The sequence below is a fragment of the Microtus oregoni genome, unplaced genomic scaffold (genome assembly GCF_018167655.1).
Source record: "Microtus oregoni isolate MIOR12 unplaced genomic scaffold, Mior012 000055F_ref0000237, whole genome shotgun sequence".
NCBI classification, from domain to species: domain Eukaryota; kingdom Metazoa; phylum Chordata; class Mammalia; order Rodentia; family Cricetidae; genus Microtus; species Microtus oregoni.
Genome location: NW_024543831.1, coordinates 505,028 through 647,497, shown reverse-complemented (window position 1 = coordinate 647,497; position 142,470 = coordinate 505,028). Strand labels below are relative to the sequence as shown.

General features: G+C 50.9%; 1 protein-coding gene across 1 annotated transcript; it reads right to left on the bottom strand.

Annotated features, from left to right (window-relative positions):
* Positions 1-80,130: 80,130 nt before the first annotated feature.
* On the bottom strand, positions 80,131-140,754 carry Nectin1 (nectin cell adhesion molecule 1). The gene is made up of 6 exons (XM_041638500.1): positions 139,606-140,754; positions 94,453-94,803; positions 93,684-93,986; positions 93,265-93,382; positions 91,679-91,830; positions 80,131-82,604 (listed from the first exon to the last, which is right to left on the bottom strand). The coding sequence occupies exons 1-6, from the start codon at positions 139,679-139,681 to the stop codon at positions 82,060-82,062; spliced, it is 1,545 nt and encodes a 514-aa protein (XP_041494434.1). The 5' UTR covers positions 139,682-140,754; the 3' UTR covers positions 80,131-82,059.
* Between the last annotated feature and the right edge of the window lie 1,716 nt (positions 140,755-142,470).

The window sequence follows — 142,470 nt, the reverse complement described above, 5'->3', positions numbered from 1 at the left end:
TTGTCCTGTCTTGTTGAACCAGGTATCGTTGTGGACCCACTTGTCACTTAAAGGTGAGCAGGAACATACATGTCCCTTTGGCTGGAGCCTGCGTGGCTCATGCCTCACACAGTCTCGGGCATGAACTGGAGTCAACAGAAGACAACTTTAAGTTGACAACTCAAGATGGAGAAGATGATGCTGCAGCATGGGCAGAGAAGCCTCAGCTAGTCTGCCAGAGAGGCTGGTGTGAGGGCATAGAAACAACCCACTGTTACTTAATACCAGCAGGATTGTGAGCTTTCTTCGTGATGCAATATGAATACCATATCCTGACTGATGCAGTCCAAACAGGAAGATTGTCCCAAAGGTAATTCTTCTTCAGTACTGAGAGAGAACATAGGCTCTCACACACGTGAAGCAAGCACTCTACCGCCGAGTGACATCTGCTCCCCTTTCTTTCTTTCTTTTGGAGAGAAGATAATTAATTTTATTGTCCATAATTGCATTGTAAAAAAATCTAGAGACAATAGACCAGTATGGGGGAAAGTTGCAAATGAATAGCAAATGAGACATAACAGCAATAATTTGAACTTACTCTTTTTGCCCATGAGATTGGGATGACTATTTCAAAGCTTGAGTTGGGTGTGAGGGCAGGTATTGTTCGTGGGCCAAAGCTGGCAGCAAAATTAAGGCTTTCTGTGTCTTTCAGCTCTGCTGATCTGGGGAAGACTTTTGAGCCCTCAATAAAGGTGATGTGTCCCTGCACCTCAGACTCAGGTGTGAAAGTGTGGTCCACGCTCAGATCATACGAGGCCAGGTGTTGAGTGTAACTCATTGAGAATCCAATGAGCATTCATCCATTTAGTCACAGGTGCCTGAAAGCTGACCTCCTAGGCAGAGAGTGTACTGCTCTCGGCCTCCTTTTCTTCTCCAGATTTACTGGCCTTTTTGCCACTCTGTAACTTTAACAGGAAATTGGGATTGGCTATATCAAGGTCATCTTCAGTTACATAGAGAATTATGGTCAAACCTGGGCTACATGAGACCCAGTGTCAAAAAGGAACAGGGATGTTTGAATGAGAATAGTCCCCATAGGCTCCTAAATTTGAATGGTTGGTCCCCAGTTGATGGAATTGGTTAGGAAAGATTAGGAGGCGTGGCCTTGTTGGAGAAGGTGTGGCCGCCTTGGAGAAGGTTTGTCCCTGGGGGTGGGCTTTGAGGTTTCATAGACCCATGTCAGGCCCAGTCTCTCTGCCTGTAATGTTCAGATTAGATGCAAAGTCTCAGCTATTGATCCAGCAACATACTACCTGTCACTGTGACTCCCACCATGATGATCATGGACTAACCCCCCGAAACTGTAAGCCAGCCCCCATCAAGTGCTTCCTTTTATAAGTTGCCTTGGTCATATTGTTGCTTCACAGCAATAGAACAGCAGCTAAGACAAGGGAGAAAAGGAGAGGGAAAGGAGAAGGAAGAAGGGAAGAACCTTTGCAAAAGAGCATCCTTAAACTATCTATAAGCCAGACATCCAAGACTGGAACATTGACAAGGCCACTCTTCAATCAGAGGCTCTCAAGGAGCAATGTTTTGTTTTTTAAAATATTTATTTAATTGTTCTTATGTATATGAGTACTCTCTCTGCATGTATATCTTCATGCCAGAAGAAGGCATCAGATCTCGCTATAGATGGTTGTTCTCCACCATGTGGGTGGGGGGAATTGAACTCAGGACCTCTGGAAGAGCAGCCTAGTGCTCTTAACCACTGAGCTATTTCTCTATCCCTGAGCAGTGTTTTCTCAGTTCTTCCTAGGGTGGGTAAGCTCCCAGTATCCCTGGGAGCTCTTGGGTATAGCAGAAGCGTTCCGGTCTTTGCCTCCACCTTCAGATGGTTCATTATTTCTTTGTCTGCCTCTCTCTTCTCCCTTCTTCTTATAAAGACATCAGTCATTGTTGGATAGAGTTTACCCTAATCCAGTATGAGCTCACTGTAATTACATCTGCAAACCCTAGGTTCAAATCAGTGAACTTCCGGTTTGATGTGGATTTTTGGAGAATACTTACGATGCTTGCCTTGGCAGAGCGGTGGGAGAATTAAATGAGATGCTTTTTTTTTTAAGAAAATATTTATTTATTATGTATACAATGTTCTTTCTGTGTGTATGCCTGAAGGCCAGAAGAGGGCACCAGACCTCATTACAGATGGTTGTGAGCCACCATGTGGTTGCTGGGAATTGAACTCAGGACCTTTGGAAGAGCAGGCAATGCTCTTAACCGCTGAGCCATCTCTCCAGCCCAAATGAGATGCTTTTAAATGCTTGGCTCAATGTCCAGTGTATAGTAAATGCCAGTCAATTTTGGTTATTTTGAGGACAGTAAATCATCATAATTATTTTACTTACAAGTATTAGATACCACACTCTGTTCTCAATCTGGCTGCTTAACTGGGGCTGTTAAGAGCTGGGCGGTGGTGGCGCACGCCTTTGATCCCAGCACTCAGGAGGCAGAGGCAGGTGACTCTGAATTCAAGGCTGGCCTGGTCTACAGAGTGAGTTCCAGGACAACCAGGGCTATACAGAGACACATGTCTTGAAACCCTTTCCTGGTCATCTCTCGTCATGGGTTTCTTTGTAGCAAGGACAATCTCTAGGCGGGTCCAGGGCTCCATTTGACTAGCTGGTCATCCTTAGTGAAAAAATAGCATCCTATGCTCAGTGTTCCACAGATGCTCAGGGCTGACTCCCATAGAACCGAACTTCATTCTGAGTGTAGCCCAGAACCGATGTCGGTGACTCTGGGGATAGAAGTGCACTGGGGGATGGGTGGAGAGTCAGGTGGAGCTAAACCACCTGAGTGGCACGGGTGAAGGAGGAGCAATAGCCAGAAGAAAGATCAGCAGGAACTAAACAGGAGAAAGCCCAGAGGTCACGGCAAACCACTCCTGTGCAGCGCCTGGCTCAGGGTGGAGGTTAGGTCAAGGCTGATGGCATGAGTGACGCTGGAGGGAAATCTAGGCACAAGGCTTTCACCACTTTTCATCCTGGTACCGCAGAGAGGATCTTATTTGGTCAGGATGGCTGATGTGCCATTGAGACTCCGTTTGTTAATCTGTTCACGACTACGACAGGATGAAAGGAGCGCGCTGGGACTGAGAGCCAGGTGTTTGGCTGCAGAGGCTTAGCTGTTCCTAGCTCATCACAGTGCCTTTGTCCACCCAGCCCACAGCCAGAGAGGAGAGCATCAGAACACACCGGCGTCAGGTGCAGCAACAAAGTCAGCTTGTTGATGAAGGCAGAGGAAGGGGAGGAGGAGGAGGAGGAGGAGGAGGAGGAGGAGGAGGAGGAGGAGGAAGAGGAGGAGGAGGAGAGGGGAGGAATCATCCTGAGGGGCTCACATCTGGATCGGGAACTGGAGGAGGAGCACATTCCTGGAGCCTTTTGAGAGCTGCACACGTGGGTGAAATTGGTGGCCTAAGCCGTCAGCAGCACAGCTGCTGGGATGCCCAGAGGAGACGGGCGCCAGGTCTGTCAGGTTTACCGTGTGGCAATAGTTCCTCACTTACCAATGATTCATTCTCTCCATTGTTTGGCTCTGTTATATAACATCCCATAATTCAGCCAGGTGCAGCGGCTCACTCCTGTAATCCCAGAGCTTGGAGAGCTGAGGCAGGAGGATCCAGTGGGTTCCAGGTTGGTAAAATGATTGATGTGCAAGCAGAAGGACCTGAGTTCAGTGGCCCCTGTGACCCCAGGGCTGCAGGCAGGAGCAGAAGAAGCCTTGCGGCTTGCTAGTCTAGATGAATTGGTCAGCTCCAGGTTTAGTGGGAGACCCTGTCTCAAAAACAAGGGGAGAGTGATAGAGGAAGCCAGACACTGTTGACTTCTGGTTTACACACACACAGACACACAGACACACACATACACACACACAGCCCATTATTCTGTTTTTCTCTTGTTTGTGGGCAACTCAGCTACTATGAACATTCTGGAACAGCTCCTCTGGTGACCGTAGCACATGTTTCTGTTGGGCAAATTCTCATAAGAGTGATGTCACCAAGGATCCTTTTCCCAGTGATGACTTCCCCATGTCAAAATCCCCCATTCAGTACAGAATGCCACCTGTTTTAAGTGCTCTAAGCCTGGAAGTAAGAATTTAGACAAGTCGATCCCCTAAAGCCCCACCTAGAATTCCTCTGAAGGACCTAGCCAGGGTCTCTTTTAGCTTCAGGTGCCACCAGCATCACTGTTTGTCCATGAAAACGATTCGTCTGATTAGCTGAGTAATGACCTCTTTAAACTGCAGAGCTCGTATATAATGTCATAAAACACAGGAGCAAGTCTCTCTGACACATACTGGTGATTTACTCTGCCAGCCATAAAGATAATTGCGGTCCGGGTTGATATATAAAAGGTGGCAAGCAGAGCGTATGAAGAATTAGCAAGGGTTGCACCTCCCTATCCACGTGGACCTCATTATCACTCCTCCCAAACAACCTGCAAATACAGACTCACTAGTAACTGCTACCATTGTCCCCCGGATGTGGCTGGCAGTACTGAAGGTGCCGGTAATGATGCCCAATCTTGGGGTTGAAGTTATTCATTCCACGGGTAACTTTGGACCTTGTAGAAGAAAGTTCTGGTCTGGGAAGCACATTGTTTTGTTTCGGGGCAAATTTTCACCACCTGCTTTAAGCATCTCTCCAACTCTTAAGGAGTTTATACTAGTTTCTTTTCTCATGGTTGTAACCAGACACTTGGCATGAAGCAACATAAGACGGGCAATGTTTAATCTGGTGTGAGGGTATCATTTGTTGCAATGGGAAGAGGCCTGATGGTGGGAAGGTTCCTGGGTATGATGGTAGAAGCACGGGGCTACCTGCTCACTTCTGCGTGTACCTGGAAGCAGGGGACGAACTTGCTGACCCTCCCCGGCTTTCTTCTTTTATCTTTTGTGACTCATTTTTGCCAGTCTAGCGTGTGTGTGAGAGTGCTGCCCACAGTTAGGGCGGGTCATTCTTCCTCAGTTAAACACAGAGATGGGTTCCCTAGGTAATTCCAAATGTGATCAAGTCAGGTGAAGGAACACAAGTCCACAGGTGCCCCAGGGTCAGGATGCTCCCTAAGACCTGATTTTGTCACCAGGAAAGGTTTACAGGGAGTGCTCTGAATTTTAGAGCCTACTTTAGAGCAAAAGTCAAATTGTTTAATGTCACAGGTACTTGGACAATGAAGGGACCAAGGGAAAGAAAGGGTCATTTGCATCGGAGCTCAGAAAACAATGTCCCAAAGCATGCTGGCCCACAGAGCAAAGAATAGTTTGAAAATGATTTTCTTTATGAGTCCCAAATAGAGGGCAATGGCTTGTGACAGAAGTCTCTCCAGTTTTAGCTGGGCAGTGTGGCAAATGCTTGTAATCCCAGTACCTGGAGAGGAGGCAGAACGAGCAAAGGCTAGACTTGGCTACATAGCTTGAAGTCAGCCTGGGCTACACCAGAGCTGCAGCAGGCAAACAAAGCAATCAAATATCTCTACAGTATTCTTGACAGACTCTCCACACTTCTCCTTGTGATGGAAATTTTTCTCTTTTAAAGACATTTAGTGTGTGTGTGTGCGCGCGCACATGAGTGTGAGTGTGTGCACTGCACGCATGCACATGTGGATGCCACAGTGCTCCCTGACGTTAACAGACAATTTATAGGGCTTTCTCTTCTACTACTGTGTGAGTCCCAGGGATTGAACTCTGGCCCCTGTGCTTGGTGAGTGCCTTTACCCACTGAGCCACCCCCTCAACCCCTGCAATAGGAAATACAGTGAGAACTTGAGGAAAAGGCCAGAAATCATTGTGTTTTTGTTTGCTTGTTTGTTTTTACAGACCAGGGCTTTCGTGGCTCAGGGCTTTTGGCAGATGAGAGAACATTGCCGGAAAGCTGCTCCCTGCCCTGAGAAGGAAGAAATGCCTGGTGCAGGCTCTAAGACTTCTCAATGTGTCAAAGCATCAGTCTTTGGGGTGTTGTTTCCGGAACCCCAACAGATGTGCATCACAGGAAGTCTAGACTTATTCCGAGGCCCAGAGCCTGATAGACCGTCGCAGCTGCTGTTTGTTCAGAAGACCTGTTTCTCCTCCTAAAGGAGTATCCACTTTCCTGCTAAATTGCCAGCCTTTCCTCTTCCTTCTATCCCCCATGAAAGGGCAAAAATTTATCAGTTTCACCTGGTGACTACCCTCCCATGATGCTTTGCTTTTGCACTCACTTATCTGCCTCTTGTTCATCCTTTCTTTCCCTCTCTCCCTCCCTCCCTTCCTTCCTTCCTTGTGACAGGGCTTAGTGTTGTCCTCAAACTGAACATGAACTTGAACTCTTGATTCTCCTGCCTCCACCTCCCAAGCGCTAGGATTACAGGTGTGTGCTGTGATGACTGAGAAACTCCGTTTTATGCTAGGTATCCACCAGCCGTTTGTCTGACTCCAGCCCTGGAAGGTAAGCTCTCAGTAATTCTGACTCAGTGATCCCCGCCAACAATAAAACTATCTACTGATTGTGTGACTGCCTTTTGACTTCTGGAGCCTGCTTATGCAGACAGTCAAGGACTATTTTGAAGTCACCATGACTCCTTAATCTTGACAAAGTATGACAACTCTTGGCTTCCTTGTGCAGATATTCAAGGTCGTCTTGTGGTTTTTACCTTTAAAAATATTGCCCACTGGGCTGTGGTGGTGCACACCTTTAATCCCAGCACTCGGGAGGCAGAGACAGGTGGAGCTCTGTGAGTTCAAGGCCAGCCTGGTCTATAGAGCAAGTTCCTGGGCAGGCTCCAAAGCTACACAGAGAAAGCCTGTCTCGAAAAAACAAACAAAAACACTCGTCTCACCCACCTTTGCACGACTATCTCAAGTATGGCTCAAAGATTGTTGTCCTGCTAGCCGCAATCAATAAATCCTTTAATTATAATTGGATTGGGTCTACGGTCTTTCCCAGGGGTCAAGAACTCTGTAACAGTGCCATACGCCTGGCTGTCCATTCGTAGATTTGAACACTGAACACGTATAGCATGAAAGAATACTTCCCTTCACCCTCTGCGTTTGCAGCCAGGGCTGACACAGACTTCTGCTATCCTTGTCCAAGAAAGGGACCAGGAATCTGGAAGGACCCTCCGGTGTCAGAGTCTACAGATTAGAAACTGAGGAAAAGAGAGGCTGCTTCATCCTCCAGGTTCTGCACATGAGGAAAACCGGCCTTTTCCTTCTGCTCATCTTAGGCTCACTGGGTAGGGTCCAGGAGACAAGAGACTAAGAAGAGAAAGATGTAGCAGGTATTCCTCATGCGCATGCGGAAGATTGCATCATTCGGCTTTCTGTCGCTACCACAAAGTACCTCAGACAATTAATTAATTTATGAAGAGATGGGGTTTGCTTTGGGTTCCAATTCATGACTGGTTGGCCCTGTTTTCTGAGCCTGTGTTGTTCTGAGCCCTGGTGTTCTGAGCCTGTGACAGAGCAAAGCGCCCCATGGCTAGAAAACCCAAGAGAGAAGGAAAAAAAGTTGGTGATTCCACAAGGCACTACAGGGACAGCCTTTAAATGACTTAAACTTCCTTTTAAGCCTAAAGTTTTAAAGGTTCCACTGCCTCCCAATAGTCCCATGAGTTGGGGATGAGCTGGCTGGCTTTCATTTAGCACACAGGGGGAATTCCAAGCTCAGTTTCTTGAGGCTGAAGGAACGGTTCAGTGGTTAAGAATGCTTCCTACTCTCGCAGAGGACCAGAGTTTAGCTCCCAGCACCTACTAGTGGAGACTCATAATTGCCTATAACTCCAGCTCAAAGGAACTTACCACCCTCCTTGGGCTTCAACTACATGCGTACGTGCGCGCACACACACACACACACACACACACACACACACACACAAATAAAATAAAATAAAACAAATCTTTAAAAATCCATATTACAGTACACATCCAGGGGAAGCTCAGTAAATCTTAGATTTTAGATCAACACACCATCTTCAGCTGAAGCAGAGAAACAAGAACGGGGATTGCAGAAAGGAAGAGGTGGACCGGGGAAGCCACGGTGTGCAAGAATAAAGTTTGCCTCAGTCAGAGCCTTCCCCATTGATAAACATGTCTAGTGACTCAGAGAGAGACACCCTCACAAATGGGGATTTCCCTGGAGGATGCAAACTTCCCTCACGAAAGGGCAAGGCGTGTCTTCGGAGGCATGGCTCCCCCAGTGTCTGCTGTTGCCCAGAATAATCAGTGTGCTGAAGAGGCATATTTTGGGGTGGGTTATTCTGGTCTGCTCCAGTCTTATTCTGGAGTGGCATATTTTGTTTTTATAATTCACAGAGATGATCTGTGTCAGGATTGAGACTGGAAGCTGGCGTGAGAATGAGGAGCTGGAGTTGAGAAGGCTTTGGGTGAAGGGCCAGACTCGAAGGAGAAGCACATTCTTACTTTTACCTTGGCACAACTGGAATCTGCCTTCCTTCCTTCCTTCCTTTCTTCCTTCCTTCCTCCCTCCCTCCCTCCCTCCCTCCCTTCCTTCCTTCTTTCCTTCCCCTCCATCACTCCCTCCCTCTCTCCCTCCCATATTTCCTTTCAGTCTTGTCTCCCCACCTTGTATGTATCCCTATGTGCATGTGTTTTTAATGCATTCCTATCTACATGCACTTTTTAAAAAAAAAAAATGTATCCCTATGCGCATGCGCGGTTGCACCTGCACGTGAGGGCCAGAGACAGATGTTGAGTTTCTTCCTCAATCTCTCTTCACTTTACTTTTGGAGACAAGGTTTCTCATTGAACTTGATTCTCACTCAGCTAGATTGGCCAGTCGGTAAGCCCCAAGGATCTATCAGGACCCACCTTCCCAGCACGGAAACTGTAGGCGCACGCTGCTGCTTCTAGGTTTTTTACGTGGGTTCTGAGGGATTGAACTCAGGTCCTCATATGTGACAAAAGACTGTGTGACAAGTGGAGCCCCCCCCCCCATACACCTTGTGCTGGGACTTGAACCTAAGGCCCTGCATGTATCAGGCAAGTGCTCTGCCTCTGAGCTGTATCTTTAGATCTATTTTTACTTTTTATGTTGAGATAGAGTTCTTCTAAGTTGCTAAGGCTGGTCTTATGTTGAGATAGAGTTCTTCTAAGTTGCCAAGGCTGGTCTTGAACTTTGGATCCTCCTGCCTCTGCCTCACAAGGTCTGATTTAAAAAAAATGGGATTTAAAAGGAAGTTCTGGCCTCTTCTTTTATCCTCCCCTGTAGTCCAGGTGGAGAAGGATTGTCTAGGGAGGGTGGATCTGGATGTTTGAGATAACCTCTTGAGTTCTGCAGACACTGGGCTGCAGACCTTAGCCTTGGGCAAAGGTGGCCTAGGTGCGGGTGTAGGCACCTCCTGAGCATCCCAATACTGGAGGCCAATACCGCTAGTGTCTTCTGTCTCCAGTCCTGTTCTCTGATCTTCCCAGACAGTCACCTTTTTTTTTTATTTCAATCGTATTCACCCTTCCAAACTGAAACAGGATGCCTCCTACTGGCTGAATGAGGAATTGTTCAGTGAGTCCCAGGACCTAGGAAGCTTGGGGAAAACTTTACAACTACAGAGTTGTCGATCAGAAAAAAACGTTTCCTAAACTTAGGAGGCATCTCCCAAGCCCCTGAGCCCGGCGTCCTAGTTCTGAATACAAGAAGCAGAGGTCTGGAGAACTGAAGGAAGACTACAACTCAGCGCGCATTGGGCCTGAAGACAGTGGTGGAGTCCCTTTGTGGGCTCCGGGATGCGTTTAACTTGGAGAGCCACACTGTCCCCACTGATCCCGACTCAGCCCTCCACTGGGTTATGGCAGCAGACTGTAGAAGTCGAGAGCGGATCTCTAGTGTCTCCCAAGCCCCCGCCCGCCCTTCAGCCAGTTGTAGTCAGCTGGAATCCCTGCTCAGTCCTCAGTCTGGGAGGCTGTTTTGCGAGCTGCGGAGCGCAGATGTGTGCAGGCTCTTTGAATGACAGCAGGGCGGGGGGACCTCGGGCGTCCATTTGTTCTGCTTAGCGGAGGAGGTCGCTAAACAGCGTTGCTAAAGACCGCAACTCCACGTCCACAGGCTTCTGGGAGCCGTCCCAGCGGGGAGCTCGGGAGAAGATGAATCGTGTTGAATGACACAGGACATGGCAGATTGAATGTTTAATTTGGGTATCTCTTTAGAACACCCCCACACCCACCTTCTCGGTTCCCACTTAGCATCCTACCGGAGGGAGAGAGAGCCTTGCATCTCGCAAATTGCCTTGTCAGGCACAGAGAAAAATCCCAACGTGACTGATTTCTAGGTGGATGCCTCCAGTTGCTCGGGTAGGGACCTGCACGACTGCATAATGTTCCTTCACACAAAGACAAGCTGTGTACCAGAGCCAGAGATTTGAGTCAGACGTCAGGAAGGACTGCCTGTGGAGGGAGCGGAACAAGCAGGGGTGTGAGTTTGGAGTGTTGTGAGACCCCTTTGGGGGTCTGGCGTCTCTGCGGAAGGGGATCTTGTGAAGAGCAGGTCAGCTGGGTCAGGCAGCGCACAATGGCGCCTTGGCTCCCAGGCAGCAGCCTTCCTTGGTTGCTCTAGCCCGACGCCTATACTCACAAATCACAACCTGTCACTGCGGCTTTCCCTGCAGCCTCACCTGCCTCCAGATCTTTCCAAACAAGGAAAGAAGCTGCAAACATGGCAATCAGCTTTCTGGGCTGTGGCAGACAGCTGCCAATGCGCAGCAGGAGCTAGAGCCCGCTCAGCCTGCAGAGGAAGAAGTGACCCCCTGTGGCAGCTCCCACTCTCAGAACAAGTTAAGGAAGTGTCCAGCACCCAACCCAGCAGTCTCCACCTTCAAGAAGAACTAGCTCCCATGGGCACTGGGGATATATAGCTCAGTGAGGAAGTGCTTGCTTGGACTGCACCAAGCCCTGGAGAAGAGGGAGAAGGAACCCAAGGAGAAAAGGAGGGTGGGATTCCACATTCCTTTTCTGATAACCCTTTGGGCAAGTGTCTCAAGCCTTGCAGGTTCAACTACTATGCACAGGTGGGGCCCTCTCCTTCTACTCAAAGCTCCTGAAAGTCTCCCAGGAGAAGCAACTAAGGGTGACACTCAGGTAGGGAGGGTTCAGAAACTGTACTTCCTTCTCTGTAGGACGTCATCGCTTCCCTACTCTATCCTAACCACTACCCCACTCAGTGGAGTAGTGCGGTGGCTATTTGGGATGAAGGGGCACTGGAGAGCTGACCCTGGATATATTGGAGAGGAGCTAGGCCTCAGCCCTCAAACAGGCTGAACAGGAGCAGCTTCTCCTAACACTGCATTTTGGAAGACCCCCCACTCCCCAGCTCTGGAACCAGACTGCCCAGTCTCCCTGAGCCAGGACAGCAGAATTTACAGGCATCACAGAGCTGGAACCTCACAGACTGCCTTTGCAAGACTGTCTGGTTTCTTCTTCCTAAGTATGAAGGGAAGACAATCTGAAAGACCTTGATAAATTCAGACCCCTCTAGCAGGAAAAATAGAGCCAAAAATCTAGCAGAAAAAAATAGAGCCAAAAATCTAGGTTAGTCGATTCAGTGACTTTGTTTCAGGAACTAGCTGAAGATAAAGTTAGATTAAAATCTTGAGAATAATCTTGAGAAACAGGGAGTTACCCCCTTGTGATTATTACTGGTATTTTCAGAATTTTTCAATGATCACTGGTATTTTCAGAATTTTCCAATGATGCCCTCCCTACCCCCTTTGGATTATTGGGTTGTGGTTTCTTCCCTTAAATACCCCTTCTCCCAGCTACTCGGGGTGGAACTCTCTACCCCGTGTGGGAAATGAATTTCAGCCCCAGTGCACTGGTCTCTGTCCCGTCAATAAACCTCATGTGATTGCAGCAAGGACGGTCTCTCCTGAGTTCCTGGGGGGTTGTGTTATCCCGAGACTTGAGTGAGGGTCTCCCTGCTCCGGAGGTCTTTCAACTCAGGATCTAAGATAGATGAAGGGCCTCCACTGATGCCACACTGTGGGTCATTTACCTGCTTCTAGCAATAGAAAACTGCCCCATGATTAAGGGCCATCAAAAAACAAAAACAGGGACTGGAGAGCCGTTAGGAGCCAATCAATTACCCCCAAACCCCTCGTCCGCCAACCAAGTCCCCCAGTATCTATCTATATGTGTCATTCAATGTATAGACATTTTCGTTTTCAACCATGACCGTCACAGAATGGTACAGCGGAAGCTGGGTGGCACAATTGAAAAGCAGAGGCAAGAGAATCAGGAGTTCAATATTATCCTTGTCTACCATGGTGAGTTTGAGGCTAGCCTGGGCTATATGAGACCATGTCTAGGAAAAAAGAGAAGGAAAGAAAGAAAAAGAGAAAGAGAGAGAGGGGGGGGAAGGAAGGAAGGAAGGAAGGAAGGAAGGAAGGAAGGAAGGAAAAGAAAAAAGAAGGGTAATTGAGGGGACAGAAAACCTAAGAGACCTTTAGTCCAAACAGGTTATGGCAGAGTATCCTTGCAGTCCCAGCATTCAGGAAGCTGTTGCAGAAGGACCCTGAGTTCAAGCCCTTCTTGGGCTACATGTTAGGCTAGACTAACAAAATGCATGTGTAGTTGAACATAAAGGGAGGGGAAGGAAGGGAGGGAGGGGAGAAGAGAGGGAGAGTTCTCACTTAGCATCTGTTATCTGGCTTTGTTTAGCCTCCATTTTTCCATCTGTAAACTGGGGTGATGGTAAGACAAAGAGCAGGACTGGCAGTGTGGTAGCAACTGTGAATTCTTTTTGTTGTTTTTACTCCTACCCAGCAGGAAGCAAGGCACCTGGCCAGAGCACTTTATCTAAGGAGTGTAAGTCACCCTGTGGAGCCACCTCCTACCTGCACAGGTGCACGTTCCCTAATAAAGGCCAAATGACAAAAAAATAAAATCAAATTGAAAAAGCCGACCTTATCTAAGAATTGAGCATCAACTCTTCTCCTTGTCTAACAGGAGGTGCAGACTTGGGGCCTCAAGGGGCCTTGTCAGGTGATTAGCCCTACATACTGGGAGTTTGCAAGGGGAGGAGGCTGGAGAAGGGCTGAGCTTTCAGCAAAAGCAAGTTAATCCACAGCAAGTAGACCCGTGCCACCAAACAGAAAGCATTCATAGTACCCTAACTGGTCATTTCACAGGTCCCAGGACAGTTGGGAAGAATTATTTCTCCATCCAGTGGACCGAGCCGGGAGATTTCCCTCGAAAGTAGGAAATCTCCCTTCAAAGTAGGGGAACTTGGAAGTTCCCTCTCTGACTTTTTCGTATTTTTAGCATTTAGAATAAGCCGACAGTAGACAAATTAGCAGGAGAAATACTATGTGACTGATACGCATGCGCCTGGAAATCACAGGACATCTGAGACCTAACTGAAGGAGGGCTGCAGGCTGATGAAGCTTATATGGTATTCTGAGTTATAGAAGAAGGGAGGATTGGGGGAGAGGATAACAGGTCATGAGCAAAGGGAGGCAATGCTGGTGACCAGAGGCTGTCTTTTCCCACAGAGGCAATCTTTAAGACAGCGGACTCTCAGGGCGCTGGCAGGGCTGAGCCAGTCTCTTGGGGAAGGCACTTGCCTTCTGTCTGCTGGGGTCTGAATGTGAAATGGGACTCACAGGCTCACGTGTTTGCACCTTTGATTCTAACCGTGGTTACTCATCTGTTGATTGTCATGTTGTCTGGTCTGAGACAGGGTCTCACCACAAAGCCTTAGCTGGTCTGGAACTTGCTGTATGGACCAGGCTGGCCTTGAACTCACAGAGATCCAATTGTCTCAGCCACCCTTGTGTTAGGTCACATTTAGTTTTGTTTTAAGATTATGGAAGTCTTAGGATGTGGGGTCTCACTAGAGGGAGTGAATCACTGAGAGTGGATCTTGAAGTTTATAGACCATCTGACTTCCTGTCCCCTTTCCGCTTCTTGACCATATAAGGATGTAACTGTCCAGCTGCCTTATGCTCCAATCTGTATCTTCCCCTCGGCGATGGGTTGTATCCTTTCATCTGTAAGCCAGAATAAACCCTTTCTCCTGTAAAATGCTTCTTGGGAGGTATTTAATCACAGCAATTGGAGAGTAACTAATACGATCTCTTCCCTGTGATGTGGCTCCGTTTCCTTGAGACAGCAGTATCCTCAGAGAAAGGATTCCTATCAAGAGAATTCCTCTTGAAGAATCTAATCTTAAAAAGATAAAATAGACAGGTGTCGTGGTACCTACTTAGAGTTCAACACTGAAGAGACACAGGCAAAGGGAATCATTGCCAAGCTCCAGGCCAGCCAGGGCTACATAGTGAGACCCTGTCTCAAAACAAAGAGACTTCCATTGATTTCCATGTAAAGTCACCACGTACCAAAGAGGCATGACGGAGAGTTTCACCCCCTGGGCCTTCAAATAGGCAATTTAGACTGTATGCTCCACACATGTAGACAGAAGGGCTGCACCCCTTCAAGCACAATATCTGTCTGCTATATTCTGGATCTGAAACGTCCCCTGAAGTCTCATTTGTTAAATCCATGGTCCCAAGCTTGGCACTATTGGTAGATGATGGAGTCTCTAAGAGTTGGGATCTAGTAGAAGGTGTTAGCTCATTGAAGACTTACCTTTGGAGGGCAATGTGGGCCCTTGGTGCCTTCCTCTTCCTCTTTGCTTTGAATTCTAACCATGTACCCCGCCATGATGTGCCACCTTGCCACAGACCCAAAGCAACAGGTTCCCAAACCTCAGACTAAAATCTCCCAAATTGCAAACCCAAAGCTACCTTTTCTCTCTGCAAGTTGATGATCCAGGTTTGCACTGAAGCTGTGGAAAAGCTGACTTGCACTCCATCCCACGAGCCAGTAGTGCTCTGAGCGGAAATGGAGCCTCCAGCAGCTGAACTCGGATAAAGGGGCACAGTAGCACCCGACATCCTAGCAGATTCCCCAGCCGCCTTTAATGCCAGCCTGCCAATACCACGTGGGTGTCCCGCAACCCCATTCTTGTCTAATAAAAAGGTAGCACATATTTGGTAGGTGAAGAGGGTTGATCCCCATCAGATGCCACTCCTAAGTACCGAATCGTTCTAAGCCCCTGTACTTCTGCCTGGTCTGTTACAGAAAGGAATCCCCCATCTGGCCTCACCTTCAGATGATAATTCACCAGTGCGATTTACAGAATTCGCTGAACACATTGTATCCATCATGTTTGGTTCAGCTTTTGTTTATTTTGAAACAGTCTCACATAGTCCAAGCTGGCCCCAAACTCTCTTTGTAGCTGAGATGATCTTGAACTTCTGGCCCTGTCTCTGTCCATACACACACACACACCCGCCCCCCCCCCCGCCCCCCGGCCATGGTACAATTACGGGCAGGCAGCAAGCACCGTACTTGTTTTTATATGATGCTGGGGTTTGAACTCTAGGTTTTGTGCTTGCTGGGCAAATACTCTACTAACTGAGCCACATCCCCAGACCTGATTATCAGTATATTCAAATGAATATCCAGATAATACATGCAACAAGATCTGGAAGAGTTCCAAGTCCAAGAACATCTGTCCTTGTGGAACCAGGAAGGGTGCCCCACCTCCTGGTATATGAGTATCAATAGGCTCACCCTACCTAGCTAGGCACCTGTCCAAACCTCACTGCTTCGAGTTTTTATTGAGGTTTCATTGTGTGGGCATGATTGATGAAATCATTGGTCACGTGACCGCAGATAGGCTCCAGACCCTGAACTCTCCCTGTTGCTGAGAGTGAAAGTCCTCACACTGGAAAGCAGTTGGCTGCTTTTCTTGAGCGTCAGCCCAGCTCTGCTATGGAGCTATCTAGGCAGTCTATGGTGATTCACCTCCTTAGCTTAGCACAAGCCCAGAACAAGCTGGGAGGGGCTCATTACAAATAACAAACAACGCTCCTGTCATCCAGTACATTTCAAAGGGGCTGAAACTGTGTTCCAGGAACCAGTTAAAAAAAAAAAAGTTGAAGATGTGTGTTTTTATTTTTCTACACCCTTCAGCTCAAAAGAGGGTCCAAACCCTGGCGTGACTGGGAGAGACAGAACTCAGGAGGTTCATGAAGCACATTGGGTAAAGAAGAATGCCCCAAGAAGGCAGGGTCACAGGAAGCCTTTAGCTGGATGGAGGCCTGTCCTGTAGCGGGAAGCTCTGCAGGAGGAAGTGGAACCCTTGAGTGAAGCGTCCCCGAAAGGAGATTTCCCCCAGCACTGAGCAGTAGGGCAGGCTGCCTGGAGGCTCCGAAGCTACCTTTGCAGTGCTAAATGCAAGTTCCACGTGAGCCATGACTCAGTCTCTTGGATCTCTGCTGCATGCCTAGAGCCTGGATATTGCCTGGCAAAGAGGAGATCCTTAATAAATATTTGGTAAATATTTATTTATTGTGTGCCCATTTGTCTAGGCTGGAGAAGGGAAGCAAAGTAAACAGAACAAAGGCAAAACACCAGTCATAAATCATAAGCTTTAGTCTTATCCAGTCACTGCAAGATAGTAATAATAATGATGATGATGTTCTTTTAAGCAGCTCATGGTTGGAAGACAGACACATAACACTTTATCAATAAAGCACAGCTCAAACCATTTCCAGTTAATGATGAACAGTTGCACCCATCTATTAGTTGACGCCCTCCTTGAAGCCTGTGAGAATGAAAGTGAAGGGGTATTATTAAAGAGCACAAGCCCATCACTTCAAAGGTGATACACAGATGGAGACTTGAGGTAAAGAGGGTGGACCGAGCCGGGCAGTGCTGGCACATGCCTTTAATCCCAGTACTCAAAGGTAGAGAGGTAGCATATTCTCTCTCTCTCTCTCTCTCTCTCTCTCTCTCTCTCTCTCTTTCAGACACAGACACACACAGACATACACACAATCTTTCTCTCAGTGAGTCTCCTCTCTCTTTCTGGCTCTTCCTGCTCCCTTCCATTCCCTTAAAAAGGGGGTTGAAGGATGAAGGAAACCTTCCACTTTCACCAGCTCTCTGCACTATAGAGGCCCCGTAAATTCATGCTTAGAGACAAGCTGTAAGGCATATTCCTTCATGGACGAACTCACAGAACAGTCACAGGTAAAGGGTGACATCAATCTGGAAGAGAGGGGTTTCAAAGGATAGGAGGTTCTGGTGAGATTGTTTTCTACAACCTTTTCAGAAGATTCCAGTCTCCAGGGCTCCTGGACCTGACTGGTGATGGGGCATTCAGAGCAGCTCATGTCAACAAAACTACTTTGATCAGACAAAGGAAACACAGTTACTCTTTCTTTCTGCATCTGCTTTAGAGACATGGAAGGCCAAATGAACTTATGCAAGAAGGATGTTGAGGTCTCCACCTCCCTTTTCCTTAGTGCTGGCAGCTGGTCTAGGCTAGAACCTAGACAGGCTTTCTCTGGGGACTCTGGCCAGATACAGTAGAAAGATTTCAAGGCACAGATGTTAGAGACTCCCCAACTCAGCCGTCCATTGCCCTACAGCACTGTTGACCAATAGCGTCTGCCATCTACTGAGAGCTCCCCATGAGTGTGAGCCCCAATTGCTATTATTATGTGTGGGCATGAGATGTGTGTGTGATGCGCGTGCCAAAGCATGCATGTAGAAGTCAGAGAACAGCTTGGTGAAGTCTAGTTTTTCCTTTCTTCCACCTTTACATGGGTTCCAGAGATTAAACTCAAGAGGCCAGGCTGGCACTTCTAAGAGGAAACACAGGGACATGGAGGGACAAAACAAACAGGAAAAAGTAACTTAGCAGAACTAAGTGCTATGCAGGAAGGAGAAATCTTCAGAAGAATTGTAACTAATGTCTTTAGAGAGACAGGCGCGGATAATCGCAAAAAAAAAAAAAACAAGAAATGGATGCAAAAAAACAAAAAAAGGAGTCCTTGGAAACTAAAGATGTGAGAAATGAGAAATGAAAAATGAGATTTTCAGAAAAAGTCTTAGAGGGTAAAGTTTAGGAAATTTCTCAGAAATTAGAATGAGGGAGATGAGAGAGGAAATAGAAGAGGAAAATAGATTCTAGAAAGAGGAGGCAGAGGGGAATCCTAAGCCAACAAGAGAAAAGTCCTGGGCTGGGGGTGTAGCTCTGTGGTGGTAGAGTACTTGTCTTGCAGGCCTGGAATCCCCAAACAAAATGAGCAGCCAAGTCCTGGGCCTGAAGACATGAAATTCAGAAATGACCTTGTGTAATTCTAGCACCTGGGAGGTGGAGACAGGAGGATCACACGTTCAAGGATAGCCTCAGCTACCTAGTGAGTTCTAGACCAACCTAGACTACACTAGCTGAAAAACCAAAAGTCACAGTATGTCCACACACTGAAAAGCCAGCCATACTAAGACACACTGTCAAATTCCACCCTGTTGAGATCAGAGAGGAATCTGTAACCTGCCAGAGAAAGCAGGTAGGGTGCCATTTATAAAGAACCAGGCATTAAAGTGGCACCTTTATTATCTTTATCAGCAAATATTGATCTAACAAAAATAATGCAATCAAAGAGAGGTATGAGGGTGTGTGTGTGTGTGTGTGTGTGTGTGTATGTGTGTGAAAGCAGGAAAGTAAAGAAAGCCAGTTGAAAGTCAATAGATCATGCCTCCAAGCAGGAAGAACCACAACGTAGCAATATAAGAATATTTTAAAAAGATGTGATTATCAAAGAATCATCTAGAATCGTTGACTGGTGTGTTCCCTGCCACCTTGCCCATGTTGGAAGGAACCAACTAGTAGCTTTGCAGGAAGCCATCGATAGCCAGGACCCTGTGGAGCTTGTGGAAGGAAAAGAATAATAAATGCAAGTTTCAAGGTATAGGAAGAGAACATGCTAGTGCAGCCAGCAGGAAGGTTTAGTGGCCTGGTGACTGTTTTGTGTGTGCATGTATGACGAATGTGCATGTGTATTCAGGCATGAGTGTTCCATGGCCTGTACATGTGTAGAGAATGAGGGGAAACTTCCAGAGTTGGTTCTTTCTTCCCACCATGTGGGTCCAGGGATTAAACTAAGGTGAACAGCCTTGACAGCAAGTGTCTTTACCTACTGAACAATCTTGCTGGCCAGAAAGCATTGCTTTTGCTATTTTTAAAATTCATATATTTTTCAAGCATAGTGGTACACACCTTTTATCCCAGCACTTGGGGGACAGAGGTAGGCAGATTACTGTGAGTTCAAGATCAGCCTGGTCTATATAGCAAGTTCCAGAACAGCTGGGGCTACATAGAGAGACTGTGTCTCAAAACAATTAACATCCTTCCCCAATCAAATGTATATACTTTATCATTTACCAAAATTGTGGTGCTCATCATTGAACAAAACAACAAAATTTAAAACAATAGCTTCCACCAAGAGAAAATCTATCCAGTACTAAGAGACCAGAAGATTTGCTTCTGTCCCTCTGTTCCTAGGGATTTGTGCATGTTCCCCAGCAAGGGTAAAAATAGGGCACATGAAAGAACTTAAGCTTGGAGCCTTAGCAGATCTGAAAAAGAACATGGCCTCCTGGGGTGACATGACAGCATGTGTACCCACAAACAGCATGGTTGTGGGAGTAGCCTTCCAGCCTGAGTTCTGCCAAAGTGGGAACATTCCTGATACTACCTGTGGCCTGGCCTGCTCTCAGGTAAGTGTTCTGCTGTGCGGAGGGGAGTGTGTGTGTGTGTGTGTGTGTGTGTGTAGCACTGGAGCATATGAGTATACACAAACATACATGTATACACACATAACAGATTCATGTGCAGCCATTCATATTCAGACACATGCCCTCTTTGAGCCCAAATGTACCCGTCGACATTAACCAACATTCATCACCATCCTCACACAAACACATATGGGTCCACATGAAAGATCACACACCAGATATACACACATTTGTTACCAGTACCGATACAACTCTGGATTCACAGATGCATGATTCACAACCATAAAGTCACATGATGAGATTTGTTCTATTGTTAACTGGCAGGGGAGGCGCATGTGTGCGCAGGTATCCACAGAGGCCAGAAGAGGGCATCAGATAGCATGGAATTAGAGTAACAGAAGGTCCTAAGGGAACCATCCTGAAGGCTAGGAACCAAACAGGTCCAAGAGCAGTGCTCATTCTTAATCACTGAGCTGTCTCCCCAGCCTCACAAAGTCACTTGATGAAACGCAGTCATGCGCCCCTGCACGCGCGCGCGCGCACACACACACACACACACACACACACACACACACACACACACACAGAGCAAGCATATGTCTCATGGAGCCCGGGCTAACCTTAAACTCATTATGTAGCCAAAGATGACTTTGAACTTCTGATCCTACTGTTTCTACCCTCTGGGTGTTGGGGTTACAGATGTGTGCCTTCGAACTGGGTTTATGTAGTACTGAGGGTTAGATCCCGGGTTTTCGCACATGCTAGGTCAGCCCTCTACCAGCTGAGTTCGAAGTATATAAAATCACACATAAATTACTTGGTGTGTGTAAATGGAGGTGTGAGGTGTGTGGTTCCGAATCCCATTCCTGGGGCAGGTCAGCAGGTCCTCTCTCTCTCTCTCTCTCTCTCTCTCTCTCTCTCTCTCTCTCTCTCTCTGTGTGTGTGTGTGTGTGTGTGTGTGTGTGTGTGTGTAGTGAACCCTGGGTGAGTGAACGAGTGTGTAGATACAGGTCTGCCTATGTGCACGCGTCTCCATGCATGCGCCGCCGACTCTGGGCGCACTAGGGAGGAGGGGCAGTCCCTCTGTCCCAGCCCCCACGCCCTCAGGTCCTGCTCCCATTTGGGTCGAGCACAGAACGTTCGGAAGAGGGAAGAGCATCCTTTCAGCTGCCTGTCACCGGCTCTAGGAGCAGTGACAAGAAAATGTGCTTGTTTATACCCAAATACCTTAATAACCCTCAATTTCACATGTGCGTCCGGGGAGGGGCGGGGACAGGAAGCATTCAACTTGAAGGACACACAGATATTACACTCGCCGTGAAAGTTAATTTGAGAGCGCAGGTAGTGAGCAGGGCTGAAGATACACTTGCGAGGCCCCAGGGATGCGGGCAATATTCCTTTTTTACTCTTTCTGCCTCACATGTCTTTAAGCGGAGCCTTGGAATAACATTAATTTAACTAATGCGTGCACGCCATAAGTTACTTTTTTAATTATTATGATCAAAATATTGCTTAAAATTGACGCCAGCTGCATGTGTTTCTGTCGGAGATCATAATTGCAATTGTAAATTGGGGAGCAGCTCAGTGCTCGAAGCCTCCCTGAGTAACGGCCCTGTTACCATTATGGAGAGGTGGATAAAAATAAACCAGAAGATCGCGAGGCAAAAATACGCCAGCCCGAGTTAAAAGGATAATTAGCAGAGCAGAAAGGGAAGCCAGCGTAGACACTTTGCGAGGCCCGAGGGGGCGGGAGCTGCGTCGCACCATGCGGAGGTACCGGGAGGGGGCGCTGCGGAGCGCGGATCGGCTGCCCTTTGGGAATTCTCTCTAGGAAAGAAAGATAAACTCATGGGACGCCTCAATGCGGATAAGTCCTGAGAAAGTTTCGAAAGTTCCCTATCTAAGGAGGTCAGTGTTAATTAGCTCAGGAAGGCTGGGTGGGCGTGTTTTCTTCACCTATCCCATTAGGATCGATTCTCTTTTGAACTAGGGCCTTGTGCATGCTGGGCAAAAGGGCTACCGTTGAGCTAAGTCCCCAGCCGTCTTTCCACATTTTAATTCTGAGGCAGAGGCAGGCTTTCATTAAATTTCCCAAGCTAGCCTTGGATTCCTGTGTAGCCGAGGATTCCTTGTTCTTTCAATTCTGCTTCAGTCTCCCAAATGGCTGGGATTACAGACAGGGACCACCAAACCCTGCCTTCCTTTCCCATGCTCCTTCCCTCTCTTCCCCAGACACTGAGTCCCCGGCCATGCACAGGCTAAGTAAGTGCTTTACAGCAGCCTAGGGTGGACTGACTCTAAGGAAGCCTGCAGCCCCAACAACAGAAGGCTGCTCTACAGCCAGACACTTAGAAACATACAGAGTCTCGCTATATAACTCTGACTGTCCTCAAATTCCATATGTAGATCAGGCTGGCCTCCAACTCCCAGAGAGTCATCTGCTTCTGCCTCCTGAGTGCTGGGAATTCTTTTATTTATTCTTATTCCAGGACCCATCGGGGCATTTCAGACACATCAGTGCACAGCAGAGATTGCTGCCTTCAAGGAGCGTATAGTGTACAGAACCGAGAAAAGCATTGGTTAGCACAGGAGTGGATCACACAGCACACATGTGTTAGCTGTGTGACTTTGGTTGAATACTTGACCTAGCACTGCTGAGCCTTTTGGCCATATGAACACACGCCATTGTTATGGTGGCAACAGTCCTTCCAAAAGCTGACGGCCCTTACACATCACCTGCTATTCCCAGGCTGTGTCCTCAGCGATTGTGTGGATGGCAACTTGTTCAACCCCCAAGGAGTCTGAGACCGGGAGGGAATGATAATGTTTTCCTATAATTATAATTATATGTGTGTGCTTGTTTGTGTATCTGTGCATACGCACAGGAGGCAATGTGTTCATTGATCCCTCCCACCTTTATTTTTCGAGACAGGGTTTCTCGGAACCTGAGGCTCATATTTCAGCTAGACTTGCTGGCCAATGAGCTACAGGGGCTTGCCTGTCTCTAGTTCCCCAGTTCCCCACCTCTTCTTCTGCTGGGGTTACAGGAGCATGCCCCCGGCTTTTGACAAGGCTTCCAGGGATCAGAACTCAAAGATCCTCAAGCTAGTGCTGTGTGAGAGACCAAGCCATTCTCGCCCCCCCCCACACACACACACCGGAACAATGTTTAAAGCTTGTGGGACGTTACCATGAAGCTGTCACCCCCTGCTCCCCGTGGCTAAGCAGAACCATCCAGTCCTTACTCCTGTCCCCTCTGCCACATGTGTCTCTGAGTGTAAATTTCCAAACCTAAGCAGCGACAGCAGTAATTAGAGCCTAGTTTACAAGGGTTGAGAAAAAAAAATGTATGAAGAGGTTTTTGATACATAACTTGTTTTCCAGATTGACCAGTTAGCATTTGATGGGGAGACATTGCTAGTTAGGGGCATAGAGGAAGCCCCTTACACCTTAGCTTAACTGTTGGAGTCACCTGCAAAACTGGGGGCACATAAGGCACTATTTGGAGGTCACTGAGGGGTGCTGCCTGTAAGAAGACCTATGTTCCTGGGTTGGTCAAACAGAATGAAATTGGGACTTAAATGAGGATTTTATGTTTGACAACAGTTGGAAGCCCAGACTTAAGTGCCCCCTTGGAGCATCAACAGAAAGGAATAGGGAGTAAACAAAACCGCCAGCAGACAGAACCCAGGTCCTCTGCAAGAGCACCAAATGCTATTAAGCCACCAAGCCAGCTCTCTACACTACAGGCTAGATTTAAAAAAAAAATTAAACAAGGCTAGAAGGAATCAAATGTGTGTTGGGTGGGGGCTGTGAGCAAGTGACCCGAAGGCCCGTGGTTTCCCTTGGAGGAGGGCATTACAGAAGGACGAGACAGTTTGAGTTCCCAGGCTGGCCTGAGCTGAGGGGAGCTCAAGATCCCAGGAAGAGAAGTCTGATTGGATGTGGTTGGGCCAGCTGGCATTTTGTGCAAACTGAACAGGGATTCTGCTAAATGTCCCCGAGACAAATAAGAGCATTGGAGGGTCTTTGGCCTTGGCAAGGTGCTGGGGGTGGGGATAGGATGGGAGAGTTGGGGGTGTCATTCTGAAATCTGGGCTTGGTCACACAAGGTGATTGCTGGGGACAGCGAAGTTGGACTTGGACTGGAGGACAGACTGTGGCATACCCACTTTGTCTACTGTCAAGAGACTCAAGCGACAACCCCCTTCCTCTCCTGCCGTTCATGCCCAGGGCTTGCTTGTGCCCTGGGCCAGCACGGGTTTCTGGTGGACTGAAGCCTCCTGTGGGAGCAGGGCATCGGAGTGGCTCAACCCCTGCTCTTGCCAGCTCAGTTCTCCAGTCTGAACCCTGTTTGTCTTACCCAGCAGCCGCCAGGCTCCACCCTCCTGTCTTCCTGTCACTCAGGGTGACTCCCTAATGACTATAATCAGGATGTATTCGGAGAAGCAAGCGAGGGAGGCACAGTGAGCTGAGAGTGCTCCTCTGGCCACCCAGTCCATTAGTGGGGCATTGGACTGTCACAGCTGTCCAAGGGTGGACGGGGCCTGGACTGGCCATGAGGACTGGGACGTGGGAGGAGAGCCGGTGTCTTCTCCACCCCTTCCACTCTTCCTCGCTTCCTGGGTACTCCTGCATAGGAGCTCTGCTCTAATTATAAATGGTTGGCCAGGGCCTGTAATTAAAAATAAAGCAGAGGCAGGCAGCATTGTCTCCTAACATGCTCTTAATTGGTGGAGTTAATTTTAACAGGGCCTCGCCAGTGCTGTGGAGGAGGGAATTCCAGAATGTGGGCTCTTGTCGGCATCCCCTAGAGTGCCCGCCTGGTGCTCATCTGCCCAGCTGCCTCATCAGCCTGGGTACTCCCGAAGGCTTTGTGTTGGTAGCTGCAGTGCCTGGCATGTGGCAGCCAGGGGTAGGATGAACCGAGGAGTGAATGGCAGGCTGGGAGCCAGGGCAGGGACCCAGGAGCCTCTCTTTTGCTGGATTCTCATTCTTAGAATCGCTCCGCCATTCTTCTCAGCAGAATGGCAACCTGCAAGGAAGAGGAAAACGTTCTCAGGCTGGCTCATGTGGCAGGGTGAGGAGAGGCTCTTAGGATACCCAGGGACAGGACAGGAGAAAGTATGAGCAGTTTAGAAAGTGTGATGGAAACAAGAAAAGAAGGTAGAGAAGGAAGTTAGAGCGAATGGGAATTCATGCTCTCCCTCCAGATCCCAAGACCTGCCTGCCCGTCCTGCCCACTCCCCTCCCTGGAATCCTCCCTATCCCAGGAGACTTGGCCCCCAGAGGTAAGGGAAGTTTTCTCTTTCAATGAAGGCTTAAGCTGTGTGTGTGTGTGTGTGTGTGTGTGTGTGTGTGTGTGTGTGTGTGCCCATACGCGCATCTCACTATGAAGCCCGAGCTGGCCTGGAACTCATTTTATGTAGACCAGGCTGGCCTCTATTTCATAAAGATCGGCCTGCCTCTGCTTCCCTAGCATTGGGATTAAAGGTATACACTACCATGCCTGGCCACTTTAGGCATTTTAATTCCATTAACAGTTTCAAGATAGGCTATGTTCAAATTTAGCGATTTTTTTTTAAAAGATAGACCAGAGTCAGGCGGTGGTGGCGCACGCCTTTAATACTAGCACTCAGGAGGCAGAGGCAGACAGATCTCTGTGAGTTCGAGACCAGCCTGGTCTATAGAGCGAATTCCAGGACTGGCTCCATGGCTACTGAGAAACCCTGTCTCAAAAAAACAAACAAACAAAAAACAACAAACAACAACAACAACAAAAAAAAAAACAACCAAAAAAGATAGACCAAGATGGCTCATCCAGTAGAGGTGATTTATTTACCTCGCTGACTGAGTTCTGAGTTTCAATCCCCTCCCTGGGACCCAGCTTTTTGAATGCTAGGAATCATAGATCATGGGGTTGGAGAGATGGCCCAGAGGTTAAGAGCACTTCCTGCTCTTGCAGAGCACCCAATTTGGTTCACAGCACCCATTCACCACTGCCTGTAACTCCTGCTCCAGTAGATCTGACACCGCTGACCTCTGAGGGCACACATACTCACATACAGACACATAATTAAAAATAAATTTCCACTCACACACTCAACCTCTACCTGATCTCCCAGGAGCTGGGACAGTTCTGCCTCTATTCTTTCAGGATGCCTAGCTGGGTGTCACGAAAGCAGAATCCTAGTCTTTGGAGGGAACATTGTGGAACTGGGCACATCCTAGGTGCGCAATAAAACCATGCCATGCCATTTCCTGCCTAGTGAAACAAGTAAGCCAGATATATTATTTTTGCTGAGGTAGAACAAAGATCCCAACAAGATAGCCTTTTTATAAACCAAACCTTGTGTATCCACTCAGCCCTGTGCACATCACCTGGGCTTCATGTCCAAGTATTGCCTGTTTCATAAGAGGCTGCATAGTGGTTTTGAAATATTAAACCAATAATGTTCTTACTGGCTAGTCGCCTCCACGCCCACAGAGTCGGTGGCACGGAAGCCTCTGGGGAGGGTGACTGACGTCTAAAACAAAGAAGTCAATTGAGTTGTGGAATGGATTTTATTTTTTTTAAACTGGTGGCAGCGGCAGATACGACAGACTATGAGCCAAGCTCAAGAGAGTCTCAGCTTGGCTTAAAATTCCAAAAAGGCTTAGTTGAAAGTCAAGACTATTGAATTTTGCGAAGTTAACCATTAAGTGTCTGGGGATGGGAAAGATGTTTCAGTGTTGTATGAATTAGCACAGCTCTACGGTACAAAAACATCCACGTAACCACGCTTTCCCTCTCACGGTGTGTGTCTAATACCAGCCCTGCTTCTAATAACGCTGAAGACCCAGTGACTAAGAACATTCATTACAGGGCGGCTTACTACACGCTAGGTGCTGTGCTGGGGGTCTGCTGCATCTCATTTAACACTCGCAGCCTCATAAACTGATTACCCCCTCGAGCTCATGCAAATTGCTGAGTTCCTCACAGCAAGAACAATGGGCCTCTGTCTTATCTTTCAATCAGCGCTGTCACCCCTATTTCTGTGACTCCTCCTTCATCTAGACTCTTGTCTCTGCTGGTGTAGCATAGAGAAATCAGTCCCCACGGTCCTGATAGCTCCAGGGGACGGAATTTCTTCCTCTTCTGGGTCAAAACTACATTCCCACAAGGTTTCATCATCTTTGCACCCCTCCTTTATTTATTTGTTTGTTTCTTTATTTGTGTATTTATTTGGGCGGAGGAGAGGCACACATGCACCATGCGGTGGTCAGAAAACAGTCTGTGGGAATCGATTCTGTCCTTCCACTATGTGAATTCTGGGGCTTGAACCCAGGTCACCTGCAGGCTTGATGTCAAGCACCTTTACCCACCGAACCACTGGCCTCCATATTCGTGCTATTTTGAGACAGGTTCATTAGCCCAGGCTCGCCTTGAGCTCGATGCGCATAGCTGAGGATGTCCTTGAATTCTTGATCTTTCTGCCTCTACCTCCCAAGTGCTAGAATTACCAGCGTGAGCCATGCTGCCTGGTTTATGTGGTTGATGCTGGAGATTGAATCCAGAGATTTGTGCAGCAGAGAGTGCCAGGCAAGTACGTAGACTGGAATTCAGACTCGGCCCACATCTTTACACTTCGCATAGAAAATGTCACTATAGGGGCTGGAGAAATGGCTCAGCGGTTAAGAGCACTGATTGCTCTTCCAGAGGACCCAGGTTCAATTCCCAGCACCCACATGGCAGTTCACAACTGTCTGAAAATCCAGTTCCAGGGGATCTGACACCTTCACACCAATGAACATAAAATAAAGATAAATAAATCATAAAAAATTTTTAAAAAAAAGAAAATGTCACTATAATTGTGTGTGTGTATGGTGTGTGTGTATGTTTCTTATGTTCATATCCAGTGCGGTTTTCTGTAGGATCTAGCGAATCCCTGGGACTGACAACTGTGGATGAATGACAGAGTGGCTGAGCGAGGAGAAGCTTGCCGTGTAGCTGAGACCTGGTGGGGGTTGTTCTGCTGTCTGAGAAGGATCCTTTCCTGGGAAGCTTGAGGAGCCAACGACAGCCAGAGCAGAGTTTAGAAGGAGCTGTCAGTCGGTTCCGTCCTCCGTTTCCACTATCTTTTCATTTATTTGGCCCTGTAGCTCAGTTGCTCTGGAACTCGCTAGTAGACCTGGAAGACCTTGAACTCTGAGAGACCCTTGGCCTCACTGGCCCAGTACTGGGATTATGACTATGCCTCACCTGGCTGCGCCTCACTTTGACTTTTCACTTACAGATCACAGGTATTCTGTGTAAAATGGCAGGATGGTCCACGGGGTTCAGACAGTCTGTTGGGATGCAGGCTGTCTGACTTACTACATCTGGAGGAGCCATCTACATCTGGTAAGTACCCAGTAAATATGAGTTGTCTAAGCCTGCCTCTGTGGATCTGACTGAGGGCTCTAATCCTGAGGCTTCCTTCCTAGGCTGCAGCCTGGGGCGTGGGAGTGAGGAAGTAGTAGGATCCTCCATCAATTCTTTCCTTACTGGCCCAGGAGCTCCAATAACACATTCAAGCTGGGAATGGTGACACGAACCTGTCATCCCAGCAGGCAGGAGGATGGAGCTGGGAGCCAGCCTGGGCTATACCCCGGCCTGTCACAAACAGAGATAAGCAGAACTATTAGCTTCCCCGTGCTTTGGTAACAAGTTACTACAAACTGAGAACTTCCCTTATCCCTCCTAACTGTGGAGGCTGGATGTCCAAAACAAAAGTGACAGAAAGTCTCCTAGTCTCCTCCTCTGAGAGTCTAGAGAACGTGATCTAACCTTCTCCAAGGAAGCCATGTCTATATTAAGGACTCTAGACTCGGCTTTGACCGAGCAGGCTCACTGGAGCATCGTGATTACGAGAAATGGAATGTTTATCAAGGGCCCGGGTTATCTTAACAACCTCGTATCAACCAACCTCAGTATCTGACCGAACCTGCACGAGACTTTTAGATAACACTCCTGGAATGTGCTGCTCAGTTTGGCCCAGCCAGGCCTTCAGCAACCCTGAAGCTAAGGATGCTCTGAGATAAAATCTGGGTTCTGCTGCTTTGTTTTCTAGTGAAGGTATTGAACCCAGAGCCTTGAGCACTGCAGGCTAGGTTCCAGCGCCTCCTCCCTGCCCCTCAGATAGCATCAAGTGGAAACTGCAGCTTGCTGCAGCTTGCTAGGCTCCAATCAAGAGCTGGAGAGTCTTCACAGCAGAGGAGCCTGTCAGACGAGGCTCAGACAAAACTACTTCGTTTCTTTGAGGCGAAGGTGTTGTTTTTACATTGATAAGAGAAATCTGGGCTGGGAATAATCTGTTATCGCAGCAATTAGGTAGTTGAGGCAGGAGCCTCATGAGTTCAAGGCTAGCCTGGGCTACATTTCAAGTTCCAGACCAGTTTGGGTTGTGTATAGGAACCCTATGTTTTTCTTTTTATTTCTTTCTTTTTCTTTTTTAAGAATCTGTTTCAGGGCTGGGCGGTGGTGGCTCACACCTTTAATCCCAGCACTTGGGAGACAGAGGCAGGCAGATGTCTGTGATTGGAGGCCAGCCTGATCTACAAAGCAAGTTCCAGGACAGCCAGAGTTGTTAAACAGAGAAACACTGTCTTGAAAACAAAACAAAAAATCTCATACCTCGATCCTAGTTTTTGGTGGCTTCCAGAAAGTCTTGGAGTTTCTTGGGCCTATGGGATGGCTTGGTGGGCAGGAGTACTTGCCATCATGTCTGATGACCTAGAAATACCTGGAACCCACATGATGGAGGGGAGAACCGTAGTAAGGAAGCCACTAGTCAGTTCCCAGCTGCTTAGCCCTGAAATAATCACACAGAAACTGTATTATTTAAATCACTTCTTGGCCCATTAGCTCTAGCGTCTTATTGGCTAACTCTTACATCTTAATTTAACCCATTTCCATTAATCTGTGTATCACCACGTGGCTGTGGCTTATTGGCTAAAGTTCTGGCATCTGTCTTGGGCAGGGCTACATGGCTTCTCTCTCACTCCACCTCCTTTCTCCCAGCATTCAGTTTAGTTTTCTCCACCTAGCTCTGTTCTGCTCTGCTATAGGGGCAAAGCAGTCCTTTATCAACCAATGGTATTCACAGCATACATAGGGAATCCCACATTCCCTGACTCGCTTAGGTTATTCTCTGACTTCCATATGTGCAACATCCCTCCCACCCCCACCCCCACATGTTTAAAACAAATGAAAGTCTTTGAGTTTTTTGGCTTGTCAAGGCTAACACATTCCATCTCTGACTCCTGTGACATTCTCTGCAGTGTGACCCAAAGTGAGACTCTTCTTTATTTTATTTTTAATTTTTCTTATGTCCTTTTCTTAAAAGAACAGCAATCACATTGCATCTAGGGTCACTTGAATTCAGTGACCACATTTTAACGTGATTATGTTTACAAAGAGTCTGTTTCTAAACACAGTCACATTCATGTTCTCTGGGTGACTGTGGGCTGGGGGAGGACACTATTCAGTAGTATACGAAGCAAGACCTTCTCTGAGGGAGACCAGAGTCCAGTGAGGGTGGAGCAGACATATCAACCTGAGTGATGGAGAGGCAGATGTGGACACGTTGGAACTGAAAATGGGCATGTTGAGAAGCCTCTCAGGAAACAGCAGCTGGGCAAGAAAAGGGGGAGTTTCCAGGAGCTGGTGATGGAGATGGGCATTGGGGACAGTTCTGGGGCTCCTTGGGAACCATCGAAGCCATCAGAAAGTTTCAGACAAGGAAACATTGTGAGAAAAAATGTGCCTTAAAAGATGACCCTGACCTCCATGAAAGAGGGATTCAGAGGAGAGACTGGGGGTGGACCAGCAAAAGGGTTCCAGGCTGTGACTAGTCTAGGCTAGTAATAGCAAGCAAACTCCGCAATTATGGCTCCTGGGCAGTTTGTCCTGACTGTTCTTCCTGACGCAAACTCCACAGATGCACAGCGCAAGTCTTGTTTTGTAGGTTGAGCATGACTTCCTTTTTAAAAGAGAGTGAGAAAGACCCCAGAGATTTTTGGGGATCTGGGTTCTACGGAGGCTTCCAGCCAGGGTTTGCTGACCTTTGATTTTCTTGTGGGAATCTTTCCCATGGGACTGCTTTTCCCTTTTACCAGCCTAGCTCCTTCACACATGCAGTCGGGTGGGATGGGAAACTATCCCACAGTGATAGCTGTGAAAGAGCCCTCTGGCCCTTTCTGGGGACTGTGTGATGGCCTTCTTCCCAGGGCTACGGAGATCCTCCATATACCAATGCTAGAATCATCACTCTTCGGGTCCTCCTGCCTCATTCATTGGTGCTCGACTTGGTCGCTACTAGTCCGTAGCAGAGTCCCCCATGCGCTTGGGATACTGTGGCTCAGTTTTCCTTTTCCAGCCTAGATAGAGGAGATGGTCCACGGGTGACAGTGGATGTTAATTTAGGAAGCACCAGTGTGGGTAGGGTTGACTGGCAGCTGACAAGCTTCAGAGGCCTGACTGTGGGACCCCCGCTGTCTGGTGGAGGCAGAGTGGTCAGGGATTGCCTGGGAATGAAATTTGAGGGAGATGCAGTTAGGGGTGGCTAGGGCAGCAGATGTTGCTTGCGGTGTTCTAAACAACTTCATGTTGGTTTGTTATACATAGAAAACAACAAACACAAAAAACACTGTGACAGATTGAGCTGAGCCAAGATGGTTGGATGCTCTGCTAGCATACTCTCCTGGTCCCCTCTGTTGGGGCTTTCATTGTCTTTGAACTGTTTTACAAAGTTGTGGAAAAACTCATAACAACACATTCGAGAAAGACTGTAAGGGCATACAGCAAGAACACGGTCTTCTGTTATGGCTGTCCGTACAGACTTAAGAGCTATGATAAAAGTTCTTTGAGTTTTGAGGTTTTCCTTTTCTTTTTTTCTCTCTTTCTCTCTTTCTTTCTTCCTTCCTTTTTAAAAAAAAGATTTATTTATTTATTTATTATGACACAGTGTTCAGCCTCCATGTTTGCCTGCAGGCAAGAAGATCTCATTACAGACGGTTGTGAGCCACCATGTGGTTGCTGGGATTTGAACTCAGGACCTCTGGAAGAGCAGTCAGTGCTTTTAACCTCTGGGCCATTTCTCCAGCCCCCCTTTCTTTTATTCCCCCTTTGGCAGTGCTGGGAATTGAACCTGGGACTTCATGCTTGCTGGATGTATGCTCTACCACTGAGTTACACATCTAGCCCTCTTTTCATTTTTAACTTCTCTTGAGATAGGGTTTCTTGTGACCCATGCTGGCTAGGAGCTCAGTACTTAGGCAAAGTCCTCCTGTCTCCAGGGCCCCAAGTGTTAGTATTACACGCATGTACCACCATGCCTGGCCGTGAGGTTTTCTTCAAACCAGTTGTTATATATTACTAATTCCTCTATTAACTAATATGAGAAATATATCTTTGACACAGCTTTTGTTGTTGTTATTGTTGCTTTTGTTTGGTTTTTGGTTTTAGGGTTTTGGTTTTTTGAGATAGGGTTCATACAGCCCTGGCTGTTCTGGAATTTGCTATCTAGACAAGGCTGCCCTTAAACAATTCTCCACCTGTCTCTGCCTCCTGGCTGCTGGATTAAAGGCATGTGCCATCATACCAGGCACCTCCTTTCCTTTCTCTCCCTCCCTCCCTTCTACCCTCCTTTTCTCTCTCTTGTTCTTTTGGGATATGAACTTGCTATGTAGCCCAGGCTGGTCTCCAACTCCCAGTAATCCTTTGGCTTCTGCCTCCTAAGTATTGGGATAATTAGGTGTGGGTCATCACTTCTAGCTAACAAACATTTCTTTACTTTTCTGTCTCAGGGCTGATGTTGGGATTTCAAAGATGACGGAATCCAGCCCATCCCCTTGAAAAGCCCACAGTCCAGGATGGAAGCCGCAGGAGGCTCATCGGTGGTCCGCACAGGGTGATCATGTTGGGGCTGCAACTGGAGGAAAGCCACTGGGAGTGAAGACTGGAAACGGGATTTGGCTTTTCTCGCTGGGAATCAGTCTGGGAGTGCTTAAGTCCTAAATTTACCCCTTCTAAGTTCTGTGATTTTTGGCAGGCATGGCTAACTAGCACTGGGATGCCGAGACAGAAATGATAAATTCCAAGCCAGCCTGAGCTACACAGTGACCAGCTTCAGCTTTATAATCTCAAATAAATTGCTGTTTTTTATTTTTTATTTTTTAAAAAAATTTAGTCTGTGCCTTAAAAGAGAAACAAATGAGATGCTGTGTGCACAGCTAGGTTTAGTGAATGCCAGTCTGCTCATGCTTCCTGGCAGGGATTTAAAAGGGCAAGGATGGTCCCTGATGGGTCCCCCCCCCCACCCCTTTCAAAGAGGGAACCCCTTTCATTACGGGCCAGCTAGCCAAGGACCCAGAGCCGGCATCCCCAGTGTGCAATTTGCTGATGCTGGAGCTTCTACTTGGACAGGCTTCAATAGGAATACTCCCATACTTTACAGCTCAGGCCTCCTTTAATCCCCACAGCGCCTATTTGGGAGGGCAGGGCTCAGCACTGGCCTCATTCCATGGAGGAGGGACCTGGGCTTCCAACAGAGAAATCAGCAGCCAGTTCCCTTAGCAGGGCTGAGGACACTGAACCACACCCCTGTAGAGGAGGCAGGAAAGAAATGGCAGGGTGAGGAAGGGTTATTCCAGGAGGGACCTTGGGGAGACCAATAGAGTCTGTCTAGTCAGAGGGAACAGAACCCAGCAGGGGATATAGGCCAGAGTTCTGCCATTTACATGCTGTATGATTCTTATCCACATTGAGCCTTAGTTTCCCCTTATAAAATAGGGGTCATTGGAAAGTTCAGTTAGTAGAGTATGTGTGCAGTGGGCAGGAAGTCCTGGATTTCATCCCTAGCATTGCACAGACTGAGTAGGCTGGGGCATGCCTGCAATGCCAACACTTGGGAGATGGAGGAAGGGTGATCAGGAGTTCAAGATCAACTTGGTTGCTTAGTGAGCCAGTGTGGACTTTGTGAGACCCTGTTTCGAAGTCAACCCATCTGTCAATCAAATGAAGTAACAGAATAAAATAAACTGGGCAGAGTGGCAGGTGCAGGTAGGTACTCCTCAGTGTTCACTAAAGGGAAGAGTGAGTAGCTTGTGCTCAGTCCTGTGTGTTGGAGTCATGAGATGGAACAAGATTGCTGGGAACTCAGTGGAGTGGGGGATTACGGGCGGCCTCCGCCAGATCTGAGGGCATCTTCCAGGGGCTGCGGGAAGGGCCAGTCTAATAAGACAACTCAGTTGGCTTCTAAATTTTTTAAATTATAACTGGACAGTGGTAACACACACCTTTAATCCCAGCATTTGGGAGGCAGAGGATCTCTGAGTTTGAGGCCAGCCTAGCATACAGAGTGAGTTCCAAGACAGCCAGGGCTACATAGAAAAGCTCTGTCTCAATAAAACAAACAAATTTTTATATTATTTTTTCTATGTGTATGTGTGCATCTGTATGTTTGTGTGTATGTGTGATGTGTGGGCACACATGTGTCATGGTCAGAGGAAAGCCTGCAGGAATCTGTTCTCTCTTTCCTCCATGCGGGGTACTGGGGGACTCAAATCATCAGGCTTGGCAACAAGAGCCCTTACCCAGTGTGCCATCCCTCTAGCCCTGACAACTATTTAAAGACTTGGGGCACTTTCCTTCTGGAACCAGGATATTTGGCACCTAGGCCACAGCTAGAAGCACACAAGCTAGTCCCAGGGGGCACTGGGGTCATACCTATGCAAGCCATCTGATGGTCTAAGCCATAGGGGACAGCCTCCAGGAAGGTGGGCAGGGAGAGTTTTGCTATGTTCCTATTCTGGGGGGTGCGGTCATGGGTAACTACCATCATATTTTTTGAGAACAAACTGCTTCCTTGTTCCCATATCAAAGATTGGGTATTCCTTCCTTATTCCCATTCTTTCTGGGACCTTATTCCAGTTCTGATAGATTTTCTAGTGGACTTTCCTTTCTGTTCCATTTGTTCCCTCCACCCTTCTCCTTCCCTCCTTCCCTCCCTCCCTCCCTCTCTCCCTTCCTCCCTCCCTCTCTCTCTCCCTCCCCCTCTCTTCCTCCCCCCTCCCTCCCTCCATCTGTTCTTCCCTCCCTCTGTCCCTTCCATCCTTTTCTTTCTTCTCCCATGCTGGTAAACTGAACCCAAGGCCTTGGGCATGCTGGGCAAACCCTCTACCACTGAGCTGCATCTCCCCTTGTGGTTTTGTTTTCTTGGTCAGGGCTTTGCTATGTTGGGTAGTGTGGCCCAGGCTGGCCTGGAAGATCCCCTTGCCTCTCTGCCTCCCAAATGCTGGGATTGCAGTTGTGCATTACCACATCTGGAGCCTCGTTGTGAATTTCTGCTGACTCTGCTGATTTTAGGGGAGGCAGAGGGTCCCCCCACTCCTGAGGCACTCAAGTCTCTGATCCCTCTCCACCTGAGTCCTCACCAGCCAAGTCATTCTGCCCTGCTGGCTCCTTTCTGCATCATTTAAATTGCTCAACTCACAAAACAAAACAAACAAAACCCTCTCTCCTAGGGCCCCACCTGTCTGTTCAGATAACATCTTATCTTTCTCCCAAGAGCAAATCTCTAGACTTTGTCTCTCCTGCTTTCTCTTTCTCTTTCTCCATTACTTTTCAAGCCATTCAGAACTGGAGTCCCAGTGGCTTTCCTCTGAGGATCGTTATCAGTCTGCCCACTTAAAACTCAGCAGCCGTTCTCAAGGCCTTCCTGCTGTCAAAAGACAAAATTTCAACAATTTAGCTTTGTTTTTAACTCTAGAATCAGTCAAAGCTCGTTCCATAAAACAGAGTAACAGAGTAAGTATTCAAATGGCCCAAGCAAGATGCTTCTGTTTCACTCAGCTTTATAGAGAGGGGCTTAATAAAGAAAGTCAAATCCCAAATCAAAAGCGAATTGATCATTTCAGTGACGCTTCTCATATGAGGGATATGGGAGACAGAACAATAGAGAAGGAACCGATTGGCTGACGTGGGGTTACTCCAGGTTACCTTTTCCTGTGTGCGTCTAAGGATTAAGCCAGAGGTAATTTTATTATCATGCCAGTCGAAACCAGCCTGTTTGGAAAATTTGGCTGTTATCTCTCTAATCCTGATTTCTCAGAGGAGGAGATAAACAGTTTAGTTTCAGTTTGGTGACGTACAACTTTAGCGTGAGTGACTCCATTTTGATTTTCAGTCCACAACAATGTCTCCTAGACTTTTTATGTTAACTCTGACTTAGGCAGCATTTGACGGCATGGGCTCCTGCTCTGAGATGCTACCCTCTTGGGTTTCTTGAGGCAGACCCACGCTGTGCTCTTAGTCTTCCTTTGCTAGTGCCCTTTCCCTACCCCTGTGCTCTTTAGTTATGCACAAGTCTCTCTCTTCCTTTCTCCACGTGAACTCACCCTCCAGGGGCTTTAGTTACCACGGGGCAGCCGGGATAGCCTCTCCAGTGCAGGCTTGCCTGGGAGCAGCAAGCCGAGCATCCTCCATGGGTGCCTCTTGCGTGTCTTTTACATGTGCAAACTTGAACATCCTCTAAAGAGAAGTCCCTCCCTGTCTTCCTGATAGGGTCAGTATCCCAGTCAGCACTGCCTCCCACGCCCCAACATACATTACAAACCCTGACCTTGTCTTTTTGTTTTGTTTGTTTTGAAACAGTCTCTTTACACAGTCCAAGCTGCCTTGTGCTCACCAAGCAGCAGAGGCTGACCTTGAATTCACAAAAGATCTCCCACTCAACTTCTGAAGTCGGGGATTACACAGGTGTGTGCCACCACACCCAAGAAGAGTTTACCCTAAAAAAAAAAAATAACCCTCAAAACACTCAAGGCTAGTCTGGTCTGTGTGATAAGACCTTATCTAAGAAAGCAAACAGATACCCAAACCAAAGCCAAAAATCATTCACGCACATTTGGGAGAGACTATCTTTCATGCAAGGTAGCCTAAGCTGTCCCCTAACTCATAATCTTCCTGCTTCTGGCTCCCTAGTGCTGGATGCAGGTATACACCACTATGCCGGGTCGTTACTAACAAATATATATATGTTTTTATTGGATTGGGTGTTTTGTTTTTGACGTAAGGTCTTGCTATGCAGCCCTGGCTGGTCTGGAACTTGCTGTGTAGATAGGGCTGTCTTTCAGCTTGTGTGCTGTTCTTGCTTCAGCCCCGAATACTGTGCTTACAGACACTTGCAGGCAGACTGTGCTTTAGTGACTTGCTCTGCCTCCCCTGCGTCCCCAGAATGCCTTCTGTTTGCCAGTCTTGGATTAGTGCTTTTCTATTTTGATGGAAGAAATCTGGCTGGTTTTCACATGCATGTTACAGAAATAGAATTATTGTTCTTTGGTTGCATCCTGCCTTCCGTTTTACCAGCGGCTCTTTGAGTGGGAAATCAATGGGACACCTTCCTTTGGGTTCTTGTGTCTTCCACACACCAGTGACTCTGGGAGGTGTCTGCTGCACTCTGCTGTGGGTGTGAATTCTGCTGTGCTCAGAAAGCACCACTCCAAAGTAGAGAGCTCAGACACGCTGAGCACTTTGAACTAGAGAAAAAGTCAGCTAAAAACCAAGCCTCTTCAAGCTACCTACTTCCTCCTTCTCCCAGGGAGGAGGCTGTCTCTGAAATCTACTATCTACTGAAGCCTGGGTCCTCTCGGGGATGATGTCACGGGACAGGACCGGAGTTAACCTTGGTCCAGAGCCTTGATGACCAGGCTACTAGCTATTATTTTTTTACTCACACTTCCTCTAAATGCTTTTCTCTTTCTAGATTGCCAGTCTACCCCTTCCTGAGGAGGATGTCCAAGCCCTTAAGTCTCCTTGCTTGGTCCTCACCCTCCTGTGAAGCCTCATGGAATAGATTTGAGCACTTTTTTCTCTTTGAAGGCTCAGTCTGAGATTTCAGCAGGCACGAGGCACATTCCTTTGACCTGTACACATCCATCTTTTAACATTTACATTTTTGGGGACACTATCTCATGTTGCTCAGTTTGGTCTTGAACTCACGATTTGACCAAAGCTGACACTGAGTTCTGAGATGCTGAACCTCCTGCTCCCACCCCTGGAGAGCCAGGAGGATGGGTGGGCACCCCACAATGATGGTCTTCTTTGTTCTCATACTGTTTAGACAGAGTCCCTTTATGAAGTCCAGGTTGGCATGGAACTTTCTATCTTAGGTGTACAGGTATTTTGTTTGCGTGTTTGTGTGCACCATGTGCTGGTGCCAGTAGATGATGTAGGTGGGTCTTCTGTCTATGTTTTACTTTCATTGGTTAATAAAGAAACTGCCTTGGCCCTTTGATAGGCCAGCCCTTAGGTGGGTGGAGTAGACAGAACTGAATTCTGGGAGGAAGAAGGCAGTGAGAGAGACGCTATAGCTCTCCTCTTCAAGATGGACGCAGGTTAAGACCCTTCCCGGTAAGCCACTACCTCGTAGTGCTACACTCATTAATAGAAATGGGTTAATCAAGATGTAAGAGTTAGCCAGTAAGAGGCTAGAGCTAATGGGCCAAGCAGTGTTTAAAAGAATACAGTTTCCATGTAATTATTTTGGGCAAAGCTAGCAGGGAGCTGCAAGGTGGGAAGCGGCCCACGGCTCCTATCACTACAGGTGGAGATATGAAGGTGTCTCTTCTTCTGGGACTACAGTTACCGAGAGCTGTGAGCTACCATGTGGGAATCTAACCCAAGTCCTCTGGAAAAGCAGCCAGTGCTCATAACTACTGAGCTATCTCTCCAGTCCTGGAACTGTTCTATAGTTTAGGCTAACCTTGAACTCTTGGCAGTTCTTTCTCCACCTCCCAAGGCTGGGGTTAAAGGCATGCCTAGCTCTATCCTTGTGAGGGTTCTGGTAGCCCAAAGCTGGGCAGACAGGCAGGGATCAGCCGGAAGCCCCTTTTCTGTCTTGATTCGTGTCTTCACTTCTGAATCTTGGGGTGTCTGTGCTGCTCAAGTAATAGAGAGAAGGCTGGACCACTGTTAAATGTAAGGGTGATCCTGGAACACAGGGGCCATATCTGATTAATCACCTAGGGCTCCAGTTCAGGAGATGCATATACATGTAAGCCACACTGGATATATGTGCTGCTGTTGTTGTTGCTGCTGCTGAACTTCAGGTCTGGTCTCACTATGTACCCCAGGTTAGCCATAAACTGGAGATCTTTTTGCCTCTGCCTCTCAAATACCATTACATGTGCTACTGTGCCTGGCCAAGGAAGGTCTCTAAAATAGAAGAGCTTGCCTCTTGTGTTAGAAACTTGAGTCTAGATGCCTGGAACTGTGGTAGCTATCTTGTGATTGTGAGAGTAGCTAACATGAAGGCAGTGTGGTCAGACAGAGGCTACAAGAACAAAAGTATGCAAAAACCCCCAACAACTCCAAAATTCACACACATACAGAGAGAGGGAAAGGGGGGGGGGGGAAGGAGAGGGAAAGGGGGGGGGAGGGAGAGGCAACAGTAATGTAATTCATTTGCCTTTAAGCAATTGGAAATAAGGCTGATACATACTTTATAAATATGTAGTTAATGAAACTTTTTACACAAATTGTAACCAATCCAGGAGCTTCTAAGCCTGAGTGTATGTAGCTGTTTTGAATCTAAATAAAAGACTTTGCATTCATATCTACTTCATTTTATTTTTAGTTTTCCTAATTGTCCATTTTCTGCACACATGTTGGGCTGACGGTTTAACCGTCCAGGGTGTTTCTAGTCCCTCTTTCATTCGTAAAGTTTCAGCTTTAACATCCTCTTTCAGGGAAGGAATAAGCAAGTCGAGACTGAGCCTACTAGTGCAGGACTCTAGTCCCAGCTACGTAGGAGACCGAGGCAGGATGGGCTGCAGAGGGAATTTGAGGCCAGCCTGGCCAATTTATAGACCTTGTTTCAGAATGGAAAAACAAGCAAACAAACAAAAAACACAAAAAACAAATGTGGGAAAGACAGACGAAAAAAAAAAAAGGTCTGGGCGTGATGTTCAGTGGCAGAGGATTTGCTCAGAATGTGTGAGTCCTGGGAAAAATGTAGGTGAGAGAGAAAGCTTGGTGCTTAGCCACACCACACTGGGTAGTTCTCAGTGCCAAGGGACAGACATTCTGAGTCACCTCTCTGCCTTCAAGCCCTCCGTTTCTCTGTGCTGTTCCCATCTGGGCAAGGCCTTGGTAAGGTCAGGACACAGGGACTGACATGCATAGAAGGGGAAGTTGTAGTAACAAGTGGTACTGGGTCTGGGTGTTCCCAGAGGTGTGTGTGTGTGTGTGTGTGTGTGTGTGTGTGTGTGTGTGCACGCGCGTGTGTCCCAGCGGTGTGTGCATGTGTGTGCGTGCGTGCATGGTCATGTATACATGCACAGGGCTGGGCCTTTGTGGCTTTCTGGGTACAGTTTGCAGAGCCTGGGTTGTTTTGGCTTGGGTTCAGCTCCTCTTTAGTCACTGGGGTCTTGAGGCACTAGCAATTTGAGAGAGGGAATTCGCCCTCTCTGGTTAACAGTACTTTCCTGAGGTGACATGATCCTGCTCATCTCAGCCGGTCTCTTCTCCCGGCGTGCTTTGGTCCCTTGGTCCTTGAGAAGGGTGCTGATGGGACTCTTTGTCCGGTGGTCAGTCAGGCTGTGGGCAGGTGTGGGCAGGTAAGGGCAGAGGCAGCTGCTGGGCATTGCTCAGGTGTTCCCAGGGTCCCATCCACCAGTGCCGTAAGTCCTGGCTTGGAAAAAGTGCCTGACGCCAGGCCTGAGGGTTTGGATTTGTGGCTTCCTGGATTGGGTCTCCCCTAGCTAAGGGAAAGTCAGTTGGAACTGGACTGGTCTAGATACTTCATTGCCCTTAGAAGGAGAAAAAGTTTGTAACCCAGGTCTTCTGAGCCCTAAAAGCACAGGTAAAGAGACTTGGCTAGACCAGTGTGCCCCAGGCTCTGAGGAGTCAGCAGAGGTTGTGATTTGGTCCAAGTTACTGGGCTCCTTAGGGGACCTGCCCATGATACCTAAGACAGGGGTTGGAGTGGGCAGGAAGAAAGGCTTCAGGTTTGAATCTGGAGGCAGGCTGGGGGTACTAGAAAGCAGGGGTAGCCACCACATAGGGTCAACTCTGATGTCCCGTCAGTAACTTGATGGCTACACCTGACTGATGTTGAACCTGGCCGGCCAAAGCAGAGTCCGGAAACATCTATGAGAAGATGGGAAGCCTACATAAGGCAGTGGAGATGGTAAATCTCTATGAATTTGCCCTACCCATCTTTTCCCATTCAGACTGTACGAGTGCCCACAGGTATTACGCTCCTGTCCACTTTTAAGTTTGCCCCACGTGGCGTGCTGGAGGGAAGTAAATTGTCCTCCGTTGTAGAAGCTGCTCCCTGGCCCGGCCCACTTGTAGCAGGAAGGAAAGGGTGTGTGTGCCAGCGTGACAGCACTGCCTCACGGATGCCAAGGGGATGCGCAGAGTCCAGGGAGGCCAATGAGAGGAGGGTGGCAGACGTTCCGGAGGACATGGCCTTAGTCCCAGCGCAGGAGTTTTCTCGAAGTCTTCTCGGTGTAGTTCTGGGGTCCTGGGGTTCTCATGCTAGCGTTCTAGAGAAGAGAAGAGGAGAGGAGAGGAGAGGAGAGGAGAGGAGAGGAGAGGAGAGGAGAGGAGAGGAGAGGAGAGGAGAGGAAAGGAGAGGTGGGGACAGCGAGAACCCTCCAGTGCCAGGCCATTCCTTAACTCATTTTAGCTTATACTGGCTTCTCCAAAATGCCCGGAAGTGACCGTCACTCCCCTTTCCACTGCTCAAGGAAGGCAATGGCAGAGTTTGGTCTGATGTCTCCTTTTTACCTGTGGCAGGGGTCTAGGGGAGCAGATAGAAGGAAGACCTTTCCTGGCAGGGGGGCGTAGGTGGCAGTTAACTTTAGAACCTTGAAGGGAAGGGATCCTCTTTTGGATCCTCACCATGCTAAGTCCTGGAGGGGACACTCCAGGATGCCTCTCAGTGCCATCTGAAGTCTCTAGAGAACATCTGAAGTGTGGCTTCTCTGAGATGCTCATCTCCAGGGACTGACTGCTTCTGGTCTCTGGCTGTGGAGGCCAAGTGCCCTTCCTGGCATTCCCAGCAGGGGGAGCCCTGGACTTCGGCTACTGTTTCCAAGATTTTATAGACCTCAGGGTGGGAATAATAGGCAGCTTGTTTTTTAAACACAGTGGACCTCTCCACTTAGACTGGACATGTGCTAGCTCTTGGAAAGGACCCCCCCAACCAACCCCTTCTGCCAGGCTTACAACTCGTGGCCTCCTAGGAAGTTGGACATAGAAATTAGGTCATTCCAAACCTCATCCAAAGGAGAACCTGGACCCTTCCACCTTCCAGGTTGGGAGAGAAAGAAGTCTATCTGAAGCTGTCAGAGGTCCGGGGAGCAAAGGGCACCTCCAGGAAGGGAAGGAAGCTCTCGTCAAAGTTTCAGCACAGCCCTACTCAGAGAGCTGCTCTTTGGGGCAGCACTGTTCTCCCGCTGCCCACCCGCCCTGAACCTGGTCACCTCTCGCCAGCACATTTGGAAGCTCAGTGGAGGTTGGACTGGACTGGAAAAGTCAGGAGGCAGGGATGTTTCTGGTCATTTTATCTCTCAGTGTAGTCCATGGTCCTGCTTCTGAAGGAGCCACTGCAGTCTGTGACTGTGGAATGGAAGAGGGGATGGAAGGGAAAGAGGGTGATGGGGGTAGGATGGGAGTGGCAGGGGCTGGGGAAATGGGGTGCTGTGTGTGTGTGTGTGTGTGTGTGTGTGTGTGGCTGGTGTGGCAGCCTCCAGCCCCATGTCTCTGTCTGCTGAGATTAATCAACAGCAGCATTAGCATAACAAAGGCCCAGGTGTTGCAGGCTTGGGCCCCATTTTGAAAGAGCTAACTGGCGCAGCCACCTTCACAGGTGCTTCTGTGGCTCTAGGCTTGGACATTGGGTGCTGGTGTTGGAATTGGGGTTTGTAGAATCAGGAAACTGAGAAAAGAACGGATATGTTTCTGGTCCTGTTGTGGGGAGCCCCAGCTCCCCAGCATCAGAGGAAGAGAAGTAGAATCCACTGAGGACGGAGGGGACATCTGGGGCCAGTGCTGGACACAGGGAATGAGGGAGGTGTATCCTAGGTAGAGGGTAAGCTGGCAGCATGGAACTCTGTCAGTGTGACTTGGTGCTAAGTCACACTCCATCTTCAACCTGAGATCAGTCATGTGGTACAGCAAAGACAACCTGGGGGGCATAGGCTAGGTTCATGATCATTCATGCCTTCAAATAGGACTTTTGGGGCAATCTTTCACCTCTGGAGCTGGGCCACTTGCTTAGTAAAACAAGGCCATAACACCTTACCCAAAATCAGTGAGTGGCCACATTTGGCTGCGTGGCGGGACCTCTGAGGTCTTGCAGTTCTGTGAAATTATACTGTGTGCCTTCCTAAGGAGGGTTTGAGGCAGCTAACCTGTTATTTTGCAAATGAGAGAACAAGCTTCCTGAGGCTGAGAGACTTTCAGGAGTCAAATCATCCCTGGAGGATCCCTGATGTGTCAAGCCAAGGACATCCTCCTAAATGGCCCCTTAGCCCCACTTTCCCCATGCAGGCACCATCATCCCTTGGGGGGCATGGGGTGGGCTTGAAAGAAGGTAAGAACTGGCCTTCTCAGCCGTGGGAGCCAAGCTAGAGGCCTGGGTGATCCAGCGATGAAGGGATGAGGCCGAGCATCTAGCAAAGGCAAGGGCGGGGGGGGGGGGGGGGGGGACACTTTGCTGTGGCCACTGTATTCTGTGAGGTTCAGACTCGGAGAACGAGTGGAATCTTCATGTGGTTCGGGTTCCAGAAGGGGGATTCGGGGGCTTTTCAGGACAGTAGCAGGCTTCTTCCTCTGCAATCTCACTTCCATCTCTGTGTGCTGCCACACTGAGGGCCTCAATAGTGAAGAGTAGCAATTTATCCAGAATCTATTGTAAGACAGGCACAGTTGATTTGCTGCCTGAATTCTCTTCTTTAATCCACCCATTAGCCCCTCGAAGCCAACACTAGCTCCATTTAAAATGTTCTATAACTCTAGTTCAGAGAGGTTCGATGACTTCTCCAAGCCCAAAGAGCCTACTAGGGGCTGGCTGGGTTAACATTACATACAGCTCATTTTCTGAGTACCCAGCCCAGGATCTTTCAGGCACACAGCCTCGGCTCTAGCAGCAAGGATCTAGCTGACCCTGTGCTTCCCAGGGGGGGAGCATGTAGGACTCTGGCCTGTCAGGGAGAGTTATACTCACAGGGTTGGGGGGGGGGCGTGCTCTGACAAGGCTTTGATGGGGGAGCCTGACTTTGATCTTCTTTTGAAGTTCTGGCACTAGGACCAGGGACTTCAGTGGGGAGAGTGTGTGGGGAGGGAGGAGATGAAAGGGTGGGTTGGGGGGGTAAGCATAGAGGGAGGAGCTTGGGGGATGGCCAGGAGGAAGAAACAGATGTGTGAACAAGAGGGAAGTCAGGCAGCTGGGGAGGCACAAGAGAGGCTGGTGGGAACGGGACTGGGTGGAGGGGTGGTGACAGGGAGGGAGGACTGGGATGGTCAGGCAGAAAGAGCAGGGCTGAATGGCCTGGGGTGGGGTGAAGGTGCTGGAGAGAGAGGACTGGGGTGTGGGCTGTGGGGCTCTCATTTCCTATGTTCTACAGGGAAGTCTGGGCTCAGGGTAAACCACACAGAGGTACCCCAGCTCCCTCACCCCCAGTCCCCAGTCCTTCTCTCCTCTCCCAGGAGGAGGCTCTCAGGCTGGCTCTGCCCAGGCTGCTTATGGTACAAGTTCTGGACTGAGGCCTCATGGAAGATACCAAATGGCCCCAAGGTGGGAGGGAGGAAAGAAGGAAGGAGAGAAGGGAGGATCTCATCTAGAGACTTCGATTAAGGGTCTATGGGCCCAGGCTTGTGCCCTGTTAAGGGGAAGGAGAGGATGGGCCCCGTGCACCTGTTCCTGTCTGACATTCCAGTTTTTGCTATGGGGCTGCCTGGAGGTAGGCGAGTGAGAACATGGCAGGAAGGGACTCACAGAGAGAATCCTAGCTGCAAACTCCTTCCCTCATTCTTCATGCTCACCCCGCCCGTTATAAGCTCTTGTCAGCTCTGTCGTTCCTTCCTTGTCCTGGGCAATCCTGGTTTGGCTCCTCTGGGGCAAGGGCCTCTCTGGGTCTCACCCTCCACATGGGAATGTTTGGCAAAAGAAACCCCTAGAGGAGGCAGCAAAATCTGTCCCTTTCCTGGATTCCTGCCAGGAGCACCCAGGATTAATTCAGCCCAAGCCCCAAGGACTTCAGGGAGGCTGGGAGGTCATCCAAATGAGGATTACAGGATTAACAGCTTTTCCACACATCTCCCCAGCCCCCCAACACCAGCCTGTCTCCCCCATCCTGAGCCTCATGCCTGGAGCCGGACCTCACAAGAAGCTGCAGCAGCCCCTGGAAAAGGAGGGCAGGTAGACACCCTCCTTCTTGCCCAGAGCACCCCTTCCTGATGAGGTGATGCAGAGCTGGGCTCTGGAAGGATGGTTTGCACATGCCCCTTGTAAGGTCTAGCCTCTGCTCTCTCTTCTACCAGGCTAGAGGCCCAGTACCCTCCACCTGCATAGAATGTGGGGTACTGGCTTGCTGAGATTTAGTGAGATACAGCAGCAGAAGTTGGGGGACAGTTTGTTGGTTTATGAACCCAACTAGCTGGTAGGAGTGGAAGACATTTTGCAGGGGTCTCCACAGAAGTCCCTTCTGGGAGCCTCTCCAGCTGCCAGCCCTCACAGGACCTGCCAGCTGCCAAGCCCATGCCACCTTTCATTTTGCTATCTGTCAGTCCTGGCCCATTCTATCTCCTCCAACCTGTCCAAACTAGCTCAAGCCCAGGGCTACTAGACTAGGCCAGGTATATTCATCAGCAGACAGAGGGTACCTTTGCAGCTCAGGGAGGTTCCTTGGATTCCTACCCTCATCTTCCCTAGCCAATGTTCAAGATCTTTCTGCTCTCTGGCCTCCCTGTGACTTGCAGTACCTTCCAGGGCTCAGCTATGTTAAGCCAATCAGCTCTCTTCAGCCTATGGACTCAGAGGTCTTGAGATGTCTAATGGGTACCATCCTGGTCTAGGGACCACCCTAACCTTGAGGCTCTCAGCACCATGCCTGGCATAAACAGGTGCTCAATGACAGTTACTTAAATGTAACTGTTCAGTTGGACAGCCGAATGTCAAAGACAAAGGTGGGCACCCAGGCCTGGTACTGGGGACCCCAGAAAGGAAGATGGAGCACGTGGGTGTCTGGTGAGGGCTCAAGGGCCATCTGTATCTGTGATGCTGGCAGTGAACCACCTTCTACAGATGTGAGAGCCACTGGTGTAGGGGGAATCTGTGGAGATCAATGGGGCCTCTCCTCTCTCTTCACAGGCTTGGGGAGAACGGAGACAACCTACTCCAAGTCTTCAAGGTTGGCAGTAGGAACAGGACCGCAGCACAGACCTCTGGGAACTTGGTCTTCTTCTACCTCACCTGGTTCCTGCCCCTCCCCCACTGCTGGGACCCAGCTCTGCCCCACTCCAGCCCACTGTGTGGCGGGCATCGTTGTCATCAGGAAGTGGGAAGAGTAGGGTGGCGTTGGCAGGATATACCTGTTGTCCGGAGCTGGGTGAGAGGCTAGGGGTCAGTGCTCAGGTGGGCTCAGGTGGATGGTGGCATACTCAACAGCTTCTCCAGGCCCCGACACAGCAGTCTGTGGCCCTGGTGCAAGTTCCAGGACTGAGGTGTCCAGCTCTGCATAGTGAACGTCAGTGTCTTTTAAGCAAGAACTCTGGGAATTGGGCAGAGGGTGGAAGGGGGCAGGGAGAGATGGGAGGGTGTATGTGTGTGTGTAGTGGGAGCGGAGGGCAGAATGGGGCATTGGGGAAGAAGGGGGGTAAAAAAAAGCAATTCATTAGTGACAACAGAAAACTAAGGAGGGGGAGAGATGTTGTGGGAGAGAGAACGGGCCAGAAGGCATCATTTATGTGTTCTGCTAAGCTGTGACCCTTTAGACCAGTGACTCTCACTTGTGAGTCATGATCCTTTTGGGGGCTGAATGACCTTTTCACCAGGGTTGCATATCAGATATCCTGCATATCAGAGGTTTACATTACGATTTATAACAGTAGCAAAATTACAGCTATGAAGTAGCAACAAAAATAATTTTATGGCTGGGGGGTCTCCCCGACATGATGAGTTGTATTAAAGGGTCCCAGCATCAGGAAGGTTGAGAGTCCCTGCTTTAGACCCTGGGTGTAGGTTGGGAGGAGCCAATGGGCCTCTTGCTCCTCTTGGGCTGGGTTCTGAGGATTGATTTAGATCTCCCCTCTCAGTTTTTAGGGGAAGAGAGGGGCTCTGATGTGCCTGGGGTCATGGAAGCTTTCAACAACGCGGCTGCAGAGGAGTTGGGATGCCTGCCTTTGGGTTGTAACTGAGCCACTTGCTATGACTTGCCAGGCAGATTGTTCAACCCACCCAAACTCAGTTTTTCATTTGTGACATGCAGACATAAAATTTATGAGCATTATCACTCCCGTTAGAGCCCAGGCTTCCCTCCCATCCTGGGCTATTTGCGGCACTGCTTTACTTAGGCTCTTGGTTTGATGTGGAAATTACCAAGAGCGGCTGAAAGGCAGACACCCTCCGCCTCTTGGCTGATTAATTCAGCACTGGAGCCCAGCCAAGCCCTTCTTCCCAGGCCTCAGTTTCCTTTCCAGCAAAATGTGAGGGTGGCCTGACCGTCTGAGGTCTCTCCGGATCCTACCTCTGGCTCGCTCTTCATGGCTGCCACCTCCTGCAAGACTCTGTGCTGGTCTTTGGGCAGAAAGACAGAATGTCCTGTCTACAGAGCCCAGGAGGGCAGGAGACAGGGAACAGAATCAGGGATCCATGCAATTGGAGGGGACCCCTCCTAGATTGGTCCTAGGCTGTGCCTACTCTTGGTTGGGTCATCTGAGCAACAGACGAGGTCCAGTGTCCTGATTTTGGTTGTCCTCCAGTAACGCCCAGGTGAAGCCCATCTGTGCCTGAGTTCAGGGACAGGGCAGAGCTAAAATGAGGACAATTAGCTTCCGATCTGTCACAAGTGAGAGTCACACCCTGGCACTTTTCTCTGCAGCCTCCTGTCCTCTGAGTCAGACTGTAGTGTGTGTGAGGGGGATGCAATATCTCTTCCAGAAGACAAGAGCCCTTGAAGGAAGTTGGTTAGAGACAGAAAGAAGGGGAAGAGTCTAGACTGGCAGGTGTCTTCTAGATCCTAACTCTAAGCTCAAGGGCCTGGAGTGTGGCTGTGTGTGGGAAAGATAAATGCAGGCAAATAGGGCAGTCTGCATTTAGCAATCATAGAGTGTAGGGAATGTTGACTGAGCGGAGGATAGTTGCGTGCTAAGATGGCGTGGAGCCGTCCTGCTGTGGCAGGGGTCCGTCTGACATGTGGAGCGTATGCCCATTTCACATCTCCTCGTCACAAGGGAGCCTAGACTTGGGATTCCAGTGAATAGAGGGCCAGGGGTTTCTGGGGACTTTCCAGGCTCCATAGAGCCCACCAAGATTTCTGTGGAGAGACCTTCAGTGTTCTGGTAAGCTCTCTGTAGGTCCTTCCCAATGACGCTATCATACAGGGACCACTGTGGCTCTGATCCCAGGAGATTGAAGGCAGGGTGCTGGCAAAGGTGGTTTGGGAACACCTTATCTAGGTAAGTGGAGGGTAGAAGGGGTGTTCACTTTACAAGTTTCAAGAGCTGGGAGCCCAGTGAGTCCTGAACACATGATCTGAGAAAAGTTTGAATAAAACCTTCCAGAGATGGACAAGAAAACAGTGACCTCTGGTTCCTGCTGGGTAATGCCAGGGGCAATCCAAGAAAATAGGCACAGAGGGTAGAATGGAGATTTGTGTCTAGTTTCCTCACTGCTGGGCAGTAAAGACTCCGGCTCCAGGAGCAAGTGGGGCACGGGGTTGCTGGTGCACATCTGTAATCCCAGAACTTGGAAGCCAGAGGCAAGAGGTCAACCTAGTCTAAACAGGAAGTTTCCAGCCAGTGTGGGCTACAGAATGACACCCGGTCTCCAAAAACAAAACAAACAAATGAAGTCCCCAACAACAAATAAACAAAAGGGCCAGTAAGATGGCTGAGTAGGTAAGAGCATTTGTTACTCAAGCCTGATGATTGCCTTCAATCCCTGTGGAGAACTGACCCTGGGAAGTTGTTCCCCTACCACCACACACAAATACAAGCCAATTACAGCAACATTAAAAACAAGCCAGTGGCCACCCTCACCCCCTAATAGCTTGACACGCAGCTTTGGCATGTAGAAGAAGCTCTAGGCCAGCCTGGGTTGTGCAGTGAGTTTGAGCTAAATGAGACCCTGTCTCAACGAACAATCAACTCCAAAAATAAAACAAGGAAAAACAAAGCAGGGCACAGAGTCCCTAGCACAAGGCAGCAGCCACCACTGAATATTCTACCAGGGATGACCTGGGAGAACGTGTTGGTGGAGGGACCCTCTGAGAGATAATGAGGTAAGATATCTGAAACAGATGCAGGGGACAGCGACTTTGGGGGAAAGAAGAGGTGGCTTATTATGAAGTTATGTGGACACTGAGAGTAATAGTGAACCCTCATCGGGAAAGCTCAGAAGGAAGGCCGATCTTCTGGTAGCTTCCAAAGAGGTCCTTCTGCACTGGAGAGGATTCAGCTGAGACGGGACCTGGGAACAGGATTCACAGAGAGCCAGAGGGCTCGGCTGGGAGCAGGGTTTGCTGTAATGAGGTAAGAACCGTGCTCTAGACAACCCTAACCCAGCTGAGAGCAAACAGACAGAGGTCCTGGAAGCTGGGAATCCAGAGCAGGCAGAGGTGGCCCCTCTTCCCTGCGAGGAGCTACTACTGCTTCATGTAGGAGGCCACCTCAGAGACTTCTTTCCCAAAGAGCAATGCTGGCTGCAGGCTGGTAATTAGGGTTAGAGCCTTATATGGCCCGGCCGGGAACAAGCTGGGCCCAACTGAGGAAGAGAAATAACATCCCTGAAGTAAGGAATTAACTAGTGAGCACAGCAGAATCAGACGGATCCTCCCAGGTTAGTTTGTTTTCCTTTTGCAGTCTCTTTTGTAGCTTAGGTTGACTTCCACCTCTTGTCCTCCCCTCTCAGCCATCTGAGTAGCTGGGACTACTGGTGTCCACTTCCACATTTGACTTCAGGGTGGACTTCAAGGATTCTGATCCAGGGAGACAGAGCAAGAACCAGATAAGGAAGACATTGACTTTGGGGCCAGTGTCTCAGAATCTGGGGTTTGACACTCTGGATTCTCAGACAGGCAAATCTCTGTGAGTTCAAGGCCAGTCTGGTCTACAGAGTGAGTTCCAGGATAGGCTCTAAAGCTACAGAGAAACCCTGTCTCAAGAACAACAACAAAACTTACTCTTGGTCTTCTTGACACATCTTCTGGCCTGACTGTGAACTAAGAAACATAAAACGCCTGGGTGAGAAGGGTGGGCTTATTAAAGACCCTGGGCCCTCAGGAATGGAGGTCTGATCATTTGCCAGCTTAGCCATCCAAACCTGGCAAGGAGGTGGCTGGATGAAGGGAGCGAATGGACTCAGGATGCAGGAAGTGAGCTAAGGATGGTGGTGCATGCCTGTAAACCCAGAGCTTGGAAGACAGAGGCAGGAGGATCAGGAGTTTAAGGTCTTCCTTAGCAACACTTCAAGTACGAGACTACCCTGGGCAACATGAGACTGTCTCAGAAGCAGACCAAAATGAAACCAAACAAACAAAAATAAAGAGAAAGAAAGGTGAAGGCAAGACCAATCCTGACCCTAAGGTCTTCCATAGCCACAGGGCTCTGTCTCTCATGAAAAAGACCATAGACAATCTGAATTTGGGTGGCCTGGGCATCTCTGTGGTCTCAGGATGCTATAGCAACTGGCTGTAGCCTTACCTGCCACCCTCTGGATCCCCCAACAGTATTTGTGCTGAGGGTACACAGGTACACAACTACTCCTCAGTGAGGATTAGTCAGTGCAGGTCAGTTCCTATAGGGTGGCCATGATGGACTAAGTATTCTCCATTGCCTGACCAAACTGTGTTAGCATCCAAGATTTCCCAGGCAGTTCTCCTCTGGCCCCTTCCTTTCACGGGTAATAAGGCAGCCTTCTGGTCAAAAGCTCACTCTTTATTCCTTCCATATCCCTCAGAGTCATTCTCTCAGTGAGCCTCTGCATGTCTGATTTCACTGTGGCATCTGCTTCTTGGGAGAGACTGGAGAGGAGTTAGTAGCTCTTTGAGTAGCATCTTCAGTTTCTAGCCTGGACTATCTGCTCACAAGGATAAGGAGACATAAGCCTCTCTCCTTAAAGGCAGGGCCCTGCCTTCTCTCCCTCTTCTCTCTTGGACATCATGGATCTTCTGAGGTCCTCCCTAAGATCTAACCTAGGGCTATTCAGCGTTCAAGTAGTACCTAGGTAAACTCCCATCCCAGAAACTTCCACAGGCACCCAGGAGAGTGTCAAAGCCTGGGTTAGCACTCTTGGGTAAGTGTGTAGCACGGTCTTGGTTCACACAGGGAGGAGAACTTAGGCCCACTTAGCTTAGGGCTACGGAGCTCAGTTGAGCTTGGATGAGCCTGAAGTTGCTAGCCTGGAGCCTTCCGAAGTCTTCCTGGCCTCTCTGGAGCTCTCAGCGAAGAGCGAATACTCCCTGACTCCCTCTCTCACTAGTTGTTGAGGAGAATTGATGACAACATCAATAATGTGACTTGTATACAAGCTGCAGGGACAACAAACCTGAGCACCAGGGATAAATCCTTTCCTGGCCAGTAATTGCTCTGTAAGGCAAAAGGAATTACACCTTTCTTGGCAACAAGAGTGGAGTCTCCCACAGAGTCCGGACTCTCCTTCCCCATGGAGATCTGCGCACCCCACCCCACAGGCCATTCTTTGCGGCCTCTGTCCACACAGATATCCTCGTTACACTGCCTCCTGGCTCACGCAGGACACAGGGAGGAGACAGATCCTGATCCCATCTCCCACCCGTGACTGGTGAGCAGAGGCAACTCCCTCTCCTCTCAGAGGCTCTTGATGGACAAGCTTACAAAATAGTGCTTCTCAACATGTGGGGCTCCACCCTCTAGCATATCAGATATCCTGCATAGCACATATTTACGTTATGATTCATAACAGTAGCAAAACGACAGTTATGAAGTAGCGATGCAGTGATTTTATGGTTGGGGTCAGCACGTCGTGAGGAACTATTAAAGGGGTGCAGCGTTAGGAAGGTTGAGAACCCCGTTGTAGAGGATTCTGTTAGTCCAGTGGCAGCAGAGGCGGAGAAGGGCAGACTGCTCAGAAGGGAGGCTTAGAGCCATGAGCATGGGGCATGGTGCTTGGTGGGGACAAGGGAAGAGGAGCGTGTAGTGGGGTCTGGGGGTAAGTCCTGTCTTTGAGTGGAAGCTGCAGGGTGCAGCCTGGCTCCTTGTATGTCCCCAGGGAGGCCTGTGACTGCTCGGTGGAAGGGGCAGCTGGCCGAGAGCGAGATGGAGGAAGTTGTGGTGGGGATTAAGGCCAGGCACAGCTGTCTCAGTGCATCACAGCGATTGTTACGGTGTGTCTTGGCCCGCTCTACAGGGGACCCCACTGGAGTCTATCCACAACTTTGCAAATTGCAGACTTCCATCATCTTTTCTCCCTGTGCCACAGCCTGGGCCTCTCCTCCCTTGATTCCCCACACGTCAGTCTCAAGGGTGAGGCAGAAGGAAAATTTCGCAAATCTTGGAAGGGGGGTGATTTTCTCTTCTGGGGATGGTGGACCTCTTCGCCCTGTTTCACCTCACCCACTCCCAGTCACCTTGCCCACGCTTCTCCTTGCTGGACTGGACTGGACAGGCAGACAATGGACTGGACAGGCAGACCTAGGTCCTTCTGCATCAGTAGGAAGCAGGAAGCTGCACAGGGCCTGCTCTGGGCACCCGAGTCTTCCCTTCATTCACTATGTGTCTGGTGGTCACGCTGGCTACTGCACACACAGCGCCTTGAAGCAGGCTCCCAGGGACGTGGAGGGTGGACGGTGTTGTCCTAACAGCTCACTGGGTGGTCTTTGTCCAGGCTCTCAAGTTCATTGAGCCTCAGTTTCCTAATTTATCCAGTCAATATCAACAAGGCTTGTGGTTTAGATTGTTGGGAGATTAAATGAAACAGAGTTTGGAGAACAATTGGCACGAGGCCTGGGGCCCAGCCAGCACTCTGCACTGCCACCCTGATCTCCTTTGTGGGAGCTGGCAGGGCCCTGCTGCATTCCCTCCAGTGGGGATGGAAGTGGAGTAGGGTTGCTCTCTGAGGAGTCAGTTTCATGTCACTTCTTGGTCTGACCAGAGGGTGGTCTTTTGTACCCTGCATTGTATCAGAAGGTGGAGGCTGGGCTGTTCTGGGTGCAGTCCCTCAGAAGGGAATGTGACCTCCCTGGGGCCAGGATTTGGCACCTACGTTGGGCCTTCACTGGCACTTCCAGCCAGGAGGGAGGATAGCTGTGTTGAGAAGACAAAAGCCTGCCTTGGCTACCAGTGCCAGGAGAGAGGGTGTTATCTTTGGGCCCAGCCGCTCTGGCCTGGGTCTCTAGGCTGGCACCATATGGTACCACCTTCAGTTCCCAAGCCTTCTGAAAGGAGCCGGCTGTGGGCAGAGGTAGCAACCATTCAAGTGGTGCTGGCCCTGTGAGCAGCTGGGAGTGGGGCCAGGAGAAGGAGCCATGAAGGAGCTTTCTGGTGGTTGGTAGAGCCTGGAGACACGGGTGCGGACACAGAGCTGGGGGTGGTGCTTGGGGGAGTGAGAGCTGGGCATCAGGTTGGTATTAGCAAACTTGGAAGTCCCATCTCCCCTCAGGTATATGTAGGATGCAGCACCCCTTGCCCAGGGGGACTGAAGTGGGGCTTCCTTCTCCCCATCCTTCCTGAGGATCTTGCGTTCTTTCTCTTTCCCCACCACCTTGTGTGTGTGTGTGTGTGTGTGTGCACGCATGTGTGCACATAAGAAACATGAAACACATGAGCCATAGCACACACAGAGGTCAGAGGATGGTGTGAAGTCAGTGCTCTCCAACCTTATGTGGATCCCCAGGCTTACCTGCCGAGGCATCTTACTGTCTTTTTTTTTTTTTTTTTTTAATTCTGAGACAGGATCTCATTGTACCCGAAGCTTGCTTCAAATTCCCTAAGTAGCCAAGACTGACCTTGAACTTTTCGACCCTGCCCCCTTGACTTCCCAAATGCTGGAATCACAGGAGTGCAGCACTCCGCCAACTGAGCTTTATTCCCAGCCCAGCATCTCATTCTTTTGTCTGTTTTCTTTCCCTCTCAGGCAGCTAGGCTTGGGGGGCGGGGGGCAGGGGGAGCTGTGCTGTGGCACTGTGCCTCGGGTTTAGCCAACCTTACCAAGGGTCGGTAGATGGGGGAGACTCCCAGGTCATAGTAGGGGGGCTGTAGGGGCACATCTTCTTCCTGCTGTCTCCCCAGCTCTAGATGGAGACCCTGGAAGGAAAGAGGACACTGCACAGACCATTCATTCCTCACCATGCTCCAGGTGATCGTTTCTGCCCTGGAGTTGGTGGGGATGCTCCTGCTGGTCCATGGGCCCCATATTCGCCATAGTGGTGATTGGTTTAGAGATGATAAAGGCACCCTGGCAGGAGCCAGTGCAGGTCAGGCACCTCACAAGTGCTCAGGGATTGAGACAGTCTCACGTGGCAGAGTAGCCTCGAAGCAGCCAGGGCTGGTCTTGAGTGCTCTCCCTCTTAATTTGTTTTTTTTTTTTCCTCCCTAACTCTCTTAGGGTCTCACTATGTAACCCTGGCTGGCCTGGAACTCACAGAGATCCACCTGCCTCTGATTTCTGAGTGCTGGGATTAAAGGCATGCGCCACCACACTTGGCTTGGTCTTTTTTTTTTTTTTAATTTTTTTTTTTTTTTGAGACAGGGTTTCTCTATGTAGCTTTGGCTGTCCTGGAACTGACTCTGTAGACCAGGTTGGCCTGCCTCTGCCTCCCAAGTGCTGGGACTAAAGGTGTGCACCACCACCACTCAGCTTGGCTTGGTCTTGAGCTCTTGGTCTTCCTGACTCCATGTCCAGAGCACACTACCTTACCGAATCTATTTAGTGCTGGACCTTGAACCCGGGGCTTCATGCATGCTAGGCAAGCACTCTACCAATTGAACCACCTCCCCGTGTGTGGTCGGGAGGCAGTGAAAGTTTCCTCTGAGGACTCTGGGTTCCTGTGAGGGCTCTGACTAGGACAGCCTGAGTTTGCTGCTTTTCAGCGTGGGGCAATGGAAGGCTTTGACCTAACCTGGGGACACTGGTGCGTGAGGGCACCATACTCTCTTCAGGATAGACTCTCTCCTCATCCCCTCAGGCCAGGGATGTTGTCCTGTGCTGCCCTAGGCCCACCTGAAAGTCCTCAGGTGCGGATTGGCTCTGCCTGTCAGCAGGTGGCTCCAGCTTCTGGTGGGGAGACACGTCCATCCTAGAGGAACAGAGTGATGGTGAGTTCAGTGCAGGCTCGAATGGAGACCTTTGTTCCTGTCAGGACACCTGAATATGACTATCCTCAGAGCCCCCAAACCCTGCTCCCAGGCAGCTGCAGGTGGACAGTCTGAGGCATGGCTGCACAGCACTGGTGAGGAGAGGCAGAGGGCGACCTGTCCTTCCCAGGTATCCTTGCGGTAGTCCAACCCAGCCTACCTAGGACACCGTAAGAATCCTGTGAGTCTCGGGTCTCCTGGCTCCCAGCAATAGTGAGAACTCTACTGACTGCTCCCAGGGCCAGGGGAAGGAGAACCTAGGGACCAAGTGTGGGCCAGTGACCATCTCAGCCATCACAGCAAACCGTATTTAATGCCATGTTTTTCAAATGAAAGTTAGTGTAGAAATCCATGTCGAACAAAGTAACATTTTAAGTAAAGAGAGGATCAGTACTAGCATGCTGAGCCGTATTGGAGCCCGAGGCAATGGGGGAAATCAGTCATTCTAACTCCGTCTCTATTTAAAATGTGGGTGTTTTGTTCATCCTAGATTTTTTTAAATACTGATTTTAATAAAAAAAAAACATTGCATTCAAACTTGGCATGAGAGTTGAGGCAGGAGAATGGTTTGGACCCAGACATTTGAGGCTAGCCTGAGCAACATAGTTAGACCTTATTTAAAAAAAGAAAAAGAAACCAAAAAATAAAACAAATACATCCATCAGTCTCTATATATGTATATATACATATATAATATATAAAATGAAAGAAATATAATATATAAAATGAAAGGAAAGAGTTAAAATGGTATTGATGGTGTTGGCTAGAGTTTGGGGCTCCTCCACGGACTTTAAACCTCAATGGTCTCCAACCCACAGCTCACCCTTGGTCAGTGACTAGGTCTAGCAGTTCTCAACCTCTGGGTCATGACCCCTTTGAGGCACACATCAGATATTCTGCATATCAGATATTTACATCATGATTCATAACAGTAGGATAATTACAGGTATGAAGTAGCAAGGAAGTAATTTTATGGTGGGGTCGCCACAATATGAGAAGCTATACTCAGGATTGCAGCGTGAGGAGAAGATGAAGCTGTTATAGCTATATAGCAGTTTCTTGGGGTCACATTCTGCCTCACTTTGAGCTGGTGTAGGGTGAACTGCGTCTTTGTGGCAGGATGTAGGCAGACTGACTGTGCACAGGACTGTTCTTCCAGCTGAGACTACTAATGCCTGTCCCCTCCCACACGGGTTGAGGAGCACTTGACCCCCGGAATCCCTGAGAGGGCAAGTGCTTGCTGGGAGTTTAAGAGCCGTGGGGGATGGCAAGGAAGACAGACTTGTCCACACTCACCCGTCTATGTCAGTTCCTAACTGGTTCTTCTGCTGCCAGCGGTACAGAAGGAAGACAGCCAGAGTCACGACAAGGACGAGGACCATGGCCAATGCTCCCCCAAAGAGCCTGGCTGCACTTCCCGGGCCCCCCTGGGTGAGGGGCTTTTCTGGAACCGAGAGACCAGGGGGAGACGGGGGGGGGGGGAGAGGAGGGGAGAGGGGGAGAGAGAGGCTCATGAGCCAGGGAGAGTCAGTAAGGTCAGCAAAACCTAGAAGTGAATAGAATCAGACCCTGCGACAGCATCCCGTGTCCCCCACTGCACTCTGGTTCTAGGAGGGTGATTGCCTGGTTCAACCAGGAGGTCAGCTCTCTCCCAGAGCTGTCACTCCAGTGCATGCCTGGATCCAGATCTAGGGCAAGGAGGTGTATGGGGGGGGGGACCCAGGGTTGGCTGAGGGTGCTCCGAGATGGGGTCCCCACCCCCTTATTCCATTTCTGGCCCTGCAGGGGAGATCCCTGATGAGGAGTTTAATTCCTTCCCCTCCCCACCCAATTAACCAAGCAAATGAGCTAATTGGAACCCTGCCCTCACAGCTTTGAAGAGCATGGGATCCTGAGGGGAAGAAGGCTAGGAGATTAGATGGGAAAGGGGTGCCTGGAGGCTCCTGAGGGAACCCTAGTCTCTTCAGTCTGGAGGAGCTGAGTATACCTCCTGTCTGGGCTGAGGTGTGGGGTGGCCCCTCTCAACTTGCTCTATATGGGGTATGCCATGTCTCTGGGCCTTGGAAAGAAACGGGCCTTGGAATTGTTGGGGCTGGGGAGCGAGGTCCCAGTCTGAGCCGAGCTTCCAGCCCACCGTGTGCCAGGAGTACAAGCAGTTTTCCGACTCTGCAGATTTGGCACGTGAAGACACAGAAGGTGCCAGGCCCTTGTTCCTCCCTCTGCTGGGCTCCATGTCTCACCTCTGATCTTTGTAACACTCTGAGAGGAAGAACCTGAGGAGGGAGTCAATGGAGCCCTTTCTCTCCTTCCTCCCCTCCACCACATTATACCCAATTAAACATGGAGAGGACCTGAATAGAGATGCTAAATTGCAGTTTGCAATAAACATCATGTAGCCAATTTTCCTAAAGTGGATTTGACGAGTATCGTCCCCTCCTCCACAGTCCCAATGCTGTGAAGGAGAGGAGGAGGACTGTCTGGCAGGTACCCCAATACAGCCTGGCTACCATAGAATCTATAGCCCCCCTTTAGTTAAGGCTTCTGGTATTCAGAGGACAGTTTCTCCACAACGGCTCCAGTCTCAGCATCCCAGCATCCATACCTACACAGCTGTTGGCCTATGGCTCCATTGGGAGGGCTGTGTCTGCTGGAGGGAGGCCTTGTGTGGTAGTTATAAGCTCTTGGGGCTGGGTTGCACACGTGTGTGCATGGTGTGTGCATCACACAGGAGCTAGGGTGCCTCAGGCTCCCTTAGACCCTCTGCCTCAGCATCGTGTCTTTTGTTCACAGACATCTCAGACTGGGATACTCCAACCAGATAAACAAACCTTGTCCAAACAAACCAAGAAACTCGTGCTGGTATCTTGCACGAGTACTTCTCATCCGTATCCCCAAACTTCCTGCTCTCCCCACCTTCTCTAATGCTCCTCTCTCTTTTCCCTTTGGGTTTGGCAGATACAGACAGGTAGGAGCACCTGGATTGTTCCACAGTTGCACCGGTCCTGGTCGGTGCGAGGGCGAGGCTGTGCCTCTGAACTCCACCAGTTCTGCCTACCTCCAGGGCTGCTTTATCATCAGCTGCTATCATGAGCTAAACGTCTCTCTGCAGCCAGTCTTGTCCCCTTGAGCTGTTCTCCACCCTCCAATCCCAAGTGATATTATTTCCTTCCTCCCTTATTTATTTATTTTTTTCAGACAGGGTTTCTCTGTGTAGCTCTGGCTGCCCTGGGAATCACTCTCTGTAGACCAGGCTGGCCTCAAACTCACAGAGATCTGCCTGCCTCTACCTCCCGAGTGCTGGGATACCACCATGCCCGGCTTCCTTTCTTTCTGAGGATTCAGTCTCATGTTGCTCAGGCTAGTGATCTTTGACTGCTGATCCTCCGGTCTCTTCCCTGAGATTCTGGATTACAGGTGTGTACCACCACAGTCACTTTATGCAATGCTGGAGCTCAAACCCAGGGCTTAGCATAAGCTAGGCCAGCATGTGCTCTACTGCCTGAGCTACATCTCTATCCCCAGAGTGATCTTCCTAAACTACAAATCTGATCAGTTCCCCCCTCTCCCTTACAAGGTTTTGAGGCTAGTCGAGGAGTGGTCCTGATGTTTCTGTGTCCTCCTCTGACTGTGCTGGATCCTCAAAGCAGGATTCCGGCTACCTCTCTTGCTCAGGTGTTGTGGGAGCTGCTCCCATATACTCCTCTCTCTACTAGGTCAACCTGTCATCTACTGTCCTCCTATTCCCTCCATTCCCGTGGCTGTCCTCCCTGGCACTCTCTTTCACTGTCTGGTCTATGGACTGTGCCTGAGTAACTAGTTTGACATGGCTGTCATGTGCAGGATCAACTAGTTTAGTGGAGGTTGGCTAGCTGGTCCCCAAAGGGCAGTTCTGGGAGCTAGGGGGCCCAAGCACTGGAATCTTACCTTCCACCAGGGGGCGCTTTCACCCTGAGCTGCCTTCATGCTTTTCTGGCTAAAACCCAAGTGTATCTGGTACCCTGGGCCCAGCTAAAGCAGGCTGGCATTTCAGAGGCACTGAGTGGGTGGAATGGCAGGGGAATGAACACATCCCCTGTTTGGCACTCATATTTCAGGGGTCCCTTCTACCAGTCCACCTGTAGGGCAGCAGCTACACCATTGGGGCAGAAGGGAGGGGCAGCATTAGGGCCAAGGACTGGCGTCTCAGACCCATGTGCACTCTCTGCTTATGCGTGAAGGACCAGGATACAGGGCCTTCACCCATCACCCTCTGGGACCACTTTGGCAAGGTAGATGGCAGCTGTCCTAATAAGGGGCCTGGTATCCAACTGTGTGACATAAAGCAAAACAAAACAAAACAGGACATGTGGGAAGGGTTTGTATATGTGCTGGAGTGGATGGGTGGATGGGATTAGGAAAACCAAAGCCCACGGAGAGTAGCAGGCTCCAAGCAAGCCCTCACATGAGCCAGGGCCAGGGTGAAGGCCTCTGACTTTGTTTCTTCTAGGTTTGCCCTCTCAAAGACAAGCTACCTGCATTGTCCCTGGGCTCTGCCTCATTGATCTGGAGGATCCCCTGCCCCGACTCAGAGGAATGGGTACTAGTAGAGAGAAGATAAGAAAAGGGATCTAGAAAAGAGAAGGCCAAGGGAAGAAGTTGGCTTATGTCTGTGGCTTGACAGGCATTCTGCCCGGCACCTTGGCTGATTTCTGGTTCATTTGATCTTTACATTAAGCTTATGGAATTAGATAATGTTCTTCTTGATGAGCAAAGTCCAGCTTAGAAAGGTGAAGTCATTTGTTCAATGTTCTCTAGGTGGTCCGGAGTAAACTGGGACCCAGGAGTGTGTGGCTTTCCCTGGCCCAGACTCTCAGGATTTCTTAGAGATCCTGGTTCCCTTCCACTGCACGGACCTGCTGTGGCCACCCTGTCCCTTTGCAAACAGGGCCCCACCGAGCCCTTGCCCCCAGCGAGGGCCCCTAGTTGCTTTGTCTCGGAGCCTCCTCTTGACAGCTGTGAGGAGGGGGTCTGGCGCTGGCCCCAGCTGGAGCACTGGCATCAAGCCCCCAGACACTCTCTGGTTACACCGTGACAAATGTGTTCCCCAGCCTCAGCTCCACGGGGTTTAGAGCGGGCTCTGTCACCTGCAGGCAGCCGGACATGGCTGGGAGGAGAACCAGTAAGGGGGCAGAGAAAGCTGGGAAAGCATGTGGAAGAGAAGTGAGGGCTTCCACAAAGAACCTGCACTGAATATGAGCCCAGTGAGGCTGCCTGTGTGCCTCTTGTCCTACTGAGGATGCTCAGAGAGGTTAAGTCACCAGTCCAGAGTTCCATAGCCAGGATCACCACTTAGATCCAGCATGACTTTTCTTTTTATTTTTCTCCTCTCCTCCCCTCCCCCTCCTCTCCTCTCCTCTCCTTTCCTCTCCTCTCCTCTCCCCGCTCCCCTTCTCTCCCCTGTCCTGTCCTGTTCTCTCCCCTCCTCTCCCCTTTCCTCCCCTTCCTTTTTCTCCCCTCCCTTCCCCTCCCCTCTCCTTCTCTCCCCTCTCCTCTCCTCTCTTTGTCTCGGCCTCCTTTCCAGCCTCATGTAGCCCAGGATATCCTTGGCCCTACTACATAGCCTAGGCTGTCCCTAAACTCCTGCTTCTATTGACAACAAGCTTTTTCCATCCTGCAAACCGAGCACATGGAATCCAGTCAGTTACGAAAGAGGCCAGGGCTCTGGTCTGGTGGCTTGGACCAGAGACAGGGAGGGACCAAGGCTCCTTCTGGCACCAGTCCCACAGGCTCCCTGGGGAGCTGGGGATCTTATTCTCCCCTCTGTGCCTGCCCAGGTGACTGTGCTCTTGACTCAGGGCTGCAGCCTGCCTTCCAGCTTGCTGCCTGTTCCTGCTGAGCCTCCTCTACAGTCATGCCTTAAGCTCTAGATGCTAAGCACTGGGGCAGGGGCCTTTCTTTGGAGAAGGTGGGATCAGACATAGACACAGCAAGTACCCCATTTTAAGATACCTGCCTTGAGAGGTCTTCACAAAGTCCAGGATGAGGATGGAGACGAGAGTGTTTATCTCTGGTAGTTCAGGTTTCACAGAGCTTGACCCCTTGATGGGGTTTTGAGAGTCTAATAGGAATTCCCCAAAGTGGAAAGGGACAACAGTACAGACGGGATTGTGCTATGGGGATGGGTGTACGGACTGTGAGGTAGGTGCATCAGAAGGAGCCTAGTTATTATGGCAAGGGAACGGGCTCCAACGAGGGTGGGGCAGGAAGCTGGTAGTGGAGACTGGGCAGAACATGCTTAGAGGTTTAAATGGTAACAGCCTCTCACGGTGTCCCTGCCTGAGCACAGAGACCCTGCCTTTCTGAGGAGCTGGATTGACTTCCCCAGTGTAGCTTCCTCAAGAGCCCTTTACCCAGGGCTGTCCTGGGTGGGTCACCTCCTATGGAGTAGGTCAAACAAACTTTCTGGGGGAGTCTATGGATTGTAAAGGAAAGTAGCTGCCCTGGTAGGGGAGGAAGAAGATGGGGCTTTCATTTTGGTGACTGTTTGGTTGGGCATAGGGGAGGGTGGGACAGAGGAAGGGCTGGCTGAGTTCTCTGCTCGGGGCCCACCCAGTGGGTCACATGACCACTTCCCCAGCCCAGATGTACAAGGTGGCTTCTGTCTGCTGGTTAGAGGGAGGGCTGGACGGAGGGTACAGTGGGACAACTCCAGAAGATCTGAGGGCAAAACCTAGCCTTCCACAGGCTCACCCAACCCTCTAGGTCTAAGTAGAGCAGGTGTTTCACAATTATTTTTTCCCTTGGCCTTTTGAGACAGGGTTTTGCTATGAAGCCCAAGCTGACTTTGAACTAACTGCCACAATCCTCCTGCCTCAGCCTCCCAAGTGCTGGGATTGCAGGTCTGTATCACCACACCTAACTCATTTTATTGTCGCGGTTGTAAGGAGCCTGGGTCACATGACCTGTTTCATGGGACCGAGAAACTTCTGGCGGTACAGGTCACAACAGATGTGAGGCTGGGGCCAGGTGACATACCAGGACATCAGGACTTCCGGTGTGGCACATCCTGGTCAGTAATTAGCAGCCACCGCCCCTACAGGCCTGTGGCCATGGCATCTAGACTGAGTGCCTCAGCTCCCTCAGACCATGTGCGAACTCCCTAGCCTGACCCCAGTCATTTCCTACAGAGCCCCACAGCTTGCTGCTTGTTCCAGTTCTCTCCAACACCGTCTCACTTCAGTTCTGTCTTCCCAGGACCCCAAGTGTAACTGGCTGCAGTATTAGCATATTTGGGGATTGTAGGACTGTCCCCTTCCTGCCTAGAGATGCCTGTATCTCTCCTCTGCCTATGGGAGCCAACTCTCTCAGGCTCTTCCTTTTCACCAGGGCCAGTATAGAATCTACCTAGAGGCATGTGGAAAAGGAGCCATAGTTTGCTTTTCTTGTTCTAAGTAGCCAATAGCTATGTGATTCAGACACAGCCAAGCTCTACTGTTTCCTTCCCTTTGGCTACAGGGCTAGGTATGGTCTCTATTCTACCACCAAGGTGCTCCTGGGCTGGAGCTGCTAAGAGCTTCTGAATACCTCATTCTAGAGCACCTGCCTAAGGTCTGGGCTGTCTGTGCCTGAATTGGTGGCCCCTCCAGTAGGAAGAGCCTTTCTCCTTGGTGTAGAAGTTGCTTTGGTTTGGATAGTGGCCGGAGGTCACTTCGTAGTCACTGTCTACAGTCCAGTCTCTTTGCTCTCCTGCCCTTGACTTCCACTCGACTTGCCCGGGGCAGGCATAAATGATGTAAAATGCTCAGCCCAATGCCTGGCACATAGTCAATATGTAATAAATGGTTACTATTTTTGTTATTAGCTATTCAATAAGTAGCAATTGATGGCGGCGGTGCTGGAGTTGCTGATGATGGGATGAGGCTGCCGCTGCTGCTGGTTGTGGTGGTGGTGATGGGGGATGATGATAATGGACACATTATCACTGCTTCTCCCCTCTTTGGAGGTGATCTGGGTGGAGATGAGATGGTTCCTTCTCTTCTTCCTCTCCTCTTTCCTCCTTCTCTTCCTCCTCCTTTTTTTTTTATGTTTTGAGACAGGGTTTTATGAAGTCCAGGCTGGTCTTGAATCCACTGTGTAGACACAGCTGGCCCTGAAGTACTGATCATCCTCTCTCTACCTCCCAAATGCTGGGATTACATGGGTGTACCACAGTGCCTGACTCAGAAACATGGTTTGACAGAAGTGACACTCAGCCAAATCATACTTGCCACTGAATCATCATATCAATTGTGTCGTACATATACTTTTACTTAAATTGTCTCATTTGACATCTCCAGTGCTTAACCTCTGTAGACAGATCAGTAACTGAAGCTCAGAGAGAGTTCATGACAGGGTTGAAGCCACATTGCTGGTGGAGATGAGAGAGGAACTGGGGGGAGGCCTGATTTTCAGGGCAGTGTTTTGGGTAGCATGAAGGAAGATCCTGCCTGAGTCCTCCTCCCCCGCCCCCCCCGCCCCCTTTGGACCCGCCTCCAGCTCTCTGGTGCTCTGCAAGGGAGACAGGCAGCTCAGCCTTGAGCTTCTTAGCAAGTCATTCAAAACCTCCAAGGGAGGTTTTCATCTGGAAGATGGGGACAGTGGCACATAGGTTTCAGGTGTTATTCAGCTAACACATGTTTGAAGCTTTCGCATAAGTGTCCGGACACACTATTGATAAGCATTTCTTCTTGTAGGGCCCCTCAGGAAAATATGCATGCTAGTCTTCTCCTACCCATAGTGTTCCTTAGTCTCCTCACCATTATGATTAGCTCATAAAGACACCATCATGAGTGCCTTTACAGGCTTAGGATGAAAGACTAAATGTGTGTGTGTGTGTGTGTGTGTGTGTGTGTGTGTGTGTGTATTGAGGACAATCATTTTTCCATTCTGGAGCTCTTCAGAGTGGCCAGGCTCCCTTGCCCCTCCTACCTAACCGTTGCACCTTGAGTTGTCATTAGGAAAGAAGAGGCAACTTAAGCTGAGCCTGTCCAACATCAGACGCAGCTGGAGAGAGTTACTGGGATTTCATGCACGTTCCTGGGGGAGGAGGAACTATCTTCCTAGTGGGGAACCTTGCCCTGCAGGGACCTGACCCTCAGCCTCTTGAAGGGTAGGGTATGGCCCAGCCAAGTGAGAAGATCAGGAGAAGCCACCGTGTCACACAGCCATCCCTTACCCTTCTGGGCACCCTGGTTCCTCTCCTTTGTCAGCTCCTGTTTCTTTCCCAGCTGGTCTCAGAGAGCTGCCTTGACTTAGGAGCAAGGACCCAAACTGGAAAATGTGGAGGACAGTGAGAAGACAGAGGACTGATTCTCCACTTTTAGTAGCATGGCCTCACTGGGCTGAGATAGCCTGCTTGTGCCTCTCTGGAAGGAACAGATGCAGGGCGTGATGGCCGCTGTAATGTGGAGAGGGAGCAGGCCACAGACAGCAGTACCTGCCAAGTTCCAGTTCTCACGGTTTTCTGGATAAGAATGGCAGGCAGGGGAGGGGGCCTAAGTTCTGGAGTCACTATCCAGGATCCGGCAGGAAATCTGGAAAGAGCAAAGGGCTCAAGACTGACCTCATAGAAACTAAACCTCACTGGTAGTATGGAGTCACCTGGGAGCAATGCAAACAGCAGATTCAAGGCCCAGGCCAGGCTAAGATCACTGGAGTCAGGTCCAGGAGCCTTGGGGTTGAGTCTGGAATCTTTCCCTGGGATCCCTATCCCCTTCCCATGCTCAGCTGTGGGAAACCTGGGAAACCCTTGTATATTTTTCCTGGGAAACCCTTGTCTATGGCCTGGAAATACCCAGGGAAGCACCTCTTCAGACTGCTAAGGGCTCAGATTCCCACGGCCTACCTTCCTGGGATCAAGGACTGAGAATTTTCTGCACCTCAGTTAGGAGAGAGTGTGCTTAGCTTGCTTTAAGCCCTGGATTCCTCTGAGGCAGTGCTGTGGACTTCCTGAACTTGAGGTACTTTAAACAGATCTTGAAGTATCCTCGGTGGGGAAAGACCTCAAAAGGTCATTGAGTATTGACCAATCATAGCATGGGTGTGGAAGTCAAGGGATAATTTTGAGGAATTGGTTTTTTGCTTCCACCATCTGGGCTCCGGGGATGGGACTCCATGTGGCATTCCTGGGCACAGGACCCTTGTTTCTTGTCTCAGGTGAACTCACAGGGACCCTGGAAGTGAACATCAGTGTCTTTTCTTTACTCTGTTGGCTCCAAGTCTTCAGGTTCTTCAAAGGCAGCCTTGGGACTGCAAGGGTCTCTAGACCCGGCCCTACCTTGTACTTGTGTGTCTAGGCTGTGCCCTAAGATTCTTGGCTACTGCCTCAGACAGGCCTGGGGCTCTTCTAGGCAGCTAGTAAATGCAAGTCAGTGGAAACCTGTGGGCCACAGTTTCAGCTCAAGTATTTTTAATTAGTTATTTCTATTTCATGTGCATTGGTGGTTTTGCCCTGTATGAGGGTGTCAGAGTCCCTGGAAATGGAGTTACAGATAGTTGTGAGCTGCCATGTGTGTGCTGGGAATTGAACCCAGTTCCTCTGGGAGAACAGCCAGTGCTCTTAACCACTGAGCCATCTTTCCAGCCCAAGTCTTTCAAAACCAAACTAAACAAAAAACAAAACATAACAAAACAAAAAACCAACAGAGTTTTACTCTGTAGCTCAGGTTGGCCTTGTAATTACTACAATCCCCTGTTTCAGCCTCCTGACTGAGTGCTGGGTAACAGGCATAAGCCTTTATACCTGGATCACCTCAGATCTCCAGTGAATGTTTTTAAGGACAGGAGTGGTGGGAGGAAGGAGGTGATGTAAATAAGTTGCTAAAACAATGAGTGAGCGAGAAAATGAACACACTTGTTTCAAGAACCTTCCTTGTGTGCTTAACTTAATTTCAGTATGCTCTGAATTGTCCATAAAATCCCCTAGTTCTTCAGAATGTGAGTTCTGTGTGTGTGTGTGTGTGTGTGAATGTGTGCGTGCACACACATGTATGTACAGTGAGTTGAATACAGTGCAGAGCGCTTGGCTTGGAGTCAGAAGGCATGGGTGTGAGTTCTACATCTGCTACGCGTTACTCTGTGACTTTGGGCAGATGTCAAACATCCCTGACCTTGGGTGATCTCCAGTTAATTAGGTCGGGCAGGTCTGCCTCTTGCTTACCCATCTGGGGGTTACGGAGATTATAGGACACAAGGTCCCATTTCAGAAGTCCAGAGAAGCCAGTCATTCGAATCCCTGCTTGCTGTTGACATGTTCATGTCAGGCTTTGCTCTGTCCTAGTTCTGTGGTTCTGCCATTTTCTCCAGATCACATCGGTTTCACAAAGTTACCCTGATATCATCTTTTCCAAGAAATCTTTCTTCATGATTCCTGCCTGCCTCTCAAAACCTGATTTGATATTAAACATGATTCTCACAAGCTCAGGTTGTACCTGCCTGCCTGGGGCACTTACTGTTTTGTGGATGAACAGAAACATGTATGGGGCCCACATTCCCCTCCCAGGAGTAAGTAAGGCTGGTATGTGCCCCTTTTCCTGGGCCCAATGTCTCTCCTTGGTGTACACACACACACACACATACACACACACACACACACACACACACACACACACACACACACTCCACTCCCCCCACCCCAGAGTCTGCCTAGGTAGCAGCCTGACTTTGAATTCACCGGTCTTGAACTCAGGACAATCCTCCTGTCTCAGACCTCTCAGCCCTGAAATTACAGGTTTGGGTCACTGTATCTCCCCTTGCCTTTATTTTTTGCCTTTTTTTTCACTTTCATTGAATTTGCTCTATGACAATTCCATACGTGTATGAAGTGCATTATGACTATGGCATCTGCTCACCCGCTCACACCCTGTGAACCTCCCCTTCTCCGTAAACCTCCTTTCCCACATTCGTATCTCACAGAGCCCAGCCTGTCCTCGAATACGTGATGTAGGTGTGCTGAGGATAACCTCGGACTTCCGATTTTCCTGCCTCTGCTTCCTGAGCACTAGAATGGCGGGACTGGTTGTGTATCAGCATGTCCAGTTTATGCAGGGCTGGGAATTGAACCCAGCTAGACCTCATACCAGCAAGCAGTCTACCAATTGAACCTCTGGCCTGTCTTTGGTCTTTATAGTGGTGGTGGCCAGGAAAGGGAGGGACTGCAAAGAGGTCAGAGGAGTGCAGAGCCTTTGAGGCAGCCTGGCTGGAGCTGACGGCCAGCTCCTAACAGGCTGACTCTGTGACTTTGGACAATGCTGTCTGCTCTTCACTTCCCAGTGTCTTTGGATGATGGTTGTAATATTAATGTCTCCCAGGACTGTGGTGAGGGGCTGACATAGTAAAGTGTTCTAAACCAGACCCAGTCCTCAGTGCGTGATGCTGTAAGTCAAGTTGCTATTAATATATATAGCCGACGTGACTGTGTGATTTCTAAACATTATATAAACATAAGGGTTTCTTATCATATTTAGGTTCCTGGGATTCGGTGTCTTCATTTGAAGGCAGGGGAAATGATGGCTGAGCTTCCACCTGTTCTAAGGCTTTATACCATGAACTCCCTGTATCTGTGATCTGTATTGGAGATCACCAAGTATCTGCGGTCTCCAGCCTCTGGGGATATTCAGGGGCTGGTGAGATGGCTCAGTGGGTAGGGTGCTTGTGCACACAACCCAGAGGCCTGAGATTGGTATCTGGAACCCACACGGTGGAAGGAAATGACAGACTCTTACAAGCTGTTCTCTGATCTTCCCACATGTGCTGTTCCACCCTCACAAACAAAGATGTGGATGTAAGGGGCAGGCGGATCTCTGTGAGTTCGAGGCCAGCCTGGTCTACAGAGCGAGTTCCAGGAGAGGCTCCAAAGCTACAGAGAAACGCTGTCTTGTAAAACCATAAGTAAATAAGTAAATAAATAAATAAATGTAAAAAAATATTCAGAAGTAAGCATTCCTGGGTGTGATTGTGTATGGCTGTAATCTCAACAGTTGAAGGACTAAGTTAGGGGAATTTGCATCAGGGTAAGGGTTAGGGTTATGAAACCTGGTCTATGGGAAGACTGCATTAAAAAAGAAAGCAAGGCATTGGCTATGGTTTGGATCTGATATGTCCCCCTCAGACTCGTATGCTGAAGATCTTGTCCCTGGTGCTGACTGAGAGGCAGCTGTGCCACTAACCTCCCAATGAAGTGATCCACTGAGGAGCTCAGGGATGAATGGGCTGTTAGGAGGTGCGGCATGGCTAGAGGAAGCGCGTCACTGGGCTGTGCTCTGGAAAGGTACAGTGAGCCCACCCTCAGCTTCCTGACTGCCGTGAAGTGAGCACCCTTCCTCTACTAGGTGACATTTGGTCTTTCTCACCCAGGCCTGGATACAGAACAGGCGAACAGTTTAGAACAGAGTCGCAAGAAACCTTTCCCCACTAAGATCCCCTCGGGTATTAGGTCACATTGGTGGGAACACTGAGACCTCCTCTGTACTGAACACATGCTGACCCTTCCTCGTCATCATTCTTGAAACAATGCACCATGACAGCTATTTACATGACACTTATGCTGTTTACATAACACTTAGTGTTAGAAGTCATCTAAAGACGGCGTGAGCTATGCGGGAGGATTGTGTGGGTTCTGTGCAAACACTGAGGCAATTTATATAAGGGGCCGGAACACCTATGGTCTTTGGTATATGAAAGTCTTGGACTCTAATGAGATTAAGGATGGCCGTCTCTTAAAGACTAGACGATAGATCTTTTGCTGGAGATTTTCATGTGTTGAGCTTTGAGGGCAAAAGCAAAGGGCACAGGGCAGAACACCAGTGTCTTTGGCTTTGAGAGAAGCCTCCGACCTCTGAGAAGGGCTGGTGGCAGGGGTTGGAGGGTGAGCTCCCTAGTTAGTTGGGCCCTGGTGCCATGCTTATCCTGGAGTCTCCAGGAAAGCCAGTACCAACCAATCGGCTGCTCTCAGTACCACAGGGGTCGAGGATGTCTCCTGAAAGACTTTTACATAAGCGAATCCAGTTTTCATTGCTTAAACCTGCTTCTTCCTCCAGTGAACAGAGAGGAAAACTCTGGGGACAGAGTAAAGGCGCAGTTTTCTTGGGGGTCTATCTCTGCCTCCACTACGACATGGAAAGGCACTCCTGCTGTGGTTTTCCCCGTAGGAAGGACTTCTCTCCTCATCTTGTCATAGAGGAGGCTTGGATCATTTTTGTTACCACGGTGGAGCACGGCAGATCCTTCATTTCTCCGCAGGGGAAGACAGAGTGGTGGGGGTGGGGGCTGTCACTGATGAGGTGGGTCAAGCAGTGTGACTGGGCTGTTCCTTCTCCCCACTGTTGCCGCAGCAGCCAGATTCCTCTGCAAGCCTGCATTCACACTCCTGCCCCAGGCACCTGGCCTCAGCATCCACTGAGGTAGACATAAGCTGTGGAATCGGGCACGGCAATTCATCATTGTCAGTCTGTGGGGAGCTTGGGGACTCACTGTCCTGGCCCTGCAGCTTGGTCTCCAGGAGCATGTCAGGAGAAGCCACCATGCTCCCATGTCCCCTGCTCTCGGCTCCACATGCAGACAGGGACCATGACCTAGTCAGTTCTGTCATGGAATCAGAGAGCTTGCTTGATGAGACATAGAGTAAGGGAGGAGAGCCCAGCCCTGGGATTCAGCCCAGTCCTCTTCAGTGCTTTCCCTGCCTCCTGCCTGGGGTCCAGTTCTAAGCAATGCTCTTCCCCTGCAACTCATGATAGGTAGTCACTGGAGAAGAAACGTGAGGGGTGCCTCCCTGTCCACTGCCTTCATTTTGCTACCCCTCCCCCAGGAACTTTGTGTTATGGAATATTAGTTTAAGATATGTCATATTCGTTTATACTACGAAATATTTGTTTAATAATACAAAGATATGTTGCATTCTTTTATGTTGCATTTGTTTAACTCTGTAAAGTTGTGTTACTTTGCCTGCCTAAAATACCTGATTGGTCTAATAAAGAGCTGAACGGCCAATAGCTAGGTAGGAGAAATGAAAGGTGGGATTGGATGCAGAGAGAATAAATAGGAGGAAAAATCTAGGGACAAGGGGGAGTAGTGAGAAAAGAGAAGAAGAGAGAAGGATGCCAGGGACCAGCCACCCAGCCACCCAGCCACCCAGTCAGCCATGGAGAAAGAGAGAAAGAGAGAAAGAGAGAAAGAAAGGAAGAAAGAAAGAAAGAGAAAAAAGAAAGAAAAAGGAATAAATAAATATAGAATAAAGAAAGGTTAAAAAAAAAAAGTCCAGAGGCAAAATGTAGTTTAAGAGAAACGAGATAATTTAAGTTAGAAAAGCTGGCTAGAAACAAGCCAAGCTAAGACTGGGCATTTATAAGTAAGAATAAGTCTCCATATATGGGTGGCAGGCTCCCAAAGAGCAAAACAAACACACAAAAAACAAAAAAACTACAATTCTAAGTTATTTAGGAGTCAACCATGGGGGGGGGGGGGGTGGGGACAGAAAAAGTTTCTAAGCAAATTCTACTGGGCAGTCAAGGCAGCAACCTTAACACCTCAGCCAGCCAGCCAGTCATGCAAGCTGTCATGTTCTTTACTGCTGGTGTTTCCTTCTACTTTTGGACAGCCCCTCCCCGCTTCCTGGCTCTCTCCACCCTCTTCTGACTTTCTAAGTCTCCTAGTAGGGACTCATCCTAAGAAGATTCGATTATACCTGGATGGGCAGACATCAGCCCTCCTTCTGGGAAACATGTACCAGTGGGCTTCCAAACTCCGTGTGTGTGTGTGTGTGTTCATGTGTGCATGAAGATGTGCGTGAAGGTGTGTGTGCACACGTGCTCACAGGCCAGAGGTGGACATTGGATCCACCTTTCTTTGTCACTCTTTCCCTTAGGTTGTGAGACAGGGTCTCTCACTGAATGTTGAGCTCACTGATTTGGCCAGACGTCTGAGCAGCAGCCCCTAAGGATGCTGTCTCCTGTCTCTGCCTCTAAAGCACTGGGATTACAGGTGGGTGCCAAACTCTTTTATTTTATTTTCATAGAACCCTTTCAAAAGATCAAATCATTTATGGTCATGGAAAAAACAATCAAAATGTCACTAGTCATCAGGAAAATTCACATTAAAGCCACAGTAAGACACCACTAGGTCCTTGCTAGGATGACTGAAGAGAGATGGCAGCAAGGCAGTAGGACCACGGGCACTCACACACTGCTGGCAGGGTTCTGCTTAAACAAACCAGGCTGTACTTCTGTCTCTAATCCATTCTCAGGCAGGTGCCAGCCGACACAACTGTGATGGGCCCCACAGTTTCACACGATGTGATGTGGGTTGCAACTGGATATGTAATCATGTCAAACAGGTGATCCCTGTCCACAGAATATATACACTGTGGCCCCCACACACAACAGAATAATCCACGATGAGGAAACACGCACCAGAAGAGAACTGACTTCTGCAAGCTGTCCACTGATCTCCTCTACACACATGCCACAGCAATGCACATATGACATATGTGTACCACACACACAACTACTACTACTACCAACAACAACAACGATGACAAAAATAAATCTTTGGAAACTGTCAAGGAAGGGTACACTTCATGAATCCAAATGAGGGTCTTGCCTATAGGTGTAGTATGTGTGAGCTTCTCTCTTTTTCTTTTTATAATTTATTTATTTATTTATTTATTGGTATTTTGTCTGCATGTAACTCTGTGTGAGGGTGTCAGATCTTGGAATTACACTTGTTAGCTGCCATGTGGGTGCTAGGAATTGAACCTGGGTCCTCTGGAAGAGCAGTCAGTACTCTTAACCACTGAGCCATCTCTCCAGCCCTGTGAGCTTCTGTCTTGATAGGGAGCTGATTGTGTGTGTGTGTGTGTGTGTGTGTGTGTGTGTGTGTGTGTGTGTGTGGAGCTGAATCTTCACAGTCTAAGCATTTTACCCTTGGCAAATGAGGAAGCTTAAAAATTAAAAGTGACTAACTCATACACAAAGTCCTGATAAGTAAAACAGACCAAAGCTGAGACCTAGTCTCTTACTTCTCCTAGGATATTTCTATTTCTTTCTGTAATTAATTATTTTGCAGGGATGAGAATCAGACCCAAGGCCTTCTGCATGCAAGGCAAGAGCTCCATCATGAGCTACAGCTCCAGTCCCCTCTTTCTACAGATGAAACTTTGCAGGGGGCGGAACCCAGAAGTCTTTGCTCTGAAGTAAGCACCATCTTTTGTTCCTGCAGTTGTCCCAACTCCACACTAGTGAAGATAAACCAGTATGGGGATCTTAGCCAAGGCTACCTCTGCCAGCTACCACACCCAGCCTTAAGTTGGGATGAGGCGGAGCTGGGAGGAAAATACTAAGAGGGTGGTGGTCACCACAGCATGTACGGTGCAGAGCTGGCATCTTAGCTATGATTTGACATGTTCTTACAGCTGATGTTTTCATGACCAATCCTGAGATACATATACTAAAAGTTATGGTGAGAAATTTATCCTCTCAGCTAAACCTCACTGAGCCCCCCATCTGTCCAGGAATATATGCGGAATGCTTGACAAGGAGGTTGTTTTTGTTTGCTCCATACATAGCAGCAGCCTGTGGTGGGTACAACTCTTATTGGCTCTCCGAATAGCTAACTCTGAACCATCTTTATTCATCCTAGCAACTTGTTGACATAAATCTCAAGGACAGCTGGCACTGTACTTAGGTCCACACAGCTGACACCTGGACACAGGGCTTGAACCCTGTCCCCTTCCTCTCAGTACATCTCATGTACATCCACAGGATGTGTCTGTGATGATCAGAACTGATGAGAGAGTCAGAGTCCAAAAAAATGGCAACAGGCTGAAGTTCTGACCCTGATCATTGAGATTACATGTAGCAGAGTCCCACAAAAACCACCATATTCTGAGGTGAGGGGATGTGGATAGGGGACCCTAATATAAGAGCAAGGAGACCAGGTTAGAGCAGGGACATATAAAGTCTCAAAAGTCTAAACATCTGCCTGTCCACCGACCCACCATTTTTTCTCCCTATCTACTTATCCACCCACTCACTCATCCAATCCATTGTTTCTTCCTTTCTCTCTGCCCATCCATTTACTCACCCATTCTTTTCATCCCTGTCTCCATCCACCCGTCCTTCTTCCCCTTCCCTTCCTCATTCTACCCATTCTACATTTTCATCCATTCATTCCTCCATCCATCCATCCATCCATTCCTTCATCCATCCTCCCAATCTTTCTTCCCTCCCCCTTCCCTTCCTCACTCCTCACCTACCCATCTATATTTCCTTCCTTCCTTCCTTCCTTCCTTCCTTCCTTCCTTCCATCCTTTCATCCATTCCTTCATCCATCCTCCCAATTTTCTCCCTCTTCCTTCCCTCCCCCCCCCTTCCCTTCCTCCCAATCTTTTCCCCTTTATTTCCTCTCCATCTACTCAGAAACTCAACTACCAGGATGGAGCCTTTCTATGTTCCATGCCATGACTATGAAGACAGCTGCTTTCGCTGTGCCCACTGCACAAGAGTAGGTAGATCAGCATCAGGAAGGACACACAGTTTCCCACCCCTGCACCCTAATCATCTCCTGGTCAGGCAGTTGCAGGCCACAATATTTCATCTGGCTCAGGATGAGAGGGAGATAGTGTCTCGTTCTCCCAGGAACACTGGGATAACTGAGGGCTTGACAAAAGCAGACTTTATTTTTTTGGAGTAATTTCAGGTTCACAGTAAGGCTATATGGAAGGCAGAGAAATTTCCTAGAGACCCCCTGCCCTTATGTACAAACAGCCTCCCACAGTCTCAGCTGTGGGTTTCTCCCGAGACTGAGGGTCCCAAGGACGTCGCAAAATGCAGAGGAGCTATGTGCCGGCTAGTTTTATGTCAACTTGACATAATCTAGAGTCATCTGGGAAGAAGAAACCTCATTTGCGAAAATGCCCCCATGATGAGCTGTGGGCAATCCTGTGGTGTGTTTTCTTACTTAGTGTCTGATGTGGGAGGGCCGGCCCACTGTGGGTACTTACCTCACCCATGGCAGGTGGCCCTGGGATGTCCAGAAAGCAGGTGGAGTAATACTTGGGGAAGAAGTTGGTAAGTAGCACTCCCCCCGGCTTCTGCTCCAGTTCCTGCCTCCAGGGTCCTGCCTGAGCTCCTGCCCTGACTTCCTTAGATGACAGGCTGCGATGCTGAAGTGGAAGTGAAATAAAACCCTGTCTTCCCTAAGTTGCTTTTGGGCATGCTGTTTGACCACAGCAACAGAAATCCCAACTAGGACAAGCTAGAGCCTTCCATTGAGAAGACATTAGGCATGAGGAGGTGCAGGGGACTTGCAGGGCTCTGAATCAGCCATCCTCCCGACGTTTTCATTCACTGGGTAATCAGGCCTTCTCAGGACATGTGGGGCCAGTTCTCAGACACGGAAAAGGGCCTAAAGGGTATAAGCATGGCCACCTTTCCTATAGAGGGAACTCAGCTTCCTTCTTGAAGCACATTCACTTCTTTCAGCACCATAGACCAAGAGTCTTCATTCACAGAGGGTCTATGGAACCTCCCTTCTCTTCTGGAAGATGCCTAGAGCTCTCACATCTAGGAGCAGTGTAGCATCAGAACACCTGCTCACAGCTATTGCTATCTCCTGGCCCCCTACTTACCTCCAGGTGGTGGCTTCTGTGACAGGCGTCATCATCAGGACATGGTGCTTTGAAGGGTAATGATGAGGGTGGCTAATAATGATGATAATGACATAGTCGTTACCTAAGTCCTACGCACACTGTCTTGCCATCATCCGACTACTCCTCCACTTTGCTGTTCCAGATATCACACTTGTTATGCGCCAATAGGTCTCTCTCATTTCCTCTCTCTCCTTAGAGTATTGCTTTTTATCCAAGGCTTGTGTTGAACTCACAATCCTACCCCAGCTTTCTGAGTTCTGGAATTACAGAACTCTTGCTTAGTCATGCTCCTGTCTCAGGAACTGCTTTTTCTTCATGACTGACACCTGAGGATGCTCCCAACTTCATGTTGGAGGCTTGAATCTGACTGTCTTTTAGACTGCCCAAGCTCCCAAACTCCAGAGGTTCTGCCTATACTTGCCTGGGGCAAGGCTTAGTGTTTTAAAACCTCAATTGTGGCCCAGTGTGGAGGTGCACACCTTTAATCCCAGCACTTGGGAGGCAGAGGGAAGCAGATCTTTGTGAGTTTGAGGCCAGCCTGGTCTACAAAGTGAGTTCCAGGATAGCCAGGACTACACAGAGAAACCCTATCTCAACAACAACAAAAACAAGAACCTTAAACAAAGCCAACTGTGATGGCTAATCTTGACTGTCAACTTGATAAAATTTAGAATCACTATGGCAACAAATGTCTGTGAGGGATTATTTAAATTAGATTAATTGAACTGGGAGGATCCATCCTAAATGTGGGCAGCACCATTCCCTGGGCTCTGGTGGCAGACTGAAGAAAAGAAAAGAAGGGAACATAAATGCTCACTCCTCTCTACCTCCTGACTGTGGCCCTTCCTGATGCCGGGACATCTTCACCCAGATGAAACACACTGTCAAAGAGTGAGTAAGCAGGATCCGAATAAACCCTCCCTTCCTTAAGTCACTTTGGTCAGCTCTTTTGTCATAGCCACAAGGCAAGTAATTAACACGTTGAGTGATTCTGGATTAAGTACTCTGTGCTCAGCCGGCACTAGTGGTGTACACAGATGGTGCTGTTGTGTTGGCTTTCAAGGCAGGTTGTGCTAGTCTGAGCCTGGAGTCCAGGGTGAACTGAATATGATGAGGCCAGAGGTGGTGCCGAGTATGGGGTGTGAAGTGTGTGTGTGCGTGTGTATCTGTACCTGGGGAGGAGTGGTGGTCAGAGGGAGAAAAAGAGGGGACAATGCCTCTGACAGTCATCTAAGAGTTGGTGGCACAGATGAGGAGTGACAGAGCAGTCCCCAAAAGACCAGGACTTGGTGGTCATCATCAAGCACCATCAACCAGGGGGAGAGAATAGGGCTTGAGGACCACGGAGGTTAGCATCAAGGTCAAGCCTGAAGACTGCTTCCCGGAAGCCAGAAGCTGTTGGACGTGGAGGCAGGTATCGAGGTGTTTCCAGAAGCAGAGCCCAGCCAGCGCTTATTCCAGCCATCAGAAGCCTTCCTCCATCCACTGTGCCACCATCCACGTCCCTGCCATTGTTTTAAACCAGTTGTTGGCATATTTCCAAGGTAGTCTTCCTCAATGAGTCTAATATGATTGGCAGCTCTACTAGGTACTCAACGTAGCTCCTGTGTGCCTACCTTATGCTTCACTGGGGGCTTGTATTGATTTTCGGTCAATAGAAATCTGTTCTAGATCTGTTTTCCTGTCCCCTCAGTTTCTTGACACCCCTCTTCCCACTCCCCACTCTCAGAGGTGGCCCTGCTCAGCATGAGCAAGCTCAGAATACATTTACAGGGGTGCAGCTGGGTTCCTAGCTTCCACTTTAGACTTCAGATCTCCGTGTACAGAGTGAGGGGGTTGGACTGGCATGATCACTTTGGGACAAACAATGTCTGAAGTTTGCCCAGAGTACTTGTGACCCCAATATCTGCAGGACCCCTGTGTATTCTTCAAGGTCAAGGCAGAGGTCGTGTTACCCCCTTTCAGACAAAGCTAGCAATACTCATCCTGCGCTGCTACAGATCTGCCCTGCTAGAGCTCAGGAGGCCAATGTCTCATTTGGAATCTAGCGTCCTTGCTGTTCTGAATTCTTGGAGCGGCCATAATCACAGACTAGCAGAGTGGTCTGGCCTCCAGTGACCCAAACTGTGACCTAGGGGGGCTGGAGAGATGGCTCAGTGGTTAAGAGTGTTGCCTGCTCTTCCAAAGGTCCTGAGTTCAATTCCCAGCAACCACATGGTGGCTCACAACCATCTGTAATAAGGTCTGGTGCCCTCTTCTGGCCTTCAGGCATACATGCAGACAGAATATTGTATATATAATAAATAAACATTTAAAAAAAACTGTGACCTAGGTGAAAGAACATGTGACCAAATATATGACTCCTGAACATCAAGTTTATTCCCTTAGTCACCTGCAGCGAGAGATTTGCTCGGAGAATGGTTTCTAGAGAACAGGGTACCAGCTGGGAGTAGGCAATGGTGGCATGCAGGAGGCAGACGGCCCTACTTGGGCAGGGACTGTTTTAGGCTACCCAGCCTTGGGTTCCCTACTCTGGTCAAGGGTTTTGGGTTTGGACAAAAGGAGGAGCCATGGCCTAAGTAGCAGGAATTTTCTCCTAAGCCTAACTCAACTAGGAAGTGAGTGCAGATACTAGCTAGTATCCTCCAAGTTGGGTATCCAGCCTCAGGCCTAGGGAAAGTGTGGGTCTGGCTTCTCCAGCGCAAAGCTCCGCCCACAGAGGCTGTGCCTGAGACTAATTGGCTTGCCCTCCTTCCTCGAAGCTGGAGAAAGTCTTGGCTAATTTGCCGGAACGCTCTAGTTAAATGCCAATTAGGATATTCTGTCCACTGCTCTCTTCTAATATATTAATAATGTAATTAAGCATTTATTGCTCGCACAAATTAAAAATTAACTTAAACAGACAGCCTGAAAAACCGAGGAAATAACCGCTTAGACAACCAATTTGCATCTCATTCGAGTATCAACATCTAAACACAGCTCTGTCTGTCCTGGGTGCCTTGGTTTAGCCTTCCAGAGAGGGACTCAGCCAGCTGCCAACAGCTGCGGGCTCCTCTTCCACGCTGGATTCTGCCTTTCTTAGGGGATCTAATCTTAAGTGTGGAGGAGGTGGCCTTGTTCCCACGTGGACCTGAGGACTTGCTAAGCAGCTGTCTTGGCTTCTATGGTCCCTGCCCCCTCTAGAGCCCGAGGCTCTATGGGATAGATCTCGGTAAAGAGATGCCACCAGGGGTGAATAGGAGGGGGCAGTCCTTGAAGCCCCCTGTCCTCCCACCCTCAGGGTCGATTTGTCCTGCATTCCAGCCCAGGAGATGGGAAGCAGATGTTGCTGGCATGGGGAGAAGAGAATGGAGGAACAAGAAGAGCTCCCCCAACCAGCCCCCTGAGAGGGAAGGGTTAAGGTAGGGATCAGGGAGAGTTGTTGGGGGACAGGGCGGCACTACATCCTCAGAATAGAAGAGGGAAGTATAGAGTCACCCCGCCCCCATCTCCGGGGATCTGTCTAACACAGCAGGTGCTCCACTGCGTGTTTTCTTCTCCTCAGAGCCACAGGGGACCCGGCAGGGAGGAACAGGATTCGAAGGAAGTGGGCAAGAGGAGACCAGCCTGGGAGAGGGGTGGTGACTGAGGCAAGAGCTCTGGAATAGTGGCTCGAGCCAGAGCACGCGGTCCTCAGCTGTGTCCTTCTGTCATCCCTTTCCTGACCCCCACCCTGCCCAGCAGACGCCAACCATCCCCCTGTGCCCTACTGCTATACCCAGCTCACATCTCCTCACTGCAAGATGGTGCCATTGCAGCCTACCGGTGCTCAACCAGAGATGCCGGCAAGGTGGCCGATGGGGCACCTCAATGAGTCCCTGTCATAGGACCAGTTGTTCTGTTTATCTATAGTGTTCCTGCATCCTCTCTGCGGTCCGGCTATCTTCTCTAGCTTTGCCCAAACCCTACTTTCAGTGACAGGATGCAAATGGACTTGTTTTTAAACACTTTATTTATAAAAAAGTACATTTTTTTTCTCAGTACATTTTCAACCCATCTTTTTTTTTTTAATACAAGTAAAAGGGGGTGGGACACCCCCCTCCCCAGGTCAGAACCAGGAGAATCTGCTGGGCTGTCCCCCAGGACCAAAGAGGAAAATGGTGACAAAGAAATTGAAGCAAAGGAAGCTGGCCACACTTGGCGGTAAGGGTGGCAGCTTCTCCTGGATTTTGTTTCCATTGGTTAACACAAAAACAAAACTCACCCCCCCACCCCAAGCCCGTTCCTCACAGCCAGGGTCAAAAAGCAGCATCGGCGAGACTGAATTCCTCACCTCTGGGTGCCTCTGGCCCAGGCCAGCTTGAGCCACCTGCCCTCACTAGGAGAGGGTTTTTCAGTTGGCAGTCAGGCTTGGGGAAGTCTCTACCTGGACCCCCAGAGGCCTGGGAGCACCCCCCTCCTCCCAGTAAAGGGAATGCGGTGTCTGCTGGGCTCAGGGCGGCCCCACCCACCTGACATGAGTCCTGATTCTCCCACCTCAAGGGCAGCAGAAGTTATTGCACCAGTGACTGGGGCACAGAGGGCACCTTCCCAGGGCTGGGTCCCCGTCCACTGTCTCGGGCCTGAGCATTCCTAAGGGCTTCTCGTTCCTCATGTGGGTACTTGTGCACACACGCGCCTGTGCTTGGTCTGTGAAAGGTGAGCGCCAGTGTGCTGGGCATGTGTTCACTGATGTGTGCTGCGGTTCTTTTCAGGGCCTTCCTGTAAATGAGACTCAGAATATCAAAATCTGCAGGGAAACAGGAGTCCAGGGGCAGCAGAGGGAGGGCAATGAGAGATGACAACTGGAGAGGCCTTGGCACAGTTAACACACCAAGTTTATTCTCTGTGCAGCAAGGCAGATGCTCAGCTTGGGTTGGGGCCATGAAGGTGAAGCAGAACGCCCTCTGCTCTGCTGCACTGGGCCTTCCACGGTCAGCTGGATGTCGCCACTGTCCCGCAACAAACACAGCGCCAAGAAAGCCCCTGCTCCTTAGGCCCAGAGACTGATGCCGGCCTCATTTCCTCTCTTAACCCAGGTAGCAAATGCCTGGGAGCAGCATCACAGCTGGGATCCTGGATCCTGCTGCAGAGACCCCGTAAATTGTGCTTTGCTTGGGGGAAAGGCGTGCAGGTGTCTTAAGGGGAGCTTAGGTGCTTTGTCCGGGCCCAGGGCCTCCTCAGTCCATCATGAAATAAGGAATAAGGGGTGACAGTGGAAGGTTTGAGAGGTGCAGGAGGGTGAGTCTTCTCAGAAATGCCTCCTGCCTTGTGAGTAAGGGGACCAAGCAGAGGGGCTAGAATTGGCATGAGGAGGAGAGAGGTGCTGTGACATGGGAGGGTCACTAATACTGCTGGAAGAAGCAGCCCAGCCCCTCCATCTTCCTCTGCCCTGTGGCTAGAAAGGCCCTAGAAGTTTCTTTCCTGAACTCCACCCTATCCAGTGCCCCCAATGCCAAGAGGGGAGAGCCGCCACAGGGCTGGCATGGCTTCAGACTTCTGCTACGTGGCTACTGGGCGGCCTGGGCTGGGACTAGGGCAGTGAAGGCCTGGTGAAATGGCCCCAGCTGGTGGGCTGAGGGGTGCCAGAGATGGCGCTTCGACTGGGAATTCAATAGCAGCACCAGGGAGGGGGGGTGGGGCGAGGGCTGGGGCTCCCTTAGGAAGCCTATGGCAGGGTGGGTCAGTGCCCTTGGGGCACAGAGTGCTCTGCCTCCCTCTCCCCAACACCTGCTATCCCTCAGAGTGTCACCTTGGGCCGAGTGAGTTGAGACCCCAGCAGGCAGGACCTAGGGCTCTCGCAGCCCACTTTGCCTACCCCAGGGCATAGGCATGCCATTTAGAATGTGGGGAATTTGGGGCACAGATGGAGAAAGTGAGGCACTTTGAACTTGGGGACAGTGAGCTGGGAGGGCCTTTCTCCATGCACTCAAGGGAGGGCCCTTCGTCGTCCACCTCACCTCAGAATGGCACTGGTAGAAACTGTGGACAAGCAGCAGGTTCCTGGGTGCTCCTGCACTTTCTTTGAGACCTGTGACATCTATGCTGGCCTTCCTGTATGAGACGTTAGCAGTCCCCCGCAGTCTACCACCAGATTGTGTTTGCGGAGCTTCCATGAGGACGCCCTCGCCATATAAATACTTCTTTGCCTCAAATTTCTTCCTGAGATCCCAGCCCCGACTTCCCAGAAGAGTCAAGTGTTGCAGATAAAGAGAAATCCGAGAAACGTGCACACCGTTGGAAAGGTTGGAGCTACACTGAAATCTTAGAGCGGCAGCAGCTGGGTGGTTCATCCTCTCTGTCTCTGGATGCTTCTGTGGGCTGATCCCTCCCTGAGCAGAGGAGGGTGGGGCCTGGGGCAGTGTTTAGCCTGGGCAGGGCGTGAGAGCACTGGGGGAGACCCAGTGGTGTGTGTGCATGTGTTGGAGGAGGCATACAGGGACTGTGGGTAGAGTCCAGCTGGGGTCACCCACTCTGTAGAGAACAGCCTGGGAGTAAAGGAAAGCAGTATATGACAGCTAGGCCAACCTCATTTTGTAGGCCAGCAGAACAGAGAAAGCATAAAGCCACTCTTACCAGGAAAACACAGTGCCCAGGACCCCAGTAGGAACCCCAGCTCCATCATTTCACAGACAAGACTCCCCTGGATACCACAGAGAACTCCCCTATAACCTTTTAGGTGCCCTGGCTGCATCACCAGTTTAGAGTGGGGGGACATTGGGCAAAGGAGCAGCATACGGGGTGAGGTGAGGGTGCTCTTCATCTTAAAGCCCCCTCTGCCCTCCCTCCCCAATGAAGAGAACACAAACAAATTCCAGTGTTGGGGGGTGGGAGAGGACTGGCTCCCCAAACCCTGGAGGGACGCCCAAGTACACAAGACAAGAACAGGGCTCCCAACACAGAGGGCAGTGGATGGGGTCCTTAAAGGAAAGATACAGCAACACCAAAGTCACAGTCGAACACAACACCGCGGGGAAGGGTGGGAGAGGGCAGAAATAAAAAAACGAAGCCAAGTGGGGTCTGCCCTGAGCTCCCCTGGCTCCCCAGGAGTTTGGGGCTGGTTTAGGGCAGCTGGTCAAGTCTTTGTTGAGCTCCTGGGGCAGTGGACTGTGAGGGTGGGCAGGGGGCGTGCGGGTAGGAGCCAGGGAGAAGTGGGCACAGACAGAGGCTCCGGAAGGTAGGGCTACACATACCACTCCTTCTTGGAAATGAAAGACCCATCGTTCTGAGAAACCATGTTCTCAGCCAAGTCCAGTTGTTCAGGGTCATACTGGTAGCCCAGAGTCCGGTCCCCATAGCCGTCCTGACGGGCCTCCGCTTCATCCACAGTGAAGTAGGGCCGTTTGGCGTCCTCGTCATATTTGGGGTGGGGTCCGCCCACCTTGCGTTCGCCCCCTCCACCGCCCTCCTCCTCTTCTTCCTCCTCATAGCTGCTCCCGCCCAGTGGGCCGGCCTTCTTTTCGTCATCTGAGTCATCAGGGTACTGCAGGTTCTGTGCCATGGGCGGGTGATGCTGGGGGATCCCTGCCTTGCTGTAGCCATTGCCATATACATGCTTCTTGGTACTGTAGTCGCCCTTGAAGGTGTGCCGGCGCCGGCGCAGGGCCACTATGATCCCTCCAACCACAATCAGCACCAGCAGGACACTCCCAGCCACGCCCCCGATGATGGCTGTGGGCACCTGCCCCGAACGCCGCCCATGTTCAGGAGATGGGGTGTAGGGGAACTCTGGGTGAGGAAAAGAGATGGAGGGGACAGAGTCAGTGTCTGCTCTTCGGAAGTCAGTAGGGGGTGTAAGGAAGCAGGGGAGGGAAAGGCCCAGGACAGGATGTCCACACCCCGTGTTTGAGCAGTCCTGGTTCCAGAGGTTCCTAGCACCCCACCTCCTTGAGGTCACATCAGCTGCAGCACTGGGCGCTAGAATAAGGCAGGCGAGAGGAGAGAGGCAGCTAAAGCACCCAGAGAACCCAGCCTTCTATCCTGACCATCCCTGGAGGTAGTGCCAGTCCTGTTCCATCCCTCCATGGTGCAGGGGTACATCTGCAGGTACCCAACTGTGTCCCTCACCACCACCGCCCTCCAAGGGTGGTCTGCTATTCGTTTCTATTCAGTGCAGGAGACAGTTAGGGAGGTTAACTTACCTGAGGCCACTTAGCCAATGAGATATAGTATTGCTGCTTTTTTGGTTGTTTTTAAAAATAAACCCTGTGCACCTGTCACCAGTGTCCCTTTGCCTGACAGGTAGACATCATTGTCCCAACACCAGGAGTCTAGTAGGTATTCCAGGACCGGTTTCTTTTGCCTTCTGGACATACAGAAAATGGGTTTCTAACTTTTGGCTCAATAGATACCCTATAAGTGCCAGTCATCTGCCAGTGTGCTACAGACCAGGGTTGTGACTCTTGGGAGTGGTCCTGCCATGCAGAGCACGGTGGAGATCTGTTGGGATTGCCAGATTGGGCTATGGGGTTGAGACACCAAAGGGACAGATGGCTAGCACAAAGTAAGGACAGGCAGAACGCGGCTGTGGAGGCCCACATGTGTATTACAGACCAGGAACATACACATGTACGAGCATGTTTAATGGCTCACAGGCCATGCCAAGCACAACACATGTGTGCATAAAGATATGCAGATAATGAGGATAGACTGATCCAGGCATAATCACTCATACCTGTAATTTCAGGATCTGAGAAACTAAGGCAGGGGGACTGCTAAAAGTTCAAGGCCAGTTTGGGCTATAGAATAAAACTATCTCCAAAAATAAAAAAGAAAGAAAAAGGAAAAAAATAGAAAAAGAAAGAAAAGGAAAAGAAAGGTCAATAATGTGGCAGAGTAGAAATAAAAAGATAATAAAGGCGGGGAAAAGACTAAAAGAGTTTGGAAGGAAGAGACAGTGAGGTGGGTGACTTTTTCTGACAACCCTATGATCTCTTTTTCTCCTTTGTCTTCCAGGCCTGGAATGGATGGGAGAAGGCTAAGTCAGGCCACACCAGGCCAGAGGCCAAGAGGTCCCAGGGCAAGACACAGGGAGACGGTTCCCAGCACTACCACAGGGTGGCACTGGAGACCATGACTGGCCTTGGTAAGGAGCTGGGGTGTAGACTCAGCGCAAGCCACTGTCCAGTCCTCTCTCCAGCCTGGCCCAGGAGGGCCAAGGCCAAGGTAGCATGCCTGTTTGGGCCCATGTGTCTGTTCCTGGGAGCCCGCTGCAGCTGGCTCACTCCCTAATTCAGCATCACTCACTTCATCGGAATCCTACTCCTCCCATGGGTCCCATGTGAGTGTGTGGGGTGCTGTTGGCTAGCAGGCAGGAGCAGGGCGGAGGTTCGGAATGGGGGAAAGGCTTTCCCGTGGCTCACGGGGGCCCCAAAGGGGGGGAAACATTTGCCTGAGATCACATGGCTGAGTTGTGGCCACCCAGATGCTCCTGAGCCTGGAGCTGGTGGAGAGAAGCACAAGCCTGGGGGACTGGGTTCCCCGTTTGTCTCTAGTGTGTCCTCAGTGTAGGTCACAGAGGAGATGGTCTGTAAATGTTTACTGATATCTGTCTCGACTGCCTATCCCTGCAACAGTCTCTGGGAGCAGTCTCAAGTTCCTCTTGGTTTCCTGGGTCCCATCTTCTCACTGCCCTTAGAAAGGAAGCACCTTACACATCTGTACTGTCAGCCTGCATCCTCCTTCAGTTCTCAGATTGGATTCTCTGCATCCACCTCTATGTCTTTCTTTGCTTGGTTGGTTTGGAACAAGGCTTCACTAGGGCAGGCTGGCTTTGAACTTGAGATCTTCCTGTCTCGGCTTCCTGAATGTTGAGGCCACAGGCTACCACCACTCCTGGCCCACCCTTACCTGTCTCCTTCCTTATTCAGCTAGCAAATATACCCCAAATATCTTTCTCTCTAGTTATGACATTGCTATGGAACCAAATGATATGCTTGGAGTCTCAGCAGCAAGCAGGCAATAGGGAGCTGGCCGTAAAGGGCTCAGGAGTGTAGGAGAAAGAGAATGCCGTGGCACGCACTCAGAAAAGGCTTCTTGGAGGCTGGACTTTGCCCTGTCTGGAAGGATGGTTTGGTCTCAGAGAAGCCAAGATAGTAAGCGAGGTGTCCATAAAGAACTTCTGAACTGTGCCCCTAGCTTGCTGCGTCGAGACTCCCTGGGTCCTTGGCTTTCCCTCTTGGGCTTTCTCCAGCTCTCCTAGTGGAGGCTTTGTCTTTGGACCTCTGTCCCCCGCTCTCTTTGCTCACAACAGAGCTCATCTCCGTTTCATGACTTAACTGTGATCCTCCTGGTGTGCCAAGCCACTTCAAGTACACAGCTCTCACTCAGCTGCAGAACTGTATCTCTGAAGGTTTCTGGGATACAATTCCCAAACTGTACCTCATGAGACCCTGAGCCATTGACTCAGAGCTCAGCAAAAACCAGTAGGATAAACACTCTGAGAACCATTGGCTTAGATGACACACGGGAGCCCTTCGCCTTCTCCCACACCCTGCTGGACTTTGAGAGAGATGCAGGATGGAGTAATTCCCAGCTTCCTGGAGCTTGACCCTATCTTCCTGCCCATAGGACAGGGAACTAACGTTTAGGGTTATAGAGTTGAGAAACTTCTGGAATCACCAACTCAAATCCCACTGCTCCATCCAGGCTGTCTGTCCTCCTTTCTCATCCTCTCCATCCACCGGTCCTCCACTGGGCTCCCAGTGCCACCAGCATCGGTCCACTCTGACTCTTCCCTCTATTATGCCAGTGTTCCTCTCTGGCTTTGGCTGTTTGTAGAAGATTCTCGGGCCTTTCACCTTCACTGGGTCTCTACCCTTTTAGCTGTCCCACTCAGAGTGAGCAGATTCATTTCCACTGTGTAGTCACGGGCACTCTCTATGCCAGTGACCGGCAGCAACTGCGCATTGCTTGCTGGGCCTTAGAAGCTGGCCTCTATCACACACTTTCATGATTGTCCTCAGCAAAGGCCTGGATACTAAAGGCTTGGTTGCTAGTTCATGACACTGCTGGGAAGTGGTGGTATCTTTAGAGCCTACTGGGACGAATTCCGATCATTGTGGGGGGTGCCCTTGAAAGGGATATGGGGACCCTTGCCTGCTGGCTTCCACAGAATGAATGAGTTACTCCACCTCACAGTCTTTCCATGCTCTGTCTCATCATAGGCCCTAAAGCCTAGGCCAAACAACCATGGGCTACAACTTTTGAAACTGTATGCTAGAATTAATTCACTGCCACCACACACACACACCCACCCCCACTAAAACAAGCGTCTCACTATGTGGTCCTGGCTTAGAACTCACAGAGATCTGCCTGCCTCTGCCTCCCGGAGTGCTGGAATCAAAGGAGTACAAACTTTTCCTCCTTTTAAATTCATTATCTCAGGTATTTTGTGACAGTAACGAAAAGATGATTAACCCGTTATGCTTGCTATCTAAGTGGGTTGTGTGTGTGGGAGACTAAGGATTTAACATAGAGCCCAGCACAAAGCCAGGCAAATACTCTGCCACCAGGCTATATTCTTAGTTCTCTTTTACTTCACATTTTGAGATAGAATCTCACTAAGTTTCCCAGGCTGGCCTTGAACCTGTGATCCTCTGGCTTCAGCTCCCTAAGTAGCTGGGATTACAGACCCAGCTTCAAGTGAGCTCTTATTCACAAACAAGCTTCGGCTCATACCACCCACTCTGCCTGCACCCTTTACTCTATTTTAAACCATTTCAGATTCTAACTTATTAATTAAAAATTCATCACTAATAAATGCAAATTAGGATTAGCCACAGTTGGTTCTGATTCCCCTTTCAGTTGGGATAAGAGAAGGGCCGAGGGAAGGAGCCGCTCATCCTGTGGGGCTGACTCACTGCAGCATGACCGCTGTGCATAACAGAAGTTCTACCGTGGTTACTTTCCTGCTTTCCCAGCAAAGAACCAATGAAAAATATCGTGCTCTTACATTTAACTCAGCTAGATTGGATTTCCTGACCCCACTAATCACAGAATGACAGGGTTTGCTGTATCATCTGTCTGATGAGAATGGTCGGTGCCCCAAACTACTCTGTAAATTATATTTTGAAGTAAATCTAGAATCTAGCCAGTTCTCGCCATTCCATCCCAACCACCCTCATCCAAGACACCGCCATCTCTCACCTGGACGATTTATGGCTATCGACACCTAACTGCTTCCACCCTTGGCTTAGAAGGACTATATCTGATACAGCAGCCAGCGAGATCCCATCAATGTACAAGTCACATCCCACCACTACCCTGCCCAGAGCCCCTAATGACTGTTTTCCCCTCAAAGAATGCCCAAAGTCACAGAGTCTAGAGTGTTCTCCATGACCTGTGCCCTGTTCTACCTCTGATACCATCTTGTTCTGCTTTCCTGCAGGCTGAGGGCTCTTTGCCATGGACTGGAGCTTCTTGCCATCACCTGCTTCAGGGCTTGGCTTGAGCATCACCTACTCATGAAAACTTTCCCCACCCACCATCTTTAAAAATGCAACGTACAAGTCCCTCATCTTCTGCACAGTGACCTTTCTTTTCCCTACATCACCCTCAGGACCCCATAAACTTCACAAAGATGGAGTCTGGTCTGTTTTGCTCACTGATTTATCCCAAATGCCTAGAACACATGACAATGAAATCTCTGTTAGGTTAAAGAACATATTCTCTCATGCCATGGCTCTGCCTTAAAAGTGAGGCTCACTGCAGGCGGCGGAAAGCGTTCAGTCCACAGAGAACATGGGCCTGGGACACACTGGGGACCTCATTTCATAGGAGTCGGGGTAGGAGGAGAGCAGTGTCTTAGGGATTGGTTATACTTGGTTCTCTACCTCTGAGCTCCTCCGTCCAGGTCCTCTACTTTATTTTTCGTAAGCTTTAAGGAGGTTTACTGTTCCTGTGGGCCCTTTTGTGACCGAAGGGAATCCACACTATTCTGACTACTTTAGTGTCTGTGTAGAGCAGAGGAATGGCTATGCGGCCAAAATAAACACATCAAATGAGTGAGGTGAGAGAAAGGGATGGCTAATTCATGTGCCAGCAGGGGAAAAAAGACATCCTGCCCCTCTCCTCCACCCCTCCATTTGTCACACCCAGCAATATCTGTCTCTATGTCAGAAGCAGAACCATAAAGGTCACAGCTGGGTAGAGGGAAGAACCGGGCACTGGGGTCATTTGCTCTTGTTGCTGGGGGCCCAGCTGGCCCCTCTCACATCCTCTTACAAAGTGGCCCACCTGGCCCTGCTTCTGAAGGATTGCAGGCTCTGAGACGGACAGGACCTCAGAGCAGGGGGACTTCTCGTTCCGGGTCAGTAGTTCCCAGACTAAGATGGGTGACCTAGTGCGTGTGGGTGGGGTGGGGTGGGGGGGGCTTTGGGTTGATGTGAGGTGAACTGGAGTTAGGGTTTATAGTCTGGAACTAAGCTCTAGGTTCAAAGAAAATGTCTAGGCTTGCTTCCACAACCAATGTTGAATGTTTTAGCTGGCAGGAAATGACCTACAGATCAGGCTAGGAAGTTGTGAGAACTACACTTCCCAGCATGCAATGAGATCAGCCACAGGGAGAATGGGAAGGCCTGGGGTCCTACCCTGAGAAACCCTGTTGTCTTCCTGCAGCTGAAGCAGCTGTGTAGTTCCTCCATTGTCTGCCAGGGCTCCTGAAAGTTGGAAGAGGAACTCCCAGAGGTATGGACTCAGCTGCATCCTCAACTCCCAAACACGTGCCATTTGCTGGCTTGGAGACAGGCATATTTGCCCTCAGCACAGCCCCAGGCTTCCATTTGCACACTCAGCAGGCAGACAGTGGTTTGCCTGCTCACACTGGCTTACACGTGCTTACAGAGGAACACACCCACACTCATGCCTGGGCACGCACACTTGCAGAGACACTCCCTGTGAAGGCCCACCATCCTTGGTCCAAAGAACTGGCCTAACTGGCATGCCCACGGGACGAGCCCAAACTTCACCGAGAGTAAGAGTTGGGACAGACACACTAAGCTTGAGTAGCTTCCCTGCCCCGCTCTTGGGAGTGGCAATAGGCCAATCTGACACTAACATCCTTAAGGAGGAAAGCTATATCCTATTTGGTCAAGGCCATATCCTGGACCCCTCCCCACCATTAGTGTTAGCCCTCGTGGAAGAAGGTAGGTCCTCTAGCTACTGTGGTGGGATCCCTTACCCAGCACTTTGAAACTGCTTCTCAGTACAAGGCCTTGGACATGGGCTTCTTTGAGTGGCCAGACACTGTTAAATGCATCCACAAATTCTGCTAGGTTGCTTCTATAGCTTTCTTATCCCTATAACCAGCTTGGGACTATTTCACACTAGGGGTCATTCACTGTGACAGTGACTGACTAGTCCTAGTGCCACCATGCAGCAATCTGAACATAGCCCTGCTATGCTGCTTCATCATGGGCCATCCTCCTTCCATCCCTCCTTCCACGTGTGCCCCCTGCCTACCCCACCCCAGCTGCTCTTTGTTCCTCTCTCCAGATGTGCGCAGGCAAAGCTATTACCTAAAAGGACAGTCAGAATGAAATATTAAATTCCCACTTATCCCTCTCATTCATGCATTGCCTTCAGAGCAGTGGGGCTGGGAACACGGGGCCCGGCTATGCTCCTTGAGGGTGGTCCCCAGAGACTGCAGAGGCCACTTGCTGATGTGGGGAAAATGGGGATGAGGTAACCTGCCACTTAAAGAATCAACAGCACTGGAAAGGTTTAAACTTCTGGCTGGAAGCTGCTCCCGGTGGGGCTGACCCACACAGCTCCTGAGCCCATCAGGAGAGCCAGGAGTGCCATGTTTTCTTGTCTCTTGGCTCCCGACTAATAACAGAACTGGCATGGTATGACCCTTTTCCAGCCGGAGCTCTGGTTGCTTTAGACCACCTATCCTCGAATACACTCTAGATGTTATGTGCAGGCAAGCACACACCACCGCCTAGATAGACCTGATCACGGGACACACAGCAGGTACCGGGTACCCATGGCCGCTTCCTCCCCATGGCTAGTCTCTTCTTCCTTCTCCTCCTCTCTGCTCCTACATCTGAGCCCTAAGGAGTAGCCCTTCCTCAAGACCATCACCTCTGTTCCTGGACTTTTGGAGAAGGGAGGATGCACACTCCTGCTGGTTGTGATTCTGAGGCTGGCATACTTGCCCTAGCAGGGTTTCTGGTCAGTTTTCTCATGCTGAGAAGTAACATCAATGAGAGGGTGCTTCTGGGTTCCTTACTTCCACCAAATTTCCAATCAGCTTCCCCCTCCCCAGAGTTCCTGGGTGGCAGAGTGGGATGCTGTAGTGGCTTTGGTGTCCTGTTGGAGGGAGCGCTCCATGATCACATGGACAATGGGATGTAAGTTGGACTACCTTCATATTACAAATCGGGAAACAGAGGTTCAGAGAGGTAAAGAACTTATTCAAAGTCACACAGCCAAGAAGAGTCCTTAAATGGACACATCCCTGGCCCTCGGGTAACACTGCTCATCACACTTGGTATGATGGCTCTGTGCATTTCCTCGTCCAACCCCACAGCCTCAGGGCCAGAGCTCCGGACCCTATATGTCTCCAACTTGTCCCAGAAGGGGGAAGAGTGGTGCAGTCCACTTCTGCTGTCTGTCCCTGTCCTGGCAGGTGACCTTGGCTATTAGCAGGCTCCAACCCCGGCACCTCTACTCCTATAAACATTCTCAGAGTCAGCGGCAGGGTGCTGAAGAAAATAGCAAGTGACCACAGCCTCTCGTTCCTAGGTGACAGGACAGCCCCAAGGACAGCCCAGTGTGGTCCCTGGATAGCTCCAGCTGCTCTCTGTGCAGATGTGTTTGGAATGTACTCACAGATGATATCCTCAGGGCTCCCCCAAACCTGTGTCTAGCTAGACTACGTTACTGCCTCATTTCCTGGAAGCCCAGGATCACGCTGTGTATGTTACATCCTGTCTCCTTTGGTGGCAGTGCCATGCCCCTTCCTGTTTTTTGAAGGTTCTTTGTGTCACTTTCTCACTCTGCAAGCAGCTCAGGTCTGATACTGAAAACACCTCCCCCTTTTGAAGTTTGGTGGCAATTTGGTGGCAATTTACTCCTTGGTGCATTTGTTTTGATGCTCCTATTAATGACAGTGATAATGATGGAGGTCGCGACAATAATAACAGAGCCTTGGCCACTTACTGACAGACTGGGTTGTGCTAGGTTATGTGACCTGCATTATGTGTCATTGGACAGCAGCCCTTCCTTCAAGGCAGGTCACACTACCCCCATTTTACAGACGAGGCTCACTCAGGTCACATCCCAGGTGAAGCCTCTCTGTGGAGCAACACAGCCCTCATTTCCCCTGACTGATTCACCCCTCCTGTAATGACAGAGGAAGATCTGGGAAAAGAGCAATTCAGTATCCAATGCCTTCAGGGTGCTTGCTCACTCTAGCCTCTACTTTCCCGTCTGTCTGGAGGCGAGCCTCGCCCTGCAGCCCTGCAGGCTTCCTCAACTCCAGCTGCAGAGCTTGGAGGATGTGAGCCCACCTGCAGACCTGTTCCACCAAGCTAGCAGGACTCCCTCGTACAAGAGTTCAGCCATTGCTGGAAACAGCACTTCCGGCCCCCTGAAGGTCACTCTGACCGCACCCTATAACACCCCCTCCCCATAAGGCAAAGAGGAAAGTGTGAAGAAAGAACCATGGCCTGAGCTGCAGAGAAGCAAGGGGTGGGGGGTTACAAAGACACAAACTTCCTAACGGGTGCAATGAAAGGGGCGGCTGCGGCTATGGAGGAACCAGAGGATGGGGAGAGGGAGGGGAGGCAGACTCATACCTGTGATATTGACCTCCACCTGCCCTGAGCGGGTGCCAATGGGGTTGGTGGCCTCACAGATGTAGGTTCCTGCCAGGCTGTAGTTGATGGGTCCTCGGAAGAAGAGGGTTCTGTTCTGGGCCTCCACACCCTTGGGGAGAGAGCCATTCAGCCTGTAGGTATTGGGAGACACAGGGAAGGGTTATGAACGACTCTTCAGCTCCAAGAATCAGCCCCCGGGCATCTACCGCTCTTCTGCTGAGTGCATGTATTAGGGGCTGTTTGGAATGGAGGGAAAATAGGAACAACAATAGTGTCTTGCATCTCAGTTTTCTATTATTCAGGAATTCATAGGTTTGGAGACAGGGTTTTGTTACGTAGCCCAGGTAGGTTCTGAACTTGCAGCACTCCTGACTGAGCCTCCCTGGTGCTGGGATGACAGGGTTTGGGCCACCATGCTTGGCAGTTCATGTCTGAGCATCATGCCACTGAAACCTATTCAAGGCAGGTGGGTACCATTTCCCCATTAACAGATGAAACCTGAGATTCAAGGCCAAGGGCACACAGCTAGGAAGAAGCAGAGCAGAGGCCAGCTGGATCTGCAGGCTTCAGAGGAGTGCTTGTTCTACCGCTCCTGCGGCTTCTGGGTTGACAACAGGGACACCTGGGTCCTGATCCTAGTTCTCCTTTGGTGGGGCCACTGAGGCCAAGAGCATTGGGAGAAGCTATTGGGATGCGGAAGCAGGCATGGCTGAACTCCTACTGATCATCTTGCCATTGCTGGAAATGTCTCAAGACGTTTTTGTGTGGGGAGCATTCTAGGAGTTTGCCAAGTACAGAAAACCTTCATCCTTCCCTTGTTAGCTGTTCTTCAGTAAAGCTCTGGGTACACGGCTGACCGGCAAGCAGGTTCTGCCCACCCTCTCCTTCAGAAGCAGTTTTGTGCCTACAAGTGCAGGCTGATAGGGAGGGTCTGCCAGGGTCCACTACTTCCTAGAAATGGTTTAGACTCACTTTTAGCTGCTGACTTCTGGCCATCCATGTCAACTTTCTTAGCTCCCCCCACACCCTGAGTCCCACCTAGTCTCTGGCAAGAATGGTGGTTTGAGATGTTCAAGTTGGCTAGCGGGGGATTGATTCCCCTCTGAAGGTCAAGAACCAGACTGTAAAGTCAAGAATGGGAGAGTGGGACACGGGCGTCCACTGCTGCCTCCACCCAGAGAACCTGGGGCTGTTGTACAGAAAGACTAGGAACAAAGGAAGACTGGGGTGTTCCAGAACACCAGCTTCCCAGGGGATACCTTGGAAAAAAATAAATAATGGGCACTGGGGTGGGGTGATTCACCAAAGAAAAGTGACAAAATCCTTTATTAGTGAGTGAAGGGAAGCAGGTCAGGAGGAACACCCCCGCTGGCATGATTATTATTAGTCCCAAACCCTAGCACTCATATGCAGAGGTGTGTACACAGTCTGTGTGCGTACGTGGGATCTCTTAAATCAACCCCCATGGGAAAATCTGAGCCTAGGCTCTAATCCTCCCTACTCCCTGGAGGTGTGAGGTCCAGCAAAGGGTATTTTCAGGGGATGGGTCAGCCCACAGCACTCACGTGGTCCAGTGGTACTCGGTGGCTGGAGGGTTAGCATCTGCTTTGCATGTAAGCTTCACGTCTGTCCTCTGCAGGTACCAATTGCCATCAAAGCCCTCAATGGTCACCTCAGGTTCATCTGTGGAGCAAGGGAGGATGTTGGAAGAGGGTGAGGTCAGGGAGCAGGCAGGGAAGGGATAGAGGGAACAGTTAAGGAAGGGAGACAGTGAGGAGCCAGGAGCAGCTGGAAGGAAAGGCAAGTTGGCATTCCAAGACCTCAGAGCAAAAGCAGCAAGGGGAAAGGTTAGAAGGAGGGGGCAGTGACAGAAAGAGAGGATGAGGAAATTGCAGCATCTTGGAGGAGAAAATCGAGGGGAGAGACTAGGGGACAGAAGAGGAGGGCAGACAGCAGAGGGTGGAAGGGGCCGGCCCCGGCTCACACTGCACGTTGAGCGTGAGGCTCTCCCTGAAGCGGTCCAGGTGATAGTTGACGATGCAAGCCAGGGACTGCCGGTGGGCTTCCCGGCTGGGCACCAAGCGGTAACGGCTGATGACTGTCACTGTGCCATTGGGGTTCCGAATTTCCTGGTACTCTGCCTCGCCCTTTAGCCGCGTTTCCCAGGACACCACACTGGGAGGCTTCCCGTTGGCTGAGGTGCAGGTGGCCACCAGGACCTTGTCATCCTGTCCCTTCCTGGCTCGAAGCACTGCATGGGTGCCCTCGATCCAGTTGGTAGGTTTGGCTGTGGGCACAACACCATGGCATCAGTTGAAGTTGCCCGTCACCCCTGCCTCTCAGCTGTGCTTGGCCAAAGCCCTTCCCAGAATTTCCCTTGGGAAGTGCTTCCTGCCAGTAAATCCTTCTTGCTGCCCGAACAGTCCTGTTTTTAGATTTCCCAGAGTCTTGGCATGATCAAGCCAAGCAGCTTCCTTCCTCACTACAGTGTCCTATGCACCTGCCTGTGTCCTAGTCTCCAACACAATGTCCCGTAGCGGGGGCTTCAACCTAAATACTGCCCCTGCCCATTGCTAAGGCCTCATCCCCAATCTTGGGAACTGTGGACAATCCGGCTAGTCAAGTGAGAGGCTCTATGCCTGGAGCTATGGGAACATGCCAACCCAACAGGGGTGTCTGGGGCCACTGGGACACATGCTAAGGATGGTCAACCCCTTTAGACAGGCAAGGGAAAGAGGCCCAGGGCATCTTACCCATCACAGTGAGATTGAGCTGGCTCTCGCGGTTGCCTGTAGGAAAGGTAGCAAATTCACAGATGTACATGCCCTCGTCCTCCAGCTCCAGGCGGGAGAGGCGGATGGTGCCATCAATGAAGGAGGGTCGCAGGAACTCCACTCGCTTCTCATAGGGCGGCAACACGGAGACGCCCATAGTTGGGTTGTAGATGGCCATGTTCTGCTTGGAGCCATTGGTGGCCTTCTGCCACGTGACCTGGGTAATCTTCACACTGGGCAGTGGGTTGGCAAAGCTACAGTGCAATACCACGTCTGTGCCGATGAAGCCATACATGGAGTCGTTCACCTGTACCACCTGCGTGTGAGTGCCTGGTGGACGGGAAGACAGGAAGTAGTCAGTGACGGGCACCATGCCCCACACCTACCATTCTCTGTCCTTTGCTCTTAACTTTTACAGCAGTCATTACTTTTATGAAAACAATCACCGGGTCTGGTGGTTTGTGCCTAGAGCCCCAGCACTCGGGAGGTGAAGCAGGAAGATTGCTATGAGACTTTGAAGCCAGTCCGGGTTACATAGTAAGGTCCAGGACAACCTGAGCCACGAATGAAACTCATTTAGAATCCCCTCCAAAATGAATTAATTAATTACCCGATATAAAAACCACCTATTAAGGTGGCTCAGTGGATAAAGACATTGGCCACCAAGGATGATGACCTAAATTTGATCCCTAGAACCCACACGGTAGAAGAGACCCCCTTTAAATTGTTCTCGGACCTCCGTGTGCCCACCACAGCATACACACACATACATAAAATAAATAAATGAATAATAAAATCTCATTCTAGATAATTCTGAAAAATACCACGAAGACAATGACATCATTCACTTGTAGCTCAGAATGGCCCTGGATTCATGATCTTCATATCTCAGCATCCTTCCCTTACCCCCTTCCCTGAGACAGGGTTTCTCTGTAAAATAGCCCTGGCTGTCCTGGAACTCACACTATAGACCAGGCTGGCCTTGAACTCACAGAAATCCACCTGCCTCTGCCTCCTGAGTGCTGGGATTAAAGGTGTGCACCATCACAGACCAACGTCTCAGTTTTCTGAGTGCTGTGATTCTCCATTAATGCCACTACAATGCCTGGCTTACTATCTGTGGGGTTTTTTTCTTTTGTTGTTATTTTTTGCATGTGTGTTGCACGTGCACACGAGGGTCTGAGGTTGATGCTAAGTATCCTCCTTAATTGATTCTACCATATTTTTCTTTCTTTGGACTATCTGGCTGGCCTGGAATTCACTGTAATAACCAGGCTGGCTTCGAATTTGCAGAGATCTGCTTGCATCTGTCTCCTCTGTGCTGGAATTAAAAGGCATGAGCTTCTTTGCCTTTTATTTTTAGGTAAGATCTCTCAGTTGGACCCAGATGGTGTTAATTTGGCTAGCCAGCTTGCCCCAGGGATCCCATCTTTGCCTCCTAGGCAGGCCACTACGCCCATCTGGCATTTGTGTAGGTGCTCTGGTCCTAATGCTTTTAGCAAGCACTTTATCCAGTGAGCCATCTCCCTAGCTTCCTATATATTTTTTTAAAAAATCAGAATCATACTGTACAGATTGTCCAAATGGTGCTTTTCACTTAGTGATGTGGGTCAGTGTTCCATGTTAGTACATACGTCCACATGCTAGCTTCTTCCCTTCGTTCTGTGGATGGAGACAACACACTTGGCAAGTCTTCCACTTCTGAGCTACATTCAAGCTCTGCCTCCCCTTGCCCTCCCAAGATGCCTCTGAAGGCAGTTTTGACTATATAGTCAAGTCTGATCTTAAACTAACCATCTTCCTGCCTCAGCCTCCAGAATTTTAGGATATAAGCGGTGGCACCTTACGAACTTAGCATGCTGTTTGTTTGTTTGAGGGTTGAAAGCTCTACTATCCAAGCAGAGCTCTAGCTAGGAGCTTTCCTGGGCCTCGGTTCCCTCATCTGACAAATGAGCCAGATAATCCATTCTTCTCTACCTCACCCGTTGCTGGGGAACCAAACAGCATACAGGTAAGAAACGGCAAGGAGGCGGGGGCAGGAACTGGAGAAGGTGCACAGATGCACAGCAGCAAGAGGGCCCCTCCCCTTCAGCTCCTGTGAGGAACCACTCAGGCCCTTTTGTTAGGAAGCTCCCAGTCTGATCTTCCAGGTTCCTCCCAGTACAGCCTCCCTGCCTCAGAATACGGCTGTGTATACCTGACTTCTCTCTTGGCCTAGGAACTCTTGCAGGGAGTTCTTTCCCTTCCTGGGTCTCCAAAGCCCAGCCCAGCTCAGCATCTGGCTTACACAGCAGGCTTCCGTGTTTTCTTTTCTCTAGTGTAGCAAATATTTATTGCTGGGCAAACTGCAGTGGTAGCCAGGAGAATGGAGACTCCCAGGAAGGAGTGGGCAGCGGGTGGCAAGGCATACGTTCCCTCCAGTCTCCACTAGAATCCTTGCTTTTGAGACCCTTAGCCTGAGACAACCACCCCAGACCAGGCTCTGCCCTCCACTTCTGTCCATCTCTGAGTCTGTCCTTCCTGTGATTGACGAGTGACTACCTTTGTGTTCTTTATACCCAACATCCTCATTTTACTGAGTACCATCAGTATAGCAGAGGCAGGAGGAAGGCTTTGAGAGGCCTGGGATCCAAGAGTGGGAAGCTGGGGCTTCTCCTTGCCTCCTCTGTGTGATAGAGAAGTGGGGGTTCTTGGGAAGGTCCCAAAGCCCATGGTCAGTTCAGCACATTGCTTCCCATTCCACTCTTCCAGAGATCACATTGACCGTGGGATCTTAGGGGCTTAGTATACAACATGTTCTCAGGAAATGCATGTCGAGCCAGGCACGGTGGGATGTGCTTATAATATTAGCCTTCAGGAGTTAGAGTCAGGAGATATTAAGTTCAAGGCCAGTGTGGACTACATAGTGAGACCTTGGGAGGCATGCGTAGGAAAAGAGAGGTATGTGTGTGTGTGTCTGTGTGTAAGAGAGAGAAAGAGAGAGAGAGATGCCGAAGACATGTTTTTGGCTTTCCCAAGCCATGTCCTTGGCATGGAGAATTTCATACATATCCCCGTTCTTTCTGCCATTCACACTAGAGTCTTAACGAACATATTGGGTGTTCCTGCCCCCCTGCCCCCACCGGCCCTTGGAAGTCCCAGACCCCTCAAGCAGCTGGGGGCTGGGGGAGCTGTGAGACAAGGTGAGGAGGGTGTATGGCACATAGTTGGGGGCTGAATTTCCGCCTACTGTGAGACCCTAGCAGTCAATTCCCTTGCCTCTGTAGAGGAGCAGGCTGGCTGCCTGGGTCTCCCTTATCCTTCTGGCTCTAACTGTCTCATGGCAGCCCCGCCCACACCCTACCCAGAAGCAGCCCGAGAGGAGGTCAGTGGGTCAGATGGTCTAGCACTCTTGCTGACTGGTCAGCTGGCAAGCAATTAATTCTTCCATCCTCCCTGACAGGATAAATGGGTGCTCCCTGATGCTCCTCCAGCCTCCACTCCCCAAGCCTGCTGGAGGCTGCCCAGCAGCTGAGATAATGTGGGCATAATTGGGGAACTTGCGCCACACAAAGCCAAGAACTGGAAAAGCCAGTTGGGAGGGCTTGGGCCACAACGTGAGAGTTGGGGGAAGGGGCATAGGTATCAGGAAGCATCTTGGTGTTAGGTATGGTGGGCCTGGAGGAATACATGGCCCATCAAGTCCCCACTACCCCGTCTCCTCTCATCCCTTCTGCAGTTGTGGGGCAGGCAGGGGGGAGGCCCTGATGCACAGACTGATTGATATTCCTGTGCTGTTTCCCAAGCAGTGACCTCACCCTTCAGGGATAAGTTGGTGCCAGGAGGGGAGGTTGCTGCTGATGCCCCATGTAAGCTGGGGAGGTTTCTGTGCCAAAGCAGGTGTGTGTGTGTGTGTGTGTGTGTGTCCCTAAGTCTACCCTGGATAGAGGCCATTTTTCTCTCCTCTGGGTTCTCCCAAAAGCATCTTCATGGTGTAGAGAGAAGCATTCCTGGTGTCCCCTCATTGTACACAAAGGCATTTCTGGCCCTTTCTGGCCCTGCAATGGACTGGGTGGGGACATGAGGACCTTTCAGTAGTAGGCATGCTCACATTTAGTCTTGGCATCTGTCATGGCTTGCTATCAACAGAGCCTAGGAGGTAGTCCATGGGGGGCATGTGGGGCTCCTGAAGTATTAAGGGTAAAGCCCCCAATGTCTTGGCGTTGAGAGGGGAAGATTAGCACAATTAGGCCCCGCTTCAACACTCTAGCCTGAGGGACCTGGTTCCCAAGCTTCTGTGGGGGCTCCCTGGCTTGGACTAAGCATGCCAAATCAGATCTAAGTATCTAGCTCTTAGACTGGGTGGCTTTCAAAGGGAAAAGAGCTCACCCTTGAATATGGAGAGGAGGGGCTGGGTGGAAAGCCTGAGAAAAGGAACAGGATTGGTGGGTGCCTGCAGGGGCAGGTGTCAGGAAGGGAGGTCTTAGAGCATACTCAGTTTTCTCCATGTCTGCTCCAGCTTCATGGTCCGGAAAATGACATGGGTGGCTCCCAAGCTCTGCACGGTCTTTCTGGCACCCTTATTTGAGGTGTGCGATGGGATTGGGAAGAGTCTGCAATATGAGTTTGCATTCTGCCTCGGTGCCTTCCAGTGGGCCAATGACTCGACCTTTCTGTGACTCAGTTTACACCGAGGGTACACATCTGAGAAATGGGGGTTCTAATAGCTAATGCCTCTTTATAAAACTGCTGTAAGGATGAGATGAAGGAGTACATGGGAAACTTAGAAAGCAGTACCAGCACAAAATAATGTTGGCTGTCGCCATCATCATTGTCGTCATCATCACCAACAACATTATCTGTGAAGCAGTGGGCCTCCCCTTCTGGGACTTCAATCAACAAATGTTTACTGATTATCTACCTGGCACGAGGCACTGAACAGGGTGCTACAGGCCCCCTTTTCTGGGATACCGAGATAGTTCTCACTCCTGACTTTCTGGTGGGCACTTCTACTAGGAATCCAATGGCATATAACCATGCAACTGTACCCATTACTATTTCCTGCACTTGTGCGGAGTGCTTGTCCTGTCACTCAACGGGTGTCTAGCTACCAAGGGAAAAGCAGGGATGTCCTTGACCTTGGGCTGCGTTGATCACGTTATGCCTGCCATGGTAGGCAGCACGGTTTGGGGAATCTGCTGACTCTCTGGTTACCCGAGCAATAAGAAAGCTTCCCCTGCAGATTATAGAGTAGAGCTTATGACATGGTAGTGCACGAGGGCTCAATGGGTCGGGCAACCTGCCACTAACTAGGTCAGGAGGGGTTAGGTCATCTGCCCAAGAACAGACTAGTAGCCCCTCTGGCCTAATGCAATTCCTACCCTAAACCAGAGTCTGGCTCAATCTATCTTCTTAGGGATCTTGTTCTGGGTGGTGATCTTCTGGGAAATACCCCCAGAAACCTTTGAAAACGACACAAAAGCTAATTCCAATACCCAGCCCTGGTACTTATAGGTGCCTCGTGTTGACTGGGGGTTAGAAATGGAATCTAGTGAGCTCAGGCTGGAGCGCCTACAGAAGGCTGTTATGTGCGCAGTGAGAAGAGAAAGGAGTAGGGGGCAAGGGGTGCAGAAATCATAGAACCTGTACCTACAAAAGGGGGGTTCTTACACCTTAGGGTACACAGTGAGTCTTTCTCTGCCCCGACCTTAATCACTGCCTAGATCCCCCTGACCACCCTATATGGTCAGGGTCCAAGACACACGTCTCTGGGATCTCAGTTTCCCTAACAGAGCACAGGTGAGGTGGTTGGGGCGACCTGGCTTCTCAGAAGTGCTGAGCCAGCAAGGCAAGCATCGGACCAGCCCCCCTACAACGTCACAGGGCTGCAAAAGCCCAAGCTCAGCAACAAGACACAAAGGCTCTTCAGTTGTGGCAGAGGAACCTGCTCCCCAGAGCCCTGCCCTGCTTGCTGTGGAGCTGATCTGCAGGGGGGTGGCAAGAGTTCCCACGCATCGGGCGTGGCCACATGAGCAGTTTCTCTTCCTGCCCTTTTTGACTTTAGAACTCCTGTCCTCGCTGGGCAAGCTGGGTCTGAGCTCAGGAGGTGGGTGTGTAAATGAGGGCTTTTGTGAGGACCACTGTGGCCGGACCTGGCCGGGCAGATCTTCTCCAGGCCTTCATTTCCTGAAGCTTGCCTCAGTGTCTCCAGCAGCGGCTTGAGCAGAGTGTTAGCACAAGAGAGAGAATAAAGTCTGTGTGTACAGGTGTGGGCTGCGGGGCTCTCTGACAAGGACCTGCACCAAAAACAAAGGGTTTTACTTTGTTGTGAGACAAAGTCTCACACTGTAGCCTAGGCTACCCTAGAACAAGACTATGCAGTCTAGGCTGGCCTCAAACTCATGGCTAGTCTCCTGTCTTAACCTTTTGACTAAGTTTCCTGCCCAGTGTGGGATTAGTTATATGTGAGAGCTACAATGACCATGACGCCTGGCATGACCCCTTCCCCCAAGTGTGTGTGTGTTTAGGTCTGGGACTGTATTGGAAATCCAACCCAGGGCCTTGCACATACTAGCTAATTAAATGCCCTACCAACAAGGTACATCCTGAGTTGAAACCAATATCCTTTGCTAGTTCTAGGGCTTTCTAGGCATGCTCCCTCCCTCCCCTCCAGGAGCTGGCAGACAGGACAGGACTTCCGGTGGTGAGGAACAGCTAAGTGCAAGTGGGAATGACTCACAAAGGGGAGGGGGAAGGGTCCCTGAAACTCTGCTGAGTCAGCGAGGTGACCTAAAGCTTTAGGACCCTCCCTCCCCTCAGCACAGCTTCTTTCCGAAATGTGATCCCTCAGGAAGTCCAAGCAGGAAGCATTTTGGGTAGACCGGCAAGGAAGACGTGGGGCCAGGAGAGAACCCTCTTTCTGGGCCATCTCTCCTCGGAAGGTTTTTGCCGGCCTGTCATCTGGACCCAATGGTTCTGCCAGCCAAGAACCCATAAGGGTAGGGCACTAGCTAAAGCCCTTTGAACTTGTCCTTTCTCGTCTCTACGCCCCAGGCACGGTTCCCCATTAATTCAGGAGCTCCTTGGTTCCCAGGCTGCATCGCCTGCTTCCAAACTCCCCTTCAGGGCCACAGTGATGTGGCTTAGAGGGCTCTAGGGGCAGACAGAAGAAGTGTCCCATTTCTTATCCCAGTGCCCAGCCAGTCCTCCCAGGGGAGCCACAGCAAGAAGGCATAGTACGCATGTTTTATGCACAGTGCTTTAGCATCTCCGTTTCTCACCTCCTGCGGTTCAGGAACCTCTGCTGGTGAGAAGGCCTTGGGGACAGAGCTTCTGGGATGACTCCAGGGCCTCTGTGTTCCTTGCACTTTCACCACCAGCCACTCACAGTAGTGATAATGTCCTATGATCCCACAGTCAGGGGCTAATTGCTACTGTCTGAGCCCAGGCGCCTCCACCCCCAGCTCTGGGGTCACAGAAACTGCCCATGTTTTCCTCTTGGCTAAATGCTCCCCCCAACTCCCCATATGGAGTTGGCTAATGATGGGCTGTGGGGCTGGCGCCGGTTGCCTTTGGGTGGGGGAGCATAGTGCGTGGGAGAAGAGGGGGCGAGGCAGCCTGGGAAAAGACCCAGGAGGAGCCAGGTCCCAGGATCTTCCAGACAGACTGGGCCAGCCCCAATCCCCCTGGCAGTGCAGAAGCCCCAGGGATGGCAGCAGCCATGGGGGTGCTCTGACAAACCCCATCTCTTCCTGAAACCTGGCAGGACAGGCTAGGGGACGGAGATCAGTCAGGGAGCTGGACTTTGATTCTCCCATCAAGGAACAAGGGGTTGAGGATGCTTGGACCACCCCTCCTGCAGGTTCATTCCCTGTTGTCACCCCATCCCCCAGGAACTCTGGCAAGCAGGGAATCTACACTGGTACCCCAAGAACATAGGGCCTCGCTCCTAGCTATGTCTATTTCCATCTCTAGCCTTCAAACTGTTAGCTCTTGGCCCATTCTACTTCCGCTCTGGCATTACACCTGCCATATCCCTGTCACCTTTCCTCTGGGCAGCGGGAAATTGGGAGAGGCAGGCTCTGGTTCTTACTACCTAGTCCCTGTTGTCACCTGGGCTTGAGTAAGGCCAGTGTTCTTTTCTGTAAATGGGAATGGTGGACCTGAGAATCCGGGAGGGTTTCTGTGGCTCTAGCCTGCTCAGCTCACTCTGCCTCAGCTCTCCTCCTCTGGATCTGCGTTCGGGAACCTGTGGCCTGACCAGTTGGTCTCAGTCTTGGTATGCTGGCCAACTGCTGGAAATCCTGCAGGATCAAATCCAGGCTGTACCCCAGCTTTGCTGTGGTTATTTCACAGCCAAGCAGTTACTCAGTCCAGCCTACAGAAGGTCCTTAACAGCTCTGTTTCCTCTGTAGCATTTGTCCAGATCTGAACTCCCCCTAAGCCACCAGCACCCTCATCTCCAATAGCCTCTCAATGTTCCTGGGCTTGGCCCCCATGCATAACCCCTTCCTTTGTAACCTCAACCCTCTTGTCTTATGCCTCCTTCATTCTCTTCAAGCCTCACCCCTGTGCCCAGAGCACCTCTCACTGGTCCACTGCAGGACAGCATTGAGTGTAGAGACCCTGCCTGGAGCTCCCATGTCATAGAGTAAACTTTCTGAACTCCAAGATCAAGCCCAAGGTCACCTAAGTGGGTTTTGAACTCATGGCAGTCTGCCTAGCCTCCTGAGTGCTGGAATTGTAAGTGTGAGCCACTGGGCTCCAAGGGAAGAGGCTGAAGAGCCCCAGATCAGGAGGGTTGAGAAAATGAGGACACAAGAGATGGCTAGAGGTCTGGCTTGCTATCCCTGCCGAAAACACATACTTGTGACTTCTGTCCTTTCCCAAATTCCCCAGGACTCGACTTCCTGGAGCCCTCTCCTGGCTCTGTCAGGGGTCAGGTGGTGCTATATGCTCAGGGTGCACACATGGGTATGTTCTTGTCATAGCACCTTAGTCCAAAGCCTAACACTCAGAACTCACAGGGCACCCCCACTGGATAGTGAAGGTTGTAAGCCACTTGTGGTCCTGGGCCAAGACTAGCCATTGTCTCAGGTCCAGTGGCAGCATCCTGGGAAGCACATTATTCAAAGGGAAGAGACAGAAAGCGAGCCCTTAGTTGTATAGAAGAGACACAGCTTAAGGCCTGACTCGTCTTCACTGCCCAGAAATGAGAAGCAACATCCCCACAGGATGTGGGTCAGTTTGGGGGTCAGTTTGACCACCTGCCCACCTTTCAATTTCATACCTTCCTGCTTGCTTGCTTCCCAGCTGACAGGCTTGATTCCCTTTCTCTCTCTCCTGTCCCAGTTCCCAGCACCCCGTCTCCCTGCCTTCCTCACACCAGAGTAGAAGGTGAAAAATTGTTTTCTCACCTAAGCTGCCGCAGAGAGCCCTCGCTCCCACCACCTAAGCCTGTTTATGCCTTCGTGTTCACCAGCTCAACGCCCTCCCTCCACAGCCCTGGGCCACTCCTTGTCTGGCCTGGCCTTTCTTGACTTGCAGGCAGAGAGGCTTCTGGTTCTGAGGCCAAGGTTCAGAGAGGTTCAGTGAGGCAAGGACAGCCGACACCGCAGTGAACCCCATTGTCTCTCAGCAGACACCTGGGTGGGTTTCCTTCTGTGAGCACGCAGCATCGCTACCGACACATTTGGGAAAGTGTAGGCAGCAGCCTCTTTGGAAGACGAGTGCTGAGGAGGGAGGTGCTGGGGGCTGCTGAGAAGGCAGAGGAAGAATTCCCTAGGCTTCCCCCCAGGGGAACCTTCACAAGGCTCAGGACTGACATGTGCCTTCCTTGCCTCAGCCCTCAGAGTTCCAAATACAAATATTCAGTTCTCGGGTCTGCCTTGTACCAAGAATGGCAGGGTGGGCCACCCCAGCACCCACCTCTGCAGATGCTCTTTCTTTTGGGATGGCTGCAGGGAGGGGGGCTATCAGGCAGGTACAGCTGCCTGCCGACAGGGAAGGCTCACTGTAAGACAAAGGACTTGGGTGGAAGGAGTGACGGATAGAGAAGGGGCTGGGAGATTTAGCGGCTGTGGTCTGTGGAGAGGATTGGGATGTATGGAGTAATCAGTCCATGAGCACTGACTTCCAGTTCAGTTTGGGCAAGACGAGGGTTGGCATGTGCCGCTCGTGAACTGGACAACTTTGAGCTGCATGGATCTCTCCAGTCCTCAGTTTACTCATATGTAAAGTGGGCTAATCACAGTGCCGTTTCCTAGGGCTGCCATGAGGGTGGAATGAGACCATTCCCATGTGCTCCTAGCATGGCGTCTGGCACATGGAGATGCTGCATGACGCCTGGGGAAAGACCTGCCTGGATTCAGGTGAGCCGGCTTCCTGAGCATGAGCACAACTGACCTAGATACTGCTGACATTTGGGGCCAGACAATCACCTCTGGTGGGATCTGTCTTGTGCCCTGCAAGTCACATAGCAACATCCCCAGCACCAACACACGAGATGTCAGGAGCATCGCCTTCATTGGTGACAAAAATGAAATGAAATAAAAATCATATGGAGATACTATCACATGCCCCCAGGAGAACAAAATGTCCCTGGTGAAGACCATGGGACTAGAGGAGGGAACTGTGAGCTCAGGTAGGAGAGGTGCAATGCATGATGGGTGTGTATGGCCAGTCATGGCAAGCTGGGTGTAGAGGGGGTGAGGAATACATTCTACTGTAGGACGTTCCAATGGGGAAACCTTCCTTGTATTTCCTGAGTAAGAAGAGAGATGCAGGCTTCTTCCTGTCTGAAGGCCAGAGCTGAGCTATGCATGGGGAGACAGGTGGTCAGAACAGTGGGCTCACAAGGTGGCTGTCTAATAGAACACAGGCTGTGGAGAGACTTTCTTGTCTCCGGAGGATGGGCAGCCAGGGGAATGGATGCAAGCAGGTAGATCTGCTGGGGGAGCATGTCCAGAACCCCTCGTCACGGAGGGTGGGGAGGCTGTGAAGGCAGAGGGAGGGCTGGGTACACTCAGGGCTGCGCTAGCAAGAACCAAGGTGAGGTAGCATCTTCCTTCGAGGGTAAACTGCTATCATTTTGGAAGGATTTTCACCTCATTTGGTTCCTGCTTAAGTGAAATCCACAACATGTGTTCTCTGCATTAGTGGAGTGTTTGTGCTTAATTAGTGGCAAATTCTTTCATATTAAAGTCATTAAGTTTTGCTGTTTGCTCTCCTCACCCTGGGCCTGGCTCTCCTGCTTTTGCTTTAATGTGGGAAGGCCTAACTGGAGAAACACAGATCCCTCCAGCGTGGTGGGCTCAGGAGGGATTCATGCAAACATGTACACACGCATGTGCGCGCATACACCCCCCCACGCACACATACACACACACACACACACACACACACACACACACACACACACACTCACACATGCATGCATCCTGTGGCATTCAGATTCCACTGGCCAGTCCTGATGGCTGTCCCACCCAGAACTGGCATCTGTCCCTCCTGGCCCTGTGTCCATACCCCCAGGCACCTTTGGAGCTACCTTATAGGAAAGGATAGAGGTCAGAGGAGTATTCCAGACTACCGAGTGAGGGCCTGCCTCTCCAGCGGAGGGACAGGGACAATGCAATGTGGAACACACAACTAACCGCACAGCAGGCTGAGTTTCCACGATCCCAGTGGGCAGCAGGACTGAGCGCAGGGAACCAAGGGCCACTGAGAGATCCTGGGATAGGACAGAAGGCAGGCCTTGCTCCAGCTCCAGCCCCTCTGGAAGGATTGTCTTATCAGTTCCTAAGGCTGAAATACAGAACTTGAAGGTGGTGCTTTGTAGCCCAGAACTACAGTGACCCCAAACTCCTATATATGGCATGGATGCCCTTAGAATATTAGTTTTAGGGGTCATAGCTCAACTCCATCCTCCCCCAGCTACCCAACATAAACCCTGACAGCAGTTCCAGCCTGGTTTCATGGCAACCCAGACCACAACAAAAGCAGGGTCGAGACTCCAACCTGAGTGCTGACCTCTTTTGGGTCTTAACCACAGAACACAGCCAACCCAGCATTCCAACCTCGCAGGGACAGTCCTAGCCTCTCCTTTTTAGACACAGATTTCCCAGGCTGGGCCTGGAATGGTGGGCTTGAAGGATCCTCTTGCCTCAGCATTCTGAAAAGGATAGCTGGGACTACAAGTGGGTGCCACTATGGTGGCTTCCTTTCAAATTCAGCCAAGCTTACTGTCACAGAGAAGCAAGACACTTATGACTCGGTGTGTGTGTGTGTGTGTGTAGAAGATGGCAAGCCCTTCAGAGGGTCCTGACATGGCAATTCAGGGAGAAGGAGGATGCCTCACTGGGGCACCCTGCTGTCACCTTCTGCAGGTCCGTGGACAGGTCCAGGTTCTGCACAACTAACTGTCCCTCGGTGGCCTTGCCCCCAAGCACCCAGGAGGCTGAGGGTGTAGTAGTGGGTTCAGGTTTTCCTGACTGATCTGAATGGGCTCAGTGGTTCCCAGAGTCAGTGCCCACGGCCAAGTCTCATGCCCATCCCCAAACCCAGACTTTTCACCTCGACAGTGAGCCCCAGCATCACTCAGCTGGGGTGAGGTCACCTCCCCAGTCCTGGGCAGCTTCCTCTGTTCCTGGCACACACTGTCATTGTTCCTTCCTTCTTTCTCCACAGCACTCAAAATCATCACCTAACACTTGGCAAAATGCTGAGGGGAACACCTCCCTGTCGCCACTGCAGCCTGTCCTCTTCCTGCCCTGCCTGGCAGGGACACATCAGGTGAGGGGACCCGAGAGTCAGAAAAGGTTCTGAGTCCAGTCACCACCCCACATCCTCCCAAGTCTCCTTCCCAGCTTCCCCTTGTGGTGTGACAGTTTCAAGTGTGGGGTCTTTCCCACCTTCCTCCCCACACCGACCGTCCCTCTGCCCAACCTGAGTCTATCAGGGGCCTCACCCAGTCCTGCTTCCAGCTCAGACTTGTCAAGGTTTCAGGAGTCATTGGTAGGGGCTGGCATGCCAGGGCCTGTTCCTCATCCTGCCTTGCAGAGGAAGCCAGCACGTAGGCACAGGGCATGGCGCCCAGCTGCAGGGATGTAGCCGGCTTCTGCGGGCACCTGCTTCCCTTTCCCATTCCCTTGTCCTTCTGACCCTGCCCAGAGTGGCCTGAGAGCCTAGGGGCAGCCAGTGGCAGGGATGTGCAGCTATCCCTCGTCCTTCAAGTGTGGGAGCAGTATCACCTGTCCCCTTCGACCACCAGGATGGGACAATACCCTGAGCAACAAAAGCCTTTGGATTTCTGAAGAGACACAAGAGGGTCATGTTCCCTGCTGGGTCCTTCCTGGAGATAGCAAGAACAGTTAGCATAGTTTGTCAGTCACCTGGGCCAGGCCCAAGTCTGAACGCTCACAGGTAATTTGTTAATTCTCAGGACTCCTAAGTGCTAGGCGTCACGACCATTCTCATCGTAGAAATGAACTCAGAGAGGGCAAGTAACCTGTCCAAGGTCAAACAGTCCGTGAGGTCAGTTCTGGTCTGAACAGCCTTTCCCGAGGCTAGGCCTTCCATCCTGGTACCTGATAATAAGTACGTATCTTGCTCCTGTCCCTTTTGGAGGTAGCAGTGGTCTACACTCTCATGACAAAGACACGGAACCTATCTGAGGCAAGGAGTCCCTAAGGGAGCGTGGGCACCATCTCCTCTGCTGGTGCATAGCTCACCCCTGCCCTCTACCTCTGCCCGGCAGTGCTGCAGGCCAGATGAGCTACAAATAGACCCGACTGAGGGCTGAAACACACATCATCTCTGTTCTTCCACGCTGCCTGACTCGGGCTTAGTTTTTCTAGTCCCCTGCTTCTCAACCTGGGAACTGTGTGGTGTGAGCTGTAAGGAACTGGAGACAAAACACTGAGGATTTCCAGGAATCATGAAGTGGAGGGTAATGGTGGCTACCAGACACCAAGGAGCTAGAATCGGAGTGTATGTATGTATGTATGTATGTATATATGCATGTGTGTATATATGGATTTAATCTTTACAGCCACCGCAGGAGGGGAGTTTCCCTCAGCTGCAGACCTAGGCAGGTATGTAACTGCCAAGCTGTCTTTTCCCACGGCTGGAGGAGGAAGGTGTTGGTTTTCTTTCCTGTTTCATCTTACCCCAGCCCATCCTACCATCATCAGGCCCCAAGTCCAGGAAGCCATGAGACCCCAGCCCTTCCCTGAGTGGGCCTGGAACTCCATGACAGCCTTCAAGGTGATCAGGGCTTGTCCCACCTCCACCACCACCAAATGTTGGCCAGCTCTATCGCTGGCCTTCCCACCAGAGGCTGCTGGGATAGCATGCCAAATTAGCTTAATGAGTGAGGCCCCGGCTTTAATTGGGGCCCTGGGCTTTGTAGCACTGACTCCTGTTTTCATTTTTAAAGCTGGGAAGGGGTTGGGTTTTCTCTCTTCTCCCTCTCCCATGCATTTTCACCCTGGCTAATGGTTCCTCACTCAGAAAGGCCCCTACAACTGCTAATTGGATTTAATTACTGGGGTAATTAATGATTTGATTGGGAAACTAAAGTGCGGTGGGTGAATTCTGGTACATAAATAGGAAAGTCAAAGGGACAGAGGTCTTAGATTGAGATCCAAGGAAAGTCTAGGGTGGAGAAGAAGCAGGCTGTGGATTCTCCAGCGGTCCCTTTAGTTGGGGACCAGCTGTACTGGCTCCCCATGTGTCCAGGAGGAAAGAAAAAAAAATCATAGAGGAATTAACCAGTCCGACAGTTGTAAAGAGGTTGGTAGGGATTAGAATTGAGGAGCTGGCTGAAGAGGTGTGGGAAGGCAAGGCTTGGCCTGTGAGGGTTTAATATGATCATAATGGCCATGAGAGCACCTGGGGAAGACTCATCCGCCAGCCACAAGACCTTAGAAATGTAGTATACTTGTTTCTCATGTTGTGGTTACAAAGGCCTTGGCTCTGGGTCACAAGATAAGCAAATGGCTCATCTAAGAAACCAGGTGCAGTCAAAGCAGTGGGTGTGTGGCTAGAAGGACCATAGTCTCTAGCCAACGTCTCTAGCTGTACGTCTCTAGCCATATGCCTCTAGCTATACATCTCTAGTCATATGTCTCTCTCCCCCTTTTTCTCCAAGTTCAAATGTTTCCTAAGTCTCCTGACCTTCCATTTCTTTCATGCTTGGTTGACTCTGCCAGGCTGCAGAACTGGGGGGATGGGGAGGCCAAAGAATTAGCCCCTGGAACTTTATAATAACTTAGGGACTTTCTATGACTTTCAGAAGAGGCAGATGGGGAAGGAATTAAAGATAATAGAGGAGTGGGTAGCTGGACAGTAGCTGGGTCAGAGAGGCTGAGGAGAGATTGACAGTTCAGGACCAGCCCGAGCAACTTAGCAAGAACTTGTTTTGAAAGTTAAAACCACAAAATGAAACCAACCAACCAACCAACCAACCAGGAGCTGAAGAGATGGCTGAATGGTTAAGGGAGAGCACAGGCTGCTCTGCTCTTACAGAGGGTCTGAGTTCAGTTCCCAGCACCCACATAGAGGCTCATAACGGTCTGCAACTCCAGGTCCAGGAGATCTGCACATCCTCTTCTGGCCTTCATGAGCACGGTCGTGCCCACGATGCACATATATAAGCAGGCCAATGCTCATGTACATAAAGTAAAAAATAAATACTACTGAGCATGTTGCCTGCCCATCGCTCCCTTACCACCCACAAGACTCAACTCTTGCCGGGCAGTGGAGGCGCGTGCCTTTAATCCCAGCACTCGGGAGGCAGAGGCAGGCGGATCTCTGTGAGTTCAAGGCCAGCCTGGTCTACAAGAGCTAATGCCAGGACAGGCTCCAAAGCTACAGAGAAACCCTGTCTCGAAAAACAAAAACAAAAAACAAACAAACAAACAAAAACACAAAAAACTCAACTCTTCAGTTACAGCAGTATAGCGGCTTCTGTATAATTCTCCATGGGAATTTCTAGATATGCTCTAGAGCTTCTAGTCTTTACAAAACTGAGGGTAGGTAACTCTGAAGACAGCGCACCTTCCCTGAGAAGCACCCACGTCTAATTGTGTGAGGTTGGGCAACAGATCTCACAAACACTCTGTTAAGGCAGGTGCCACTGTCAGGCTGGGAAACTGAGGCTCAGGCTGGCAAAGTGATTTGTTCAAGCAACACTGCTAACAGGTGGATCTGAATGTAAACCAGATCTTATGACACAGCCTCCTGCCCTCTCCACTGCCGTGGGGCAGATCTAAACCAGTATCAGCCCTTCAATCTACCCCGCTTAAATTCCCAGCTTCCTCTCCTACCCCTCCCAGGTCTCCACCCGCCACACCTCTTTGAAGTAGAAAACTCCTACTTCCAACAGAATCACCTGTTCTGGTCTCAGATTCCCACAGCCCCTAGCTCCGCCTTGTTCAAAGAGCAATCCTTGGGTGCTCCATGATTGGCTGTGCCAGAATCAGAACCAGAAGCCTATGCTTGCCCTGGGACCACATTCCATCTGATCTCCCTGACGAACTCTGCACTGGAGTCCAACCCTGGGGAACAGACTCGGGGATGGTCCCCATTGGCTTCCCAGGTCACTGAGGGCTTTTAATCATGACTCCTTAGGAAGCTGAAGGATCAAAGGAGCACTGGGCTCCCTGGCAAAAGCCACGATTACTTGCCAAAAGAGAGAATTGTCTAAGAGAGGAGGGCTGAGAGCCACGGGCTGGGGGAGCATTCCCTCTCTCACCTCTGCTGGCCGGGCTGGCCATCCAGGGCCATCCTACCACTCCTTCCTCCAGCCTCTTTGACTTTCAGCATCCAGAATCCTGAAGCAATCGAGGAGGAAGTGCCGACCATTTTGAGGACAATAAAGTTGAGACATAGCAACCTGACTTATAGTTAGAAATACAATAAATGAAAGAACCAAGGAGAACCCAGGACCCTTTTCACTTTGTAGAAAAATGGGGAAGCAGCGCCAGCCACTGCGTGAGAAACAGCATTCTGAGAGTGTCTCTCGGGGGTAGGGGGACAGGTTGGTATCCCACACACACTGCTGGGAAACCCAGTACAGCAGGATAAGGGTGAAAAACGGTGGTACCTCATCCCCTGCCACCCCTAGGCTGCAGCTGCCCCGGCAGGGCCTCTTGTGGGTACAAACAGGAGGTGCTCTAGAGTTCAGCCCTGCCCCCCCACAGGGTAAGGGGGGTGGGTGGGAAGGAGGCCTGAAGAAACAGGCCAAAGCCAACTCTCCCCACTGCCCCACCCCCAGCAAGAGCAGCACAGCCAAGCCTGTAAGACCAGAACCCAGCACATTGTCCTGACACGTCCTGGAGACACAGCTTGAGTGGGAAGTGAGGGAGTGAGTCAGGGCTTGGAGGTGGGTAGAGGGGGGTAGATTGGGGAGGGAGTTTGAAGGTCTGTCCACCTTGGAGGATCAAGGGGCTGGCAGGCAGCAGGCCAAGGTGGCCTCTCCACGTGGGAAGGCGGCACTTAGGATCAGGGGTCCCTTGTCCCAGATCTCTGTATCCCTAGTATGACTAAGGTAGGTTGTAGAGCAAGGCAGCCTCTGGTAGGTAGGGGCAAGGCGGGAGTACCTCCATTGTGCAGGGAGAAATTAGGCCTGGACTAGATAAAAGCGAGAGAGTTGAGGCTTGAACCCGCACAGTGCACTTCAAACGACAAGAAAGAAGCATGGCTGTGCCCCCGCTTGGCCAGCACTCCAGGCACTCACTGCCCACCATGGCGGCACAGTCTGGCCTTGGGAGTGGCAGAGTCCACACCCCACCAGGGAAAAGCCTCTTGCCCACAGTGGTGGTGGGGGCGGGGAGGTCCAAGTGAGGATTAGGGCGGGGAGACGCTTTGAACCCCAGAAAGACTGGTGGGAACTGGTTCTTGACTCACGGCAGAGAAAGGGGGTGGGGAATGGCAAGGCTCCTGCCTTTTTATTATTATTGTTATTATTTCTCCCCCTTTTATGAGATGTGAACTCAAGCAACTAAAAATGCACATCTGATTTTAAGCCCTCATCTTTGCTCCAGCCCTGGTCCCATCGGAAGGCCAGCAGTCTCAGCAACCTTCCCTTTCTGAAACACAGACTGAATAAGCTTGTTCCCCATCCTTCAGGCTCTCTGAACCCTAAAACAACAAATACTGATGGGCAGGGTTTGTACTTCTGGCCCTTTTAATCAGAGAACTGATGGCTCTTCTCCGGACTCTTTCTATGCACTGGGCACCCTCTTCTGGAATCTTCCCCTTTCACTGCCATCTTCTGGAGCAAGTCTTGACACTCCCATTTTATAGAGGAGGAAACTGTGGCCCCAGGTTGGGTGAGAATTCCACCAAGTTACACAGCCAGGGCAGTGGAACCAGGACTCGGCACTAGCTAGGCCTTTTGTCTGAACTGTGTCCTGGGTCTTGGAGTTCTGCTCCCTGTCTGGCATAGCAGTGTATTTGCTGAAGTCTGCAAATCTCTTTCATAAGAGAAAAGGGGCATCATAGGTTGACGTGCTCAGTAACATACCCAGTCTGGGATCCCTTCTGCCCCTTTCAAGGGGAAGGAAGGAAGCAGGTGGGGCTTGGAGCGGCAGTGTTCTTAGATGGGAATCAGCTGGTACCCAGACAGGTAGTTGGGCCATACCCACCCAGCCTCTCACGCTGCCCCAGGCCTTGGCTAGCAAAGGTGCCCAAGTGGACTAGAATAAAAGTCTTTGGAAAAGTGACATGCAGATCAGATCTGACTCTCTTGGCCAGATAGGAGCAAACCCTACCCTTCTTAGTCCCAGAAAGAAACTTCCCAACGGAGGGTTCAGAGAGGGGCTGTCATACGCTGCCTATGGCAAGGTTGACCTCCACACCTCCCACCCAGTCACTGACTGAGCTCCTTCTCCTTTCAGGTCTCCGGAGTATGGTGCTTTACCATTGACCCTTTCACTTCTGGGGATGTCTGTCCTCAATTCTTCCCGCTGCAGAAGAAGTACACCCTGTTCCACCGTGTGCTTATTAGACCTGTTTGGCCAGGCAGCAAAGCTGGGGTCATTAAACTTTTCCTCCAAAGGAGAGAAGTGGGAGAGGAGAGAGAGAGCTTGGGAGGCCAACACAGCCTGGTCTGGGCTCTTCTATTAACTAGCAAGTTGCCTCAATCCCAGGAGTCTCAGTTTCCTTACTCAAAAAGTGGGTATCTTATCTCAAAATGGCTGAAATAAAACAACACACAGCTGCTTGGTCAAGGAATTGCTCAGGTGGGGGAGTTTGATAGAGCTACCGTGGGATTAAAGCTAGAGCCAGAACCTGACACCAACCCTCAGGGCTGATGGTACCTTTTCCAGCTCCCTAAGGTGCCGTCTAGATTCATCTTTCTGGATTCTCTAAGCTGCCTTGTAGAAGTCTCAGAGCTGGACAGCTCAACTGCTCCCCATCCAATCAGCATCCTCATTTTGACCTACAGAGCTGGGCCAGGTCCTAAGGTCCCATGGCCAGAGGGCCAGAGACCCAAGGGAGCTCCACAAGGCACTGGGCATCCTTCCCGCAGAGATTAAGTGCAAGTGGCCCTGTGTCTTGCCTGGTCGGGGTGCAAGGGTGTGGTAAGAAGCATGGGGCATGGCTCCACGGTGCAAAGGGGCTTCTCAGTCTCCTCCTCAAGTTCCTCAAGTCCAAGGCAGTTCCAAGTGGCCTCAAGGGAACTCTGAGACTCCCTTCCGTGTCCAGCCCACAGACACAACCACCAGCCTTGCCAGGCCCCCCTGTCTCCAGCCCCTTCCCTATTGGCCACCCAAAGTCCTCCTGCCTAACTTTGAAACCTGGAGAGCAGAGGCCCCCATGCCAACTGCCTGTTCCACTCCTGCAATTCAGCACCTCTTCCTGGCAGGCGCGCAGCAGGGCAGCCGGGCAGCCCTGGTTAGAGTCACAGGATGGCCGCAAGGGCCCCATTCCATCCCTGCTTAGAGAGGAGGGAAAGTGGCAGGAGGCTGGGCGGGGCCTTTTGAAAGCTACTCGGGAGGTCACTGGGCACTGGGAGCCACCCTAGGAGCACCACACCCACGGCTCCTGGAGTCCTTACATTTCAAGAGCAGGTTTTCTAAAATGACAGCAGGGAAACTGAGTCTCAGCTGCACTCAAGGACAGCCAAGGTCACAATTACAGGAAAGCCAGGATGCAAACCCAGGTCTGCTCATTTTAGATATTTCATACTGCTAAAGAAGAGATGTGGCAGGGCCCTTAATGTCCCCAAGGTCAGAGGGGTGTGCGCGGACTGTGACCTTGCCCCTGGACACGAATTTTGTAATCTGACCTCATTGAGCGTGTGCCCCACATCCCCCAGAGGTTTTCTTGGTTCTGAGAGTCTCTGAGGTGACAAATTAATTTACTTTCAATGTCATTTATAAAGCCCCGACACCTGTTCATGAGGCACATGGCCTGGAAGTTAGGAGACACAAGTGCTAATCCCGGGACTGCCGTGACCCAGCAGGCTATGGCTCTCTCTCTCTCCAGGCCTCAGTGTCCTAATCTGGGTTACAGGAGGCTACTCAGTGTTCTCTCCCCTTTGCCTGGCCAGTCTGGGGAAATCTCAGCTCTGTGCAATCTCTAACCAACTCCAGGGGTGACAGGCTTGGGAAGGAGAGCGGGTTTCATCTCTACAGTTCCTAGGCGTCTGGTGTTTTGTGGGCAGGTGACAATGTCTAGATGCTGTCGGTACTGTGGGACCCACAGAACAGGCTGAATTTTGCAACCCTCCAAGGCAGTGTCTACTGCAAGGCGTGGCCGTGGAGAGGTTTCACAGAAAACCACTCTGACACAGCAGGGCTGGGTCCCACTCTGGGAAGCAAAGCCAGGCTCTCACCCAAATCAAGGGGCAGCTGGGGTGGATTCCCAGCTTGGTGGATTTGCACTCGCAACCAGGAAGTGAGACAACAGTTAGTAAGACTCTTTGAGGTGAGTCAGGCCCTGTGGTGGGGGAGATGGGTGGGCAGGGCTCAGGAGGCGTGACCAGGGAGCTCTTGGGAGCTCTGTCCCTCCCCACTAGCCACTAAGGCACATTTAACCCCTTAATCTGTACTCTGGAGAACACTGTGAATATGAAACCCTAAGGACCTTGAGGGTGAAGACTATTTTTTTTTTTCAAGACGGGATCTAGACTCTACATAGCCCAAGGTGGTCTTGAGCTAGCAACAATCCTCCTGTCTCAGCTTCTTGAGTGCTAGGCTTATGAGAGAAAACTACCACTTATAGGCTTAGGATGAAAGAAGAATTCTGAAGAGGTTCTGGCAGTTCTCCTAAGTCCTGTCTCCCAAGTGTATAGAATGGCGCTCGATGCTGGACACGGTCCCCAGAGCCTTGCATGAGGCAAGCAGTGACTGCTTCAGTGACAAAGTTGACATGAGACAGGGGTGTCCTGGGGCTCCGTGACCCAGGGAAATGGACAAGAGTGTAGGGTCTCTCAGCTGGACTCGCGTTGAGTGACAGGTCTCTGTCCTCTACTCTAGGGGTGCTGTTAGACGTGGCAGGGACAGGGACCCTGAAGCCCAAACCTGACCTCTTGCAGACTTCCCTCCTTCCTGCGCTGAGGGTATCTGGAAAGGAGACAAATCTCAGGGAGCTGTTAATTAGTTCTGACAAATTAATAAAGAGATCCTAATTTATTTTCCGTATCTAATTTCCTTTTCTGTGTTTTATTTTCCTGCCCAACAAGCTGGTGCTGGGGAAATGGAGGGGAAAAGCGGAAGCAGTGGTGGGGTTGGTCTGAAGACAGCCCAGTTTCCCACCGCCCCCATCTGGCTCCATGCCCTGCCCCCACCCCACCCTGCTCTGCTCCAGGAAGCCAGCCCCAGACATTAAGCTGTCAAACCGCTCCCAATTATCTCCCTCTATGCCCGCTGGCTTCAGGGGCGACAGTTGTAGCAAGCTGGTGTTGACTCATTCTGTCACCGGCCTGCCCTGCTCTGGGAAAATGCAATTTAATGAAGTCCAATGGCAGGGCTGGAGCAGATGGGGTCCTAGGAAGAGGTGGGGCCAGTGTGGGGACGGGCAGCGTCTTTGGCCTGTAGGACAGGGTCTCACCTCCAGACCCTAGCGAGGTCAGCTTGCACACTTTCCCTCACTTCACCTCCCACAAGAGCTCTGGGCAATGACAGCATTAACCTTCTCTGCGAGGGCCTCCACCTTCCTGGGCTGCCCGTTTTAAAAGCGTATGGTCCTGACAGCTGGGAAGGTCTTCCTGCTGTTTAATCTCCATCCTTTTTCGCTGAAGGGGAAGTCCATTTCCCCATGCTTTTTGATGCTGAGCCCAGGAGTGGATCTGTTATGCCAGACACCACCCAGGCTAGGGTTAGAGATGGATACTGTCCATCCACAATCCAGTCACGTCCGGTGCTAAATCCTGGGAGATTCCCTTCTGTTTGGGTTAGGGCTGGGTCCCTCTTTCACGCTGCCTCCTTGTTCCACCCAACCAGGGACCCTTCTGTCTCACTGTGTAGCCGAGAACCCTCTTTCTCCAGTTGCTGGATCCAAAGCCCTCCTCTACCACGCTAGCTTGTATGACTACACTTTCGACACCCATGTCCTCATCTATGACCATGGAAAGAAAGCCGAGTATGGGAGCACATGCCTGAAATCCCATGGCTGAAGATGCTGAAGCAGGAGAACCATACCTGAGAAAGAGGGAGGGAGGGAGAGAGGGAGGGAGGAAAGAGAGGGAAGGGGGAAGAGGAGGAGACAAGATCATCATTTCCTTATTCATTGATTAGTTATTAGAAAGATCAAATGACTAAAAAATTAACTACATTTTTATTCATTTTGTGTGCACATTTGTATAGGTTGCTGTGTGCCATGGCACATGTGGAGGTCAGAGAGCTCCCTGCAAGGAGTCAGTTTTCTGTCCACCACATGGAGATTAAAGCTGGGTCCTTAGGCTTGGTGGTGGGCACCTCTACCTGCTAAGGCATCCTGCTGGCTCTCATGGATCCAAGGACTTTCTATAAGCTGAGTCTAGGAAGCTGACCCTGACTCAAAGCGCCTACTAAGTAATGCCCACGAGTCTCATGAGCACACATGGTCCTTCTGTGCTAACAGTGGGTTCTTGGAGGCTGCCAGGGTGTTCACATGGGAGACCATGAAGAGCTGACTGGTGAGCCACGTGACCAAGAGGCCAGGGCATCCTACTGATTCTCCAGCCCCTGTGGAAAGGACTGGGGCTTAGTTTAAGTAGAGTTTTGGCCTTAGGTTTCTTTGACTGACCCTCTAGAGCCCACATGCAGAAGGCCCTAGCTGTCTCAAAGCGCTCCTGAGCATACCAAAGGGACAGCTAAGTAAAGGCCTTACACAAGAGGTGGGAGGCATCTCCAGAGGCCACAAAGGTCTCGGCCCTCACTCTTGTGTAACTTGCTTGTTAGTTTGTTAACTTTTGACAAGAGGTAGGAATGGGTGACAGACTCACATACATCCTCTGTGCGCAGAGCATGGGACAGAAGATCCCAAGAACCTCTGAGGAGCTACAAGGCCAGAGGACAGCCAGGGTGATAGCAAACCACTTCCAGTACGATTCCCACCGTGGATGTCTACCATCTGGCTTATCACTAAAGTACCCTGGTGTCCTCAAACACTAAGGGCCTCAAAGGACTGTTCGTGGAACCTGCAAGGCCTGCCCAGCGAGTGGAGTGTGTGGGGGGAACAGCATACACAGGCGCTCGTCACGTGAAGACTCGATCAGCCTTCCTTACCCCTGACTCAAATCACACACTGGGCTTTCCTCTCTTCCAGTCAGCAATCCTTGCAGTCCTGCCCAAACAACCAGGGGACATTGTCCATCTGTAACTATTGGACTAATATCATGAGGGCTCAGAGTGAGTTCTTTCCTCCTTGGAGGAATAGAGACCCCTCTACTCCCAAAGTGCCTCAAGTACTCTGGGACAAACAGGAAAAATGGAAGACTCAGGAAAGCGACAGGAAGCTCACTGTGGCCATGTGGACATCAGGGGCAGCTTCCTGGAGCCCGCCCAGGTGAGCAGAAGATGTGTGCACGTGTTTGCAACATGAGCATGCACGGGAGGGTCAGTGTGTGCAAAGGCACTGACAGTGGCTTCCCTCTGAGGTGTCCGCTCAGTAAAATAGTACTGTTATCACAGGTTCCTATCAGGTCCTCAGTAGAAGAGTACTGTTATCACAGGATCCTATCAGGTCCTCAGTAAAATAGTACTGTTATCACAGGATCCTATCAGGTCCTCAGTAAAATAGTACTGTTATCACAGGGTCCTATCAGGTCCAGGGATCTAGCACTAGATAAACCATGAAAATTCTCTGTTCCTGGGAAGCATGGATGCTAATGATGGAAAAGACAAGAAATGAGAGGCAGTGTCTAGGTTTCTCACTGAGAAAAGACATTTGAACAAAACAGCAACCATGACAAGTATTTACCGGGGAGAGCCACATTCCAGCAGAGAGCAGAAGGTGCAATGGCCCCGAGGCAAGAGACCTGGAATTTTTGGCCTGTGTTGTTGAGGTGAGAAACACAGGAGTCCCGTGACACAGGGCCTAGACAGGTCCTCTGAGTGAGATGGGAGGCCTTGGGGGACACACGGAGGCGGCGTCTGATTTGGCTTGTTTTTCCCAGATCACAGATAACTGCTGGGAATAAAGCTGGAGGGAATGGAGGCAGAGAGCTACTGTAGCAGCCAGGACACTTCATGGAAGCCCCCAGGCCTGATGGTGGAGCGAGGCGTGAGGAGGCCTCCAGCTCTTCATAGCCAACCTGTCCCACCTGTGCAGGTGACAGCTGGCAGCCCACTCCCTCTCCCTGCAGACAAGCTGTCTCACCCATCCTGGCATGAGGGAGGAGGAACGGGGTGGGAGTGGGGGCACACTGCATAAACAATGCCCTCGGGTCAGCTGTCACACAGAGAAGAGCCTTCTGGGGTGGCCTCCTCCGCCAGGAACTGGAGCCTGGCCACACTCCTCATTCTCCTTACCCTTTCCCAGACACTTCGAGATCAAATGACTTTCACTCCAGGGGAAGTTCTCCTTTCCACTGGACACACACCAGCAGGCCCGCACCCAGATTAAAAGGCGATTTGGTGACTTGGCTTCTGTTAGGGCAGGGGGTCTGTTCCTTTCTTGGGAACTGAACCCCCTTGTAAGGCAGTAACATGGGCCTTGGGCCAACCCCTACTTCAGTGTCAAGGAGTAGGGAAAGGCAGATCTCTAGGCTTTGAGAACTTCTGCCTCCAGGCCTTTGCATAGCCCAGGAAGATCCTGCAATCCAGGGCTCTGCATGTCTCTCTCTGCACATCTGAGCCCTGGGAGCAGAAGGGACAGAAAAACCCATTTCCTCCTATACCCAGAAATCATAGCGTGGGCTTCTCTCCAGTCTGTTTCAAATGCACGGCCTGGGCCTGCCCTCACGGTGGCTTTTAAACCTTTGGAAACAGCATAGAGGACATCAGAGGCTTTGGTGTAGCCTCTACTTCCATTTGGTTAATGGTGTCCACGGCACACCCGAGGGCAAACACTGGCACTCCCTTCCAGCTCATTGGTCTCCACCATTTCTTTCAGTCCTCATGAAAACGCTTGGAGTTGGCGGCATAACAAAATAAACAAATAAATTATGTATTTATTTAGTAGTAGTTCAGGCTTGCCTGCCTTGAACTCCTGATATTTCTGCCCTAGCCTCCTAAGTGCTGGGATGACAGAAATGCCTCACTGTGGGCAGCTGGTCAGTACTTCAGAAGAAGAAACTGAGGGCCAGACCCCTGGCCCTCAGACCAACCCTTGTCCCTCAATTCTATTTTTAAAAACTTATTTTTATTTTTGAGTACACACGTGGGTGGGTGTGCGACATGAGTACACACAGCCATGGAGGTCAGAGGTCATTGGAGCCTCTGAAGCGGAGCTGGAGTTACCTGCAGTTGTGAGTGACCTGGCATGGGTGTTGGGAACTTAACTTGGGTCCTCTGCAAGAACAGCAAGTTGGCAAGTGCTCTTCCTGCTGAGCTATCTCTCCATTAAGTCCCAACCCCTTAATTCTTCCATATAAAGCTACATGGGTGAGGAAGGGGAAGCATTAGCATCTACTGTTTGCATTCTAGTGGTCTCCGTCAAGTGAGCCATCCTTAAGTGACCTTGAAGGATGAGGGGTTTGATGGGTAATATTGATTGTCAATTTGACAGGATTTAAAAATCACCAAGGAGCTAAACCTCTGGGCATGTCAGGAGGTTTTAGTTTTTTTTGTTTTTTTTTTTTGTTTTTCCTAAATTAAGTTAATTGATGTGAGAAAACCCACTCTATGGACTGGCGTCCAAGACTGACTGAAAAGGAGGAAGCAAGCAGTTCCAGCTGGTCTCAGTGTCTCCTCAGGTTGTCAGTCTCTTCTTCCTGAGTGGGGCTACGATGTTCTCAGTCATCTTTTGCAGCTGTTCTGTCTCTCCTGCCACGATGGACTGTATCCTCCCAAACCGTGAGCCAAAATAAGCCTTCTTCCCTTGAGTTGCATTTTCCAGGTGTTCTGTGTGACAAGAGTCACACGAGGAGGCTCCCAGCAGGTGCAGTTGTGAAGGGCAGCTGGCCCCTCTCACTCCACCTGCCCAGGCTCACCACTGCTCTTCTCTTCTCCTGTGCTGGGCTCTATGCCAACATATTTTAGGCACTGGCCCCCTCCCCCCTCTGGGTTTTTGTACTGTTTCCCCATCTGTAGGGACTGCCTTCCCCTAGGCCCACCACTTTGACTTTCTGGCTGAAAGTTACCGTACCACATCTTTGTGGTTAATCCCCATTCGGCTCCCACCTCTGCCAAATTTTCTAAATCCATTTTCCATGCTACTACTGGCAACCTGGACATATCACAGAAGCTACTCCCCCATCCTTTGTCCCTCGTAAGATGCTACTGACCACACGCTGTGTGCCTACACTGTGCCTCTTGTTACAGGTGGAGACAACAATAGTGATGACCACTAGAAGACGGGAGAATGAGAAAGACAGAGATAGTTTCTTTTTCTTTTTCTCAGGCTAACAAGAGTCCCAGGCATGAAAACAAACAATTACTGCATGCCAAGTGCTGGGTTTTGTTTGTTCTGTAAAGTATGAATCAAAAGTGAGGGAGGAAGCTGTCTGAGAGTGATGGAGGTACTACAACCAAGATGAGGCTTTTAGTTGGATCCCATCATAGAGGAAGACAAGAGGGGACAGAAGAGAAGAGTACCTTTAAAGGTGTGTGGAGGGAAAGACATGGGGATCCGTGGCAGAGGGGAGAGTGTTGGGAAGGATTCAAGGGAGGTAATCATGTAGCTAGCATGCATGAGACCCTGGGTTCAATCTCCAGCACAACACAACACTGATTACTCAACTGTGATGCTGGCATTTGGGAAGTGGAGATGGGAAGATAAGGAGACAGACAGCCTCCGCTACATAGTGTATTCCAGCCTGATCTACAGGAGACCCCCTAAGTAAGTAGTCCTTGTAGTAGACAAGGTTGTAAACCTTGCCTTTGAGCCACTGGGTGCCATTAGTGCTCTCTGGGCAGAACTGCCACATAATCACTTAAGGGGGAGGGCTTGTGGAGTGAGTGCTAAGTGGAAGAGGCCACACACTGTATGGTCTCATTTAAGTGATGTGTTTAAATGGGCATGTGGGCAGGGGCGGAGAAGGGGTGACAGGTCTAGGGGGGCACAGATGTCCTGAATGCTAGGGTGGTGATGGTTTCTCAACTCAGCAAATATAATAAACGCCATTGAGTTGCATACTTTAGAAGGGTGAAGTTTATGGTATGTCAATTATATTGTAATTTAAAAGTACACGGAGAAGGTTGGGTGGTGGGCCAGCCATGAAGGAAGGGTCTCCATGAAGGTGTGAGATACCTTCTTCCCTTCCAAGCCCAGAGCTGATTCTGCTTGGGTAGGGTACTGGAAAGGCCCTAGGACCCCACCCCCAGGCACATCGCCATCCCCCTGCTCTAGTCAATGTTTCATGTAAGTCCTGAACATGATTTCTGGGACCAGCATAACGAACAGATCACCTGACAAGCTCCACCACTTATTTTTGAAGACAGACAAGTCCCCTGGCAATAGAGCAGGCACGGAAAGGCTTTGCTATAGATGAGGAAATTAGGGCAGAAAATAACATCATGAAAGCAGATCTGGCTGTTGGAGACAGGAGGGATCCCACACCCCCTCACATCCCAGTGCGTGGGGTCTGTCGGAGCTCCTGGGAGACCAAGGGTCACCTGACTTCAGACTGCCACACTGTCTCCTTGGAGCCAGCCTTATCCCCGCCACTATACCTGCAGGGGCCCAAGGTGCTCCCTGAAGCAGGTGGGGAGGGGTTCAGAAGCCAGGACCCCTTCTAATGATGGCCCTTGCTGTAGGACACTGAATCACAGGCTCCGTGCTCTGAAGACACCTACTTCCCAGTGGGGGACGTAGAAGGCCCTGCTCCTTAGGTGGTTCATTTGTGGGAGTTGGGGTTACCCTCCCACTGTAGAGTGGGGAGATGTGAGGCCACCACAGGGAAACTTTGAAGTGGGGTGGGCAGGGAGACAGAAAAGGTACCTGGAAGGAGGTACCTGCAGAAGCTGCAGGTTCTCATTCTGCCGGGGTGAAGGACAAAGGCAGCCCTGCATGCCCCAGTGTGCACGCATGGAAAGTACTTATGAATGGAAGTGGAAGGAGGGGGTGCAGTGTGTGTGGGAGGCCACAAGAAGCCCGGGAACGGGCTAGGGAGATGATAGACAGACCCAGGGAACTCCAGCTCCGGGACAGTGGTGCTTCTTGTCACGAGTTCGCAGGTGAAGGCATGGCAAAGACGAGGGGACGAGACAGAGCAGGTTGAGGGGAGGACTTAGCTATTTTTTCCCAGCATCCCCCAGGCCACTTCTCTCACCACAAACCTCAGGCTCAAGCCACTTGGTTGTCATGGAAACAGGATGGAATAGAACAGATGGTCTCTACTAGCCAAATTCCAATTAAACAGGGCAGAGATAGATAGGAAAGGGGGTGTGATCTGATGGGGCCACGGAGGGCTCTGCCCCACAGCCCACCTCACACATACCCAGGGCTCCCCTAGGATGGACGGGAGACTTGGGCAGAGAGTCTCACTGCCAGGCACCCGTGTCCTCACGCCTTCAGTCCTTAAAGATGCAGGGCAGGGAGGTCGAGGAAATGCCAGCTGTGGGGAACGCACTGGGGGATTCACCTTTAAATTCAGTGCATCAAAATGAAGGCACACACGCACACGTGCACACACATATACACAAGCACGCCTGTGCGCCGAAAACACATCTACAGGAACAGAAGCACGCAGGAGCAGTGCAGAAAGGTTAAGCAAAGTCATTACAGAGACACATTTTTAACATGGTACAAAGAAAATGCTTTGGAAACAAAATAAGCAATTTATTCCCATTTATTTAATTAACATCTTGGAAGACTCTCATCAAAAGCCTTCTAATAGAGATATAAACATACACCTGTGATCACATACAGTCCCTGGCCTCAAAGACACAGGACAAATGGACTAATAACATGAGCGCTGTTGCTTCGTTCCGACTGTGCACGGAGTGCGGTGGCCGCAGAGGAAATGACAGATCTGCAGAAGGCGACTAAAGATGAGAGGACCTACGCAGAGGGTGCACGGGGCTTTGAAGGGTGAGTAGGAGCTTGCCGGGCAGTGAGGCCAGAACAAAGCTGGGAAAGAATGCAGCTTGCAGGGGAATACATTCGTTTGAGTGGAATTGATGTGTAGAGCAATTAGTGGGAGGAAAAGACCCCTAGACGAGGCCTGGTACAAATGGTACCACTTCTGATGCGTACACGCCAATATCCGACACACAGAAACATGCCACCACTCGGTTCACGCTTGCAAAGCCACCCAGCCACACACAGCCTGGAACACACAATTACGGTGCTCCAGTACTTAGCAAATGGGGAAAAAAGATTTGTTTGCTCCGAAAAAAGCGAGGTGGGTTTAGAGGTGTCAGGAAAAACAGAGCATCCGAAGTTCTCTCTTGGCTACGGGGTGAGAAAGGGTGCCAAGAGCGGCACAGAGACGGGGTGCTCCAGAGCCAGCTGGCTCCCATCACATTAGCATACACTCATGAGGCACCTGCTGCCTACAAGTCTCTGAACTGGGCTGTGTGAAGGCCTTCCTTAAGGAGCAAAGGGCCTAGAGGAAGGGAGAGGAGACAGTCACCCTGAACAAACTGGGTGTCTCACAGGCAGCTGTGCTAGGGCTGGGGCTCGGCCATCAGCAGGAAGTAAGGCCCAGGAACAGGAGTTGGAGTGGTTCACTCTATGCCCAGATAACAGGATGGGAAGTAGCTCTAGAAAAACATGTCTGGCTGCAGCAGAAGGCTAGCCCAGCGATGCTCAGTGTGCTGCCTGGGGGGAACCGCAGCAATGGTTTTGGTGGTTTGTTCTGTTTTGGTTTTGTTTGTTTGTCTGTCTGAGACAAGATAGCCTAGGCTGACCTCAAACCCACAGTGATCTGCCTGCCTCTGCCCCCACTTCCCTAAATTCTGGGATTACAGGCTTGTAATCCTGGCTTGAAGACATCTATTGTCACAGTACACAGAGGATAAAAGGGGTGGATGCTACTGGCCTCTAGTGAGTAGAGGCCAGGGAAATTGCTAAACGTGCTTCCATGTGCAGGGTGCCCATGCCAAAGGATGTCTGGCTTCCAAGTGAGCAGTGCTAAGGCTGAAAGGCATGGCCTAGATCGTGGGGCACGGACTGAGGTTGGCAGCATGAAGAGCCCATGAGGGCTTCCCAGTGGGATGGGACAGTGGTATGCTCAAACTTCTCTTCATTCTGCCAGTGATCAGTGGCTGCTCAGGAATGGGGAAAGACATTGGGGAAGAGTGACAGTACTGAGCTCAGAGGTGTCCCAAGGACAGTGCCAGGCCTTGCAGCAGCAAAGGGGAAAGAGGGAAGGACAGCGAACAGAGCTGGGGGTTCCAATGGCACAAACGGGAAGAGTCCAGGGTGGGCAGTAGCTTGGGCAGAGGGGGACAGGTGAGTAAAGATCTTGGGGTGCAGGACTACACACAGGTCAGGGTGAACTAAGAGGTGGAGGGTTTCTCGTTAGCCCTCCCCCTTCCTCAGGGCCTCCCAAGGCTCCATGCCCACCTCCACACACAGGTCTTCCACTTGGGGCTGTCCCTGTCTGTCTCCTAAGGCTTCGGGGCTCAATGTCAAGCTCTCTGTCCTGGAGCAGCCTCTAGACCCACCCTCGTGAAGGCCAGCTCTCTGCATCTCCATCCCAGTCTCTTTATCCACTCAAGCAGTTCTGACATTCCGCACAACTCCCAGGGGCTGGGAACCCCCTGTCTTGAGGATAGACCCCCACTTTGTGTATGCATATGAGGGAGAGTAGGGGAGTCCACCCTGGGCCCTGCCTTCATTCAGCTCTGGCCTTTCTCTGGCTTCCCTTTCTACCACTCTGTCCCCTGATGGCTGGTTTGTAAAAACAGCTAGGGAAACTGTGCTAAGGGCCACCAGGACAGGATTATACCCAAGATCATAAGTCAGAGGCGGGAAACCTGGCCAACCTCGAACCAGCAAGTGCTCCCATAGTCAACGAAGAAAATGCTAGGACCCCAGAACATGTGACTCCCCTGCTCTTTTTACCTTACATGGCAGGCCCCGGTACAAACTGGTCTCAGGTGCCCCCAACATGGTCCATGAATAAACTCGCGAATCATGTTTCTAGTTGCTTTGAGCATTTCTTTTTGACACACAGTACCTGGAGCGGCTCGAGGAGTATCCATTGGCTCATTCCTCTTACAGGCACCACAGGGCTGCAGAAAGGGCCCACATATAATGGCAGCCTTGCTCTCTGGGGTACCTGGAGACCTCTGTGGGTGGCCTGCCCTCCCAGCAGAAAGAATCTAGGGACATCCACAGCCTGTGGGGGAGGGCAGGGAAGGCTGGTCACTAATCTCTCTTGGAGATTACACAGCAGGCTGATTCTGGGTGCCAGAGACCAACTGGGGGGATGGGAGCATGATGGGAGGCTCTTGCCTGGGATGGGGGTGGGGGAGGCGGCAGGACCAAGCAGATGGGGCTTCTTTTCTGGGACCTGGACATAGGCAGAAAGACTAGGATTAGGGGCTGAAATTTAGGGACAAGACTGCCAATGATTTATTAACCAGAGTTGCCAAAGATTAACCCAAATGCCTAGACCTTTAGGCTCAGGCTTCCTCTGTCATCTAAGTTGAACAACCCCCACCCCCAACCCCCACCCCCAAACCCGTGCAATTAGGCTACTTGTGGTCTGGCTCTTATCTTCCGGTGCCCTGATGGCTGCTACTCTCCAATGACTCCTACACGCAGGATTGACAGTTGTTTGGGACAGGTCCCCAGCTTGTCTGAGTGAACAGGGAGGTCCTCAGCCCTGTCCAAGTCTTCATTTCAACCTCTCCAATGGCTGGCTTGGCTGACTGCTGTTAGCATCTTACATCCCCAAACTCAGGCTTGGACCAGGCTGGGGGTCTGAAGGAGAGGAGGGAAGAACGATCAGACACCGTCTCTGCTAGAAGGGGACTAATGACAGGCGTGGCGGCAAGCATCAGTGAGTAGCCAGTCTCAGGGAAGCAGGAGCTGGGTAAGGTGGAGGCAGGTTGAGTAGATCCTGGGTGACCCCTCACCTCTCACCTGGCATGCTCAAAAAGGTTTCTGAGTGGCCCTGGAAGTAGAGGAAAGCTTATCGACCCCCTCAGCCTTGGCTTTGGGGAACTGGGAGCCCAGTGGCTGTGTGGGTGCCAGGACAGTTCGGTCAGACTACCTCTGCCCTTGAACTTACACCTGCAGAATTTGCTTCAGTATCCTAGTGCCAAAAAGTGAGCGCCCCACCCTGCCACATGCTGGGTCTGGCCCTTCCTGTGTTGTGACATGCCCCAGAGCTGCTGCCCGTACTGGGTCATGAAACACCAGAAAACAGGAGAGGCTACTGGGAGATCACTCCACCTACGGCACCCCATGGGGTCACCCGACTCTCCAAAGCAGTCAGAAATTTGGTCCCCAGGAGGGCACAGGAACCTTGGAGCCCACAAACAGCATGCCCCACCCCACCCTGCAACCTCCCAGGTAACAGACACAGGCAGAAAGGGTCCCATCCCACCACCCTGGCTGCCCCCAGGCAGCCTCAGGGCCACCCCACACATCATGATCCTCTGCAATATGCTCCCACCACCATCCCCCTTTCCCCATCACTAACTTAATTCCTTAATTCCCACGGGAGATAAGCCGATCTTCCACTGCAATTTATAGTTAATCCAAAAGAAAACAGGGGTGGGAAGGGGTGAGGGATGGGGGTGACAATGGAGGGAGGTGTGAAGCCAGCCTGCCCACTCCACCTCCTCTTAGATCTCTCACAGTCAACTGAGAATTGAGGCCAAAATCCCAGGCTGCTCAGTCTACTTCTGGCACACTGGGTTCAGTCTGGAGCAGTACTTCTGCTACTAGCTCTCCAGACCAATTGTTCCCAAAGACAGCACCAGAGACTGAGAGGTGTGTGACAAGGGGTTGGGGAGAGAGACATGGCTTGAGGCCTCTCTGAGCAGATGATAAGGGCATCAGATGTGCCCCGGGCAATTTCAGGGGACAGTGAAGGAGCTGGTGTATCAGGACACAGATCTTGGTATAGTTGTATGGGGAATGTAGGGATTCCAAGGAGGGTGGAGAGCTCCCTGTCCCTAGAGGGGTTCACACTGAAGCTGGAAGCTCTACCAACTGGAAGGGGTTTGGGTAAGGGGGTTCAGGATGTGAACATGGTAATACTTAATTTGATTTTGCCTCTAATACTGAGACTCCAGAATTTTGACCGACCTGCTCTGCCCTCTTTGACAGGACAGGGAAACTCCCTAAGTTGTGGTTCTGCTGGGAGGCTCTCTCTAGTTCTGGGACTGGTGGGGAAGCAGGGGCTCTCCTTGAAGGGTGTAGGAGAACCTGACCTAGCTCGTCTATCCTTAAGTTCTAAACAGGGAAGATTCAGGGAGATGAGCATTGACATGACCCACCAGGCTGCAACACTCTGTCTACACAGCCTCCCAGGCATCTGTGTTGTGGGCATTCTTGCCTAAGGGAGAATTCACCTGAGGTGTCATATGCTGTATGTGAGGGCAGAGGGCAGAGGGTTGATGCCATCCTCTGCTGGCCAGGACATTATGTGTGCTGCTGTGTCCTTGGCCGCCATCTCCAAGGGAATGTAGCAATGCACCATGCTTGCACAAGGGTGGTCAGGAGTATGTGGGAGAGTCAGAATTTTGAGCCTCTCTCGTTTAATCATGGCTTCCAACTTCTTAAGAAAGGAGACCAAATGGCCCCAAAGAGGCACCAGGCGACCCCCTGGGGTGGTGGTAGGGAAGGCACATCTCTGCCCCTAGCCTGGAGGAGGGGATATCTTGACCATATGATAGGTTACTGCTGCTAGAAAGGGGCCCTCCTTTGGAGACTGAATTTTCCTTCTCTAAGCTCAGGGTCCATGTATGAAGAGCTAATGATGGCCCCTGGCATGGCACCAGGCTCTCTATCAGCTTTCAGTTGCTTCCTCTTTCAAAGCCTCCACCCAAACCTAACAGTTAAGGGAACCTACGCTTACAGGTTGTATGGCATTGATCCACAGGCCAACACAGGTCACTCGTAAAATCTTACGACCAAAACAACTTGTGGGTTCAGTCTTGAGAAGAAAAATAGTGAAACACGTTGTTACTGATCATAGAGAAAAAAAAAATTTACAAGTGACCTCCGAGTGTCTCTACATGGCACTGGGGGCAGAGCAGACATTGGCTAGGGGAGGCAGCAGTCGTCAGGGGCTACCTCTCACCTTCTGGGACCCAGACTCTGAGCCAGCATCAGTAGTTTGGCAAGAGCTCCCCCCCCCCCCATGAAGATGTCGAGCAGCTAATCAGGAGCAGACACACACATCACATGTGACCTCACGTGTGCACACATACACAATCATAAACCTCCTTAGTACACACACAGGAGACATGAAAACACTCATGAAGAAACACACATAAACCACACAAATTATTACCACAGCGCAAACCGTGTCCACAGCGCTGAGGGGATGGGGTAATGGAGTGATAGGGCGTGGATGCGGTAAGAAGCGCTGCCTGGGAATGATGCCTCCATGCAGGGCTTGGGGCGGGTTGGATATGGAGAATTCCCAGCTATCCCTGCGGCAGCAGCGCTGTGAGGTGGGCGCCAAGGATTGTCACTGCATCCCCTCCTTTATCACCCCCGCTTCTCTTCAGTGCAGACCCAGGCCCATTATCTGCCTCCTGGGAGGACTGGGTAGGGTGCTGTGGCAGGGACAGAGGAGGGAGCAGGGGAGTAGGGTCTGTAGCCTAAGTTCCCCTAAAGGCCCATCCATCAAGTCGTCGGAGATAATCAGTGCTCAGCTGGTTCAGGACACTGATGACTCTCTGGGCACCACAGACACAAAGAATAAATTTAGGAAGGGGCTGTGTAGGAGGTATCTGGGTAGCAGGGCTGCTGTCTTGCCTGGGAAGGGAGAGAAGGCCCATCCATCATTCTGAGAGATGCAGCAATCTAGGCCAATGAGATGGCGACGCTTCAGGGCGGGGGTGGTGGGCAGTAATAATAAAATCATCTCGTGCACGGTGTGGCTGCTCCATCAGTATCTTATTTACACTTGGGAGATGTCTGTCCCTGCCTGTGCTCCAATTGAGACTCCCAGAAAAGCTGTACAATACAGCCACCATAGATGCAAAACCTCCTGGGTAGGGGGCTCCTTTGTGATCACTGGGCAATTCCCGGGTTTGGGGAGGATCCAAGCAGATCCTAAGTCTGCTTCTTCTGGGGGCTTTCAAGTAGATTCCAGTCTGGGATGGCTCCAGCTGGTGTTTGGGCCACAGGGGCCGCATTATGATTCAAGCTAGTGGAGCATGGACAATCTGAGGGTCTGGGAGGAATTTCTCTTTGGCTTCGGAACCGATCAGATGACTCTGCTTCAGCCCAGCTAACTTCCCAATTAAGCCAGTGGAGCCGTGAGGCCAGAGTCCACTGGGTGACCTGTAGGATCATGAGGGCCCAGGAAAAAGCACTAGCTCTGGGTGACCCTGAGGGCAATGTGTTCAGGTCCTGTGCAGAGGCCATTGTTAGTCCTGAGCCACAACCTGGGGAAAGGTTTGAGTTTTTCACTCTCAGGATTGTCTCTGCTGGGCTTCTCCAATTCTTTATCTTTATCTGGCTGTACCCTACTGCATGGCTGAGGATCCCAGGCCCCAGGGATGCACTGCCCCCCTCCAGCTCCTGGTCCTTGGCCTCCCTGGGGCAGAGGAAGCACTGGTCCTTTCATCCCAAGAGATCAAAGCTTCCTACACAGGTGAACACCCTAAACCCGCCCCTGCAGAGGCCCCTCCCTTTCTATCTTTTGGGAATCCTAGGAGACAGCAAAGGATAGAACCTTCCAGAAGCCTAAGATGAGCTCAGGACCCACCTAGGATACCTTGATACCTGTTATGAAGTTTACTGAGAGAAGCCACTGCCCTGCTTCTTGTGTCTTCATGGAGCATGGTGGGAGGCGCCCACAATGGCACTGGTAATGTGTAGACTCAGGGAGGAAAGAAGGATAACATGGTATCTTATCTGTTCCAGCACAGCCAGTGGACACTCCTGAGGTCCAGGAGGGATAGGGACATGAGAAGGGACAGGATGGTCCAGGAACATACTCATTGCGCTTCTAAAACTTCTAACATAGCAAAAGGACACCACATAGCTCCCAGGCCATGCAACCACAGGACGGGGTTATGTGCGATCCTCAAAGGGACACAGGTGTAAGCAGTAGCACTCTAAGCACAGAGCTGAACCACTCTTAATGTACTATCTTGCAAATGCTCCACGCTTAGCAAACAGGCTCCTCCACCATTTGCCCACAAAGCTCTGGAAGAGAAGCAACTCAGCCAAGTGGAAGCATCATAGACACTGGGTCTGACTTCTTAGACCCGAACTCTGACTCTGCCACTCGTCAGCTGAGTGACCACAGGCAAGTCACCTAACCTGTCTGGGTCTCATCCTTCCAGACATAAAAGTCGGCACACCGCATCTACCATCAACATTCCACGTGATCTGTGATGATCATACGTTATTAGATGATGCTGCCAACAGTGTCTGGTACCCAAGATCTCCGGATACAACTTTGCTCTCACCATCACTATTATTCATGCACCTGTCCATCCACGCAGCAGCACTCCTAGCCGACTACAGGGCTGGCTCCGCGTTAGGCCAGCGTTAGGCCACGAGAAAATTCAACCAAGAGGTCCTCGTGGCCTTGTGAAGAAGATAAAGCCCAGGTTCAAATAATGATGGGGCACCAATGAGGTACGGCAAGGCTGATGAGAGAAGTTATCCGCAGCCGGAGGGCGGACCATGAAGGCTTCATGATGCTATTAGCTCAAATTTAGTGTGTAGAGTTAGCCTTTAAAGGAAATAGTGGATAAGGTGCAGGAACGGAAGATGCAAAGGCACTGGAGTGGGGAAAACACTTGGCCTGAACTGAGGAGTGTGCAGGCGAGGGCACTGAGCCACTGCAGGGAAGGAGCAGCCATCATAGGCTCCTGAGCTGTAAGAGTCCTTCTCAGGTGTATCCTGGGAGTGTGGGAACACGGGAGCCTGGAGTCAGGGCCAGATATAAGCCAGGAGCTGCAGTAGCATCCTCACCAAGGGGATACTGTCACCAGAGTTCATAGCAGTGGCTTGATCCGGAGGCACCTTCTCTTACACTCGTCTTAGCAGTTGACAGGGAGGGGGTGACACCTGAGGTGTGGCTCAGAGGCATAGAGGGGCACCACCTCCCCATCCCAGTGTCACTTAAACAGCAGAAGTGGCTTGAAGGGGCTTACAGGGAATGCCCTGGAGCCATTACTGGCCCCTTGCTCCCTTCCCTCAGTGCAGAGTTAACTGTGTCTGCCCAAAGAGATCATGCTTCCCTCTCCACTGACTCACCTGGCGGTCCTACCAGCTCACCTGCCAAAGCGTGGGCTGCCCTGCATGACCCTCTTATGAGAGCAGGGCAGACCCAGGAGCCTGAGTGTGCTCACACCAGTTATTTGAGTCTGGCCTGCATTTTCCCAATAAGCCCGAGGCACCAAGAGGGATCTTGTTTGTTTTTTATGCTGACAGCTATGGAGCCATGCTGGTGTCCTGGTAGTCTGGGTTTCAGGTGAGACTATAAGACAGGAACACGGGGTACAGGCAGAACAAGGCTGGATGTTCGTGGGCACTAGAGCCTGCTATGAAACAGGTAGCCCCATCTTTGGGGAACAGAACTCTGGTCAAGGCACCCAACTCCAGGGAGCAGGTGAGACAGGACTCATGCCAAGGGTACTAGGTGGTTCTTGGTAGGAATTGGCTCTTTCAGTCTTGGATGAAAACTCCAGTTAGAGATGAGGAAAATGCTTTGGCCACAGGGTCTCTAGTCCTCTACCCTCTGCCATTTGGATGGAAAGACAGGCCAAGATTTAGTCCAAGGCCACTGAGGACCCCGGGTTGTATCTCTGCTCCAGTTGCATGTGGGGATGGTATGCTGTCCCTGTCCCAAGGGCCCTCATCTATGGGGTGATGATGGTGCAGCCTACAGTCAGCTCCTTTCAGGGAACAGCCGGGAGGGAGCTGGGGCTTCTCCCTGCAGGCAGGGGGCAGAACTGAGAGTCCAGCTGGCTTCCAGCTTTGCGGAATAAGCATTCCAGGACTTTGGAGGGATGGCCTCCATTTAAGCCCATCGATTGACCTCAGTCTCTCAATGGGACATTCTTGTGCCCATGGCCAATGGCCCATTTTGCTTCCTGGACCACGCCTGCAGCTGGGTCCCAAAGGAGCCACGAGCCAGCAGAACTAATGTCCTCTAATGAGATTCGGGCCAGAGTGGTCAGGCGGGTTTTATTGTCTGTGGCTGGGTAATGAGACTCCTCATAAACTGAGAGTGATTTGGGGTCTGTGTAGGCTAGAGGTGGCGGGGGTTGTCCGGGCAAGGGAGTTGACTCAAAGTGCCAAATTGTACCCCCAAACCTCTCTTGGGTGCTCCATCCACCCCATGATGCTTTCTGGGCTCCTGCTTTCTGCCTGAGCCAAGCCCACACCCTGTCCTGGCATGCCCATACCCTGGGGCCCCACGCTCACACCTCAGGACCCTGCCCTTGTCTCAGCCCACATTTCCAGGGGAGGATGCTCCCTGTCTCCCTCTCCTTCACCGCTCCACTGGTAGGCTTACCCTGTGCCAACCTGGGTTCTGTGTCACCTCCAGAAGCACTCTCCATGTTTTCCACTTACCCCTCACCTCCTCCAGGAGCTGCCGTACCTGCTGTAGGGCAGGAAGGTGGCAGCTGGTGGTGGCTGACAAAGCCAATGACTATATCATGGAGACAATGGTGACCTGGCTCAACCCCTTCTGTGTGCCCATCCCAGCTTGTTCCTTCTTTCTGGTCTACTGGATTCACCCCAGAAGCCTGGTGCCTAATAATGGCCACACTCGCATGGGAAGGCAACACGTCATCAAACTAAGATCCACTTTCTTTGTTTGTGAAAAGAAAACAATATTAATTCTAACACAACTCACGCGAATTCTAGCTGAAGCTCCGAGTGGAGAGTGGTACCCACCACACACGGGTTCCATCTGCATTATTTTCATGACAATTTAGTGGAATACCAGGAAGAGAAGGAGGTAACCCCAGGAAGGACTCTCTTTACCTGGCCTCTACTGCCTCACCAAGAGCTGTTATCTCCCCTCCCCTCAGATGTAGAAGTTTAAAGAAAAGCAGGGGGCAGAGAGTCCCAGGCTCTCCCTGCCAGCCCTGGGCCGCTGCCTCTGCAAGCACTCCAGATGGGCAATGGTGCCCCAGCTGGGCTGCAGCCAGGGAGTGAAGCCGGTGCCTGGAGAGCCCTGGGCAACATGCTGCAGAACAAAGGCTGCCCAGCACCTGCTGCCTGTGGAGTACCCAGCCTCCACTGGACTGGCCTGGGCAGGTATCTTCAGCCAGTCAGGCCACCCGAGTCCTCCCACCGTGCCAGCAGCTCCCAGGTGGCTGCAGCATCATGCCCAAATAGGGGCAGGGCCACTCAGAGGAAAGACATTGGGAGAGAACCTGGGCTCTTCATTATTTCATGCTATCACATGCTAGCCTTAAGCTAAATGCTTTTAGTTCATCATTCTCCATCTTTCCTTGAAAGCCTGGATATCATAGCAACATTTAGTTCCATTTTACAGATAGGAAACCTGAGGCTTATGCAGCAACCCTGCTAAGGTTTCTCAACTAGTCATCAGTAGAGCTGGGATTCCAACCTAGCTTGGCCAGTTTTCACTAAGTTGGGCCACCAAGATGGGGTGAATACTTGGTTACGGGAGGACAGCTAAGCGACCTGCTTCTCTGCCTTCTTCTGAGAGTCTGAGAAAGGCACAGTTCTCATGCCCTACCCCTGGAGAATAAAACCCTATAACTTCCTCTTCTGCATTTCCCAGGATAAAGATTACCTACCAATTGCCCTCAAGACCCTACCTATCACACAGTCTCTGGGTCTGTCTTGGATCTCTCCTGTTACACTGGGTTTGCCTCTGCTTGTGGAAGGGTCGAGGTTCTGAGAGTGTATCTGACACATTGTCTCACACTTCTTCATTTTCCTCTTCTAGCTCCACCAGGCACTCGGAGCTTCAAGGGTTAACTGGATGCAGGGGTGTTATCTCCAGCTCAGGGCATTCCCTCTGCAAGGTGATCTGGCTCAGATCTTAAGTTACCTCCTGTCTCAGCCAGCACATCTGCTGTTGGCTCTGTGGGCTTGTTCTCTATGGAGTGGGGTCGGCAGCCCAGGGGAATACTTGTGTGCTAGGCTTGGGTGAGGAGGCTAAGCCCCCAAGACCACTGTGTCCTATTCCTTGTTTCTTCCTGCCACCTCCTTTTCTAACAAATGGGCTCTCTCCTTCTATTGCCCAAGCCTAGGATTCTCTCAGGTACATTCATGTTGCTGACCTGGCCACCCACCCGGCTCTGCAGACTTCTTACAGGAACCAAACGACTTGCTATCTTTGAAAAAGGACAGTGTGGTACCTAACTCCCCCAAATTCCTTTCCCTAAGTGCCCATGCAGGAAGCAAAGATCCATAAGGAGGAACTGAAAACCTATGTCCCCTGGCCCCTTCCAGACATTTCAGGATCTTGAGAACCTATGGAGTAGGCCAGGCCCATTATGGCTCCAGCATTGCTCTGATGGCTGAAGGGAGAACAGAGGAGACAACAGAAGGTTCACAAGAAGAGAGAAGCCTTTCCAGGTGTCGTCAAGGTCTTGTGCTCTTCCCTGTAAGGATTTAGGGGAAAGCCAAGGACAGAGAAGCAAGAAAGCAGCACAAAGGCTTCCTGGGACCCGGCAGTTTTTCCTGGAGTAAGCTAGCTAAGAGCAAATTCTGGGTCTCTTCCCGAAGTCACCCTCAAGTCACTGAGGTAGACACAGGCATTGTCAAGGCTCAAAGCTACCGATGCAACCCATCCGGATGCCATAAAAAGTCAGTTATGTGTGAACATGCATTTGGTACTTACAGCCCCAGTTCCATGGTAATCGCAAATATGAATACAGATACTAACTAATTCTAGTTCTTGCATATCTGTGCTTGTAACAGTGAATTGGAGGTGACCAACATCACCACACAGAGCCCCATGCACATGTGTGTATACACACCCACTCTGGAGCAAAGGCGAGCCTGTCAGAATGTTAGAGGCCAAGTCCCACAACTGGCTACAGAACATTCTTACCTGGAGTGCTGGCTACTGTTCAAAGTTAAAGGTGAAAAAAAAAAAAAGGCCCAACAGGTGATGCAGACACCTCTCTGCCCCTTCCTCAGTAGAGAGGTTTTCAATTTGCCAAGCTAACCAGGAAAGATACCATCAGAAGAGCAGAAGCTACAGTCACACCTCCCTTGGGTGTTTTCGATTTGTGCTGAACAATGAACATTAGTCAGCTGCTAAACAATGGGAGCATCATAGATGCAGCAATGGGAGCCGACCCTCTGGCCCTCCAACCCAGCCCGCTGGCTCAGCTGTGGGCACAGCCACGCTGGCAGCCTACAACTGGGCCCACAGGCCAGGCAGCCCAGGCGATCGCCCAGGTGGACTCAATGTGCAGAGCCAAGTGGCCAAGGAAGGAACCGGCAGCCTACAACTGGTCCCAGCTTGCTTTAGGAAGCCACTGGCTACGTGGACTAGTCCAGGTTCAGAAAGCTTATAGACCACTCGGCCAGGACTGCTGGGCTCACGCTCTGCAGTATCCAGCCTTCCCTCCAGCCTTGAGGGTTAGGCCTTGAATCTGACTCAGACGCTCTCCGCAAGGCTACCTGACTAATAGGCCTGGAGACGGCTGTGTTTGACACTGCAAACCCCAGGCCAGGAGAATGGATGCTGCTATGATGCCTGGCCCAGTAAATCCAAGCCCACCATGGTCTTTGAGAAACAGGCAAAAGGAAAAGAACCCAACAGCTTAGCTCAGGGGGCTTCAAAGGAAAGCACCAGGAATGGGTGCTGTGGCTTGATAGGTCTTGGCATGGTGAGCTTGACACCTAGGGTGTGGGTTTCTTTCTAGACCAAAGGTGTAGGGAAGCCAATTAGAGAGGGTGTGGTATAGGTGGGACACCTACTTCCCAGGCAGCTTCTCCACCCCATCCTCTTCTGGTAACACTGTGGGTAACACTGACCCTCTCCTCTAAGTGAGCACCCTGGAAGGAACCTATCATCTCCGGGAACAAAGTCCTGGGCCCTTTCTACCCTACCTGTACTGTCTATCATACAGAAACATACTTCTCTTTGTACACTTCAAGAGCCAGATCAGCTGTGTTACGAAGTCGGGAATCATCACATACACTGGGGGCTCCTTCCTCTCCACTTCCACAGTGTTCCCTGTCGCAGCCCAGGAGAACCCAGGAAAGAGCAGCAGACTGGCAAATCCCCAGAGAAAGGCCAGAGTAGGAAGAAGCGGAGGAAGGGAGAGGAAGGTGGACAGTGGGGATGGGGTGCCAGCTGGGCCTTCCAGCCTTCTCAGTCGGAGGACCAGACTGAGTGTAGCCATATCTGCCGCTTTCTGTCACAGCGGACTCAGAAAGCAAGCAGGACAGCAGACAGGCTCCATCTAGGAGCTGGGTGAGCCCAGGAACTTCGGTTGCCTCCACGGCACCCATTCACCAGTCACAATCAGTGGCAGAGCACCTACTAAAATACCTCTGGGCTGTGATTCCTTTCTGGGCATCCTAGCTTCTTGCTAGATTTTTGGTGGGGGAGCAACTGCTTTGAGCCAGGTGAGTGTCACCTCCCTGTCTTGTAGGCGGAGCACATCGGGCCATTAACCCCCAAGGATGGAATTAAACATGCTTCAACCCATGCTTCAACCCAAAACGGAGAAATAGAGCAACAAATAGAGAGGGGTGAGCCTCCTTCCTCAAATCCTCTGGCCCTTTGTCCATCCCAGGATTAGGTTAACCCCTAGCGTGCTAGGGATCCTTAGGGCTCTTGGTGAGTTCTCCTTGCTCTGGGTTCTAGGAAGGGTTAGGGATTTAAAAGGTTCTCTTAAGCCTGTGCTGACCAGGTACATTCTAGAGGCTGAGTTTCTCTCTGTACTGCACTTGACATCAGCAGCAAGAAAGTGGATGAAAACCTCTCATTACCACCCAGACCATACTGGCGGAGGGTTCGGCACGTTCCTGTGAACAGTGTGGAATGCCCCCTCCTGGGACACTCAAGGGGCTAGTACTCCACACTACCCATGCCCCTGCTTCCCCAAATCGCTTTCCTGGCACCCACCACTGATAAAGAGGTGCAGTGCCCTAGCAGTGAGCTGGCCGGCAGAAGGAGGCAGGAAAGGAAGTAAATGAGGCCAGGCTCTTGTCTTCCAGGAGTGCATCCAAGCCACACCTGGACAGTCAGGCCAGTCTCTTCCTAACAAACTGCCTGGCAAGCTTGAAGAATCACACTGGCTGGGAAGCCAATATTCTTAATCCAACACCGTATTCTACCACCCCAGGCTGGCGACCACCAGTTACAGTCAAGCTTCCCCTAGCCCCCCAAAGCCCCATCTTGCTAAGGCCAGAGCTCATCTCAGGTTTGTTTCCGGGGGGGGGGGGGTGGCTAGAGAGATGCTTTCCCCACCTTGACCCAAATTAGTTTCCTGTTGGCAGCTCAGTTGCTTCCCCAGGGACACAAGGGGTTAAATCCAGGCAAGGGGACTCGGTAGGATTTGCCTCCTAAACGCATTTTCCAGTTCATTCCCCAGCACAATATGCCTGGGCCGGTCCCAGCCTCCGCCCCCCACCCCATCCGTCAGAACGGGCCACCACGGGCCACCTCAGGGTCGGACGCGGAGTTAACCCCTCTTCTGCCAGCAGCTCACACCTCGAGGAAAGACTCGCGGGACACCTTCGGGGCCTCTCGGGAAAGTGGGTCATGCGGCCACCTGGCTGGCATGAAGCCCACGGAGCTTCCTCCTGGGGGAGCCCTCTGCTTTAGAAGTGGAGTTCCAAGGCGGAGCCCAGTCCCGCGCAAGGCCGGGAGTTTGAGATCCCAAAACGGCCCGGCCTCACCCTCCAGAAAAGGAACCGCAGGTGAGCAAGAAGCTGCTTGTGCCGCAGGAGCCGGCTCCAAGCGCCCGCTGTGGGGCGATGTGGGACAACAGGGGCCCCCCCGCGAGCCCGAAACCGTCTGACAAGAGGCCGCCAAAAGAAACGAAGCCCCCCTGCAACCTTCTAAGCCCACAGCCCACCAGCTCCGAGACTGACGCCCTCCCCCTGGGGCTGTTGTCTCATACCCCAAGCCCGTGATTACCGTGATTATTTTGCATTTATGTAACACTCAGTGTTTCCAAACTGCTTCTCGAGCTGAGAACTGGTTATTAAATAAATAGAACCCTATTACATATTATTATTTTTGTGAAGAACTAAGCGGAGAAAGTGCTTTCTTGCTACATAGAGACGTGCATCCGATTGCTTCCCTGCAGGGCAGGCTGTTCGGCTTCTCAACCCCTTTCTCCACGGTGCCACCTCCTGCCCCCCCATCCAAGCGTGACCCAACTTTTCTGGCTCCGTTCGCTCCCTACAACCCAGTCGTGCCCGTCATCCAGCTCCCAGTCCCGAGGAGGCTCTGGTTGGGTGGGGGATATGGGGGGTGGGAAGCAGAGGCGATCGCCTTACCTGGGAAGAAGGTGGCCAAACCGAGAGCGAGTCCCCACCAGCGTCCAACGGCGCCCGCAAGCCCCATCCGAGCCATCGGAGGGCGGGGGTCCGGCGAAAGGGGCGGCCAGGAGGGCGCTCCTCGCGCTCCAGAAACCAGCCTGGAAGACGAGGGCGGATCGCTGGCGGCCGGCTGGCGCTCGGTGGATCCAGGTCAGCCGCAGCCGTCGGCCGGGGCGGGATGGGCTGGGTGGGATCCTCGCGGCCGCAATCCGGGCCCGGGCTGCCGCCGGCTCAGAGCCTCAGCAGATGCCCGCCGCAAGTTGCACGAGTCATGCCCCCTTCGCCTCCTCTGCTCTCCTCCTCTTCGATCCGGTCCCCGCCCTCTTCTTCCACGCAGAGCCGGGCTGGGGAGAGGGACCCACCCCCGGCGCGCCCGGCTGCCCTACTAGCGCGGCGCAGGCTCCCGGCCCTGGGCGCACTCACACCCTCCCGCTCGGTTCCAACTTGCAGGCGTCCATGGCCGGCTGTTCTCCGAGGGTGGCCGGGCGGTGCGGAGGGCTCGGGGCCCAGGCGGTGGTGTGCGGCTACGGCGGCCAGCTGCCCTCGAGGCTCCGGGCTGCGCGGTCTTGGAGGTGCGAGGGGAGCAAGCCGGGTGCGCCACGGGTCCCCACCGCTGCCGCTGCGCCCGGTGCGGGCGATCCGCAACAATGTGGAGCTGCCTGGGAGCCGAGGCGAGCCGCGCTTGCTGCGCTCCCTCTCTTTCTCTCACTCGCCGAACCAGCCTCTCACCCGCTCTCCCGTGATGTCAGCCCGGGGGGAGGGGTTAGCGTTAACCCCCTCCTGGCTCCCACGCGCCCGGCCCAACCCTGGCCGGGTCTCCGCCCGCGCTCCTGCACCTCCCAACCCAGGCAGCTGCGGCTGCGAGCGTGGCCGTGGGGTCCCACGCAGACCCCTTCGCTAGCAAGATGCCCCTCGAGTCGCCTTTCGGCCGTGGAGAGGGCCGGAGGGCGGGCTGCCCTCCCCGGTCGCTGACAAAGGGAGGCAGTGACCCCTAGCGGCCGGCAATGGAGAGAAGCTGCTCGGTAGGGGTGGAGTTAAGATGGGGAGGGGGCGGCCGTGGGGAGCCGTGTGAACGCTGGATCTGGCATTGTCCGAGCTCCGGGGGCTTTTTTAGCCCTTTCCTCCAACCCTGGGCCCATTTCACAGATGAGGAAACAAAGGCCCAGAGGAGGGCGTAGAGAGTGGTCCCGGGTAGAAAGAAACAGAGAACAGTCTAGAACTCAGCTGGCTAAGCATCTGCACCCCGAGATGTGGACGTAGGACAGAAGCTGCTTAACGGAGGATCAACCGCGAAAGCTGTGGAGAAGCGGAGGGAAAGCATTAGTGGATGAGATCAGGGCACTCAGGTTTCTAGTGGGACGTCCTTTATAATCCTCATTGCCTTCAGAGGGTCCTTGTCCCGAAATGGAAGCATTCTGCTTTCCCTCAAAGAACAAGAAACCAAGTCGGCTACCATTGCTCGCACCTCGTTTCTGAGCGGTTTGCGGGATTCCCGCGAAAGTGGTCCATCCAGTCGGTGTCCCAGAACGGCCTGGACTCTCCGCCCCATCCTGTTCGCCACCCACCACATCCGGGTGGCTTCTTGCCAAGGTGACTGAGCTGGAGGGGCCCTTAGCAGTCTGAAGCCTAGACCTTCTGTTCCCCATCCTTGGCCTGGGAGAGGCAGACAGACAGGGTTTCCCAGTCAAGAGAGTAGAACACACCCAGGAGGCCTGACCAGACAACGCCCCCTTTGCCCTTTGCCCAGCCCCAAGGGCACAGAGGCACCCGGAAGCAGCCACATTCAGATAAAATGTAAATTTCTCTTTCCAGGAGTAGGAGGGGCAGGAGGATAAAGGAGGGTGACCCTTTCCCTCTACTGGGCTCGGTCTCCCAAAGGAGCCACTCCACTCACCCGAACACTCACTCCCTGTAGCCTTTTAGGTGTCACATGCGTAACTCAGGAACAACTCTCTAACCCAGTAACTGCCAGACCTGGGAATGCATTGCGTGGTCTCACAGTTGGTCCTTGCCCGAAACTGGGTCTAGTCTAGGGAGGGACACAGAAACCGAAGTTCCGAGGAGTCACTCACCACAGTGTAGTGGGTTTTCAGAATCACCAGGAAAACATCTACCTTAGCCTGAGCTGGGATGGACCCTTCTATGAGAAGGGAGCCCTGGGACTGACTGAAGGTCTCAGACTCAGTCCCTCAAGCAACTGGATTTAAGGTAGGGGTCAGCACAGGGAAAACCACAAAGTTGAGCAACAGCTAGGGTATTAGGTAGGGAGCTCTTAAATAATTGGTCCCAACCCAGCCTCAGCTTGAGGTAAGGTCAAATCTGTAAATTAGAATTATGCCAGGTAGTGGCCGCAGGAGGGTCTTAAGCTGGTGAATGCCCTGTTAAATTTAGCGAGTGGTGGCCAGGCTGGCAGTCAGGAAGCTCCCATCTGGCTGGCAAGTGCTTTTAAGTTTGCCAAAGCCAAAATGATTTTCTTGCTTGTGCCTGACACATCATAGGTTTGGGTTCAAGGGGATACTTCAGATACACCAAGTTCTTTCAATTTTCCTATTTCTCCATCAGATTTCCTCTGCTGATAGGAAGGAAAATAAGACCAGGCATCAGAAAGGTGCAAGGTGTGGTTCCAAATAGGGTTTCTCTGTGTAAGGTATCCCTGGCTGTCTTGGAACTCACTCTTTAGACCAGGCTGGCCTCGAGCTCCAAGATCCGCCTGCCTCTGCTTTAGGAGTGCTGGGATTAAAGGTGTGTGCCACCGCTGTCCTGCCCTTTGCATGCTGACACTACTTCACTTCTGTGCACATCATCCTTGTCCTGTGCTCGTGG

Bases quoted from the DNA above. Each gene is read 5' to 3' on its own strand.
- Nectin1 (XM_041638500.1), bottom strand. From the start codon at position 139,681: ATGGCTCGGATGGGGCTTGCGGGCGCCGTTGGACGCTGGTGGGGACTC. The intron at 93,987-94,452 runs GTAAGATGCCCT...TTGTGCCCACAG, and splicing joins GCTCAATCTCACTGTGATGG to CCAAACCTACCAACTGGATC. The intron at 93,383-93,683 runs GTGAGCCGGGGC...CTTGCTCCACAG, and splicing joins CCTCACGCTCAACGTGCAGT to ATGAACCTGAGGTGACCATT.